Raw genomic sequence first — 110262 nt, 5'->3', positions numbered from 1 at the left:
AGGAGAGAGGGAGGGGAGAGATGGGCTCAGGAGATGGGGAGGGATTGCTACACTAATAAAATAATCTATCAAAATTGAATATAAGAATGTCTCATCAGAAGCAAGGAAATTTAAAGGTCAAATACACCCCAGAAAAAATTCGAGTTGAATCAATTGAGAAAAATCAAACAAGAATAAAGTTGAAGATTTCATCAAAATCGGATGTAAAATAAGAAAGTTATGACATATTTAAGTTTCGCTTATTTTTCACAAAACAGTTATATGCACAACTCAGTGATATGCAAATGAGAGAGACGATGATGTCACTCACTCACTATTTCTTTCGTTTGTTATTGTTTTAATTATACAATATTTCAATTTTCACAGATTTGACAATAAGGACCCTATTGGTTGAACCACAAATTGTTAAAACAATTCCATATGTTCTGGGAGGAATAAAACTTTGTTTCTCATGACAATGGGGAGAAAATTGAAATATTTCATATAATAAAATACTAAAGTAATCGTGAGTGGGTGATGTCACCAGTCTCCTCATTTGCATACCGACCAGGATGCGCATATAACTGTTAAGGGAAATTAAGCGAAAATTTGAAATGTCATAACTTTCTTATTTTACATCCATTTTTTTTCTCATTTTATTCAAATCAACTTTTTGTTGGGTGGACTTTTCCTCTAATAGAAATTCTATGTTATGATAGGTTCTTGCTAAAAAAAAAAAAAAACATTTTTAGTACATTAAAAAGTAGAAATCATAACAATGGCCACTGTTGAATTAACATTAACCCGAATAACGAAAGTGAAATTCAATGGGTCTTACCAATATGGAATACAATATTACGAACATTATTATAAGAAAAGATAATGGATTTGGTTATTATGGAATTGAAAAACAGGGGTAAATTTGATAAAAGGAAATAAAGAGCAGAGCCTAAAGACGGAATGTTTTCGATCTTTTCACTCTATAATGCCCCTATTATTCTATTGAGAAAAAAAACATACCTCACACTGTAAAAACAAATATATTGGGTAAAATCTTTACCACCACGAGGGTATGTGTCCAACCAATTTCGGGCAGTGTTTTATCCAATGCGGGAAGCATAATGTCCAGTAAGGTTAAAAATAAGCAATTACTTTAGAATGGGCAAAATTTTCATTGATTGATTGATTGATTCTTTATTTCCATGTAAAAATAAATCATACAACAGAAAATATATTGACAATATCTCATGGTAAAATAACAATAAACAATCATTGCATGGGAGGGAACAATCATAAGCACAAGGCTTGAAAAGGACGCCCCTCAAGAAAGACTACGGCCCTGAATAAAATCAATATAAGTCATATTTAAAAATTACAGTAAAAGCAGGGCCAAAAGGAAAACACATCAAGCATGTCAAGAATAAATCAAATGATAATAACACACCAGCCGTGTATCGATTAATATTACTATGTTTAACATAGATACGTCGTATAAAATAATACAAAAAATAAAGTATGCAATATGATGAAAGTCATGAAACTGATGATAGAACAATATCTTAACTCAAATAAGTGCTAATAATGGAATGCTTAAACTCAAACTTAAATTTATTCAATATAGGAGCACCACGTATTGTTAAAGCTATATCATTCCAGGTATCTGGACCAGTATGTCTTATTGACCTATGGGCTAAGGCAGTTAGCGGATTTGATAAATGTAAATTTGTTGAGGTTCTCGTAGGATAATTATGAATAAACGAATTCAAAAGGAACATATGATCAAATGTTAATGGTAATTGGCGACAGTGAAACTTAAACATAAACAAAGCAATTTGAAATTTATGTATATCATCAATTTTTAAAGTCTTGAAACGGTTAAAGAGGGGACCAGTATTTCCATAAAAACCAGCGTCGGCACACAAACGAATAGCTTTCTTTTGAAGTAAAAGGATATGGTAATTTTTTTATTTGAATGAGCCCCATACAATATTGCAATAAGTGATATGTGGAAGTAAAATAGAATTATAAATTGAGAGTAATGCTTGAGGTAAATAGTGTTTAACTTTAAACATTATACCTATACATCTTGATACAGACGTCAATATTTTAGATACATGGTCATCCCATGTTAAAAACTCATCTAGAATGACACCTAAAAATCTCACATTATTTTTTTGTCCGATAGAAATCCCACTTATCTTTATTTCTTCTGTATAATGATCAGCTATTGTTTTGGAGTTCTTGAAATCAATATAATATGTTTTTTGCAAATTTAAAGACAATTTATTACTTTGGAACCATGTGGATATTTTGGGCAATTCATTATTCAACATTTCAAAAAGCATTCTTTTATTCGAGTTTGAAGAAATAACTGTTGTGTCATCAGCATAAAGAATATATTGTAATAAGGGTGAAGAATATACTATGTCATTTATATACAGAAGAAATAAAAGCGGGCCCAGAATTGAGCCTTGAGGCACACCACAATTAATATACTGTGAATTAGAACTTACTGAATTTATACATGTATATTGTTGCCTATTTGAAATATAACTATTAAACCAATTAAGAGTAGTACCTCTAACACCAAAATATTTTAATTTGTAAAGCAATATAGTATGATCCAGGGTATCGAACGCTTTACTTAAGTCCATGAAAACACAAATTACACATGTTCCTTTTTTGCTAAAAGAGAAGAAATTTTATCATAAAGATCAACAAGAGCTAGATCAGCAGAATGAAATTTGCGAAAACCATATTGGGATGGATTTAATAAATTATGTAATGACAAAAATGAAACTAATCTATTGTAAACAAGTCGTTCAAGTATTTTTGAAAATGACGAAAGAATAGAGATAGGGCGATAATTCTCAATGAGTGTCCGATCGTCCTTTTTATAAATTGGAATGATTTTCGCAATTTTCATATGAAGTGGAAAAATTCCGGTTGACATTGAAATATTACATATATGAACAAAAGGAGTTATAATGCTTAATATAATCTTTTTAAGGAGAAAATTACTAATCTCGTCATGTCCAAAAGAACGACTGTTTTTAAGATTGTTTACGATTTTCAATATTTCCTCAGAATTTGTTGGATTAAAAAACAATGTATGTTGACATGAATTGCGTAAATAATCTGCAAAATTAGTTGTGGTATGTGGTATTTTTAATGCTTGTTCCTGCCCAACATTAACAAAATAATCATTAAAACCGTTAACAATATCATCTAATGATTCATATACAAAATCACCATGTGAATATTTATGATTTAAATTAGCATCCTTTGCTTTCCCCAATAATTCGTTAATATTTTTCCAAGTAGCTGACATATCTCCTTTAGCATTTTCAAATTTTTGTGAATAATATGTTTTCTTTGCATTTTTGATGATACATGTTAAAAAATTTCTATATCTTTTATATTTACTAATATTTTCAGAGGAAGGATTCTTCAAACTAGTTTTATAAAGTTTTTTCCTTTTTCGAATTGACTTTACAATCCCAAAAGTAATCCATGGTTTTCTAGAAGTTTTTGATGACCTTTTTCGTCTAACTTTTGGAATTGTATGGTTTAAACAGCAATGCAATTTATCAATAAATAATTTATATGCTATATCAACGTCATTACAGGATAAAACATCAACCCAAGATTCGGCTTCAAGTTCGGTTATAAAATTTTGCATATTCTCAGGAGACATCTTTCGAATATAAGTAATATTTGTAGCAGGCTTTTTACTTTGTCCAAGTGTAGTGATAATAAATATAGGAAGATGGTCAGAAACATCAGAATATAATATACCAGATGAAATATGTCGCTTGTCAGTGTTGGAAAAAATATTATCGATTAAAGTAGAACTTACAGCAGAAACACGTGTTGGTTTATCTATAAAAGGATATAATGCATACGAATTCAATACATTGACAAATGTTTGGCTTTGTTTATTAACATTTAGAATATCAATATTGTAATCACCAGATAAATATATATCTTTATTTTCGGTTGTAAGTTTATGAAGAATAATATCTATATCAGAGAAGAAGGATTCAGTATTTAAGTGGGGTGGTCGATAAACAACACCTATAACAGAATTTTTGAAATTACAATTTTCAACTTCAACAAATAATGATTCAGCGCTATTACTCACAAATTGTAAGTCTTTCCTGATAAAAAAAATTGATAAGATTATTTTATATATATAGCAACACCACCACCTTTCATATTATTTCTATCAACATGAAGAAGTAAATAACCACTGATATTAAATAAATCTGGAGATTTGTCATTTAGCCATGTTTCAGTTACACATATAATACTATATTCATATTCAACAGAAGAAAGCAATTCTTGAAAAGTATCAAAATTCTTACATAAACTCCTTGAATTTACATGAAGAATACTGAAATGATTTTCTTGGTAAGTAATCTTATTTTTGAATTCATGGGGTAAATAATATTGGCAAGATGACGTTGCAATGACCTCATTTAGTTCCAAATCTATATTACTATCCATCATATAATAAACGTGTGAACAAAAAATACTTATATATCATAATGATAGTAGGTTTTACGATAATAACGACTTTACTTGCATCTCTTGATAAATAAATATAGCGATGATATTATTTACAAATCGATACACGACTGGTACGAAGGTTTTGTGAACTTTCTTGCTGATTCACATTCATATTAATAAAGTAGAAATTATGGAAAATAGATTCAAGACTGACAATCAAATCAAGTGTAAGAAGAGCATGACATGCTAAAAATATGGCACAGCGATGTGCAAGAAGACAATTACCAAAATATAAGTACAATACAAAACAAATCGTTTTGGTTGAATATATTTTGATAGACTTGCTCGACCTCAGAAAAACGGACTAAGAGTAAAGAAACACTCCATTTAAAAGTATTTGTTTTCAAAGTGTACATGTACTAGGAGAAGACGACCCTAAAATAGTTACTTGTATATATATTTTTAACATATGTGCAACAATGCTACATTGTAACCGTTATGTAATCGGCGTAACCAAAATAGAACTCATCTCCAAAAGCAGTATGTACATGTAGAAACAAGATTTTTTTAAATCTGATATATTCATACAAAGTCAGTATCCAGCTGTTGTCGCTCTATGTTATTAAAGATCCTATATAAATAGCTGTATCGGTTATGTAATTGGTGAAACCAAAATAGAACTAATCTCCAAAAGCAGTATGTAGTAATAAGGTTTTTACAAAAATCTTACATATTCATACAAAGTCAGTATCCAGCTGTTGTCGCTCCTCACTGCGGGATAAATAAAATGCCCAAAAGAAATGCTTAATATTGGTTGGACACATAATTAAGCTCATGGAGTACTTTTACCCCATATTTTTTAGAGTGCACATTTAGGGCGTTTACCATGCACCCCCATCGAAACATGATGGCACCGCCCCTAGTGACAACTTGAGAGATCAGAAGAAAATCTAACGGGGACATTTTTTTAATTCAATAATTGGGATCATGGGGGGGGGGGGGTATTTGTAAAATCCATTCAAGTTTTAGGGTAGCATTATGCTTCTTGATGTAATAAATATTTAAAGTATTACTTTTACAAGCAGTTTTCATTAAACCTACAGGCACAAAATCAAGATTGAATTGATAAAGTTGTAAGGAATATTTCATTAATTTTGCGAGTGCAATTTTGGCGAAATAATGAGAAAATATTAATGTGCAATATGTATATAGCGTTTAATACAATATCTATTACTCTCAAAGTACCCTTTTTTCAAGAGTGAAATTTTGTTAAACCTCGATCAAGTTGCCTTTCGATCCCTAAATAAGCTATAGTGCGCATAGATCATAACGAGAGGCAATCGGTGAAAGAGCATATAACTATATCACTATAGCGTTTCTTGATAAGGTTTTGCAAATTGTATCAATATGTGAATTCCATGATAATTTATCAATAGCATATACCTATTCTTATGAAAATTTTAGAAAAATGAAAGTTCTAAAACACAATTTGATCAGAGAGATGATAAAATATAACTGAATAGTTTTGATAGAGTAATGTGGAGGCAGGTGCACTGGAGTCGGAAGTAGGCCCCATAGCTGGCCCCTGCAATAAGGTTGTGTGCACCAGTGGAGGCACTAGGCCGGGAGGGGCATGGGGGCATTTGTCTCCGTCGGGAGCGTTGCCAGCCCACCCGTTGCCCCCCCCCCCCCCAAAAAAAAAAAAAAAAAATAATAATAATAATAATAATAATTACGCATTTAGTAAATTCATGAGCAACCTACTCGAGCTGTAAAGTGCTCCAAAACAGCATTTTTCATTCTTCAAATTTTTAAAACTATCTCATCCGGTCAATGTCAGCCCCCGGCACCGTTCACTGACTAAACATCTATGGCTTGACTTATCTGACTAGAAGTGTCTATATATCATTTAAGTTTTAGGCCCTACCGCATAAATTTTCTTGCTCGGAGCTCCACTCCTTCATAGACAGGCAATTTTTTTTTCGTAGGTAGGGCTATATGGGCGGGTGCCAGTTATAAGCTCGATATTCCCTGATATTTTACCCGATTTGATAAACTTCTACTAGTACATCGTTTTGCAGTTTCACCAAAGAAAAAGGCTGCATGCCTGCATTTATCTACGAGGCTCATGAGTATATTCTCGTAAAAATGCACAAGATATACTGTACGTAGGATGGTTATTTTGTCATTTTCCTATTTTGTTTATTTCCTTTGACTTGTTTTTTCTTCAGCTGTTTTACATTTCTGTTCCGTCTATATAGACTTGAGTTCATTTGCATTTCTTTTCAGCACTGCCCTTGAACTTAGGTTATGATATTCAATGGTCATTCATTCATTCTACTCTGAATTCCTTTTCTCTCCGACATTCTCTTTGTCATCTTCATTCCTTCCCTATTCTCTCTTCAGGTGTTCCACTCATTGCATCCCTAGTCTGACTCCTTAGTTTCTGTTTTATTACACAATCACCCAGACATCCTTCATATTCCTTATTGGTTTATCTTATGTATTGGGTTCTTACATTTTAGTTCGATCCTTCCATTATTGGTTGTTATTTCTAATTCAAATAAATTATGTAAATTGTATATCATTCTGAGTTCAGCTGAGGCAACGTAGCCCAGGCCCAGAGATGCACTACCAGACTTCTTTGGTTCTGTTCAATTCCGGGGGGGGGGGGGGCACTCGACCAAAAAAGTGGTAGTGGTGTGCCGCGGGCGAGGCAAAAAACGGGGGCCTTGGAGCGGGCTTATTGTAAAAAGGAGGGTCCTCGGAACGGGCTTCGGAACTACAAATGTTTGTGAAAACGGGGGTCCTCGGAACGGATCTCCGTATCTCTGTGAATGCGTATGCATCCCTATGGAACGGGCAATCGTGCATGACGCAGCTAGGGCGGCCTCCGCTGGGTGCGCTCGCGCTTAGGCGATGGTCGAAAAGCGCTCTACGGCCGCTTTTCACCAAAATTGTAGCAGATCAATGCGACCGGAACGGCGTAACGAAAAATATGCAAAGCTTTGGAGCGGATTTCTTTCTTCTTTTTTCTCGATAAGAAGGAAATGCTATGCCTTGGAGCGGCTTTCTTTGTTTTTTTTCTCAATAGGACAAAAATGCTATGCCTTGGAACGGAAATTTGAGTGTAAAAATGGGGGTCCCCTCCGCGGCACATACCCACTATGCATTATATACTGAGTGCCCCCCCCCCCCGGGGTTCAATTCAACTTGCGTCTCTACTTCAGTTTCACTTATTTCCCCTTTGGTTCGATGATTGAGTTAATAGAACTTTATCATTTCTATACCCCTGAACTTATAATTTGTACACCTTACAATACAACTATTTTTAATATAGAACTTAAGTAACTTCACTTTATGATATGTCAACACTTAAAAGGTTACTTTAATCTTGCCGCCCCCCTATATAGCCCCTCCCTCCATACCCGGCAAAGTTATGCACTCGATCACCGTCGATCATGCATGGTTCATGAATATTCAAGACTCGACTGTCAAGCCCAACGTTCACGAGCTTTAATCCCTCCAACTCAGTGTAAAAAGTGGGCGGAGCTTAATCGGATTTTCGGGCCTAGCAACCCTGTTAGCAACGCCTGTTAGCATCGTTTGGCTCAATCTCCATAATGTCTGCGATATTAAAATCCTACAAACTGATGGAATTATTCAAATTTAGTAAGGCTATGAATGTTTATCATTTACACTGACTATCGGTGTACAAACTCATACCGAATTTAATGGCAATTGCCTGTTATATTACGAATTATCAGTCATTTTGATGAGTGATGCAAAGTGCCAAAATTTATGAAAATATAGCGTAAATTTTATATAGCATTTCAAAATCCTTATTTTCAATATCCCCATAATTTTTTGTTGTTTTAAAAAATATCTTATTACATTAACTAGAATTTTCCCGACCTGATAACGTTAATAGATTACTGTTTCTCGGCTTTATGAGGAAATGCCAGACCTTCAAAATCAGGTTAATTATTGTTATATTTCTAACAGAAAATTGTTAGATTCGAACTACTATACCAACTGTACGCCCGAATGAGGGTTATCATCTCGTATTGTTGTGTAAATGATACATATCAATTCATTTTAGGAGTGTAGTAATCCATGTTAGATAATCTTTTTCACGATGAGTTTTGTAATGAAGAGAAAAAATCAAGTTCATTCTTGGCACGCGAGCCGCAGAATGATAAATTTTAGCGTGCGCAGACGGGGCTGATCCCTAGTGTGTCGGACGGGATTATCTAGTCCCATACTGGTCATGCTGGTTTCGGGTGGTATATTCCACGATGACCACTGTCCAGTTTTATAGTGCTTAATGTTGATACTTAATCTGTGAAATGAATAGTTTACCGATATCTAAAAATGCTCTAATATACCTGACACATGAATGATTTCATTTTTGAGAATTATCATTTCTTTCGACCTGCATGAATCACAAAAAGTCAATCATTAGTCCCCTTTCTCTGCTACTGAGACTGACGAGGTGGTAGAGGGAGGGGGGGGGGGGGGTAATCATCTCACCGTGCTCACTGCCGCCCCAGCCAAGTGTGTTTGATACATTTTAATTGCAAGGGCTTCTCCTCCTCCTTTATCTCCCTGTTCTCTCTTTCTTTGTTTTTGCTTTCGTGCCATTATATATCTCAAAGATCAGCTCTCCCTATTTAAATTTCCACTGTCTTGTATTTTTCCTTCCCTCCTGTTATGGTCAAGCTCTCAAATAAAGCTTGCCCTATTAATATTTGACCCTCTGTCATTCTACCGGCCTGCAATCTCCTTTTGGCCCCTTAATTCTTTTTTTCTCTCGGCCTCGACCCCTCCCCATGCAATCTATTTCATCCAACCCTTTTACTCCCCCAACTCACCATGATTATAATTTATAATCACAAGAGCCTGGTAATAGGCATATTGAAGGTCTATAAATATTGATACTACTTTCATTTTAACAAATAATTTGAGTCCCCCCCCCCCCCCCCGGCGGTCATGCAGGTTGGCTTCATATGTTCCATAATGGTAAAGGCGGTCGTGGAATTTACAAAACATATAGTTGTTTTATATTTTCTGTTTAACATATACCGAGATGCTGATGACATTGGACAAACTTAACACGATATTTCCCAAACCTATATTTTTAACTATACAGTCAATGTTACACATTCTTGACATCAGTTTGACTTTTTGTAATTAAGGAAAGAAATAATAATCACCGAAAATGAAATAATTTATGTGTCAGGTATATTCCAAGTATTTTTAGACATCGGTAAAGTATGAATTTCATAGACTGAGTATCGAAATAAAACACTAAAACTGCACAGTGGTCATCGCGAGGGGAAAAGGTACGTGAAATATACCACCTGACTCCAGTATCGGACTGGATAATCTGAACGGACAGCCCGGGCGATCAGCCCCGTCTGCACACGCTAAAATTTTGCATTCTGCGGCTCGTGTGCTAAGAATGAACTTGATTTGTCTGTTCATTACGTAACTCATCGTGAAAAATGTTATCCAACATTGATTGCTACACTCGTAATATTTAATGTTATGTATGATATACACAAATTTATGTGATGATAACCCTTCTTCGGGAGAACAATGGTATAGTTGTTCGAATCTAACTATTTTCTTTTAGAAATATAACAAAAAATAACCAGATTTTGAAGGCCTGAAATTTTCTTATGAATGATGGAGAAAATAAGCTACCAACGTTATCAGGTCTGGAAAATTCTAGTTAATGTAATAAGATATTTTTTAAAACAACAAAAAATTATGGGGATATTGAAAATAAGGATTTTTGAAATGCTATATAAAATTTACGCTATATTTTCATAAATTTTGGCATATTGTATCACTCATCAAAATGACTGGTAAATCGCCTTCTTACACACACTTGCTTATAATTTCGATATAGGTTGATACACCGATAGTCAATATAAATGATAAACATTCATAGTCTCACTAAATTTAAACGATTTCATTAGTTTTTAGGATTTTAATATCGCAGACATTTTGGAGAGTGAGCAAGAAGATGCTCGTAAGCGTCGCTAACAAGATTGTTAGGCGACCTACCGCGAGAGGGCTTTTATAATGGCGGGCTCCACTGAGTTGATACATAGCCTATAGGCGGTGAACGTACGTGCGTTAGAGCCAGAGCGAGCAGAGGACACGTCAACAATTCTTGTCAACAAATTTAATTCAGTTGTTTTTGGAGTGAAATGTTTAGGAGGGAAGTTGTAAGTATTGCTTAAATCAGTCAAAAATGGGCAAGTAAAGTTGAAGCTTTGATGATATCTTTTTAGTGTATTTAGTATTTTTCCAAACAAACTTCGGCATATTTTGCTGCTGACAGGGTAACCCAGGGAGCTCCGGCCCTCGCAGCGGGCGCCGGAGCTCCCTGGGTTACTGACAGGGTTACTGTAGTCCCACGTTATGTTTCTTACGTTAGCTTGATCACTGCCAAGTAGATGAAACTAAGTTAGACGAACAGTTTCGTAGTATCGTACCGGTATACCGGTATCGTAGTTGCAGCAAACTATTTCATGAGAAAGTCTTTTTAATAAATCAAGATTAATTGTTGTCACCATATTATCATTTATCTAGATCTGGTACTTAATGTCTTAAATGGGCATTATCGTGAAATTGGGAACCAGTTCCTAATTTCCAAAGGAGACTTTTTCACGACAAGACATGACCTACCTACCTTTTCGAGCTTGTTCACTGCTTCACCGCAGCTGGCGCGCTGATTCTAGATAAAGTAATCCTTCAAAGAGCTTAGATCAGAAAGATTGATTTCGTCGCCGTCTTTTCTCTACTCGCTAAAATGGGAACCAGCGTGAAAACTCCCCATAGAGTTGTACACACTGGTTCCCATTTTAGCGAGTAGAGTAAACTAGTTTACTCTACTCGCTGAAATGGGAACCAGTGCGTACAACTCTATGGAAAACTCCACATAGAGTTGTACACGCTGGTTCCCATTTCAGCGAGTAGATTAAACTAGTTTAATCTACTCGCCAAAATGGGAACCAGCGTGGAAAATTCTCAATAGAGTTGTACACGCTGGTTCCCATTTCAGCGAGTAGATAAAGACAGATTACTAGTAATATTTATTTCGTTAGTGATGATTCTCTGACGAAATAAATCTGATTAATAAACTGTCTTTATCTACTCGTGAAAATGGGAACCAGCATTTATAATTCAAAAGAATTTTCTTAGATGGTTCCCATTTTGAAGAGTAGATATAGAGAGAGATTGCCAATGAGATTTATTTCGTCAGTGATGACTCTGACGAAATAAATTTCACTAGTAAACTGTCTTTATCTACTCGTGAAAATGGGAACCAGCTATGCTGGTTCCCATTTTCACGAGTAGATAATACAGTTACAGTTTACTAAAGTGATTCATCCCCAGATATATCTTGTTTGTGATTTATTTAGTGAATCGATTTTGTAATATAAGTTTTTGTCAACATTGTGAAAGTGGCAGAGTGGTCTTGAAGAGCAGGGAAATGCGGGGTAGATGGATAATTACAAAAATTATGATTCCGCGGAATAGTCGATGTCATCTGAAAACTTGTCCACCCGTGGCAAACTGAGCCCGTTAAACATCGCATGAGGAAAGAGGTAACCAGTTGTGTGAGGAGCTTCGCATCGTAAACAAAGTCTCTCGCATCAATTCTTTTCAAAATCGCCGAAGCGAAGATTCTTTACATATTGTGGTGAAAGGAGGTACAAGTTCAATTTGGCTACCAGTTCCCAAAAGCACGGAATGGCCCTTAAATGTATGGTAGGGGGTCCTAAAGCTGCGCGGGTCCTAAAGCTACGCACCACTCGTCGCGCATCCAGTTTTTGTCTCACCTGCATAGCAGAGTGAGACTATAGGCGCCGCTTTTCCGACGGCGGCGGCGACGGCGGCGTCAACACCAAATCTTAACCTGAGGTTAAGTTTTTGAAATGACAGCATAACTTAGAAAGTATATGGACCTAGTTCATGAAACTTGGCCATAAGGTTAATCAAGTATTACTGAACATCCTGCCTGAGTTTCATGTCACATGACCAAGGTCAAAGGTCATTTAGGGTCAATGAACTTAGACCATGTTGGGGGAATCAACATCAAAATCTTAACCTAAGGTTAAGTTTTTGAAATGTCATCATAACTTAGAAAATATATGGACCTAGTTCATGAAACTTATACATAAGGTTAATCAAGTATCACTGAACATCCTGCATGAGTTTCACGTCACATGACCAAGGTCAAAGGTCATTTAGGGTCAATGAACTTGGCCGAATTGGGGGTATCTGTTGAATTACCATCATAACTTTGAAAGTTTATGGATCTGATTCATGAAACTTGGACATAATAGTAATCAAGTATTACTGAACATCCTGTGCAAGTTTCAGGTCACATGATCAAGGTCAAAGGTCATTTAGGGTCAATGAACTTTGGCCAAATTGGGATATTTGTTGAATTACAGCCATAAATTTGAAAGTGTGTTGGTCTAGTTCATAAAACTTGGACATAATAGTAATCAAGTATCACTGAACATCCTGTGCGAGTTTCAGGTCACATGATCAAGGTCAAAGGTCATGTAAGGTCAAAGAACTTTGGCCACGTTGGGGGTATTTGTTGAATTGCCATCATATCTCTATAAGTGTATTGGTCTAGTTCATAAAACGTGGAAATAAGAGTAACCAAGTATCACTGAACATCTTGTGCGAGTTATAGTAGTTTTCAAAATCAGCACTGCTGCTATATTGAATCGCGTGATGCAGGTGAGACGGCCAGAGGCATTCCACTTGTTATGGCAAATGCGCACTCTGTGTGTGGAACTGTGACTGCAGAGTGACGAACGATTCCTATTCAATTTTTTCAACAGAGGCTGCAGTAAATCTCTAAATGCAGAGAAAACCAACAACTGTTTGGAATTTAGGAGTTATATTCGCTTAAATTTCATTTTATCCTATAATAATATGAATATATTTTAGAAATTGAGGCACAGGAAATACTATTTTTTTGCATGATAAATCGAGTGCGTAGCTTTAGGACCCCTTCTACATCGGGTGGCGAATGAAGAGGTGTTCGGAAAACATGGCGGGATTTTCGTATTAGTGAGTTTTGCGATATTTTCTTCTTGGTTAATGATCTTTAGAATTTTTGCCACAAATTAGTGAATGATGTTTGTTGAAATATTAAAATTGGGATAGTTTTTATTGTTTGCAAACAAAGTGCGTAGCTTTAGGTCCCCCCATCATAAACTTATCTTTGTGAAATCATGAAATTTTAGCTAAAAAAGAAAAGCATTTTTGTCACACCTGCATAGCAGAGTGAGACTATAGGCGCCGCTTTTCCGACGGCTGCGGCGACGGCGGCAGCGGCGTCAACACCAAATCTTAACCTGAGGTTAAGTTTTTGAAATGACAGCATAACTTAGAAAGTATATGGACCTAGTTCATGAAACTTGGCCATAAGATTAATCAAGTATTACTGAACATCCTGCCTGAGTTTCATGTCACATGACCAAGGTCAAAGGTCATTTAGGGTCAATGAACTTAGACCATGTTGGGGGAATCAACATCAAAATCTTAACCTAAGGTTAAGTTTTTGAAATGTCATCATAACTTAGAAAATATATGGACCTAGTTCATGAAACTTATACATAAGGTTAATCAAGTATCACTGAACATCCTGCATGAATTTCATGTCACATGACCAAGGTCAAAGGTCATTTAGGGTCAATGAACTTTGGCCGAATTGGAGGTATCTGTTGAATTACCATCATAACTTTGAAAGTTTATGGATCTGATTCATGAAACTTGAACATAATAGTAATCAAGTATTACTGAACATCCTGTGCAAGTTTCAGGTCACATGATCAAGGTCAAAGGTCATTTAGGGTCAATGAACTTTGGCCAAATTGGGGTATTTGTTGAATTACAGCCATAAATTTGAAAGTGTGTTGGTCTAGTTCATAAAACTTGGACATAAGAGTAATCAAGTATCACTGAACATCCTGTGCACATTTTAGGTCACATGACCAAGGTCAAAGGTCAATAAACTTTGGCCACAATGGGGGTATCTGTTGAATTACCATCATAACTTTGAAAGTTGATGGATCTGACTCTTGAAACTTGGACATAAGACTAATCAAGTATCACTGAACATCCTGTGCGAGTTTCAGGTCACATGATCAAGGTCAAAGGTCATTTAAGGTCAAAGAACTTTGGCCACATTGGGGGTATTTGTTGAATTGCCATCATATCTCTATAAGTGTATTGGTCTAGTTCATAACACGTGGAAATAAGAGTAACCAAGTATCACTGAACATCTTGTGCGAGTTATAGTAGTTTTCAAAATCAGCACTGCTGCTATATTGAATAGCGTGATGCAGGTGAGACGGCCAGAGGCATTCCACTTGTTAATAATTAACGTTACTTAGACTCCGTTAGAGTCTATTTTATTTATTATAGGTATGTGGGACCAGTCCTGCCATGGGTTCATTACATGCCGCCGAGCACAGAAAAATCAAGCCATAGAAGTCGTGTTGTGGACGCCAGAAGTGGCGTCCCAGCACGCGAGACCCACTTGTTAGAAATCTACTGCCATATGCGGTTCTGTGTGCATGGTGTGCGAGTTAGTAGGATAACCTCGCGTGCTCGCACTAGCAGTAGAGGCGCCGGCCAGAAAATTGTCTCAGTTTTCAAAGATTTCTCCACACAAGAAAAAAAAGTTCATTCACCTGTCAAGTGCCGTTATCAATTGAGTTCGCTAGTCAATGTAAACATATCACTCAGGTTTCATAACAAGATTATTGAAAGACGGCAAGTTGTGAAAAATAGACGGTGAACTGGGGAGAATTGAGGTCACTGAATCTATGTTTAGCACTCTCAATCCCCGTAATTGCCGTCCATGTCCCGCAGGAGTAAATGAAAAAAAAACTGTCCCCATAAACAAAGTCAAGGACAATCTCAGTTTCTCAAGACATGATTTGTCCTGGTTATGAGGATATCCTTGTTTTCTGGGATAATCCCAATTTTTGGACCAGTGCCTCTACTGACTAGTGTGATTGATGTGGCTGGTGGGACAGACTTATATATAGGCCTGTTGATTGTAAAAATACCTGACATTTACTTTGATTTGATGGAATTCCATGCTTATTTTGCTCATTTAGCCATTACGCATTTTCTTCCAGAGCCATTTGATTTGGCATATATATTTTGTTATTTATATTTTGTACTTAGGACCGTAAGTTAGGAGGTAATTTTATTGGGGTCTTGGGGACTAAATATATATACCGGGCGGTGTGAAAAGCGGGTCTTGCGAGTGGGGTTTCTGAGTGGAATTTTTGTCATTCGATTCGGAGTATTTAGAGAACAGAAAGTTAGGTCTGAAAAAGGGGGTCTTCAAAGCGGCACGTCCCCGTACCACCAATATATGTGAGTGCCCCCGCGGGCATGTACCGGTATGAAGTATAAAGGGGGGCCGGGGGAGGAGAGACTTAAAGTTTGAACTGAAGTCAGATTGAACATGGATTTCTTTAATGTTCCACAAAATTTTAAGTTGATATTGTTCCTTATTATTTTTTAAGTGTAGACTCAGACTATATGAGTGCCAAAAAATCTCATTAAGATTTAAGAAAATTATCAATATGATTCTTTTTGCAAATATGTCTAATAGCAGTAGGTGCAGCCAGTCATTTTTTTATTCATATTTGATATAAAAAAAATTGTGCCCAATATCTATGTACTCATTCAGTTTTGATCTACTCATGCATGATTGTGGGATTTTGATGTGAATTGTTGCATTTTGTGGCTTTTTTGAGAAATGCCTGATATTGTTATAATCATTTTTTCTGCAGTTGAATTTAAATAAAGATGGCATGGACAGGATTTACAGATGAACAGCTAAATGCTTTAAAACAAACTTCCAATGAGGGAGGAATGCCTGCCAGAGGTGGTACGTATAATTTCCCATTGACTTTCATCAAATAATTCTTCTTTATTATTAGATGTATAACTATTTTTAACTGTACAGTTTTCATATTTTTCATTAGATGTATTCTTTTATTTTGTATTATTGATATTTTGAAAATTACTATTGATAAATATTCATATTGATAGTACTTTTAGAAAAGAACCTTTTTTGTAGGCGCCGTTGTCTTCTTTCCTCATCCTGCTATACTTCCACTTCCTCCTCTTCTCATCATGTTTAATTTAATTCATTGTTTGTTATTAATGGGTGATTTCAAGTACGGTGTTTGGTGATGGTGTTGAGAGCGTAAAAAGGCCGCTGAACCGAGCTCCAACACCGAGCTGGGTTCAGAGGAACAATACCGATTGCGTTATCGATAGCACATGACATTGCTAAATCATCTCAACTTCACGCGAGAAGTCTTGACGAAGAAAATGAAATTGGAGAGAAATGCATTAAATTCTCATCGCACAGAATACAAAATTTACAAATGCTTTAATTAATTCAAGAATTCGAAAGAGTGAACATTATTCTTCATCAAAATATATAAAGCTCAAATGATTTGTACTCATCTTAACTGTAAAAGCTAATTTTACAGGGATGTTTCATTGTGTTTGCTGCCTGTTCACGAGCTTGAGATTGCCAAGACCAACACCGAACTTGTCATCATGATTTTCCCAATCCCTGGGGGTTCTTGTTGGAGAATGGGGAAATTGCATGTAGATCGTCAACACCAGCCGCAGTGTTGGGTTCAGCAGACATTCAACACCATCCTTCAACACGAACCGCCGGAAATACGTCATATTTTCTGAAGGTCAATCCCAACACCAGCCTGATTTCAAGTGTGTTGTTGTGGCTGGTGTTGGTGTTGTCACAACACCAACACCAAATTTCAACACCGTACTTAAAATAACCAAATGACTTTACTGAGTAATAGGCTAAGCATTATAAATGCCACAGGAAAAAAAAGTTGAAGTTGCTATAGAATCTTGTATTAATGCACTGGAGATATTAGTATCCAAAACATTAAAAACAGGATAAGAAGTTACTTTTCAGGGACTTAGAAATCATAGCTAGGAAAATGCTCAATACCAAGTTTTCACTGCGTGGCCAGTTCAAAAGTGACAACTTCATTGTTTTTCCTTCAGGTCGAGGTCAGCACAACCAGAGGGGCAGGGGAAGATCTGGAGTAAGCAGGGGTAGAGGAAGACCAGGGCCATCCCAGGCTGTGGTATGTTTAACAGCTGGGTCAAATTAAACACAATTAGAGGGGCAGGGATGATCTTGGCTAAGCAGGGGTAGAGGAAGACCAGGGCCATCCAAGGCTGTGGTAAGTTTTATAGCTTGGTCGAAGTAAACACAATTAGAGGGCCGGGGATGATCTGGACTAAGCAGGGGTAGAGGAAGACCAGGGCCATCCCAGGCTGTGGTAAGTTTTATTGCTGGGTCCAAGTAAACACAATTAGAGGGGCAGGGATGATCTGGACTAAGCAGGGGTAGAGGAAGATCAGGGCCATCCAAGGCTGTGGTAAGTTTAATAGCTGGGTCAAATTAAACACAATTAGAGGGGCAGGGATGATCTGGACTAAGCAGGGGTAGAGGAAGATCAGGGCCATCCAAGGCTGTGGTAAGTTTAATAGCTGGGTCAAATTAAACACAATTAGAGGGGCAGGGATGATCTTGGCTAAGCAGGGGTAGAGGAAGACCAGGGCCATCCCAGGCTGTGGTAGGTTTTATAGCTGGGTCGAAGTAAACACAATTAGAGGGGCAGGGCTGATCTGGACTAAGCAGGGGTAGAGGAAGACCAGGGCCATCCCAGGCTGTGGTAAGTTTTATAGCTGGGTCGAGGTCAGCAAAATTAGAACAGCAGAGGAAGATCTGGAGGAAGATAACTGGACAAAGTCAACCGGAAGTGACAATATTCTTTGCTTTCCTTCAGGTCCAGGTCAGTTCAATCAAATGGCAGGGGAAGATCTGGTATGGAAAAATTCCTTGTATGCTGGAGGCTGGAGCGCCTTTTAAGGCTAGCCATGCTACAGTGAGGGTTATAGTAGGTAGCATTTATAAACATTTGTATTGGCGCTAGCTATATAAATGTTGTATTTGTTATTACTGTTACTATCATTATTATGTTAAAACATGTTTCTCAGCAGTTGTTACAAGATAAAAACAATATCCTTTTTTTGTATTTAGAGCCAAACTCCTGTCAGTCCAGACCAAATGCTCTCCAGACCAAAGCCACAGGGTACCCGAGGGAAACCTGTCTCCTCTGCAGAGCACAGCGTCTGGAGTAAACTAAATGAGCCGACCCAAAGACGACCTCCTCCAGCGAGAAGGAAAGCCCCTCCCCCACCTCAAGACAAGGCTGAAGACAGACAGAATGATGCGCCAAGGGGAGAAGTGGTGGATCATAGACGGCTTGAGGATGACAGCAAGAAGGAATCTCTGGAATCTCAGGAAGAGGAGGCAGAGAAGGTCAAGATTTTAGATGAAGAGGAAGGGCATGAGTGAGTATCAAAAAGGGAATTCTTAAGGGTTTGCATGAAACCAAGATGATGAAGGTGATTGCCTATAAATGTCCCCACCTCAGCTTGCCTTTGTACGCTATTCTGCTATTACTAGCAGTGGTTCCAAGAAATTTTTGTTTAAATGCCTTTCCCTCTGTGAGAGCATACTGTTAGGGCTGGATTGCCTCTGTAGCGGTCATTCATATATTAGTATTAATATTAGAGCTCTGCATCTTGTACACTGTTCTTTGTTATATGTAAATTGGGACAAAGCAATGAAAATTTTGTCTCAAATTACAATGACTATATGGTCTGTAATGGGAAATGGGAATGTTTAGAGGTAATCTATTTCTTTTCAAGGCATATATGTTTATTTGTGACATGATCATCATGAAAATGAAATAAATCTTTTTTTTTATGTTTGTATGTTTTATTGAACAAATAAAAAGAATCATACTCAATATTTACTCATTTATGACAATTCAAAAGAACATAATTCTGTTTTTTTTAATGATCATAATGTTGCATTCTGTTCCATAAAGCTTGTTATAATAACAGATATGTAATCACATAAATCGCCCAAATCATTCAGTTTGATAAGCTGATTGCAAATTTGTTATAGATTTGTGCAATTGTTATAATAACAAGTCTTTATGAAACAGGACGTGCTCAGGATTTTCTTTTTTTGTTCTGGTTCGTTGCCTTTAAAGGGTGTACAAACCAGTAGCCTTTTATAGCCCCAGCTCAAGTCCTCAACTATTCAAATCTGGCCAGTTCATTACCCGTAATGCAGTATTCCGACCAGCGTAGTCTTGTAATATGTATACACTTGACTAATAACACACTGATTCACTACTGAATATTCATATCAAAATAATTATATTACCAAATAGCAAAGTATTATACCTCTCAAAAAACATTGCTTCTCTATACACAAACAAAATAAATTCTAAGCTAATTTATTAATGTATACTAATAGTTATCTCAAAAGATATATTTTAAGACTAGTATGTATAACACACAGTCAATGTTAAGCAGTACACATTGTTGGTCAGCTCACTCCTCCCTTTAAAATTCTATTCTTGTTATCTGAAGATGGAGAGAGCAGCATTCTGTATGTGTTTTTATATTGTAATTTTGCACTCTTTGCGGCTTTGCTGACAATTTTCTCTTGTGTTTTACTTAACCACCCTCGTGCAGGAGAGAGATTTCTAAACTTGAGGAGTTTCAGAAGAAGCAAAAACAGATGGAGGAAGAGAATACAAAGAAGAAAAACCTTTTGGCTAGAGCAATAGCAGACAGGTAAGTCTTTTTTTTAAATCCCATGTGGTTCTGATTACACTCATTATTTCTTTGGTAATTTATCCTACTGTAGCAGATCACAATTTTTTTGTAAAATATTTAATTGGAAGAAAGTGTTGGAAAGGATTAACATATTATAAAGAGGGCGCTATTACAGTTAAGCCCCTGGGGATTTTGAGTTTGTGATTGCTTGGTCATGGGTTATGATTGAATGGGAGAGGTCAATGTGCCAACTGAAATTGTTGGGCTAAATAACCACCTGGTTGGTAATGGGCCTTGTTAGTAATGGCCTGGTTAGTGACAGGTTTTATATTGTTTGGGCAAAGTAATTTGCAATACAGTTGGGTACTTAATACATGCAAGAATTCATAACATTCAGGGATGCCACTTTTCCGTCTTTATACGGAATTCCGGCTTTTTCCCTCTATCTGTCTTTTTTTCGTATTTCCGACTTTTCCTGTTTTCTGTGTATTAAAAAACCGGAAAGTCCTCCTGTTTCCCCCCTCTCTCTCATGCATGCCGATCGACCGAGTGAGAGATATTTCCCTGAGATATTTGCTATTATTATAAACGCGCACACTACCCACTACTTTCATTGAGTTATGCTTTTATGGAGGCTTTCCAATTAGAATAAATCCTGGCCAATCAATGCGAGCAACAAGTTTCGAACGCACGCACATAGACGAGCGCAAAGCAGCGGCATGAATCGCGGTATAATAGCGACTGGTAAATACGTCTGTAAAGATGATGACGTCATCCAAGATGGCAACTTATGATGCGAAAGGATCGAGGATGACTATGTTTTGATCATCATTTGAAAGGAATTAGTGGTAACTGTGGTCTAAGGTACGATGTTTGTTAATTTTATATATTTTCTCGTAAGTTTGGATGTAATTATTTTTTTTATAATGTGACATTCTATGTACCAAAAACGATCCGAAAATCGGGTTTCCGCCGAATGTTAGATCAAACGTTACTGCTGCATGCTGATACGGAACCCAGGAGCTCCGGCCTGTTTCCGGGCCGGAGCTCCCTGGGTTCCATATCAGCATGCAGCAGGTTAGCTGATACGTTGTCTTTATGTACGGGCCAACAACTCTTCAGTCTATGTATTGGTGAGTGGAGCCAACACGGTTCAGCTGAACAACCAAAATACAGAGACTGAAGCTTTTGGTCTAGCGTTCTATGAGAAACACACAACAACTAACTACCGTCAGTTTTCAAACATAATTGACTTCAAAGTCATTGATCACAACAAGGTAAGAAGCCACTTGGTCCTCCCCTAAATTTGAGGTGGGGGCGGACCCCCCCCCCTCCTAATTTTTTTTTTTTTTGGCTTGTCCAAATTTTTACCTGTGTCCATTTCAAAATGGTGGACCCCCTAAATTGTTTTCTTTCTTGGACACTGTCCCGACCCGCGATAAGTTTCAGTATTTTTGGAGGACACCTAGTGGCATCCCTGAACATTTGGCAGTGTATGTTCCAAACATTTTTGCAGGGTCGTAAGCTCCACCCAGTTTAAGCCCGAAAAGTCATGCATTGGGTGTGGTTTGGGAATGATACTAGGATATTATTGGTTGGCGGTCTTGATGCAGAATGCTTAAATGTTTGCATTTTGCATCTTCGATTAGCCCATCTATCTCTCATATGAACATGGTTTGGCTTTAATAAACATGTGAAATAGCCATTATTATTGCAACTTATTCAATCAAGAGCTTCCTTATTTTCAAATCTACAAATAATTAAATATTTCATATTTCATATTATGAAGAAAAAAAAAGAAAGTGTGTGACATCTTCTCTGCCATTTGTAAACAGACATAGGATGTGCATATAACTGTGTTATGGAATTCAGCAAATTTTTGAATAGCATTACCATTTTACACCCAAGCTTGGTTAAAAATTTGGGTGCAGTCGAGACTCCATCTATTTCTCTCTGATCTAAGTGGTAGTTTTACCATGCTGGGATCTCTGGCATAAGGGACAGTTTGGTGAACAAGCTTTTCAATGAAATTTATGATTTTATTTATATTTCTAGAAAGAAGAAGACCCAGGCAGAAGCCAAGAGATTGTTGTACATTCAGAAGGAACTAACTAAAATAGAATCACTACTCACAAATGATGTGAGCATACTCCGAGACAAGATAGAGGAAGCAAGCAGAGATTTCAACGATGCTCAGTGAGTATGATAGGGAGGGGGGGGGGTAGGAGGAGGGAAGGGGAGGGGAGATAGAATCACTACTCAGCAATGATGTGAGCATACACCGAGACAAGATAGAGGAAACGAGCAGAGATTTCAACGATGCTCAGTGAGTATAGTAGGGAGGGGGGAGATAGAATCACTACTAAGCAATGATGTGAGCATACTCTGAGACAAGATAGAGGAAGCAAGCAGATATTTCAACGATGCTCTGTGAGTATCTTTATAGGGAGGGGTTGGGAGTGGTTAGGAGGGAAGGGGATGGATAATTCGTTCAACATGTTCACAAAATGTTATATTCATGATTTCTTTTGTTTATTTCCATGTTTGTCAATGGCTATATTGGTTGTTGAAATTTTGAACCAGCAAAAGCCAATCTCACAGTGTGTAGAAATGTTTGTAGTAAAGTGGATAAATGAAATGACAAATTTCATCAATTAAACCGGTTAACATGATTGAAAAACATGAAATGGACACTTTCCAAGTTTTTGTCTTGTATTCATGTTTTGCAGGCGTCGTTATCAAAAAGCTGAGGCAGAGTTCGTAGCAGCCAAGACCCATCTTCATAAAGCTTCTGAAATGAAGGAGGCCCTTACAGAACATCTATGCACCATCATCCACGAGAACGAACTCCGCAAAGCACGGAAGCTCGAAGAGCTTGTCAGCAAACTTGAAGTTGAAAATCTTGACGAGTTTGAGATTCCGGATGAAACGCCGCCTACCTCACCAGTGCCAATAACAGTCCCTCACCAGCAAGAGGTTACTAATCACCCCTCAAAGGACAATGGAACAGCCCATATATCCAGCAATAACTCAGGGAGCATGTCCAATCAACTGGAACAATCCATTGTATCTTCAGGAAGTTCCTCTGACAAACTTGATTCCCCAGCTGCACCTGACATCACGACTCTTTCAAAAAGTGCTGAGCAAACTGATGAAAAAGCAAATGAAAAAGCTGATAAACATGAAGAGAAAATTGACAATGAAATCATTGTTTCAACAGTTTCTTGTGACCAAGGTGATAAAAATACAATAACTAAAATTGAAGGTGACTCGTCGAGTGACCAGCCAGAGGCAGAGCAACATGTAGAGATTAGTGAAGATAAGACATGACCACTGCTAGTCTTAATCCAGCTAATTCACTTTCTGTTATACCTTTTAGGGGACTGTTTCATAAACGCTTTCATAAGATTAGGCATGACTTTATGAGGGATTGGAATATGAAGAGCGAGAATATGAGCTAAATGTTTTTCTTGATTTTTAACATCAGTCAAACTTGTCTAAGTGGCCCCCTGTCTATAGCAGCCACCTGCCTATAAAGGTCACATTTTGTGTTTCCCTTGGGTGGTCAGCAAAGACTGGTTTAATGTATTATAAGAATAGCATATAAGAGTTCTGGGGAAACAATATGATTAGCGGTAACAGTTATGTTTTTCACATAATTGTTTGTATTCAAATTGATTGAGCTTTCAGCTTATTCTTATTTTGTATTCCAGTCATTCATGAAATTGCTTGTTACTTTATGAACTCCTTCATGGAACACCCCAGGGGGCCATTTCATAAAGCTGTTCATAAGTTAAGAGTGACTTTAAGTACGACTGGTGATCCTTTATTGTGGTAAATGATATTTACCATTAAATGTCCATTCAGGATTACTTATTATGTAAGAAAGCTTCACTAGTTCTTAAAATCACTCTCAACTTATGAACAGCTTTAAGAATCATCCACCAGGTAAGGATATATTACAGCTTTCTAACAGGGTGAATATTTATTTTGATAATACATTGAAGTACAATCTATAATTTTTTTTATTTTGGAGATAAATAATTGATTTTTAGGTTTTATATTACAGGAGAATCCTAATTTAGAAAACCACCAATGAGGTGAAAAACAATATTTATCTTAGATAATTAGACCTGTGGTCTTTATGGAAAGCTTTTTCCCCTTTTTTTTAGCTCATGTAATGTGAAACTACAGTTATGGCTTATGTGAAACTACAGCTATGGCTGTGGCAGTGCCAAGATTTGGAGTTAGAAGAAGGGGGGGGGGGGGCATAAAGAGCAAATAAGAAAAAAAGGATGCAGATGACAATTTTCTTTGATTGAGTTCCATTGATACACTATATATATGTTCAATGGACGATTCTCAAAATAGAGAGATAGGATTTAAACAGGATATCAATTAATTGATTAATTTATATTTAAAATCAAAAGGATTTCCCATAAAATTTGAGATATGACATTGCCCCCCCCCTGCAACCATATACATTATCGTGAATATGAATGTGAAATTTAAATGCATGAGATGCTCTTTATGTTCAGAGTCAAATTGCATAGAATTTTTAAATGTAGATGGGATTAACAAAAGTGCACTTGAATTTAGTTTGATAAACTTTACATACAATCTGAGATTTATAACAACTCAAAGTGTTGGTACTTATATGTGTACATAAGAAAGCAGATTTTAAAAAATAAGATTATAGAATTTCTAATATTATGTAGTATAGCAATACAGTATTATTTCATATAAATGAAAATGATATGGTATTCAAATAGGTCTTCATGAATTTATTTTTGTAATATGACATCATTATAGCGTCCAAGTTTAGTGTAGGCTGAAGTTTGATAAACATTATACTCCTTCTTTGTTGCTCAAAATCTAATTGATATATTTTTAGTTTAGTAAACCAAGGATTATTAATTTGTATGCATATAAAAAAAAAACTAAGGTACAGTTGTATTTTAAATGTGAACGAAAAAGCAATAAGAATTTTACACCTTCACATATGAGAGCAATATTTCAATGAGTGTGAAATCCTGAATTATCATCTCAATCATAGAATATGATCCAGTTTCTACAATAAGTGGTCGTTGTGCCTACACATTTTGTGTGTACATTATGATACCTATTATGTTCTGTTACTACGAAGGTATTGTGGTAGCCATGTCTCATTCTTAAAGGAGAATGAAACCCTTGAAACCAGCTGAATCCATATCAAAGAGAAAAATCAAAGAAACATATTGTTGAAAGTTTGAGGAAGATTGAATGAATAATAAGAAAGTTATGAGCATTCGAATATTGAGATCACTAGTGCCATGTAGATCCTCCCAACGGCAATGCGACCAAGATCTGTGATATCACACACGTACAACTCCCTCATTACTTTAATACTTATTTCACTTATATTCTCACTTTTATACAGTCTATCACAAGGTGAGGTGTTCTCTTTATGAGATGACAAGTACAGAGGTTTCACAACATTATATCATTGATGAATCGTTTGTCATATGATTAGAATGAGCAAAAAGAGATGTTTTGGGGTATATTTTCAGTGTCCAAATGGGAGAGTTGTACGTGTGTGACATCACAGATCTTGGTCGCATTGCCAATGGGAGGATCTCCATAGCATTAGTGATCTCGACATTCAAATGCTCATAACTCTTTTATTGCTAGTCCTATTTTACTAAAAGTTTTGTTGATCTTATTCTTTGATTTTTCTGCTTTCACAAAAGCTAACTTGCTCCAAGAGTTTCATTCTCCTTTAAAGATAAATTCTTGATGAAAATTTCATCAACAACCAAGTGTACTATTAAGCAATATGAATGGCCCTTTATCAATGAAGACAGTCATCATGAAACCTTGCTCGGTAATCTTTTCCCCAAGTTTAATATTTTTGGGTGTTATATCGTGAATCTGTTTGGCCTGGGAGGAATTTGACATATGAGCAATAATGTACAGATAATTTTTAGTAATATTCCAACTTTGAGAATTATGTGCTAATGAGATTCAACTAATGCAAGGTTGGCAGTTATTCATTTTAACTTTTCCCAGAGAAACATATATGGTTAACCCTCAATCTCCCGGGGTATTTTGATTCTTGTCAATCCCGGGGGGGGGGGGGGGGGCATTATGGCCCCCCCTTAAGATCTCGGCCGCCGATTGCGCGAGCGACGCAAAAATTTGCACACTGGTAGTGTGCGATGTAATCTACAAGGCTGTATGGTAAAAGTTTCCAAAATAATGAGATTTTATTTTATATGAATTAATTATGCTAATTTATGCATAAATCATACTTTTTGCTATAATTCACTAAATAAAGCTCCTAGAATGCTAATTTTTGGTAAAAAAATTCTTTGTAGCAATCTTAACAATCGCAATTAAAAAAACTTCGGTTCGGAAATCAATTTCTTATGTATTTTTCTGTTTTATGAATTTCTTATGTATTTCTTTGTTTTTTTACTTTTTGTTTTTTATTGTTTTTTCAATGGAAATCATTCCAGACTTAGTTCTGATCATAAACAAGGCAAAATTAATTCAGTTTAATCAGTAAAAGTAGAAATAATGATACATTTATGAATTTTGGCTAAATACACAATTTGCATTGGATTTGTACATGAAATCACGTTTATGAGCAATTTTGGGTCTGACATGCACTTACATAATGTTGCGTAATGTCGTAACCGTGTACCCGGGCGTCACAAATTTGGTCTCAAAATTTGCGCGAGACTTGAAAGTAAAAAGTCAGTGAGCGGCGAGGTCAAAAAAATTTGCGCAGCAGATATATCGCGAAAATTGTCAAGGGGGGGGGCCATTATGGCCCCCCCCCCCCCGGGAGAATTAGGGTTAATCCACCCCATGTTCTATAAGCTACACTTGTTAGGGAAATGACCAATCCCAGTTACATTATGGCCTATAAGTTCTAGCTTTACATTTGAAATATTAATTTTACATAAAATGTGCCAAATCTCTTTAATGACGGCAGTAGAGGCTTTTCAAAACAAAACTGCTTCTTGTATTGTGTCTGTGGATTAATTTCCAGTGATTCAAACCAAGCATAGCTTTTCCATATTTTCTTACAGATTAAAAAGAAAATAAATGATTCCTTTGAGTTCATGGAAAAGCTTTGATCGAATATCAGAAACTGCCAAAATACTCTCCATTTGTGCTATGCTCTCAGTTTACCAGTTTAGGCATATACCACTCTGAAGCTGTCTGGTATTGTTTGGATCTTGTAAATCACCATCTTTTTTCCAATTTTGTGAATTATACGTACTGTCCAAACCTGTATCTTGGAAATTCAGATTATGATAAATGCAAAATAAAAGATGATGGAATTTCAACTTGTAATATGTTATCAGAATCCTTGTTGGTATTATTTGTGAGTTTGATAATGGGTGGTAGATCTTTTGAAGAGATAACATTGATTACCATAAAGTGAGAGACTACCTGATGATTAGACATGTACTTGATGAATTAGCAAACAAATTTGTTTATAAAAAAAAGTTATGAACTCCAAAATCGGTCAAAATTTACCTCAGAAAATGAGAAGATATTTTTGGTATATACTTTTCCAGGGGTAGGTCAATCATTCACAGGAATCCTATAGCTACTTCAGTACGGACTTGGGCCCCGTAGCATAAAAGTTTCTATTATGGTAACTTTGCAATCCAATGTCAACTACCATGGTAACTATGATCAACAGCCAATCAAAATCAAGGATTCCATTCAAGTTACCAATGGATGGCAAAGTTACCATGATATGATGGTAACTTTTATGCAACGGGGCCCTGGTTAGTATGCTGTTTTACAAATTAAAATGCAGCAAAAAAAAATAAAATATCTGCATTTCACATTACTGACTGTGAAAGATGACACAAATCCCGAGCATGCAGACTCATTGTAGACCCAAGATAGAGCTTTACCTGGATAAATGAAGTCAAGTAAACTATTTTATTATGGGGTGAAGGACAAGGGTCACACTTTTTAGGGGATATTTATTTACAGATTTTACAGAATAGGCTAATTATCCATATAAAAAACTCAGACTTGCAATGCATTTTTGAAAAAAATATTTTTTATTTAAAGAAGAGGTGGTGCTGGTTATTGAGGTACATATTGTCTATGAAATATTTCTATAATATTGACTGGCTTTGAGAGATACCATATATATTTCCTGAAGTTGTCTCATATTGCCTGAGTCTTGACAAGGGCAATGGGCATGCATACAGAGGGAAATATGGTATCTCACAAAAATTAAAGCCAGACAATTACATATAGGCCTCCAGTTGTATGATGTGTAATTCAAGCTATTATTTGTAGCAATTTATGCCTGTTTGCCTTTTGATACTTCCGAATTGTGAGCTTGAGGAAGTAATCCTGGCTAAGTAATATGATGTAAAGTGTAACAGCACAGACGCGCATCATGCATGGCGCGCACATACACTTCATGCGTTTATACACAAGTCTTGCACTTGGGTTTGATGAAATGGGAATACGGTTAATATGGACCGATGATTTACTACATAGGCGCAATAGAAAAATAACCGTAATCTGCGGAGGAGAGATGTATGAATAAATATGGCCCTTGGTCATACAGCTGAACCACCTGGCTTCAGTGGTCAATTGTGACACAGTAATTTGTGTTGAGTATCTATCAGACAGACAAAATACATGTTTAGTCCAGGCTATATCTTGTTTCCAAAATTCCTCATTCAGGTAATAATACCCCATATGGTAAGTGCATGTAGTCATTCATTCAGAGAGAAGATAACAGCTAGGATTAGGCCCCTGGCCTTAGGCAGGGACTGTACCAGGATATTTTAATAGCCATAAGGGCAAGATAACCTAAAGGTAACGTCATTATTTTTCTCAGTTGATTATGGAGATATAATAGAGCTAGCTATATATCCCGGACCTCAGACGGTCGCTTATTCATTTGTCAAATAAAACCCTTGTGCACGGCTCAAATGCGTTTTTTTTTCATTTTTTGTTTGCTTCTGTAACAGTCCCATAGAAAGGCGTGCTGCGGAAGAACTTGGATTTGGAAATTGCCCTGGGAAATATTGTTTTTACTTGAGTTTAGAAGAAAAAATTAAGATGTCAAAGAACAGAAAAGTAAGTGTATATTTGTAAATTCAGTAGTACTCCTTAATAGTGTTATCGATGTATTGTGAGCGAAGGAGAGTAATGAAATGAACATGACGAATGCTTCGAAAAATGAAGAAAAGCGTTTCCTTTCGGTCCCACGTACTCCTTTCCATGTTCGCCTATTTAGGCCTATTGCCAATGCCATTGCCAATTGGTGCACGTGCATGGTGAATGAATAGATCTTTGTTTCTTGGAATCTTGAATCTGAACTTAATAATTGGTGCCAATAATTGAACAGGGTCGACTTGGGAAAGAGTTCCATATGCGCCCCCCATCAAAAATAACAAAAGATTGTAGAGACTTCTGGTTCGATAGAGCCTGCAATAAAGTGCAAAGACAAAGTGCAAATTAAAACTTTTGAAAATCAAACTGAAATTGATGATTGTTATTTGCTTCTATTTCGAAAGTTTTGTTATTTGCATATTCATTTATCAGATGGATCCCTCTATTGATGGAATATTCATGAATATTCATGCTGTTTGACCTGCGACCCTCGCGCATGTGCATGCGATGTTTTGAAATCGGCCGTGAATAATATGTGTGAGGAATTAGATACGGGCTCTAATAAACCACCGATTTTGAGGATAACCGGAGGATGGATATGGAGTGAAATAAGGGTGTAGAGTAAGAAATTACTCTTTTATTTCTTGTTGATGCCTTTTTTTGGTATAATTTTTACAATAAATATACATTTTTTCCCACCTTTGCCACTCTGAGTATCCGAACGAGTTCACCACCTTGACTTGAGGTTCGTTTGTCAACAGAGCAAAGACAATAGGCCTGACCCTCGAACCGCTTCGTCATGACGTACATCCGATCAGCGATGCCGTTTTGAAGAACAATTTATAGATAAAAATTATTATTTCACAAATACTAAAATTTGATACGTGATTACAAATAATTAGTAGTATACTAATTATTTGTAATCACGTATCAAATTTGATTTGGAACAGGCGCTCTAACCGACTGAGCTATGCTGCCTCCCTCCCTCAGTTATACAGGGACCGTCTCAGTTTTCAAAGATTTATCCACACAAGAAATCTAGGAAAGTTTTTTCACCTTTCAATTGCCGACATCAATTGAGTGCGCTAATCAGGTTTCATTATTGGAAGACGGCAAGTCATGAAAAATAGATGGTGAACTCGGGGAGAATTGAGGTCACTGAATCTATTTTTAGCACTCTAAATCCCCGTAATTGCCGTCCATGTCCCACAGGGGTAAGTGAAGAAAAACTTTCCCTATACTATATACAGGACAATCTAAATTTATCAAGACATGGTTTATCTTGATTTATGAGGATATCCTTGTTTTTGGGACAATTTTTAGATTGGCACCTCTACTGTTAGTGTCATGATTGTGTTGTCATTGACATTGCATTGCCATGACATTGCCTTTTTGGTTCTTCCTTTTATTTTCATTGCACATGCTTTAATACTATCTCTTCATCCATAAATTTGCTTGTGATCATGGCTGGATGACATGTAATAAGCAAAGTGTCGGGGAGATCGGGGTTAGTTGGAACATTTTTGACAAAAATGGTTGTAAAATCCAAAAAGATTTTATTTGAGAAACAATCAATATATCAGCTTGAAGCATATATCTAAGGGCTTCAAATGTACCCCATACATTTTTTACTCTATGATGGTTACTGAAAAAATCCACCTTGAACAAGACCATCGCAAGCGTTCCAACTTACCCCATATCGGGGTAAGTTGGAACATGGTATGGGGTCAGTTGGAACACTGCATGGTCAATTAAGAATTATACTAAAACTACTTACAACCGTAATATTACATGGTTTTAGCCTATTTGCTTTATGTTTTTTCAAGTTCAAAATATTAAAAGTGGATTTGTTGAACTTTATGTTTTCTATTATACAGCCACTAACGCAAGCCGACTGTGTAGTAGAATTCTGCTTATTTGTGTGCGTTTGACTTTACATGCAATTACTAAGTGTATCAGCAATTTCATGTACATGTACTTCTGCATCAAATTTACATGACAAAAAGTAATTGTTTATATTTTTTTAATTAATTATGCAAATTAACATGAAATTTGCCCTAAATTTTGAGGGTTTTTTTGTATGTTTTTGCCTTTAACTCTATTTATTAAGCTAGTAGAATGCCAATTTTTGGTGAGAGTATCAATTTTTACCTTTACAACAAATATCCACAAAAAATTGCAAAAAATATATCTTATGTATTTTTTGTTTTTTAAATTTGTATTTCTTTGTTTTTTCGAACCTTTGTTTTTTATTATTTCAAAATTACAAAACCGCGCACCCAGGCATTGCAAATTTGGTCTCAAAAGATACGCAAGACTTGAAAGTAATAAGTCAGCGAGCAGTGGGGTAAAAAAAAATTGCACGACGGCGTGACAAAATTTGTCGAGGGGTGGGGGCTCAAATTGACCCCCCCCCCCCCAGTTTGATAAGGGTTAATATTGCATTAGGGGCCTACAATAGGCCTTAAATGCACACTCAGACCTAACTGAGAAACAAAACAAGCATGGTATACAATACATGTTCAGAAGAGTGTGAAATACTGTATACATTTTTTTCTCATATCCAATGTTTTTATTCATAATTATGTTTGGGGTAAGTTGGAACATGTTCCAACTAGCCCCGTCAATTTTGTTCCAACTAACCCCAGAGGCCCATTTGACATTTATAAGCTTATAGCACAAAAAAGGGACTTCACCATGGCATATTAATAACCTTATTTTGTAGCTTGGTACAAGTGTCCATTATACCCCCAAACAGGCCAACTTGATCTATAAACTTCTCTGAGATAATACAAAATTTCTGAAAGAGAAAAAAATTACTCAGAAGGTGAAAAAACAAAAATTCCTTTCTAACTTCACCAGGCTTGTTGCACATGTGTTGCCTGTAATATGGTGGATGGCTGTTGATAATAGCAACAAATTGAGGGCAGTATTGCATAAATGTATTTAAAGGCATTAAAGAAAATTACAATGTTTCAACTTATCCCGCATTCCAACTAACCCCGATCTCCCCTTCATGTCAACCGCTGCGGCGAACGCTATCTAGCTCTAGCCTGGGTGTAATAGATTGTTGTTTTACTTTTCACTTAGATCTATACTAATAATGATAATCAGTATTATTGTGAAATATTGTTGTTATTAAAGAATTTGCTTGTATTTTATTGTAAAAGAAACCAGCGAGATACTTTGATACCAACAATGAGGATGGAGATGGTGGAGGACAGCCCCAAACAGATTCCAAGAAGAATGATGGAGAAAACACGGCATCAACAAAGAGAGCTAAGAAGAGGAGACCAGATCAGAAGAGCTTAAGAGATAAAAAAGATCCATTTCCGGGCCCTGCTCCAATCAGTGATGAGACCGTTAAGAAGTACAGACGAGGAGAAAAACCTTCTGCTGTGAGTTAACCAATTTGATAAGAGTATCATAACATATCCATACGTAACTATTTTCTTGTCATCCCAGTTTCTAATTTATTGTTTTGGAACATTTAAATCTTTTTATTCCATTTTAATATTAATAAAGGACTCACTCTAGATTAATGTCCATGGATCTTTTTGTCGATGTTCCAAGAACCATCATTTTCTTCTCATATTTGTCATTGTTGTGTGTTTATTATAGAAACTTTTATTGAAATTTTTGTTATCAATATCATTTTATAATGTGGTGTTTACACCCTTTTTTGTTGTAGGAAGAGATAAGGAATTTTCGACACAGGACAACCATGAAGAGAGGTGAAGATAGGATTGCATTGGCTGCAAAGCAAGCTGCAAGGAGTGAACTTCTACTCCCAGAAGAAACGGGGTAGGTTAGGTGGTAAATTGCCAATTCGTCTAGTGCTAACTCATCCACTCACCACATGGTCTACTTTCATTTAGTCTAATGCCATTCCATCCATCAATATTTCGTCTAACAACCATTTGGTCCAATCGTCATTTCTTCTAATCACCACTTTGTATATGACCATTTCGTCCCATAACCAGTTGGTCTAATATCCATTTCATTTTCTTTCATTTTGCACAATTAACACTTAGTCCAATTATACCAAATGGTGCATGAACTAAACGGCTATTGGACCAAAATGAATGATAGAAGACAAGTTGGAAATTGGACGAATTGGCATTAGACGAATTGGAAATAAACCAGTCAGGTCAGAGGTTGATATGATAGGTCAGATATTAGCTGATAAGAATTTTTCAGTGAAAAAAAAGTGATATTGGACATTGCTACATGAACATGAAAGAAAATTATCACTTCATATCAAAGGTAAAAAAAATGTTTATCTGTATTCTGTAGTACAGAGTAGCCAAAATCTTTAGATGACAAGGAGCTTAAACGTGAATCACAACATGATAGTCAGTACCATTATGTAAAATATATGTATTTTGCCATAGAAAACATGTGTGTACTTTGAAATGGCTTGATTTTGTAATGATGATACATTAGCCAAATACTGATATATGAATTTGAATTGATTTTTTTTTTAGTTATTGGTACAATGATAGCTGCCAAATTTAGAACTCCTAAACAAATGACTTGCTCTTCATATTCATTTTGATTATATTGGGGTTGTATGTCGATGCTTTATTTTACTCATGAACATAACAGCCCTTTTGATTTTTGAACTTTGATTACTTTATCTTTGCAAGGTTTTTAGAAGCAGATGAAGGTGAAGAAACATATGATGTCACCCAAGAAGAAATAAAAAAAGCTGTTGATATTGCAAGTGCTACCAAAGTAAGTTTATACGTGACTTGTTAATCAATAATTATTCTTTTTTTTTGTAAACAAATTTTCGGTGTTACTCCTATGTGTTTAAGATCGCATGCTCGATCTGTAATGAAAATCATAAGTCAGAAGAAAAAAATATACCATAGGTCTGTTCTTGCGGAGTACATAGGGACATACTAGTACAGAACACCTACACATATTATGTACAAACTAGGTATCCAAGGATGGTTTCTCATTTCTTTAATATATGAAACAATAACTTTACCATTTTCTGTCACAAAGCACTCTTGGACTTTCTCTTCATTGATATATCTTACTTTGTTTCCTCAGAACTTTGAGCTGAGATTGGACCAGTTTGGCCCTTACAGGATGGATTTTACCAGGAATGGTAGACATTTACTTCTTGGAGGTCGCAGGGGTCATCTAGCTGGGATCGACTGGGTCACAAAGAAACTTCACTTTGAAACCAATGTGACAGAAGAAATCCAGGATGTGCAGTAAGTGATTAAACTCATCTCAGGTAATAGAAGATGTGTTGTGGGGGAGTGGATAAGTATCAGGGCTATGAACCACAAGGTCCAGGGTTTGTTCCCATTGCAGCACTCATGTAATTTGGCAAGGCATTTACCCTACATTTGCGTGTAATAGAATTTAGATGTAAATGTGCTGGTAACATTTAACTTTAAATTGATTTTTTAAAAAATCCAAAGGCAAGTTAGTCTCAGGTCTCAGACCTATGTTGTAGATGTAACAGTTCGCATTGATCCACAGAAATTCTGAACAGTTGCCATTCTTCTGAAATAAATGTTCAATATTATATATGAATCCAAATGTCTAAGAGAAAGTAAGATTTGAGATCACTCTCTTGAAAAGATGCGATTTGTTACACAACATCCTTGATCTACAGAGGCAACAGAAGAGTGGAATGAAGATGAGTTGACTTAGCTAGCTAGCCTAGCCACCGGCCTGATGCACATCAGGGAATAATTTTGCTTTACAAATTTGAATAGCATTTATTTGATCATAAGAGAAAAGCTCTCAATTAACTTAGTATTGTACAGTCCTATGTAAAAATATGCTACTCAAAAGACTTTATGCATAGCAGTCTTTCAAAAATGTGGAGCAAATTGCGATGCGATACCAGGAAAATTATTCCCTGCACATCCAGGGACCAGAGGCACATAATGCAAATCGACTTTCCTCATGAACACTTGCTTGAAAAAAAAATGCACGCGGCTAGTTGGGGAAAAATGCATGGCCTACGTAACAGGAGAAATGATGCATGTCATGTGATCAGCTCTCAGCTAATCATTTGATTAGGTTCCCTATCCATTTTATAACTGTTGTTATTTTTTCTTATAGATGGTTACACTTGGAGACAATGTGTGCAGTAGCTCAGAAGAAATGGATGTACATCTATGATAATAATGGGGTAGAGTTACATTGTATCAAGAAGATGCATAATATCACTCGCATGGAGTTTCTTCCTTATCACTTTCTGCTAGCGGGTTGTGTAAGTACATGTAACCTCAATGATGGCTACACTAACAATATGGATGATAGGAAGAAGTAGAAGAAGGATGATAAAGAAAGAAAATTTATTACTGGTAGGAAATAAAGAAGAGAGGGCAGAAGAAAAAGAAGGAGGAGGTGGTGGTGGAGGAGGAGAAGGAAGTGTTAAAAGAAAGGAGAAGATGGAGAAGAAAAGAAGGAGAAAAAGAAGAGGAAGAGGAGAAGAGGAGGATGGGGAAGGAGAATAAGACAAAGGAGGAAGAAATCAAGGAAAAGGAGGGGAGAAGAAAGAAGAAAAAGTAGAAGGGGAGGAGGGGAGAAAGAGAAGCAGAAAAGAGCACTCGAAAGAAGAAAAAGGAGGAGGGGAAGGGAAATAGTAGAAATTATTTTATTTTCGTGAATTTCACAGTTCTTTTGATGTTTGAACCTTGACTTATTTTATAGACCTGTATTGCTTTTCTGACCTTTGACCCTTGACTCTTTGTTTGACCTGTAAGCTGTAAAGAGAAAATATTCAAGTATAATTATATTTTTATTAGACTAGTGTTATGTATATCAATCATTATGTTGTTGCTTATTGTTATGTAATGTTGAAAAATTATTATACTTGTATGTACTTTTGTTATTGGAATGTGGAAATCAAATCAATTCAAATCTAACCTTGGTATCCCTGTGCTTGTTTCCCTACAGAGTTCCTATGGCGGTTTACAGTATCTAGATGTATCTGTTGGTAAGCTGGTTTGTGATATGCCCACTAAGAGTGGCAGGCTTGATGTTATGACCCAGAATCAAAAGAATGCCATCATTCACCTGGGTCATCCGAATGGTGAGTGTCAAATTTTTCATTTTTTTTTTTAAAGGTAAAGGCTGGTTGTGGTAATGATTCTCAAAATGAGTTCAAACAGAATCAAATAGATTTACCACCAAAGTGTTTGTATATATGAATAAAAAATATGTGCCAAATGACTCTGGTAGAAAGTGTGTCATTGCTGCGAAATTAGCAAAATAAGCACAGAATTCTATCAAATGTTGGGTATTTTTCCAAGGAATATTAATTCACCATCCCACATATGCTTTTCTGTGTTAGTGATCATCAGAATTATTGGTTTTCAGCTAAGATTTCGTGATTTCACAAATATTAGTTTACATTAATGTACCAGATGTAGATCAATAATGATATTGTGACAATTAACCTTGATTTAACCCTATCTTAACTGGGCTATTTCAGACCAACGTATACTGGGGGGGGGGTAAATTTGACCTCCCCCATCAGATCTTGGCTGTTAATTGCGCGATCGCTGCGAAAATTTGCACGCGCGTAGAGCTGGATCTAAACTACAAGACTATATAGTAAAATTTTCAAAAAATTAATTGCTTATATTTTTTTATCAATTAAATATACAAATAAGCATATGAAATTTGCCCTAATTTGGGGTTTTTGTGTATGTTTTTGCCTTTAACTCAATTTATGTATCTAGTAGAATGCTAATTTGGTGAACATATAGATTTTTACATTTCTAACTAATATCAAGAAAAAAATGGCTGAAAAATAATTAATTTCCTATGTATTTTATTGTTTTTTTAAATTCTTATGTATTTCTTTGTTTTTTTCAAACCTTTGTTTTTTATTATTTTCTAAACCAACAAAAGTAAAAATAATTATACATTAATGATTTTCAGTTGAAAAACACAATTTGCATTGACTTTGTACATGTAATCACGTTTTTTGAGCAAATTTGGTACCGACATGCGCTTACAAAATATTGCGTAATTTCGAAATTGCGTACCCGGCGTTGCAAATTAGGTCTCAAAAGATGCGCAAGACTTGAAAGTAAAAAGTCAGCAAGCGGCGCGGTCAAAAAATTTGCGTAGCGGCGAAATTTGTTGAGGGGAGGTCAAATTGACCCCCCCCCCAGTTTAATAAGGGTTAAAAGTCTTTGTCATGAAACAATTTTTTGCTGCAGCTAGTTTCTTTTACCTTTAAAAGACAAGTCCACACCAACAAAATGTTGATTTGAAAAAAAAGGAAAAAAATCCAACAAGCAAAACACTGAAATTTTCATCAAAATCGGATGTAAAATAAGAAAGTTATGACATTTCACAAAACAGTTATATGCACATCCTGGTCGGTATGCAAATTGGCAGACTGATGACGTCACCCACTCACTATTTCTTTTGTATTTTATTATATGAAATATGAAATATTCTAATTTTATCCTCCTTGTCAAGTGAAACAAAGTTTTATTTCCCCCTGAACATGTGGAATTACCATTATTTTAACAGTTTATTGTTAAGTTAAGTTGGTCCTTATTGTAAAATCTGTAAAAATTGAAATATTGTATTATTCACACAATAAAAAACAAAAGAAATAGTGAGTGATGGAAATCATTGATTCGCTCATTTGCATATCGCTGAGTTGTGCATTTAACCGTTTTGTGAAAAATAAGAGAAACTTAAAAATGTCATAACTTTCTTATTTTACATCCGATTTCGTTGAAATTTGCAGCGTTGTTTGTTTGATTTTTCTCTATTGATTCAAATCAACAATTTTCTGGGGTGGACTTGACCTTTAATATTTCCAACAGCCCATCTATTATACCCATGCCCAGTTCTTAAAACTTTAAGAAATTAGTTGTCTTGGACAACCCATCAACAGATGTTCTCATGAGAAATTTGTGAATTTCTGATTGTTTTGTAAAAAAAGTGTTATCTCTTGTTTAATGTTTCCATAATACACTGTATCTCTTGTTTAATGTTCTCATTTACGGTATCTCTTGTTTAATGTTTCCTTATACTGTATACCTGTTACCTGTTTTTTGGCATTGGTGTACTGGTGGGCAGGGTGGGTGTATTGACCCTTAAACTTTTTCCCAATTTTGATTTAAAAAATCACTGATATGTATTTTTCTAAATCTTAATTTTTAGGCAATTTCTTTCAGCATCCAAGTTTATTTGAATTAAAGACATGTCAAATCTATGAAACAATATTAATATTGTCATCCCCCTCAAATTTGAGCCTCATTTATCCAATGGTAAACTTCTGCAGTGATAAAAAATGGGTAAAATCATTATGAATTCAGCATTGCTGATTATATCATAGTATGATGTATCCAGAAAAATGCCATATGAATGTAGTCGCCAGTATAGACTGTAATTATATTTCTTTTTAAATATATATATTTTTTTTTTTTGTGTCAGGCACTGTCACAATGTGGAGTCCTAATTCAAGAGAACCACTCGTCAAGATGTTATGTCATAAAGGAGCTGTCCGATCTATAGCTATAGATAAACAGGGAACGTAAGTACAGATGACAATCTACCCAACTTAGGTGGTTAGAGGAGGCATTATATTTTAGGTCGGTCCATCCATATATAAAGAATTGTTTAACAAATCGGTTTTAAACTTAATCCCATCGTGCGTATAGGAGTAGAGATGATCTGATATTTGGGGGTATCAAGGTCAAAGGTCACAGATGTATCTGAAATATCAAACTTGACTCATATAATAATAGCAGGGCCCGCTGGGAGAACAGTTTTTGGAACTGAAATGGCTACCCTGGGTAAATATACCTATATTATTATTATGTTTATAATTTATAACAGTGAGGATCATCCGATTAGTTTTGGGGTCACGAATTCAAAAGTCAATAGAGGTCATGATATATATCGTTCTCCAGATAAATGTTTTGAGGGATCAGCATTGACTGAGTCATCTCAGGTGATTCCTGTCTGACCTAAAGGTTTGTAATTATGATTACAGCATGAACCGCAAGAAGAAGAAAAAAATGTTGATGATGATGATCCACAGCATTTATATTGCACCATATTTCTGTTAAAAACATTCATAGGCGCAGGCCCATCCAATTAAGCTAATTATTACACATCTGCTGAAATAAGTGTGTCTTGAGAGACGATTTGAAGAGTTCAATTTTGCCAATTTCACGAAGTGAAGAAGGGAGGGAGTTCCAGATGCATGGAGCAATAGATGAAAAGGCATGGTCTCCATATCCCTTTAGGTATGTTTGTCCGACAAGTTGTCAGATCTGCCAACTTTAATTGATTGGCATTGGCTGAGAAGTGGCATTTCCTATTGTAACTGTTTGATAACATACTTTATCGGATAAAATGTCCAACAAGTGTCCATTCATGATCCTGCATGAAGTAAAATAAACCCTCTAACCTTTGCATATATCCTGCCTTTTTTTATGCCAATGTGAAATTAATAAATCTACTATAATCAAAGTTCCAATGTATAAGCCAGTTAGTAGTTCCACTCTGTGCATGATCAGAAGATTCTGCTCATGATCAGAGGAAGGTCACTAAAAAGACATGGTGGTTTGAAATTTAATGACATAAGCACCAACTTTGATGTCATGATTATTCATATATTCTTTCGAATTGTGTTTTTCATTTACATCCACAAAAAAACAATGCGCCCACGAACAACTGGTATTTCACATTTTGCCAAGTACATTGTACAACATGGTACAATATGCATTCAAAGTAGAAATGCAACAAATACCTTCATAGAGTGTTCATTGATGTGCTATTCTAGTCACCTGGTCTATTCAATTTCTTCATCCTGCTATGTAAAGCATGCTTACGTAATATCTTGCTTTGAAATCTGCCTATCATATCGAAAGAAATGAAAGGTCATTTTACCAAAATTGTCCATGAAGTGACTGGTTTATTGTCATCATATCTCAGGTACATGGCAACAGGTGGTATGGATAGGCAGCTGAAGATCTTTGATCTACGGACATACAAACCCCTGCAAGCATACCAAGTATCGTTTGGTGCGGGTGAGGTGTGCTTCAGTCAGAAGGGGCTTCTAGCTGCAGCTTGTAACAATGTCGTAGAGGTATGTAGGATAGAGAACTCTCTTATCACATAGTATTGTATTAAAAAATGGGATGGATTTACTTAAATGATTGGTTGAAAAGGTAATCTATGCAAGACCAGACAGTTATTGTGGAAGCGTCGTGGTGTAGCGGTTCTGACTCTCGCCTTTTAATCAGAGGGTCGTGTGTTCGAATCCCACCATGGCCTAGCGTCCTTTGGCAAGGCGTTAATCCACACTTTGCCACTCTCCACCCAGGTGTTAAATGGGTACCCGGTAGGATGTGAAAGCCTATATGTAGTATGCCTAGCAATTGAGTCTTGGAACTCTCGTTGGAATGCTCCCCAGGGAGTGGAGAAGGTGCATACATTGTATGCGGGCATGCAAGGATCCGATGACCGGGGTAATAATATGTCTGTAAAGCGCTTAGATATAAATACATAAATACATATAAATGCGGAATATTATTATTATTGTTATGATCATATTGTTATGAACATATTTATGGATACTTGGTCACAAGTCTTGTTATTGCTGGACAAGGTGTGATTCATTAACACTATCAGTGAAATCATTGGTTTTGATGGTAAATTGCCAATTCGTCCACTCATCACATGGTCTACCTTCATTTAGTCTAATGCCATTCGGTCCATCAACATTTTTCTAACAATCATTTGGTCCAATAATCATTATGTCCAATAATAACTTTGTCTAATCACCAGTTCATATATGGCCATTTTGTCTAATAACCAGTTGGACTAACCCATTTTATTTTTGATTGATTTCACCCAATTAACAATTATTCAATTAGACCAAATGGTTTATGGACTAAATGGCTATTGGTACCAACTGGTTATTAGACGAAATGGTGAGTGGACGAAATGGCAATTAGACCCTATGGATAGTGGATGAATTGATGATAGACCAAATGATAGTAGACCAAATGGCAATTAGACGAATTGGCATTAGACCAATTGGAAATAAACCGTTTTGATTCCCTAGGGAGCACTGTTATAGATATTGTCAGTGAATGACAAGTTGTCAGCGAGCTAAAGCTTTGTGAAAATATGCACACAGGAGCATTTAATGAAGAAGTTTGTTGGTAATAACTGTTAAAAGCTACTGAAATAATTGCATCTGATTTGTAAAGAGCTAATTTATCATAGAAAATGATTTGACAGGATGGCACTCAATAGTCATACATACCCCTAGAGTATTGGATGATTTTTGCTGAAATCCATGGAAAAGATTTTGATACAGTACCCAAGAATCGTCCCTACAAACAATTGCTAAAGGTTTTTGTTTAATACAAGGCCATGGGGAGCATTTCATAAATGGACACTTGTTGGAAATTTTGTCTGATAAAGTAGGTTATCAAACAGTTACCATAGGAAATGCCACTTCTCAGCCAGTGCCAATCAATTAAAGTTGGCAGATCTGACATCTTGTCGGACAAACAAAAGTGGTTGATGAAATACTCCCTAGATCTCCTTTTTTTACTATTTTTCAACTGATTTTATTTCCTTTCATGTACTCAAGGTATACAAGGATTGTTGCCTCAGAACTCAAGATGCACCATACATGATGCACGAGCTTCGTTATCCAATCACCAATATGGGTTTCTGTCCTTATGAAGATGTTCTTGGCGTCTCTCATTTCCATGGTTACACCAGCTTGCTTATTCCAGGTTTGTGATTTAGCTTTATATAGTCGTGGATCATATTACTGAAAAAAAAAGTTTCATATCGAACTTAGTGTTTTTGTCCCGCTTGTATAGCAGAGCAAGACTATAGGCGCCGCTTTTCCGATGGCGATGGCTTCAACATTGAAATCTTAACCGAAGGTTAAGTTTTTCAAATTACATCATAACAATGAAAGTATGTGGATCTAGGTCCATATACTCATCCCAGGTGAGGTAAATGGGTACCGGGAGAGAGTAAATTCCTCAAAAAGCTGTGAGCACCGGAATCGGCAAGACAAGCTTAGCCAGGGTAATATAGGAGCGGTTTGAGCACCTAACAAGGTGGATATGTGCACTATATACACTGTAAATCCTATATTATTATTATCATCATTTAAATCCATACAATTGCAGAGGAGAGAATGAGTTGCGATATTGGTAACAAATTTTTGTATTTGTCTAGGTGCTGGTGAGGCAAACTTTGATGCACTAGAAGCTAACCCATACCAGAATAAAACACAGAGAAGAGAATACGAGATCAAGGCTCTCCTAGAAAAGGTATTTATTTTCTCAGCCCCATTACATTTTGAGGCCAATGTCACATGATATATGAATTTGTGTTATTATAGCAAACATAATTGACAATTTAACTAAATTCAGATTGAAATAGAAGAAGTAACAATAGAAATTTGAAGTTTTTGGATTGATTCATAAATAAACCATGACTTTGGCAATCCGTATATCCAAGTTTCATGAAATGTGAAGATGTATGTATCTTCAAAGGGGGAACAAACTGACAAAGAATGTGTATGGTGTCTCTTTAACTATGTGTTATAGATATCTAGTCTTAAAATATACCTTTCAAGATGATTATTGATATAGGAAATAAACGACCCTATCATTTTATTTGTCAATAGAAAGAAATGAGAGGAAAAGTTCTTGTTTTGTTACATGGTAACGTAGTGTTTATTGAGGTATTACAACATTGAATAGTGAATTTGTGTCTGATTATTCAAATGGGTCTATATGACAAGACTACACTGCTTAGAATTTTGCATTATGGGTTTGGAACCTGGCCGGATATGAGTAGTTGGGACTTGACCTGGTCCTACTATGCCTTGTTGACCCCCTCATGAGGATCAATCTGCCCCTGAACCCCTGCCGGGGGCTTAGTCTGAGCCCCCGCCCTGGACCTCCGGCCATTGGTCGTTAAGATTTTGCATTTCTAATTTGTCTACTTTCAACAATGTTTCTTTTAATATAATTTACAGCTCGATGATGATATCTATTTGTTTCTCTCCTTTTTTTGCCATTTAAAAAAAAATTAGATTCAGCCAGAGATGATCACATTAAATCCGAGTCAGATCAGTGCTATTGATAAGGCAACCATGGAACAGAGACTAGCTGAGAGAAAGGAAATGTTTGTAAGTATTTCTGCGATACTGTTACAGCTCAAAATACAATATGCATTTTGGGATTGTTTTATTTCTTAGTAAAGACTGTATTTGAAACTTTGGAAAAGGTTCATGTAATAATCTGATAATTAATCCTAGGTTTGACCGTAGTCTAAACTATAATTCTATATGACACATCTATGGAATGTTTGGTCTCATAATACTTCTAATCATTGGCAAAGACAATCAATGTACCAATTAATTCAGTGAAATTCATTGTATTTTTGTATTTTTCTATTCCCATGTCATGACACTATTAATTTTTGAACAACTTTTTGCCACAGGGTTAAGGGTTAGAATTATTTTTAAATGAATGTATTCACATCTGGCACTCTATAATTGTACGGTATAAGTTCACCCTGGCAAAAGTTTATTGTAAAAATGAAATAAAAAATATTGCAAAAGGTTTGAGTAAAATCCATCAAAGAATAAAAAAGTTATTTAAATGTTGATTATTTGATTTGTGACGTCATATGTGAGCAGCTATTCTACATATCGTATGGTAAAAAACTCAATGAAATTTCATTTTCTCAGGGAATTGAAAATGGTTTTTAGTTTACCTTCAGTATATCAATAGACAAATCATTTCACACCTGTTCCTAACAAGAAAACCAAAATAAGTCATCACGAACTATTAAACAAATTGAAATATATGCATTTATATTACATAACATATGTAGCAGCTGCTCGTTTATGATGTCACAAATCCAAAACTTAAAATTCTATGAACTATTTTAATCTTTAATGGATTTTCCTCAAACCTTCACCAATCTTTTTTTTTTTTCTTGTGCTATTTTGACAACAAACTTTTTTCAGGGTGAATTTCCCCTTTAATGGCTATCAGAATACCATCCAATATCTTTAACAGTGCAAAATACATGATGCCTGTTTGGGACTATTTCATTTCTTATTAATACCTGTTATATTACTTTGAAATACTAATACATATTAGAGGACTTTTATCATCGGGGGGGGGGGGGGGGGGGGGCATTTTATCAACATTTTTCGTCCTTGATTTTGATTGGCCAAAAAGCAAAGATACTATTTTGAGTGTTAGATAGAACAGATTTTGTCAGTTTACTAACTACCAACAATTCCTATCACGAAACACTCTCCTGTCTATTAAAGCTTTCCATCCATTAAAAAGGAGTTCACTCTGAAATTGATTTTGTGATAAAGAAGGAAACTATTCAAGAACGAAAATTGAAAGTTTTCGGAAAATTCATGAATGAAAGAAAAAAAATTAACAAAGGAAGAAGGCAATGAATAAATGAAGGTATTGTAATTTTTTAATTCTTTTTTATTTTGGATCATGTAGGGTGTGGTACCACCACCCAAGTTTGAGCCTCGTCACAAATTAAAAGGAAGAAGCAAATCAGGGAGAAGAGAGAAGAGGAAACAAGGTGTCCGAGAAGAAGAAAACAGGGTAAGAAAAACAAAATCTGATTTTGTGAAATGATCAACCTATTTGTGCATCTCATTCCCAATTTTTTTCTTTTTTTTTCTTCTTCACTTTGTGTATATATATGTACAGCTCAATTAGCCGTGACAGTTTGAGAGTATTACAACACTTTATGTGAACAAGAAAACACAGATAAATGACTTCAAGACAATCCCAAATATGGGCAAACATATTAGATGGATGGAATAAAAACAGCTATAACCACCACTGTATGGGAGGGCCACCTGTCTATATTAAGGCTTGGTCCCGCTGCACTTACGGATGCAGAGAGGATGTAAAACGGAAAAGAATCTTGCCATCCATTGGAAAACGTTATGTATCCGTTGTGTACTTTTTGCATAGGGGTTTCATACGCTCTATATCCATCGAGCATCCGTCCACTGATTTCATTGTTTGCCCATTTTGTCCATAGTCTAGAGCGGATGGAGCCACCCCAAAATTTTGATTGTCCGCTGTATCCGTTATGAATATGTTTTGTGTCCATCGGCCAGTGGGACCAGGCCTTTAACCATATATTTTTCTTGTCAATAGCATTTTCCAATGAATAATGTAAAACCTCTCCAGAAAGACTTTTTGCTTTATATAAAGACCACTTTTTTTCTTGAGTGGTCTTGTGGAGGGGGAGGGGGGGTGTGAAATCTCCCTAATGAATTTTCTTGGGGTCTTCCAGGGGTGACTTGCAGATAGCATTTAACCATTTTGGTACTGCGTGGGGGGTGAATGTGTTCTTGCTAGATAAATGGTAACTTATCTTTGGTTTGGGTTTTAATGCTTGGCCAAATATGATACATGTTTAGGAATTTGTGACTCAAACGAATAGAATAGAATCAATAGAATTTATTCGAGGCTTTGGCTTTGGTTCTTGTTAGGATGAGAAATATATCGGTAAATTAATTTTAAGAAGAAATAACCAGTTGTCTCATGATGTATCAAACGTAGTTGGAGAGCGATGTTTAGTCTGCAAGCTGCTAGACTTCGTCAGGCAATGAGCAAAGACGCTGCTGTGCATGGATTATATATGCTAATTACCTGACGAAGTCTAGCAGCTTGCATATAAAATGTCGCTCTCCAACTACGTTTGATACTTCTTAAGACAACTCATTACTTCTTCTACTCAATCCTTCACCACGATGAACCTCTTCCACATCAAATGAATTTTTCTTTCTCTCCCACTTGCCTCATTCGTATTTATTTTTTCTCTCTTCTCTTTTTCTCAATCTTTCTCACTCCCTATGTCTCTTCTCCTTTCTCCTTCACCCCCATCCCCCTCTTTCTTCCTCCTTTCTTGCGCATATCTCTCTATTCATCCACTACATAGAGCAAGGTTCAAGAAGCTTCCTCAGTTGTGGAGAAGGCAGTGAAGACCCAAGACAGACCTCAGTTCAAGTCAGCACTGGACAGATTTAAGAACTAAGAACTTGATCAAGAAACACAAGCAATCCATGATGTCATCACTATTTCAGTACAGGCCTTTTATAAGTGTTGAAAACATCTCATATTACTTCATCGCCATGGAAACTAGTTCTTATCGAGAGAAGCCTGTGGCACTAACCCACTAATTGATGATTGCATAAGGACTTCTTATTTGGAACCAATACTGTGCTGTAACATTGCATCTTTGACATCGTGATTTTGGTATAGTGAGACCACCACATATCGACCACCTCGTTTGAAACCGACCACCTTGCGCGCATTAAAATTATTGCGTATTACAAACGATACACGCGAGTAGGTGCAGTGTCCACAGGAACGGTAAGAATAAATTTTACGAGAGAAAAAAAAGGGGGAAAAGGTAAAAATTTAGTAGAATTTATCAAAATTGTTTTGACTAGACCCGAACCCTGCCGAAAAACAGTTGTTCACACCAAGAAATCCGATAGGAAACGGCTTTGGAACAAATATCCGTCGTCAATCGTTGAATCGTTGCAGTGGAAGTAGTGAGACGATCATTTAGCATGTTGACATCATAGAACTGATTTGGAAGAGTCAAAATATTTCGCCACCGCGACAAGAATCGGCCGTTAACTTAGTGTATCGCTGGTGGTCAGTTTCAAAAGAGGGTGCAAATGAGCAAATGTAAAATCGTCGTATTCGTTGTTCGCCAATATTTACGCGAAGTGAATCGGAGTTGCCAATCGAAACATGAGAATCTGATCTGCTCAATTTTCTGCACTAATGAGACAAAACTAGGTAAAACTGATATATATTTTTGTAGATACGATGCTTATAAAATTAGGTGGTCGATAAGGGGTAGTTCCAACCATACTTGATATAAGCCCTACCTCCTGTGAGTACTGAACTAATCCATTGGATTATTTCGATGTGTCTTGTCAAGCTCCTATACCTAATACCTGAGCTAAGAGATGATTCAATCCTTGTGGTTACTGAAGGGTATTTACTACTACATCATCATAGATCTAAATCTGGTGCATTTACGTAGACTGAACTTTGTGAAATCATGAAATCTAAGCATAAAAATGATAAGATCGGCAACACAGATAAGCACATGTGGGCCAGTGTATTATTATTGCTTGGAAAAATAGTCAACATTTGACTCAAATCCAATTCTTGTTTTGCTAATTTCTCAGCAATTACACAATATCTTCCAGAATCCTTTGGCTCATATTTTTTTATTTATGAAAACAGACACTTGGATAGTCATTTTATTGGATTCTGTACAAAATTTTTAAATCATTACAACAACTTACATCTATATTTGGAGCTGTAGTGATAAAAAAAATTGTCCAACACAAAACTTGAAATCACCCATAGTTCCCTTCAGTGGGAGGTCCTGTCCTCTCAAGATTCTTCTTCTCTAGCCATCTTTATCTTTGCAATCCTTGATATCAAATGATGATTTGTATTCGGTGTGTGTGCAATGCAGCATTCAACCCATTGACCATGTAGTCTACAAGCGGTGTTTATAGACAAAGTAGATAACGATTTTTAAGCCCAGCATACACTATGCAATGCGATTGAACTAAGATCCGTTTGGAACAAAGTTGCCAATCGCATATCATTGCAATCGCATTGCAGGCTTGCGTAGTACACACAGCAACAGCTCTGCAGCGTGCTGCATCTCATGGCGCCTCTTCATTTGCGCGTATGTTGTCTATGCAGCGCAAGTGCAACAAATTGGCCATGATATTGTCTAGGACAAATCTGAGTGACTGAAAAATTGGCAAAAATCGCAGAAAGATTTGACATGTCTATGCCTGAGATTTGGTCTGCGATCCTACTGCAACAAAGCTTGTCGCAGTTGCATCGCATTGTAGGTTGGCGCTCACTATGTGATTTTGGTGCAATCGCGTTGCATAGTATGCGCTGGGCTTTAGACCATGTGGGATGAGGCCAGATGGCAAGTAGACAAAGTTGGAATTAACAGTGGCAATTTAGCATTGCTTTATGCTTTTAATACAATGAAACATAGTTTAATTGATGAAACAATCATGACAATTTTAAGTTCTATAAATGTTGTTTCGGCCGATTCCTGGTCTTCGTAGCCAACATTGTTGCCACTGTTGATTTCATTGAAGGCGTGTCTCCGATCATGGGTGTGGTCGTTTCCATAGCAATTAGCTTTGTTCCCTGCCTCTTCTGCCGAAGTTGTTTATCTGTGCATTGTCCCCGATAGCACCACTGTCAGCAAAAATGAAGAAAATTAAAATGCTTTCACTATAAATGTCCAATAATCATAGCATGCTAAATATCATAGACTAAACTTAGCAGAGTGGATATATCTCCTCTACCTTGTCACAACGGCAAAGCCATAACTATTACCTTATTTCCAATGACATACCATCGGTCAGGTTTGGAATCGGTTTTGTTCTGTGACTGACTGTGATTGATCCATATTGATCGAAATCTATGGAAACTAATGATTATGAAGGAGCAGTTGTATTAAATGTACTGCTTTTTATAAATACAGTTTTGTGTGTTTTTCATTTCTGTCAGGATAGCTTTTTTCACTGATGCTGTTATGAAAACACACAGTTATGAATACTGACCATAATACAATGCAAGATGAAGATAGAGGAAGATAAATGAGATGGATAGGGAGAGAGAGAGAGGGTAGGTGGAGAGAGTTATAACAGAAACAAAAGTGGGAGAGGGCCTTTCTTCATTTCTTTTTTAATATCGATATGGGGATCATTGTTAACAGTGGATACAATAAGGATGGAGGGTTGGGGTGTCCAAACACTTCTTTTTGGCTTTGGATTACACAAAAAATATGAATTCAATGGTTGCAATCTTCTTCAGTTTTGTTCACTATAATATTGCACAACAGTTTATACTAAAAATTGATGGAACTTTTATTGTTAACTTTTCCAAATGGCTATTTGTGTCCGGACACACAACAACTGGGTGATTCCATGCTAGAAAAATCAGCAATTTTCACAACATTTTTCAACCTACTGTCCAAATAAACAAGGAACTTCAATGTATTTTTTGGTAATAATAAAGTACTACTGGGTAGTCATAGTAAAAAGATGACAACCAACAAAAATATGTTGTCCATGGGTGAATTAGAGGTGAAAATGCTGCGTGTCGTACGGGACATTTCTCAGTCCCGTACGACAACATTTTCACCTGTAATTCACCCATAATCAAACATTTTTTGTTGGTAATCAGTTTTTCACATGACTATCCACTATAGCTTTATTATTGACAAAACATAAATTGTTATTGCTCAAGCAATCAGCTAAGAGACTAGATACTGTTGTCGAAATGTCCCGTACGACACGTATGGAATCGCCCAACAGGGTATACTTCCTTATCAAATAACAGCATCTGAATCACAATTGTGGTTAGATTCTGTGTTAGGTTACCATAAGACATCAATAAGACGTACTTACCTTGTTTATTGCACATGGTGTCCCGTCAAGCGGAGGCCGGTTAGTCTTGACACATCTCATCTTTGACGGCTGTAAACATTTCAAATGCTGGCAAAGATTCTGGGCAAGCCATGATTAAATGTAAAAAAAGTAAATTTGAATTAATAATTGCATGTGGAAAAACATTAAATTTGACCCATCAATTATAGAATTAAGTGATATGAAATGTTATAAGAGTTTTGTTTATGAACAAGAATCATCGAGCAGAATGTATATTTCACTTCTCTGGGGACCGTTTGATGAAAGTTGTCGTTCTCTGACAGTTACCATAGTAACATAGGCCAGTGCCTCTCAGCCAATCACCACCAAGGATTTCACTGAATTGTCAGCACTGACAATTTAGTCAGTGGCTCAGTGGTGACAACTTTCATGAAATACCCCCAGTTGCATATCATCTTTAGATATGCAAGATAAAAACTTATGTCGGATGGAAATTTCATATTTCAAGATTTCTAGAACATCTGCCGGAACAGATAGCCTACCTCTCTCTTTCCCGTCGGGCAAGCTACAGCACCCCTTCTCAGTGCGATCTGGCACTGATGATCTATATCATAGTACTGGCCTGGGAAAGTAGAAGTGGTCAACTGATAAGAACTCTTGGCAGTTCGGTTCTGCAAACATCGAGATCGTGGCAATCTAAAATTTGAGTTTTGAAAATGATATTGATAAAAAGACCTACAAACCCATAAAAAACACATATCTTTCAGACATTTACTATTACAGTTATAATACAGGTGTTACAAACCAATAATTATGCATAATTCATGAGGGTAAAATAGTATCTTGATATATTTTGACATTTATACTGTCAGCTAAGGAGCAATGCTTTTTGACACTTATAGGAGAGTCTCGTATCACTAGTTTTTTGGTCAAATTTTGCATTACTTGTTGCAAAAAAGTTTACGCTTATTAAAAAAAAGGAAACGACTTTGCAAATCCATTCCAGGTATGCTGATGTTGTTCTTCAGGGCCTGTCTACAACTTTATATCTAAAAAAAAAATCTGAATGTCAAAAAATGGTCGAAATTTTATCTTTCTTATGTTGATTGTGCTCTTTTCATCCTGCTATCATAGCAAAGAGACTGATTCATTTTTCATTCCCAGACAGTTATGAACGATCTGGGTGACAAATGAGCTGATGAATTGAACCTGTAATGTTTCTCGAGATGTGCGTTGCAATTGGCTATCCATAGTTAAATCACAACTTATAAATAAATCCTGAATTCAGTATACGGAACTACAACAATTTTCTCTTTTCATCTTACTTGAGATATTCCAAGAGGGACTTGGTACTGCAGGTAGACCATGTGACCGACTGGGCTCCACTTACAGTGTAACCACTCATTATGTTCATCCGATCTATACATCCATTAAACTCACCATCATGATACATACCAAGTCTGCAAAAAAAATAAAATAAATAAAGCCCAAAACAACAGAGTTCCAAGACTCAATTGCTAGGCATACTACATATAGGCTTTCACATCCTACCGGGTACCCATTTAACACCTGGGTGGAGAGTGGCAATTAAAGTGTGGATTAACGCCTTGCCAAAGGACGCTAGGCCATGGTGGGATTCGAACACACGACCCTCTGATTACAAGGCAAGAGTCAGAACCGCTACACCACGACGCTTCCATAATTATGGACCATTGGGTCCTTCAAATTCTGTTAATCTCTAAGAATAGGATTGCCAGAATATGCATGATCGATGGTTGGTTCTATGGGTTCTCCTCTAGCCCCCATTCATTCTGGCAAACGTATTCATGGGCCATCATGGGAAGAAGTTAATTATCCATTCTACAGTATAAATGCAGACGACATGTTTTGTATTTTCAATTGAAATATGAAATAAATATGGCTAATTCGAAGGAAACAAAATCATACTTTATTATACTTCAGCAGTCATATGGCTCGTGTACTGGTAAAGAAGCTTACTAAGACAATTTGAATCTAGACCCGAACATTAAGCAATTAATACAGAACGATCTGTACATAACAATCTGTAATTTCATAGCTTATACGCAGGGGCGGCGGAACGTATTTTCGTTTTGGGGGCAAAGCAAAAAAAGTGCACTTATATGTCAAAATGGGCATTTTGACATAAACAGATATTTTCACCATGAGATTATCAACTGCGTGAAGTAGTTGTGTGTTTTGTAGTAATTAAGTTGATCAAAGCCTTTTTGAAGTGATATCTGATTGATAAAATGTATATATTTAGGCTTTGTTTTTCCGCAAGCGAAGCGGTTTAGAAATATTTTAAAATCTGTAGTTGTAAAACTCGCTTTTTGGTCAATTATCGCGCCAATTACTGTTAAAAGGACATCCCTGTGAGATGCTGCGAGCGCGAATCACGAGCTAAAACTTTTGGACATTTTATGTATTAAAAAGACCTGAAAATTAAACATTCCGGGCAGTTTTTATGAAAAAGATGTGTTATCGAACTAAAGAATTGACGCGAGTGAGCTTAAGTTTTTAATATACTGACCAGAAAAGGAAGCTGGAAAAGACTGCATTTAGTGACTGATGAATAGGATATACATCTTGCCAATCGAATAATGCGAGCGCAAAGCGCGAGCTGAAAATTTGTAATATTCCAACCTGAAAAGTGGATATTTTAGCACTTTTTGTAACCAAGAACAGAATGAGTACCTTACTAAACAATAATAATAGATGCGAGCGCGAGCCAATATTTTGTGATTTTCTAACCTAAAATGTATTGTTTTACTTCAAAAAAGTTATTTTATTTTGAAAAATGGCACATATCATTTTGATAAATGGGCACTTTCCATTTTGAAAAAAAGGGCATTTTTTCCTACTGGGAATTTTTTTTTTTTTTTTTTTTTTTTTTTGGGGGGGGGGGGGGGAAGTGCCCCCTGCCCCTCGGTTCTGCCGCCCCTGCTTATTCGATAGATGCAGATAAAAAGGCCCAAGATTAGTTTATAGAACAAACATAGGCTCGAATGCAAGTTCCATCATGAAATATTAAAATCATGTATTAATATAGTGATATATAAATATATTTAGGAAGGAATTGATAAGTCGAGGGAAATGTAAATGTAAAGTGAAATTTGAAAAACAAGAATTATTAGAGCCCTATGTTAAAGAAGAAGAAATACTTACAAGTGTCCTAGTTCATGGGATATTGTTATTGTTGTGCCCATGGGGCTAGTGTCTTCGATGACAGCGCACTGGTAGCCCGTTTCACAAGCCCCATGTATGTAGGCTAGCCCCGTGGCATTATAGTTATTATCGACATGAAGGTCTTCTCTGAAAGCAGGTTGAAAAATATTATTGGTTTTGTAGGCGATTTTAAATTTCACGATAAATTTCATCCATGCCAAAGGTAAGATTCCTCATAGCATGCAAATTAGAAATATATATATATTTTTTTTTATTGACATACATACTGTTAATTGAAATAATCATACCATTAACATAATATCTTTAATTGTTAGTTACCCTGATCAGCACGGGGGGGGGGGGGCGTCAGAAATGGTGGTTTATATAAATTGCCCCTATTCTTCCATATGAACCCGACATACCTAGTGTTTCAAAATTATTATTACGGTCAAGTATCAGAAATGTAAGTATTAATAACTTGATTCACACAGTCGATTTGTAATGAGTTCTAATCATTCTTCTTTGGGGGTCCTTAGAATAATTTTGTTATACTTTACATTTGAATATCGATGTAATTTTGAATGCTTTTACAAATGGTTGAATCAATAATGAAATGAATTGAAATGAAGGGAATGAAAAGGGAATTACGGTGGTACTTTAATTCATGCATGCTTTACCATTATCTTATCAGTATTTGGCCCTGGGGGTCGTTTCATTAAGCTTTTCGTAAGTTACGAGCGACTGGTGAACCTTTCATACGCGCTAAACCATCGCCAATGAATACCATTTGCCACTAGAAAGGATCACCAGTCGTTCTTAAAGTCGCTCTTAACTTACGAACAGCTTTATGAAACACCCACCTGGGGCCCGTTGCAGAAAGAGTTGCATTTAAACGCAAGTCAAAAAATCAATCGGAAGTCCCAAATGCGCGCTGTTGATTGGTTGAAAATCAAGTTACGCATGATTTTTAGAGTTGCGATTGATTGCAACTCTTTCTGCAACGGGCCCCAGGTGAGTTAAGTTTTTTTTTTCTAGTCATACCTTGTGATAAGAATCAGAGCATCAAACTCCTCTCCATATCGGTACCTCCTATCATTCTGCCAATCCTTGCAAAACTTTCTGAGAAGATGATTTGCATCGGCTTCGATGGGTAATAACGATTCCTGTCAATTCAATTATATTTAAAAATGGTCTTTATTGATTATCAAACATGTTTATTTAACTGTGTAAGGTGTAAAATTATAAGTCAAGTTCGGGGTAAAAAAGGAAATAAACAGAAAAGGAAAATGACAAAATAACTATCCTACACCTGTCTCGCATGAAAACGAACAGTCGCAGATGGAAAATTCATGTTTACAAGATTGTATTGCTACAAGAAATGACGTAGTAAAAAACAGTAAAAACGTAAAAAGCTCATGCAATTTTAGGTGAAAAGCATAAAGGACAGTGAATGAATGTAACATGATATGAATGATATAGCCTACATGTGAAAATGACCGACTTGAAGGAGAGGAGACTGGCACTTTATCTTAATGACAAAAGTGACTGTATGGTGGGGTGGGGTGACCATGTCCGTTGCCTTTCCTAGTCGACACACTCATCTTTTGTTGAGTATGTCAACCCCCCCCCCAAAAAAAAGGCAATGGACTATTTTTAAATCATGTTGTTCTTGTTTAAATTTGTTGATAGGTGTTTTACGACGAAAATATATGTTTGTATTTTTTATTTGATTTATTTACCAGTACTTGATTAAAAAACTATTTTAATAAACTGCGGCATTCAGTTCTAGATATGGACAGACGGAGTGTGAACAAACTTAAAAATATATTTAAAAAAAACCCTGTTAAATGACATTATCAACAAAATGAAAAAGAAGAACAAGAACATTAAGAAGAAGAAGAAGAAGAAGGAGAAAAAAGAATTACCTTCTCATCCTTAAGTAGGATAGTCTTTGTAATCCTAATTTCAATTTTCACACCAAGTCTTGTTACGTCATTCCATAGATCAGCTGCCTACATGAGAGCATACAAGGGAGAGATCAGCAGAAGTTATTGTTTTAACCTCTTTGCAAATATCACATGTTTAAAGTCAATTTATTTAACAATTCATTATTCGAATTATGAAACAAAACGCTCAAGTCCGAGGGTCTGTGTCTCGCCCGTAATTAGTACCCTGCTAATTTTAATTGATTGTTTAGTAATCACAATAGATACATTTTTACTTTACTTATATTAATCAGAGGTTCTCTTTGGAAGCAAACATACCACATTATGCACTTCCCTTATTTTATTTATTCATCCATCCATCCATCCATCCATCCATCCATCCATCCATCCATCCATCCATCCATCCATCCATCCATCCATCCATCTATCTATCTATCTATCTATCTATCTATCTATCTATCTATCTATCTATCTATCTATCTATTAATTCATTTGTTTGTTTATTTACCCAGTAATGTGTATTAACTTTTATCTTAGTTTACTTGTGTAAGATATTATTGTGCATGTCAGAACTGAAGTAAATTTCACCGTTTTCCCTCTTTTTTCTGACTGGATGCCTATAAACTCAACATGTCCGATGGGGCAAAAGAGGCCACCCGGATTAGTACATAATTAAAACTCCATGGTTATATCTGTTAAAACTTTAAAATTCAGTGGAGACATCACCACACTTAATCATTATAATGTGTCTACTACCAACAAAACACGTAGATACACAATTGTGACAGTAGAGAACACAATCCGAGAACCCTTTTTTCCACAATATTGGATAGGATTAATAAATAGATCCTAACATGGGGGAGTTTTGGTAAATAACTAAATTTTAATATTATGATTGTTACTAGTAAGTGTTTAGTGATGACATCAAACCAACTGAACTATTTTTTACTTCAAATACAGCAACATAAAATAGGTTTTTATCAGGCGGCCTCATTTGCCCCATTTCTGTGGGGCGAATAAGGCCACCCGACAAATATATTTATGGTTCGTTAATATGCAAATTAGGCTGATTTTTCATGGATAATGTTGGTCTACTATAGATCTTGTAATAGACATCTAATCATGTTTCTACTGCTTTACATTAAAAATATATTATTGGAATTATAGAAAAAGATGGCCTTATTTACCCCACTCTCCCCTATCCCGTTGTGGTTATTCTTGTTACCATGAAAACAACATTGCTTTACTACCAGACGAGATAGTGCATAATTAGTCTAGTTCAAATGTTCAATCATATGGGAAGATGAAATACCTGGTCAATGGCCAAACTGAATTATGACTATTCGCGATGCCTTATAGGAAATAGAACTGTATTAGGTTAAGTGCATATCTATTCTAGATAAATAGTGTGAAAACATGACACCCGTCAACATGTGAAGTTGATAATAATCACTGAACAAAAACTATATACAATTTTATCGTCTCAGAGTGTCTGGAGGGGGCGGCTTGATGATACTACTACTACTACTACTACTACTACTACTACTACTAATAATAATAATAATAAAAATGATAATACTACTAATAATAACAAAATAATGATAGTAATATGAAAAACTTAAGGCACTATTCAAGAATTATGAAATAAAATTAAAAAGAATTGAAAATAAGTGTTTAGGTGTTTCATACATTAAATCTTTTTTTAATGACTTCAGGAAGACTGCTGATGTTTGCATATCAGTGTGATCTTTCTAACTAACCTGATTTGAAATATGTGTGATGTAGTTTATCGTGTCGTCTCCATGGTAACGGGATAGATCGTGATGTAGGACCAGCATTAGTTCGACCACGCGAGGCGCTATAATCTCACCTTCAGGGCAATCAAAACATCAAGAGAATACATGGAATGAATTAGAATTTGGAACGAAAACACTACCACCCTATATAACTTAAGTTTTAATAGTGACTATATTGTTCGTAAAATCATCTCTCTGCACTTTTTCATGTTGGGGATCAATAAATCTGAATTAGATTTTAAATCCATTTTAAGTGGCAACTTACAGTGATCTTATTTTTCAACACAAATTTTCTTATTTTCTTTCAAATTTTCTTATTCTTTGCCATTTTCAAAAGTCTACTTTATTACAGCATTATATTTCGATTACAAAGGTCAGGCTCCTTTAGGAAGGCGAAGGTTTTGGTTAAAAGGAAATAGGAATGGTCCGGAAATATGACAAGATGCATCTTGGGAATTTGCTTTTTTTTATTTTTTTATTTATTTATTTTATTTTATTTTGTTTTATTTTATTTTATTTTATTTCATTTCATTTTATTTTAATTTATTTTATTTAAATTTATTGTATTTTATTTTATTTTAATTTAATTTAATTCAATTCTATTATATGTTATTTTATTTTGTTTTATTTTATTTTATTTATTTTATTTTTTTGGTGGGGACTAAATACACAAAAATGAATGAATTGAATTGAATTGAATTGAAATACGTTACCCGTAATAGGAGGAGGTATCTTGTATTTGGCTTTGTTTTTCATAGAGTTGGATTGTCCCCTTTTCATCGACAGAACATGCTAAATAAGATAGAGGTTCGAATTAGAGATTTTCCATATAATTTTCGTCAGCATTGTCGCACAATCGTCATCATCAACCAGCAACAACAAAAAACGACAGCTCAGTATATCATCATTATCTTATTCTGTGTCCATCTTACAATATTATCAGTATCAACACCATTGTATCATCAACGTTATCATCATCATCATCATCATCCGTCACCATCATCACCATCGCCATCATCATTATTATCGTCATACCCGACAGTAGAAGACCAGAAAGAAGACGACAGACAAGAGAGAGGACAAGACACTACAATCCATTTGCCCTTTATATACTTACCGGGAAACAATGAATATAACCAATCAAGAATAAGGAGAAAGTTATGAGGACAGCCGACGTCGATGAAGCTGGCTTAGACATGGTTCTCGATGCCTGGACACCAATCATACTCGGTAAATCTCCATGATTTGAAATCCGCCAGTACATGCTCTGAAAACGTTTCACTGTTACATTTTCCCCATCTTTTGCCTCTCTTCCGTCCCTCTGATAGGGCGCATCACTCCGTAGTCACTCTCGATCTGTTGAGATTGTAAGACCGGTTGTACATGTAATAACTGTTTTTGTATTACACAGAGTTGTTGACAGATAGGGTCAATGGTTTGCTGACTAGTATTTTGGTTATAATTTTAGATTATTTGAATATCCTGATGATAAAATAACCAAAGTTGAGCATCTTAATGAGATGATTGCGCCGATAGAATTCAGTTATTTTAGATAAATAAAAAAATAGAGAAGCTTCTCTTTGTAAATCCAGTCATTCTGAATGGTTTGAAAATTGAGTGCAGAAATCTGGTCTAGCGGAGAATCTTGTGAAGGAAATTAGACAAATATCCAAAAATTTACGAAGCGACGGAAGTGAAAAGACTGCACAATTTAGTTCTGATAATAGAAGTGTCCTATATTCACACTTTTCCTCTAGAAACTCTGATACAAAATGAATGCAGCGTCCGGACCCCATTGCCATCATTATTTATTCATATTGATTGGATATTTGATCGACTGATGAAAGTTTATTTTCCCTCTGGTATTATCTCTCAAACAGAGGGGAAAACAACGATGAGCGAAAGCCAACGGGGGAATATTGCAAACGATCAAAGCTTATTATTGCTTTGGGATATCATCATTTTTCAGGCAATATAATTGGGAGAAAATAGGACTGGAAAGGGGGAGAATTATTTAAGTCCAAGAAATTGTAGAACTAAATAAATAATTTATTTGGATAGAAAGAAATTCACAGAACAACGTTACTTGTCTGTACCTATCTATCGACATTCGTCACTCTGCTTCCGACGGCTATATACAAGCCGTCATGTCTTCACTGAGCCAAAAAGTGAAATGATTTCAAACAATAAAGAATATTGCATCCCGATTTATTGTCCAAATTTGAGATATCAATCACTGTGGCAGTGATTGATATCTCAAATTTGGACAATATTTTTGGCAGTCATAAATATAAGAGGGAAATAAGCCAGGACGTAAATTTCTCACGTTTTTAGTGGAACAGGAACGATATCTGCTCTCTTTTTAAAGGTGGGGGGGGGGGGGGGGTGGGGGTCAACATACATCCTACATGTATACGTTACTTATAATGCATTCAATTGCCTTATTATTTTCAAATAAATTAATGATTGTGTAGACCTGTTTGGCTTTAGAATCAAGATGATAATCTCAGTATGTAGGTTTACACATGCATGGACGTACGCAGAAATTTCTATGCTGGGGTGGGGCAGGACGCATAAACTTTTCAACAGCAACAACAAAAAAAACTCAAAAGCGATGGAGCAAAGCGACTAAGCTTGTCATTAATTGGGCCGCTTTCCATTTTATAAAGTGAAATTGAAGGATTTCGTGCATACTTTTGGTGAATTTTGTGAAAAATTTCAGTAAAAAGTGTAAGTTTTCAAAATTTCGGGGGGGGGGGGGAGGCAACTGCCCCTGCACCCGCTGGGTACGGCCATTTACACATTTATAGTTATTTTGTAAAGGTCTATTCTTTGAGTAGATGTGTAATTCTGATTGTTGTCTGTCAAAGTAAGCTCTGGAAATAATGATATTATCCCATGCCAGATTTCCCTCAAAAGCTTATTGGCTTTTCCTTAAGTGGTGTACCTGGAAAACAGTGTGAGGAGCCCCCCCCCTCCCAAAAATATGATAATGATAAAATAAATAAATAAATAGATAAATAAATAAATGAAAAAAATAAAACAAAAACACGGGTTCAGATATTGTAGTTACATGCCGTAAAACACAGTCTTTATTATACCTGTTGAATGTTTTAGATCTTCTGTTGTAATGGTATAAACGTGTCAACTAATCGATATTGTTCCTGTTATTTTAATCATATTTCATGAATCTGATTGTGACTGCGAGTGACGTCGTCATCAGGTCATGATCATCTATACACGTCATAAAAGACTTGAATAATGAATATTATTTTAAATCATATATATAGGCTAGTGAACACTTTTTGCGAGAGTGATCACGAATTTCCTTGTTGACCATAGTAGATTGCGAGACAAATGAATACCCTCTATAAATAGCGATTATTTCAGTCCGCAATAATGAACCTATTTAGTATTATATATATATATATATATATATATTACGAAACTGGTCAATCAATCATCCGTTCCAGTATCGCATCAGTAAATTTCGGAATAAACTTACGTGGGCCGATATAAAGTAGATGATAAGAAAACATCACATCAGTTCCAAAAATAGAATATCAACTTCCCGTATTAAAGGGGAAGTCCGCCATGACAAAAATGTAAAAAAAGAAGAAAAATATTGGTGAAGGTTTGAGGAAAATCCATTATAGATTAAGAAAGTTATTAGAATTTTAATTTTTGGATTTGTGACGTCATAAAACGATCGACAGCTGCCCCATACGTTATGTAATATCAAATGCAAAAAAATCTATTTTAATGGTTTGTGATGACTTATTTTTGTTTTCTTTTTAGGAACGGATGTGAAATGATTTGTCTATTGATATACTGAAGGTACAGTAAATAACCATTTTCAAATTTCTGAGAAAAAGAAATTTCATTGATTTTTTTAACCATACGATATGTAGGAAAGCTGCTCGCATATGACGTCACAAATCAAATGGTTAATATTCTGATAACTTCAAACCTTCGGCAATTACTTCTATTATTTTTTCTGCTATATCTACATTAAACTTCTTGTCAGGGTGAACTTCCCCTTTAATGACTCAACTATAAAGTCAGCTAATTTACTTATTCATCTAATTCAGCTTCCCCATTCCGTGTCGACCTATATATGAAATCTGTCGAGATTATTACCCACACGAAACGTACACACTGCAGTTTAAATAATAAGTGTGAGCTAACCCAGGACCAAAATCCAATTGAAACCAGTTGGATTTCCAACTGGTTTCAATTGGTTTCAATTGGTTTCAACTGGTTTCAATTGGTTTTAACTGGAATTTAACAATTTCCAGTTGAAACCAATTGAAACCAGTTGGGCAACTGGAAATCCTAACTGGAACCAGTTGGGTAACTGGAAATGACTTCCAATTGGGAATGATTTCTAACTGGAACCAGTTGAGTAACTGGAAATCCCAACTGGAACCAGTTGGGCAACTGGAAATCCTAACTGGAACCAGTTGGGTAACTGGAAATGACTTCCAATTGGAAATGATTTCTTACTGGAACCAGTTGAGTAACTGGAAATCCCAACTGGAACCAGTTGGGCAACTGGAAATCCTAACTGGAACCAGTTGGGTAACTGGAAATGACTTCCAATTGGAAATGATTTCTAACTGGAACCAGTTGGGCAACTGGAAATCCTAACTGGAACCAGTTGGGTAACTGGAAATGACTTCCAACTGGAAATGATTTCTAACTGGAACCAGTTGAGTAACTGGAAATCCCAACTGGAACCAGTTGGGCAACTGGAAATCCTAACTGGAACCAGTTGGGTAACTGGAAATGACTTCCAATTGGAAATGATTTCTTACTGCATGGAACCAGTTGAGTAACTGGAAATCCCAACTGGAACCAGTTGGGCAACTGGAAATCCTAACTGGAACCAGTTGGGTAACTGGAAATGACTTCCAATTGGAAATGATTTCTAACTGGAACCAGTTGGGCAACTGGAAATCCTAACTGGAACCAGTTGGGTAACTGGAAATGACTTCCAACTGGAAATGATTTCTAACTGGAACCAGTTGGGTAACTGGAAATCCTAACTTGAACCATTCAGTTGTGTAACTGGAAATCCTAACTGGTACCAATTGGGTAACTGAGATGACTTCTAACTGGAAAGATGGGTAACTGGAAATGAATTCTAATTGGAACCAGTTGGGTAACTGGAAATTATTTCCAATTGGTTTCCAATTGGAAATTTTCCAGTTACCCAACTGGATCCAATTGAAACCAGTTAATTTGCATATTATTTGCCAGTGTGCACAGATTAATGTTTTATGAGATTAATCATCATTAACAATGTATCTATTTAATTCTTTACAATTTCAAGTACCACACTTTTTAAAGATTAGTATTTAGAATACTTAGCAGTGAAAACCATGTTCATAAATGTTATAGATTATAATTAAAACAGATTAAAGGATAATTAGTACACCACTAACTGTTACCAAATTACATCAAATAAAAGTACATATATTTGAAGATCTTCCATATAAATATATATACATGAAAGTCTGTATTTTATCAATGCCCTTTACATTGGTATTAATAGACATATAACACTGCTTCTGTGTTGGCATGAGAAATAGTTACTGCAAATGCTAATTAATTTGTAACTAATTAAGTTCGTTCCAACTGGAAGTTCCAATTGGATCCAGTTGGAAACCAATTGGTTTCAACTGGTTCCAGTTGAAACCAGTTGCCTCCAATTGGTTTCAACTGGAACCAATTGAAACCAGTTGCCTCCAATTGGATTCAATTGGTTTTAATAGGGAAATTGGAACAACTGGAACCAATTGACAACAATTGCCAACTGGTTCCAGTTGCCCAATTGGTTTTAACTGGAACCAATTGGCAACTGGTTTTCAATTGGTTTTTAACTGGAACCAATTGGCAACTGGTTTTCAATTGGAACCAGTTGTTCCAATTTCCCTATTGAAACCAGTTGGCCAACTGGTTTCAATTGGTTTTGCCCTAATTGGTTTTAACTGGATTTTGGTCCTGGGAAACGAAGTTTATAATATAGATTTTGAAAGATTATACTCACCCAGTGCACCAACTGATCACCACAATATCACATTTTCAAATCTGAAAATTAATACATGCATGTTATTCTGCCAATTCCCTGCTCGGTATAACACTTTTGCATAACACAAATTTACAGTTTGTATGTCTACAATGCATATCATAGCCGGGGGTGAAGTGCCTTATTTTGCTTTCTGCCAGTTCAAAGGCACACTCAGCCCTGTATATTCATTCATTACACCTGATTCCTTTTGAGCATTTCACCTTGCTCGACGGAAATATTTGTCTTTCAACATGTTCAATGAAACCACTAAACCGTGAAGCTTATTGAAATATATATATACAGATGTATATGTTGGTGCAGGGCCACGATCCGTCGGTAAGTTAAAAAGTATTATAGACCAGTTCGGAGTAAGACTGTGTCTCAATGGGTGAGATGCATAAAGTACCAAATGCTTGCAAGCAATTAATTGCTTCAAGCAAAAGCAATTGCTGGCCATGCAAGCAATTAAAAGATCAAGCCTTTGCAATATTGCTTTATTTCGTACATGCCTTACACTTTTCTTGTGCTTTAATCATTTTATCGCCTTCAGAAAAGAATGCTTGAGCTTAGCAATAGCATTTGCTCACAAGAAATTGCTCATTTTCATGCAAGAAGATAGCACAAGCCAAGCAAAAAGCCTAGCAAAAAGCAATTGCTACCTTTTATGCATCATTCCAGAAATTGCGTACCAGCCTTACTGTATTGTGAATGTAAGCGGTTTCGTTAAATTTTAAGCACAACTAAAAACGCCGTACCTGTCTTATTTTACACCAGTTTTTTTATAGCACTTTCAACTATTTAAACCTCAAGTTCTTCCTTGTCAATTGCGAATTTGATCTCGAATGCTCTAAAGACACGAAAGGGGTACGAAAGACACGAACCCCAGTCCCTCCCTCTCATCTTCTATCCACTGCTCTTAACCCCCTTCCCAAAATAGACTCCTCATATTTATCAAACATTTAAAGGACAAATCCACCCCAACAAAAAGTTGATTTGAATAAAAAGAGAAAAATCCAACAAGCATAACACTGAAAATTTCATCAAATTCGGATGTAAAATAAGAAAGTTATGACATTTTAAAGTTTCGCTTAATTTCACAAAACAGTTATATACACATCATGGCTGGTATACAATTGAGGAGACTATGATGTCATCCACTCACTATTTCTTTTGTATTTTATTATATGATATATGAAATATTCAAATTTTCTCCTAATTGTCAAGTGATACAACGATTAATTCCTCCCTGAACATGTGGAATTAGAATTGTTTAAAGGAGAATGAAGCTCTTGGAGCAAGTTAGCTTTTGTGAAAGCAGAAAAATCAAAGAATAAGATCAACAAAAGTTTGAGTAAAATAGGACTAGCAATAGAAGAGTTATGAGCATTTGAATGTCGAGATCACTAATGCTATGGAGATCCTCCCATTGGCAATGCGACCAAGATCTATGATGTCACAGATGAACAACTCTCCCCTTTTGGACACTGAAAATATACCCCAAAACATCACTTTTTGCTCATTCTAATCATATGACAAACAATTCATCAATGATATAATGTTGTGAAACCTCTGTACTTGTCCTCTCATAAAGGGAACACCCCACCCTGTGATAGACTCTATAAAAGTGAGAATATAAGTGAAATAAGTACTAAAGTAATGAGGGAGTTGTACGTGTGTGACATCACAGATCTTGGTCGCATTGCCAATGGGAGGATCTACATGGCATTAGTGATCTCAATATTCAAATGCTCATAACTTTTTTTATTATTCATTCAATCTTCCTCAAACTTTCAACAATATGTTTCTTTGATTTTTCTCTTTGATATGGATTCAGCTGGTTTCAAGGGTTTCATTCTCCTTTAATAATATATGGTTCAGTCAAGTTGGTCCTTATTGTCAAATCTATTTAAAAAAATTGTATAATTCTATAAAGTATTGTATAATTCAAACAATAAAAAACAAAAGAAATAGTGAGTGATGGACATTATTCAAGTCAGCATTTTCCTGGGGAGGACTTGACCTTTAACACCCTGCTACCCCTAAATACCAAACGTTCCACTTTCAACCACCTCATACATCCAGTCTTCAACATACTCACACACAATGATATACGCATAGCCTATATCCTCATCCAACCACATACCCTACCCACGCGCGTTAACCCACACTCACTTTTCTCCCTTAAGATGTGGGATTTCCTCTATACATTCTCCCTCTCTCTCTCTCTCCCTTCCCCCATCACATTCCCCTTCATCTACCTTTTATTTTACACTTTTACACTCATGAGACCACAATACACAAAAACAAACAAAATACATCAAATCCTTTAAAGAAACAAACAGTTTAATTTAATTCTAGAAAGAAAGAAAATGTTCCCTCAAAGGAAATATTCCCGGGAAATATATATGAGAATGAGGCATAGTATACAGTGACGTGACAGTTGTGTATTATGAAGGGGAGGGGGGGGGGTCTCATATAAAATTCCTAGTGATTCATATCACAAGAAATAATTATGTACATCATTCAGGTCATTATTATGCATATAAATATGTATAAAGGATTTTGTCATTCTTAAGTTATGTACCGTTATATAACCATTTATGACAGCAAGTTTTGTATGTGTCAGTGGGTGGGTGTGTGTATGTATGTCTGCACGTTGTTCCTCTGACTAAATTTAATTTTTTGAAAAAAGAGATGTATCACAGCCCAGTGGCACCCCCCTAAAAAAAATAATAATAATAATTTAAACGAAAATCGAATAACCCCGACACTGTAAATATCATCAAAATCGAATGTAAGAAACAGTTATAGGCATGTCCTCATGAATATTCATTAGGTAGGCTGATGTCATATCCCCACTTGTTCTTTTGTATTTTATAATATGAAATTAGGTTTCATCATAATGGAGACACATCATTTGCACATTTATGAAAAACTGAAACAATTATGATTTCATGAAATAACATAAGAAAAAGGAAAGTGGGGATGTGACATCATCAACCCATCTAATACATATTCATGAAGACGTCCCGAGAACTGTTTCACCGAAATAATGCAAATCTTTAAAATTCAATAACTTCGTAACTTGGTGTCAGATTTTGATGAAATTTTCAGCATTTTGCTCTGTGAATTTTACTCTATTTATTTAAATATAAATATTTTCAGCCCGGAGTATCCCTTTTAAAAATGTGAATTTGACATCATTAACTGTCAATAGCATTTCACCCGTTTGGTGCATGCAGCCGTTTTGTGAAATAAAGCAAAACTATAACTTTCTTTGAAATTTTACATTGGATTCCAATAAGATTTTCAGCGTGATCACGATTGGTCTTTTTTTCTCTACTTATACCAATGAACTGGCTTCGGGGTAGTACTACATGTAATTTGAGGTAAGACTATAGCCTATATTAGAAGTAAAAAAAAGTGGGAATTTTCTTGAATGAGCTTCTGGTTCAAAAGCACAAGTTTTTTTTGTCAGACTTGGATAGGCTACAGAACTGCAATCATAGAAGAAAAAAATTTTTTTTTGGCTCCTTTCCCATTATTTCCTTCAACATCCTTCCTGCAATCCGACAGGGAGTTTGAAATTATTTTTATGTGATTTCTCAGAAAAGCAGCAGTGCGGTTGTATGGTACGGAGTGCATGGGTTGCAGTTTCGTCCATTTTGAATTTATTTTAACAAACATTTCACATGTGGCAAGGGGAAATTAAAATGTTTAACCTTCATCAGAATCGATTTCTTTCAGGTATACTTGCATAAAATGATGATTATGAAAAAAAATTATACAATTATACATTCTTCTAGAATGTAAGTATTGTGCTTATGGGGATCAATTCAGTGCTTCAGTAAAATATATTTTAATCCCAATTGGAACGGAGCTTAAAGGAGACGTTCTCCCTGATAATAAAGTGGTTTTGATAAAAGCAGAAAAAGTGAAGAAAAATATTGGGGAGGGTTTAATGAAAATCCGCCAAATAATGAAAGTTATGAATGTTTATTTTTTGGAATTTTGTGACGTCACAGACGAGCAGCTCCTTGATATGTTGTGTGATATAAATTCCCCAAAATGCAATTTTTTTCAAAAACTTACGGTGATTTTATTTTTATCATCATTTCATATGCCTTCTTCTGTATGAAAAATACTTGTATTCATCCATAAAAAAAATGTACTTTATAGAATTTGTAATTACATGATATATGGGGAAACTGCTCTCATTATGACGTCACAAATTAGAACCTTGAGAATCCTATAGCTATCTTATTCTTCTGTGAACTTTTGTCAAACTTATATAATCTTTTAATTTTTCTACTCTTATTTAAAGGACAAGTCCACCCAAACAAAAAGTTGATTTGAATAAAAAGAGAAAAATCAAACAAGCATAACACTGGAAATTTTATCAAAATCGGATGTAAAATAAGAAAGTTATGACATTTTAAGTTTCGCTTAATTTCACAATATAGTTATATGTACATCCCGGTTGGTATGCAAATGAAGGAACTGATCACATCACTCACTCACTATTTCTTTTGTATTTTATTTTAAAAAATATGAAATATTCTGATTTTCTCCTTATTGTCCTGTGAAACAAAGTTTAATTTCTCCCTGAACATGTGGAACTACCATTGTTTAACGTTTTAAGGTTCAGTCAAGTTAGTCCCTATTGTCAAATAGAAATTGAAATATTGTATAATTCAAACAATAAAGAGATAAAGTAAATAGTGATTGAGGGATATCATAAATTCTCTCATTTGCATGTGACTAAATTATGCACATAGCTGTTTTGTGAAAAATGAGCGAAACTTTAAAACATAACTTTCTTATTTTACATCTGATTTTGATGAAACTTTCAGTGTTGTGTTTGTTTGATTTTCCTCTATTTATTCAAATCAATTTTTTTCTGGGGTGGACTTGACCTTTAAGTAACATTAATCCTTATTAGAATGTAAGTTAGATGCATACCATCACCCCCGCCCCCTTCCTGTGAAATAGTACATAAGCTACAAAGTGGTGAGCAATACATCCCAACAATGGACACACCTTTCTAATCTAAATTCATGAAGTTTGATGAGTTCACTTCAAAATTTTAATCACACAAATCTACAAATAAATACAACAAAATTTGTTTTCCACTCCTGTAGGGATCTGAAAATAAATTAATGACCTATAATACATATTTGCAATCCATAAAAATATTGACTGTGTCATTTTGCTAAGTACACGCAGGTCATTATAGTTATGTTAGTAGAAAATTTATTCAACTGCAAACGACAGAATGAAAAATAGAATTCCATAGAAAGTGAATAACAAATCAAACATGATTTTTATCATAAAATACAGATTATGATCATTTCTCTCCATCCATTGAATAACAAATCAAACATGGTTTTTATCATACAATAAAAATTATGATCATTTCTCTCCATCCAGGACCTTAAAAACATTTTCTGAATAAATAGCTTTTAACATCACTTTGACTCAAAAATGTTAACTGGTACATTAATTTTTCCCCATTATATCTCAATAATGTTGTATGAGAAAGACAAGAAATGGTACAGGAGCATTGTTGGATAATTATACCAAAATGAAATAGACCAAAAGAGAAAATGTCTGACATTTCATCACATGAAATAAAAAAAAAAAAAAATGATTGCACTACACAAATTAAATGGAATAGATTGTTCCTAGTAATAAAATATATAGCTAAACATTATCAAATCATGTAGTTTACTAACTACTGACTAAGTACAAAATTGTCTCTTTCTAACAACTCATCTGCCAGCTACTACAGCCAAACACGATTACCAATTACATTGCATTGTAAAAAATCTATGATTATACAGATAAAAATCACTCATATAATTAGAGAAAATATGTGCAAAAACTTTTCTATTATCTCAACAAGAAATTAGGAAAAATTTCAAACAACTTAACAAGGTTTTGAAATATTTACAAAAGATGAAAATCAAGTCCATAGATTGCATAATCAGTAGCAAATCTTTAAACCAATTTATGAGAAAATATAAAAAGTATCTGTTAGATAAAATGTAATGTAATTTCTAACTTATAATTCACATATTTACTTGTACTACCCCTCTTCCTTAAACCTCATTTTTTTCTTCTTTGTTTTTGTTAGATGATGATTTGTACAATTTGATGTGTACCATTTATATTACAAAGAGCAATGTTTTTTTTTTCATTTAACAGGAGTCTCTCTTGACAAGCATCTTAGCTTTTAGTGACCTCCCCACTTCGTATATTGATTGTTATAACATGTATCATAATTTGTTTTTTTATGTGGAAATAAATAAATAAGTCACTTGCAAGTTCAACAGCTCCAAAATTTATCAAAATCAAAAATATATTTGATTGAAATAGTTTCCTCATAAAATAACATTTACACTTGTAAATTAAGGGGAAATAATAAAAATACCAATGGGAGAAGTGAGTGAACCTTCATGAAAAGGATGTGCTATACGTGGCCCTGGGAAGTATTAAAATGCACTGGGGGTGCTACATATGTTGTTACACCATACACAGCATCCCCTAGAAATTAGGTTGGTATGCTAAAATATCCGGGGGGGGGGGGTACTCACGAAATAAGGCATACGGGGATGTGCCGCCAGAATGGGTCGCTTTTTTTAGAAGAAATCCCTAAACATGGGGTATGGTTTTATGCTGGAAAATCCCTAAACATGGCCCCAATTTTTAGATACTGGCCTTAAACATGGGTCCATATTCCCAATTTTGGGTAACCTTTTTTTTGCTTGTCAAATTTAAATAAATCCTTACTAAAGGGTACCTTTTTAGCCAAAATGACCCGTAAATATGGGTTTGGGTTTTGAACTTTCAGCTGCACACCCCCATCCAAACCAAATCTAAGTACCCCCCAGGTAAAATGTAGAGATCTGGCCCCAATCTCCTTCATTTGGGTGTGAAAACCCTCTTTTTGGTGGTGGTGGTGGGGGGTGCTTAATAAAAAACCAGCACCCCTCTTTAAAACTCACTCCAAGGCCCCTGATGTGCCGCAGTCCATTTGATAGTTTCCGAGCAAAGTGCTTTGAAGACAAATCAATTCAATTCAGAAACTGGATTGTACTAATCTTTCGAAAGAACAAAATTTTGTATTTGATCTATACAGGTTAAATCCCATGATATTGTCTGAAATTATAAGTTTTAAAGTCAATAAAAAGGTAAATAAAATCACAAACTGAATAAATCCTTGAAAATCATAAATATTTTCTTGATGTCTCCTTCAGCAAGAAATTTACACACATTGTTCTGCAATCAACCCAGGTGAAGTAAATGGGAACCAGTAGGAAGTAATTCCTCAAAAAGCTGTGTGCACCGGAATCGGTAGACTAGCTTAGCTGGGGTAATACAGGAGTGCCTTGAGCACCAAGCAAGGCGGATATGTGCGCTATACAAATCTTATATTATTTTATTGATCTATTTTTTTTCCAATGACACAAATCACATAGTTCCCATATTTAATTGTTCACACATCCAATAAAACAAGACAGCTAGATTGATTAAAAGGGAACATGGGGGTGACAAGTGCTAAATAGACAGTGCATGAGAAAATGATTCTATAAATATTGTACCAGTCGAGTACTGAAATCATGGAGTTTGTATAACTCCATGCCAAATAATCTGAAATCTAATCTGTAAATATCGTCTGGAAGCCAGATAATTCATGGTCTGTAGATAGCTTACGTGTACTTATTCATGTATGGCACAAAATGTATAATCTATTTGATATGGCACCAAAAAAAGTCCAAAGTATTATGGGTAGAATGATAGCTGACCAGCCAAACCGCAAAGTAAATAATTATATCATGATAGGTGATACAGACCATGGTTTGAGCAAGGAGGTTCCACTTGTTCTAATTGGATTATGCCTTAATTTACCAAATGGACATGATAATACAACAAACCTTCAAACAATCATTTTAACATATATGTCTCAAACTTCCCCATATGTTTTCAAACATCTTAGAGAAGTATGATGCATTGCTTATAATCTTCTGAAAAAAGTGTGTGTTTTGCCTATGCAGAATTGATCAAATGAAAAGGAACACAAGAGCTCATTGGGACACAGTTGTTCATTTTGATTGCCTTTTATCAATTTTTTAAAGCTAAATTCACAAACGTCAATCATAAGTCAAAGCAGAAACACATAACACGATTAATACTTCAGCAGCACTGTTTGTCCCTCTTTTCACTGCAAATCACAGATTGGCATGTATATGCGACACATATTAGAACGGAAATCACGCCCGTCTAGGAATAATGATAAAGATCTCCTGGCATTTAATTGCTGCCGAATTGCCTTTCCATTGCATCATTTTCTTTTGTTTTATGTTTGTGTTTTGAAAGACATCTAGTCTTTGATTTGAATATAAAAAGATTTCTTGAATGCAACTGTGGTTTGAAACTGCGAAACTGGTATTAAACTGCATTTCTCAGATCAAAGAAGTGTTGATTGAATGCAGGCTTGGAAGCATATCAATGTTTACTTTCAATTAAAAAACGATCCATCAAATTGGCTCACATGAAACATTGCACGTAATCTATCTACAGAAACATAATTATAAGTATTCTCTTTCATTTTCATATTCCCAGATACACACCTTAGGCTTTTATCATAGTAGACTCATTTACTAAGCCTACTCAAGAGATAAGGTTATCTACCCAAATGAATGTCATTACTAAAATTGGTAACCCAGATATTGAGAGGTAAACAAACAAAGCACCACTGAGAGTCTGGTAACGCACAGGACTATTCCCAAGTCCTCTACAGAAGAAGCTTTCACACCTGTGCAATAAAAATAATATCACCTTTTGCACAAGCAAAGTACTCGTATTAATACCATTCAGAGAAAATGCCTGCAAACTACTATGTTCTTTTGAAAATGCCAGGTCCTTTTTCAGAGTTCTTTATGGTTTAGGGTTTGAAAACAAATTACAACAGTTCTTTATGTCAGGCATAGGACTGTTAGAAGTGTGTAAGGATGCACATTCTAGTCTCACATTGGCTTCTAGACTGCAAATATCCATGTCACCTTGGAATTATTTCTTGAAAATTTCTGAAAAACACTAGTGTATCCAGCATCAAAAAATGTATGGGCCCATGCACAAGCATAACAGAGTCACTATTGTTCCCAGACAATCGGGCCCATGAAATGCTTTGTAGGATCTGATGCCTGCATATGTTCTCATAATTGAAAGTGACTACTAGTTTGCAGGCATTTCCTTTGGGGGCATCGAAAGTACAGGGGCCCGTCTTACAAAGAGTTGTAATTGATCCGATCAATCGCAACTATGGAAAGCCAGCAAAGTCAACATATTCAATGCATGTTTGCTCAGAATTTTTCTGGATATGAATGTATATCGATAAATTCATTGATTTCTTGACAGTTCAGTGTGTTCTCCTTTGTTTACAAAGGACATTTTGCAAATTTCCTGTAGAAAAAATTATGACACTGACGGATTTCCATAGAGTTACGATTGATTGGATCAATCGTATCTCTTTGTAAGACGGGGCCCTGGGCTCTGTAACGCAAAGGTTTGCAATCAATCACTTAATACCAATGACCAATCAAGACCATCGTTGCATGCGCACCCTTTTTAAAATACTGACCGGGAACCAATCAGTGCGGTTCTTTCATATTTGCAATTCATCGCAAACCTTTGTGTTACAGAGCCCTGGTATTACTGGAACCCCTCCAAAACCCTGTAAAAAATTATAATTTGGAAGCATAAAAGTTTGCAGGTGTTTTTTTGGGGGATATCATTAGTAAAAACAAAAACCACGTTATTATCTGATTGGGGAAGAACTCCCACTCACAAAACACCATTTATTTTTCCTTACACGGCTAGTGTGAAGCCTTATTTTTCCATTGGCTCTCATACTGTCTAAAGGTGCATAGTTGTAGATTGATAACATCTCTTTTTACAAACCAAGGCGTTTCTTTAAAATAATGGACTTTCATATTTCGCTGCTATCAACGCCTAGAATCTTTCAATAAATAACTAGTAAGAGAGATCCGAGATATAACCAAATGGTACGGAGAGCAGGAAGCACTCCACAGTCTCCATATCTGTCGCTAATCAAAGAAGTTATAATTCATTACTCCAATGATAAGATAGTAATATAAATTTTAGAAGTTTACAAATCATTGATTAGACTTGAGACAAATGATCAGTGTCTAGTTTTCATAAGTTGGAAAGACGCAATCTACTCTGCGTTCTGCACGTAGCCATGATTGACCCATTTATTTCAAGCTAAATTGCATAGCCATCAAATATTAACTGAAATTGAGCACACCAACAATTGAAATCACATCTAATGCAGAAACTGCAAGAAAAAAAAAGATATAATGAGACTAAAACTGAACTATTAATCATACTTGTTTCGCAACAAGAAATGCAGATGTCTAAATACTGTGTTTGATAGGCATTAAATTTGCTGATTTCTATGCTATTCTAATTTTTCAATCTCTTGCACTAAATTCTGAATACATTAATTAGATTTCGAATTATAACATATTTGTCTAAAGATTAAAATAAATAATTTTCATATATAAAGGCACTTCAATGATTACTATTCTTTCACACAATTTAACAAGAACGATTCACTTACCTGTTCTAAATCTAAAAATCTTTGGTAATGTACAGTTTGACTCTAGAATTACATGCATAAAAAGATAAAATTGCCACTTTGTCTAATGTAACCCAGTTGGTCCAATGCTTGTTTAGTTTCATTCCATATGATCTAATTCTATTTTGTCTCCAACCAATTGATCTTATAACGCATTCGGCCTAATTGCCACTTAACACATTTACTACCGTTGTGTAATAGAAAATCTAGGCTTTGCACAATGCACACTTCTGAATTCCACTTGGTCCAACGCCATTTGGTCCAAAAGGACAAAGGCCAACTTTCATTAAAAGTCACAAATCATAGTCTCAACAGTTTTTCTGCTAAAAAATTCATATCCTTACATAATTTCTGTGATAGGCTGTCAAGACAAAAATAGAAACAGGGCTCTGTAACAAAGATTAGCGATCAATCGCTAAATGAACCAACCAATCAATATCAATGTTACATGTGCATTTGGTTTAAAATACTGACCATGACCAATCAGTGTGGTTCTTTCATATTTGCAATCCATCGCAAACCTTTGTGTTACATAGCCCAGATACGCAGCACGTGGCCTGCAATGCTGTGACTTGAATGCCAATGCAAAAGTAGTTCTTTAACATCCAATAATACACACTCTGAAAAATTGAAACTATAAGGTCAGGTCAAAGATGCATTAATGGCACTGGCAAAAAAATAATACTTCCAAAATAGTTTGAATATCGAATCATCCCAATATTTAATACATTTGGGGTTGGTAAAGGAAACATTCATATGCAAACATATTGCACTTATGTCTGATGCAGGCTTGCATTCATTTCAATGTCATCTACTATAACATGATTACATTCATCACTACAATTTTGAAAAACTCTTGTAGTTCTATAAGCAACAATGGTGCTTGCCTTAAAAAATATTTCAATTTCATCAATACATTCAGGAATGTACAGTCATAGTTATTATTACATTGGAATGAACTTATCTAACTTTCCTTTTTCTTGATAAACATGTGATAATTCCAAGTCTCAGGGAGGCTAGAATGTAGGGCATACTGGTAAAGGACTAGTGCATAGATAAACATGCATCATCAAGGCAGAACTTGCTTTGCCTATAGCCTGGCCATAACTGCCAGTCTTCATTAGGAGTCCCTCAATGCAACATACTTGGAACTTAGTTTTACATATATCATCATTTATTTATTTATTCATGTTTTACTTATAACAAATGATAAAATAAGGTGGAGGGTAGTTCGATTCAGTTATAAAACTGCTTTACAACGAAGCCCTTCCCCTTTACAAATTAAGGAGAAAATCAGTGAACCATACGTTTTACATGACAAGGATGGCTGGAATGACACAAAAATACATCATACAAAAAAAAAAGAGTAATAAAAATGGTAGCTGCATGCAATGAAGGTCTTACATGAAGCCATTATTTGTTGTATTTTACAAAAGATAGATATAAGAAGCACAATGAGATTTTTTTTTCGACCGGAATGTCCATCAAACCTGTTTCCCAGACTCGCTTGTGAACAGGACCAAAGCTTTCTAATGCACAAAGATATTACAGGCACGGATCACCAATCAAGGGAAGGCTTCTTATCTTCAAACCGGGGACTGTTCTCTGAGAAGAACTGCGAGTACCATCTTCGGTGTTTGGCAATGAGTCGATCTTCAGAGACAAGGATGGGCTTCCTTTGGTAGGTCTTGTAGTTCCACACCATTATGTCGCGTTCAAACTGCAGAATGGAAACATTAACAAAATGGATATGACAACAAGACTTCAATTTACTTGTCGAGAGCGATTCATGTAAAATTTGCTCTAAGCCAATAGGATGCAAGGATTTTCAGTGGCTTATAACAATAGCTTTCAAACCCATGGGGGGGGGGGTATACACAAAACCAAATAAGTTGCCATGTTCAGTGTAATTAGCAAAACTGATCATTTAGGCATCCTCATCCTAATGTTACACATTTTCATGAAATTTATCAGAACGCAAAGATGTACAATTTACACAATAATTTTTACCTCTGAGAATGTCAACAGATTTTGCAATTTGCATGTCTCAAAGTACACCAACTGTCTGTAGACCAAGTGAACATACCTGGACATATTCTGCATAAAGGAAGGATTTTGCCAACCAACGTGGTATGAATCTTGAGGCAAATACATGCTGAGTTACAAGTTGAGTAAGAGGCTCAATCGGTGTCACCCCTATCACGATAGTAGCCCTGCCAATAGGCAGAAAGAAATGGAGGAGTACATGGGCTGGTCCATTCTGAATAAAAGGGTTGCAAAATAAAGAGAGAGTGATAAAGACAAGCTCATGAAGTTGTACAGAAATACAAGACTTATGCACCATACCTGAGCTAATAATAACTTTAAACTGTCGATTAATCAATTTCTCAAAAAATATGGATTTCATCTCACCTAAAATATGGTTGTTTCATCAACTAAAATTTCAAGATCTTTTATTCTATTTTTGTATATTTTTTTCATTCTACATTTTCAAAATTAATAAATAATCTTTTTATATCCTATTATCTTTATTCATCTATTCTTTATCAATAAATATATATTTTTTAAATCATTCATTTATTTGATAATTGATTAATTCATCCATCCATCCATCCACCCATCCATTCATTTGCCTCATCCGGCCAAATTCCTCCTGTCTATTCCTCACACACCCTCCACAGAACAATCTTGATCTATGAATCTCCTGGTATTCTTATTTAGGTATTATTTTGTTTCTTTGTATTTTGTAGAGCAATGTGAAATAAATGAATTGCATTGAATTCAACTGTATCTTTTTCACTCAAACTCACCTGTCTGGCTCTGCTCTCTGTCTTGGTGACCTTTATGGGCATCCCAAACAAGCTAAAAGCGTGGTAGACCGTCATCACACCAATGTGCTTCTGGTCCGGGTCCTGTTCCCATGTTCCTCCCCAGGAATGAGAAGCCCAGCTCCACAACCTAAGGAACAGACAAGAATGTGTCAGGAAATGGACATACTAAGCCTCACCAATCAGGTACTGTACTCAGTACTCATGCTCATCCCCTTAAATCTCCTATTTCTGCATGTATCATTGCCTATCTCCATAAACATTATCACACCGGGTCACAGAAATCCCATGCATACATGTATATAAGGTTTGATTTGTTTTTAAAGTATTTTCATAATATCATCCTCATGCAATTTTTGTGTCATATATTATTCTGAGTTATAATTTTACAAATACATATCATACATGTATATTACACATTGTATTTTGTGTATAACATACCAACTGCCAGAATATGCCACTGTTCATATTTTTTTACTTTCTTAGAGTTTCTTTATTCATGACAAAACTAATGAGACGGTTGAACTTACTTGCTTCCCATGTATCTGAGGTCGTTCCCACTGCCCATAAATGCTCCATGGATAAATGACAAATGTTGACAATCAGCTCCATTCTCTGATATTTCCTATTAAAAAAAGACATACGGAAGATATAAAATAATATCAATATATATAAAAACTTATGTCGCACGGGTGACTCATCCAGGGGAGAATCCCCCCCCCCCCTGGTGGGTGGTTGTGACAAGAAGGTCTGTGCCTAGAAGTATGTATTGTAATTCCACAATTTCTTATTTTCCCCCTCATTGACATAATATGGACAGAAAGTTAACTTTAATAATTATGAAAAAGAGGAAAAAATCTATTGCTAAATAGCTCCAAAAATGCCCTCACACGAACATCTTCACAGAAATAGCTGGAATCTTCAAGCCCAAAGATTAATGCATAAATATGATTTACAAGAATATAAGGAATAATAAACAAACAATATTTCCTGGACAAATTTAAATGAAATTGAATAATTACTATTTTGTGTCTTAATATAACCCACTTTAGAGCCCAGCATAAGAAAAATGAGATAAAAAACACCATATATTTATCTATGAATCTCTTAATATTTCGCTTTCTGTGAGAGTCCTTGTACAGAGTGAATGAGAGATATGTAAACCTGATTAAAGAAGCAAGAGTATCCAATTTTGATACGATTGCAAATTTATCAGAATTCTGTGCTACTGTTTTCATTATCTATATTGAACTTTAAACTGCTTCAAATATCTTTGATAATTAATGTGTAGTTTGTCCTAGGCTAGTGATTGACAGTTTACATGTACCAAGAAAAACAACTTCACTTTCAATCACATTATTTCAAAACTGAAAGTTACTTGGCATTTTGTTGATTTCCTCTAAAATTCTCAAATTGAGTGGAAAATCTGAGTCATTGATATGCATGTTTCACAACATTCTGTTTCCAATGCATATATAGAGGACAGCTCAAGGTCACACAAGTCAAAAGAGCAAATAGTTAGCATATATTTCACTAAACAAACACACTACGTAGTACAGGTACGTGCAAAATATTATTTACATATAAACCCATCACTTACAGACCAGTTTTATTATCTCTTAAACATCAGTTTCATATTAAATTCATGCTACCTATCGATACCTGTATCTGAAACTGACACTGTGACGTTTGTGCTCTGAACACTAAATATACATATACAGCACAATTAATTGTAACCAGTTTGCGCAAACACAGGCCTCAAGCCAAGGTACAATGAAAATTGGATTATATTGTAAATGATTGACTTGTGTCCTTTTAGGATTACCCCTTGGACATTGTAAAAAATAACAGATTCAAATAATAGTAAAATTTTCTTTTAAAACATGAATATCTCTGTAGCAGGACCATAATAAGCACAATGAAGTGAAGTATATATTTCTATAGATACAAGCCTATGTACAGGCAATACTCTTACTGATTATACTTCCTCTTCATACCTTGGTCACATTTGCTCTACGGCGGCCGTACAGCGAGTCGAAAACAGCCGTTTTATCCATTTTTATTCAAACCACCGATATTCAGCTAGTACAAAAAATATTAAAACGGTTGTTTTCGACTCACCGTACGGCCGCCGTAGAACAATTATGTGACCGAGGTATAAGGTTACCCCCTGGACATAGTAATTAATAAGAGATAGGCCTACAATGGCCAGTATTCCGAAGTCGGGTTTAACTTAAACTCCGGTTTAAAGTTGTGGTTTAAGTTTGAATAGCCAATTGTTACACAAATCATTAAACAGTAGAGATATAATATTTTGGCTCTCAAATCATTCATAATTGTGTAGGAAGTATAAATAGATGATTGTCTCCACCATCGATAAATCAGGAAAGAGCACAGTAAACATAAGAAACATACAAATCAATAAAAATTTTGACACTTTCGGCTTCCCATAATTTTAGCACAGAGTTAGACCATGGCCTAAGTTAAACCTGACTTCAGAGTACGGGCCATAGAATTGTAAACTTCACAATAAATAACTAATGCACTTGATCAATTGTCAATCCAATTGTTTCAGTTCTCGGTAGAAAAAAATTTGAATAAACCCAATTTCATATAATAAAATACAAAAGAACAAGTGGGGATATGCATAAAGACATGCCTAGCACTGTTTCACCGGAATAATGCAAATCTTTAAAATTCAATAACTTTGTTTAATACTTGTTATCTGATTTTCATCAAATTTTCAGTATTTTGCTCTGTGAATTTTACTCTATTTATTGAGATATAAATATCTCCAGCCTGGACCATCCCTTTAATAAAAGAAAAATGGAGCCCATGGAGGTACATGTTCCAGCACTCTCTATTCAACACTTTAGTCCTTCCTCTCTTCTTTCTTGAAATGCTAATAAAATGTGCTATATGACTGTAACTTTTATCTTAAATTATTCATTATTCTACGTGTACTCTTCCCATTGTTATTATTATTTTTTTAATCAAAGGAGGCAGCTGCCTCCCAGCCCCCCCCCCCCCCATGGTGCCAGAACTGAGAATACAGAGGATTAAACTTAAAACGTTTTGAGAATGACACTCAGATAATGCCAAACATTTTTTCCTATTCTTGTCTAGTCATTGTATCATTTTACAGTGTATGGACTAGCTGTACTTTGGACCTCTATGCATTGATCAGCTGAACAGTAAATTTAACGATTATGCTACTTTCAGATATGACAATGATAATGTGAATCAGGCTCAGATCAGTCAAAATGAAGACCTGGGTCCTGTAACACAAAGGTTAGCGATTAATCGTATGCTTGATTTTCACGATTGATTGTACATAGTAGTCAATGCAATCAATCGTAGAAAAATGCTCTACGATCATTGCTAAGCTTTGTGTTCCAGGCCCCAGGTCTACTATTTCACCACAGTCTAGCTGCTTGAAGGAAATGTTTACCCATTGATCAAGTTATATTGTTTGCAAGCAAAAAAATTTAAGAATCAATGCATCTAGGTCATAGAGAACCTAGCTCAAAGTCACAGTTAGAAGAGCAATAATGGCATATTTCATCAACACACTACGTAGAACGGACAAATATTATTTATCTACAGGCACCATGCACAGACCAGTCTCATTTTATCAGTTAATCATAATTATAAGTTTCAAGTCATATTACCAATGGATACATCTAACTGAAACTGACACTGTGACTTTTGGCTTCGTACACAAAAGATACAATGAAATTAAGAGCGTCGACGTGGCCGAGCATCAGCAGCAAGACCAATTTTTTTCATATATTTTTTTTCTCATAAATAGATATTGTTAACCACAACCTAGTCAAATGTTCTAGGGTATATTTCAGTTAACATTTAATCTAGGCTAAGCTTGTAGTCTTCAATTTTGATAGAAATTCATCTTGATTAAAGAAATCACAAAATGAAGAAATCGGCCTCATGGACCCTGCCCGGCCTCGTAGACCCTCCCCAGATTTCCATGAATACTCACCTCCACATGGGCGGCTATGGAATGCTTTGTGGTCCCATGGTGGTACATCTTGCCCCATTCTGAATCTGAGATGTTTTCTGGGAACCACGAGGGCTCCCTTCCCTCTGCATCGTGCCACACAAAGACAAACCCGTTTTGTTCTATTACCTGCCATGACTTCACCTTAGCCTGGATAGGTATAGATTCTGGGTTTGAAAAATTAAAGGTAAAAGAAAGAAGTTGCAGAAAACAATTATTTCATGAGAAGTCTTTAAAGTCAAGGTTAAATATTACCATACATGTAAATCTCGTTCTGGAACAGTGAAATAAACTTATCTTTGTGAAATCATGAAATCCTAGCTGAAAACTGAAAAACCTGATGATCACTAACACAAAAAAGGATATGTGGGACAACGTACTAATAATATTTGGAAAAATACCGGACATTAGAATTCTGGCATGCTTATTTTGCTCATTTCTCAGCGAATACCAATTTTTCCCAGAGCCATTTAGCACTTATTTTAAATTTATACATACAGACACTTGAGTGGTCATTTTATTGAATTCTGTTCGAACTCATTTTATGAGATAGTTACCGCAACTGTTATTATTATCTCTCATACAGAATACAATGTTTTGCACAATTTTGCTTTAATAGTACTTTTATGATAATAATATTTCTATAGTACCTTTTATAAGACACAAATTACAAATGTTTCTATATACACAAAAATATATGTGTATAAATGAAAAACAAATTAATAATGAAAACACCAATAAAAAATTTGAATAAGTTTATGCTCGAATTCATGCAATCAAAAGTACCACTGATTGTAAATATTGATTACAAATATATATGTGTATAAATGAAAAACAAAGAAATAATGAAAACACCAATGAAAACTTGGAATATTATGCTAAAATTCATGCAATAAAAAGTACTACTGATTGTAAATATTGATTATATTATAGTTATTATTGTAAATATGATTGTAATTACAAGTCTACGCTGAAATTCAATTAAAAAACAAAAACTGGTTGTAGATATCAATATCAATTGTGAATTGATTGTATTTGCAACTTTATGAATCTTTAAAAAAAAATTAATCAAAGTTGCATCTTACAAGTGATAGTAAATATTGAGTAAATATCTGAATGTTATCATTTAAAAAAATGATTGTAATTACAATTCTCTGCTAGAAATTATAAAGCAAAATTACTACTGATATCATGGTAATGCAACATTTACTCAGGACTGCAACAAGTGCTCCTCAACTAATTCCTCTGAAGATTAGGCTTGTCATTGAGTTAGAGTTAGGTTTATAATAGGGTTTCTGTTAGAATGGTGTTTAGCTTTTATATGAGCAATCGTCACAATCCTGAGCTAATTGCATGGAACAACGACATGGTACTTACTCCCTTCTTCCTGGTATGGAATGTCAACGCATTTTCCCTCCTTTCCCTCGAAGGCCCATCCATGGAAGGGGCAGGACAAGCAGTTACCCTTGACCATCCCTCCGATAGCCATGTTAGCCCCAAGATGAGGGCAGTAGGCATCGATAGCATAGGCTTCTCCATCCTCTCCTCTATAAACTGCAAAATCATTTCCTGCCAATGATAAATACGGATATCAATGATAAAACTATCATTTTTTCTCTTTTTCTTCTTTTGATTGTCCTCTTCTTTGACCTTCTTCTTCTTAAGAAGTACAGGCCACCATCTGGTGTATTCTTGTACTTTTGTGCTGGTGACTGTATAGTCACTGTGTGAAAAAAAACTGTGTGAAAAAAAATTACATCAAGATTTTACAGGGCTGGATCTTGTGTACCTCTCTTTTAAAAGTTGGCAGAGACGTAGATGGGACAACTCCCTGTGGTGGACAGTCAACCTCTGATTTCCTCATAAAAAAAATTACACAACTAAAAAATTTCATGGAGCGAGATGTACCAAAACTGCAATTATCATGTACATTTCATGAGTACTTCTTTTAAAAAAATAAAGGGTTTGATTTGATTTGTAATCTAGGTTTATTGTCATAATAGGCCATTACCATGGCAACATGTTTCCGGTAGGTTCATTCAGAAAGACTGCCTTGCTCATCTCCTTCTAAACAAATGTGTATTGATGATCATTGCTTGAAAATTTATGAAGTTCACAGAGTTTGACCTGTAAGGATATCATTCATTCATTTTGTGACTTGATGCTACCCATTCATATCATGTCTGAAGTTAGACTAAGTTTTTGAATAACATAATTTGTTTGCCATTGCCATAGATGGTGGACTTCACATTGTAAGTAGTTCACTATAGAATGCAAACAAGCACTGGCAGCTAAATTACAATACTAACTGTTGCCTTCATAAAAATCTGAAGTTAGACTAAGTTTTTGAATAACAGAATTTGTTTGCCATTGCCATAGATGGTGGACTCCACATTAAGTAGTTCACTATAGAATGCAAACAAGCACTGGCAGCTAAATTACAATACTAACTGTTGCCTTCATAAAAATCTGGAGGGGGCAAGCCAAGGGGGGGGGGCAAGTGCATCTATTTACTCACAGCCAGGACTTTTATTTACAGTATACTCCCTCCCTCATCCCTTCATTGTATGCAATTATTCAACTAATCCTTTCATATTGATGCATTATAAACTACATGTACCTGTAATCTCTGGGTGAGGTATATGGACTAAATGGCTATCCGACCAACTGGTTATTAGATGTAATGGTGAGTGGACGAATTCATAAAAAAATCCTTGGGGGGGCGGGCAAGTGCATCTATTTACTCACAGCCACAACTTTTATTTATACTCCCTCATCCATGGAACATCATCAGAAGAGCTTTCTTCATTGTATGCCATTATTCAACTCATCCTTTCATTTTCTGCATTATAAACTACGTGTAACTCAAGATTGTATAATTTTCTAAAGAAAATGCGCAAACCCTGTACTTTCTCCTCTGATCCCCCACCCTTTCAACCTTCATTAAAAAAAAATTATATCAAATTTTATCCTTCATCCCCGATCCCCCACTCCTATTTGACCTCTATGATCCTGGATTCTTTAAGCATATTTTACTTTAAAGAGGTACGTTCAGAATGGTCAGAATACTACATCACTCACAAATTATTCACTAAATTTACAGGCACATACATTTATGTCAAGTCGCGATTCCCTGCTTGAAATGTAATGCATCACTGGTCTTTGAACTTGACATCTCTGTCAACGACTAAGTCAAGAAAATTCCATGTAAAGGGGGGGGGGGGCAAGAAAAGGCAAACATGTAGTCATCATTTCTCTATGTAGACAATGGGTGGTATTCTGCTGGGGAGCATTTCATCAACATTTTCGCCCGACAAGTTGTCAGAGCTCTCGGACAACTTTCCTTGATTATGATTGGCTAAAAGGCACTGTTACCACACACGGCGAGTCAAAAACAGCCGTTTTAACATTTTATTTGTACCAGCTACATTGTACATATAGGTGGTTTTAGTAAAAATGAATAAAACGGCTGTTTTCGACTCGCCGTAGAGCAAATGTGACCAAGGTATAACTGTCAGATAAAATGTCTGACATGGTCCTTTCATGAAACGCCGGTAACATGGTTTAGATTTAACCCTTTAAACTACACTTTTCTACCACAGTTTTATGGAATGCTGCATGGATTCATAATACTTCTTCCACATTCGTTGACAAAGATAATGTACCAATTCATTCCAAATATCTTTGTAATTCCCTATTTTGTCACTTCTCAATTAAATTTTTGACAACTTTTTGTAATTTTGTAGCAGAATTGAAATAAACTTTATTTAGTGAATAAGTTGACAGGGTTATATCGCTCAAACTTCAAAACAATAATGCCTGTACCGATTCCAGGGGTGGTATTCTGAAAATTGTCTTAACTTTTCTTGTAACTCAATAAGAAAACAACTCGCTAAAATTCTCTTAAATCGGTATTCTGAAAATTGTCTTATCTCTGTAAGGACGTCCCCTATTTCATCTCTGACACGCCCAATATTTCATCATCAACCAATCATTAAGCTTGTTATATGCTTAGGTCAACCAATAGAAGCGCATTGTTGATATGAGGCGTAATTTCCTTGCGCCTCGACGCTTTAATATGCCTGTGCGGTTCTGTGCTAAAAATACATGTGGCTCTTTTCAAAAACATATTTTCTCTGAAAAGATTCATCGTCTCGAACACCAATTTCAAATTGTTGACAAGTCTACCAATCCGTCATTATAATGCCTTTGGAATGTCTCTTTTTGTAAAACATGTTCTTGCAGGATGCAGCAAGAAATAATTATTGCAGACGGAGAAATAATTATTGCAGACGGACAAATATCGCATGAAACAATTAATTACAAGAGCCCCCTACCTCTTGTAAATTTTCTTGTATTTTGCAAGGAAATTAACAGAACGCAAAGATAAGAGAATTTTCAGAATACCTTTTATCTCGATACGTTATCTTGCGCAAAGGGATATTTGTGCGCTGTTTTTAACTTTACGCATAATTCTAGCTCTGACATCATACGCGCTCAGCAAAAGTTACAAGAAAATTTACAAGAAAAGATACAAGAATTTTCGGAATACGGATTTTATTGTAACTCTAAAGATACAAGAATATTTCTCTTAAGACAATTTTCAGAATACGGCTCCAGAGCAGTAATTGGCACTCCACAAAATTGTAATCTAAAATAATAAAGGGTTGACAAAGCCATAGCTATCTGCCTATAAGAATACCATCCAATGATTGACAATGAATAACTTCATGTAAAATTGATCATTAATGGCATAGATTCAAGCCAACAGTTCATGAGGCTTGATGGAAACAAGACCCACCCATCATTAATTCAATCGAAATAGCAAACATCGCCAGTAAATGGGTCATCAAACATAAAGATGACAGGTTAGTGGGTTACACACATCGTTAAGCTAACCATTAACTTATGCCTACGTGAGGGAGATAATATGGTGACCACATTGTAAACTCCCATGAATCATATCCACCTTAAAAGGGAATTTCATCTTGACATCTAATTCAATTTCAAATTAATAATAAAAAGCAGAAAATGGGAAAAGGATGGGGGGGGGGGGGTAATCAGTGACGGTTTGGTGAAAAGTTATCAAAGAATTACAGAAGTACAATGTATTTTTTGTTTTATTGACATCACATGCTAGAAGCTCCTCCATTTATAGTCAAATGACAAAATCATTGTAAAGCCGAAGGACTCTTTTTTCACCTGGTACTTAGAAGATTCTTCATTCACGCATGAGTAAGGACAATTGAAAAAAAATACCAAAAAGTCACTTGGCGGGCAGCAATTGAATTTCAAAAAGTAAATAATGTCTAAAAAATTCAATATCTGCTCTTTAATTTGATTCCACAATCACTGAAAACGGTAAAGAAATTATTCTTTTTCTTTGAAAAGAAATGCTTGTATTTCCATAATTACATTAAATACACATATTTCCAAATTACTGTAGTGTGAACAGGGTTTCAAGAATATCTAAAGGACAAGTCCACCCTAAAAAAGTTGATTTGAATAAAAAGAAAAATCCAATAAGCATAACACAGAAAATTTCATCAAATTCGAATGTAAAATAAGAAAGTTATGACATTTTGAAATTTCGCTTAATTTCACAAAACAGAAATATGCACATCCTAGTCGTAAATGCAAATTTACTCACTATATCTTTTGCAAATTATTATAATATATGAAATTAATTGAAATATGATATTTTCTAATTATCTACTCATTGTCAAGTGAAACAAAGATTAATTCCTCCCTGAACATGTGGAATTAGCATTGTTTAATACTAAATGGTTCAGTCAAGTTGGTCCTAATTGTCAAATCTGTAACAAAGTGAAATATTGTATAATTCAACCAATAAAAAAAAATCAAAAAATAGTGAGTGAGGGACATCGATTGTCTAATGTGCATGTCAGTGAGCTGTACATAACTGTTTTGTGAGAAATAAGCGAAACTTTAAAATGTCATTCAATTTATATCCGATTTTGATGGAATTTTCAGCATTATGCTAGTTTGATTTTTCTCTTTTTCTAAAAATCAACATTTTTCTGGGGTGGACTCGATCTTTAATGTTATTTATAGATGTGTTCTTCATTTATTCTTGATCATCCTCTCTTCTCTGTCAGTCATCAAAATTCCATCTTTTCTTCCATCACCTTCTTTACATTCCTTTCAACATACCAGATTCACTCTTCCATCCCTCTCTTTTGTTCATGCTCACATTCAGTGTGAAAACAGAAAAATCAAAGAAACAGATCAACGAAAGTTTGAGAAAAATCAGACAAATAATGAGAAAGTTATGAGCATTTGAATATTGCGATCACTAATGCTATGGAGATCCTCAAATTGGCAATGCGACAAAGATGTGTGATGTCACTTGTGAACAACTCTCCCCATTACTTTAGTATATATTTAACTTAAATTGCCTCTTTTATCACATCTATCAGTAGATAATGTGTTCTTTCTATAGGAGGGCATGTAATACAGATATTTAAGGAATACATCATGGATAAAGAGTTTGTATCACCATAAGAAAAAGCAAAAAGAGACATTTGGAGGGTATTTCAAAGTCCATCAAAGGGAAAGTTTTCACATGTGACATCACACATCCTTGTTCCAAAGGTTTCATTTCCCTTTAAGTATATTCATCTATTTCTTTTATTTGCTATCTTTGAATGTGCATTATTTATCTTTGTTTCAAGTATGTAAATATCTTATGCCAAATAAACCCCTGAGGTTAAAAGTTGTTCAGATTTCAGACCAGGCAAAAAGTGAGCTTGCCCTGAAAAAAATTAAAACAAAAATTAAGGCCTGGAAGTGATAAGGAATAGGCCCTAATAATTTGCAAAAATTACCAGAAATGTATGAAAGATTAAAGGACAGAATCTTTTTGAGGTCAATTGCCAAATGGAAAGTTGTCTCTGGCTGTACACAGTGTAAACAGTAGCATGAGCAGGCCTTGATGTGTCCTGCCATTACCTTTTCATGCAGTGCATCCACATAGTGTTTCTATTCGCTCCCCTAGCGCATGGTAATGTTGTGTTCAAGTTCATTTATTAACATTAATTGTAAAGCATCATATCAAACGATGGTTAGGACCAAAGAGAAGTCGAAAGCTTGTGAAATTTGGCCCTTAACATGAGACATGTGAGATACAGTAGGCCTACATAACAAATAATTATGTTAATGTACATACATACATGCCTTCATGTGGTCTGCATGTCCATTGAAAGGATGTACATGTACAATGTACATGTATGGGTGCAGTTGACTGACATGAGTTGTTGCAGGTCTGCGTCATGTTGTTAAATAGGGGCCTCCATAGGGTCGACAAAGAATGCATTTTGTTTGTTCTGGGGAATTGAGGATTTGAGGTAACATTTTTTTTTTATAACCTTGAGAGTTCATATGTATGCAGCTATCCATGTAGACTATGTCACAACTAAGGCCGTGTTCATGCTTCCACTTTTCAGGCCAGAATCAGCGTTTCCAAACGTGATTAGTCCAAAACACGGTTGCGTCCATGCTTACTTTCATTTAAACGCCGTTTCAAAACGCCGATCGTAAACTCACAAAAAGGTGCATTTGTAAACATCGTTTGACCGAAATCAGGCTTTCTGGGAAGTATAAACAGAACCACGATCGTAAACGTGTTAAAATGACGTCATTTGGTACATGCTTCCGGTGAGATGAAAATCCGCGGGCAAATACAGTCGCATTGCTCCATGGTCGCATGTTACCTCCACGGAATTACCTCTCATCTCCCTTGTTTTGCATGTGCAGTACTATTACTATTATTACTCTTCCAATTTGTCATCACGATGAACGTTGAAGGATTTACACCCAAAAAAAAACAACCCTGGAACATGAGTTATAATGAGGAGACATTGCCAGATGCCCCAGTACAGCATAAACAAATAGATATTTTATTATTTTGTGTACTTTATATTCTTTATTTTTTTCTTACTATTATCCTCACCATGGTGGAAATTATATGGCTATATCAAGAAGCTCCATGCAATGACTAAAATATCGGAAATTGTTCGATGTTTATTAACAGTCGACGTACCTTCCCCATAACAACACTCGGAAAAAAAACTTTCGAAAAAGGGCGCGCCCAATTTGACCTCGCTTTCCTGCTCAACGAAAATTACGATGCAAAGCCAGCTGGAGATCGTGATTTCGCCTCTGAAAAGTTAAGCATAAACAGCACTCCCAGAACCATGTTTACGATCGGCGTTTTGGATCGACGTTTTGAAAACGCTGATTCTGTCCTCGCAATGGAAGCATAAACACACCCTAACAACACAGAGCTCTTGACAGCTTTGGGGGGTGTTTAGACTACACAGATGTACACATATTATGTACAACCAAGGAGGTTTCAAATGAGATGGAGTAACAGCAAATAAAATCTGTTTGAACAAGGTTAAAAACCACCCGCAGAAAGTATGTCAGGCATGCACTTTGCTGAACATCTCTTGCAATTGTGTAGACAAATGATTCCCGCATGACTCCGCATCTATAGGTCATATATAAAGGGAAATATGCTATTGTGATGATAATTACTTTTTCGCTGCATCTTGGTCTGGTTATATGTGTAGTACATAATTCAGAGGCATGCAAAAATAAACTCTGCAATATGTCCTGAAATATGACTCAAATTTACTCGACTGGGCGTGTACGGGCACTCATCTGGCATATACAATAATGAATAACAATATTCCACAGACCACATTTGAAATTTTCATTCGCCACAAATGATCGGAAAAGTGTTAAAATCTGGTTTCAGTAAAGGTCAAATTCTTACTTTTTTCACTAATTAAAGGTTGATATAATCTGGGCAAATATCTCGGCGTAATAGTGCTTGGTTATTGATGTTTTCTAATCCGATCAAATTTCAGTTTGTTTATTAATATGAAAGATGGAAAATTGATACAAATGGATATTCGTAAAGTTTCACTCCTCTGATTTTTTCACTGAAACTGGCGGCTTCGAAGGCGGACATCAAAAAGGTCCTGACTGCCGTCCTTTCTTTTGCGCTTCTTTAGAAATGAATTGGAACTCCAGTCATAAAATCTTCTTGGTACAACACATACAGTAAACAAATATATCGGGCTTTGAGAAAGTATAGTGGAATTATTTATCCGAGGTTGGTCTGGCAATTACTATTTTTTCCCGAGGGGCGAAGCCCCGAGGGAAATATAGTAGTTTTGCCAGTCCAACCGAGGATTAATAATTCCCACTATGCTTTCGAATGAAACGCCTGATATATTTGCTTTATATCCTACTTTTAATAATTTATAACCAAAATCTATGCGCTGAGCATGCAAAGTCCTGTTGAATTACCTACTTTTCTCCGAGCCACCGCGCTCAGCGGAACGCAGATTAGTGTCTGCGCTGACGCATCGCGCTGGACTTGCGCGCCCGGGAGAGAGAGAGCGCGCAAGCCGGTGCGCCGAGATATCCAGTTTTGTGAAATAATGACGTCAGAATATTGGTATATCCAAAAATATATCGAGGTCTGACGTCACGCAACATCATAGTTGAAATATATTCGGTCACATGATGCTACTTGAACCAATCACTATACAGGATTTACTCTATGTAGGATATAATGCAATTTAGTACATGATCTTATTGTTCATAACTTCAAGTTCCAACTACATACTTTAATAGTTTGAAAATTGACTAAATAATAATAATATAGGATATTTATATTGCGCACATATCCACCTTGTTAGGTGCTCAAGGCGCTCCTATATTACCCGGCTAAGCTAGGCGTTCATAGCGCACACACCTTTTTAAGGAATTACTTCCTACCGGTACTCATTTACCTCACCTGGGTTGAGTGCAGCACACTGTGGATCAGTTTCTTGCAGAAGGAAATTACGCCATGGCTGGGATTCGAACCCACGACCCTCTGTTTCAAAAGACAATTCACTAATTTTCACAATCTTGAAGACAATTTAAATGTATTGTAGCGTATGAAAATGGTTAGATCCTACATAGATATTTACTAGGGAGGCGCGATAGCTCAGTCGGTAGAGCAGGGGTTTCGGATTCCGGTGACCCGGGTTCGATTCCCAAGTGGTGCGCTAGTGCCCTTTGGTAAAGCATTTGTTCTCACTACCAGGTCCCTCGGAGAGAACCTTAAGCCGTTGGTCCCCTGGTTGCTTGCTCACAGGCATTCGTGCTTTCTTGGCAGTCAGGTAAAAAACCTTGGTATATTATATTTGGTTAGTTCCATACCAACACAGAATGTCAATAAGAGTTACATAATACAATCACAAGTTTTTGTTTTTAGCAAACATTTTTAATGTAAATACCGGCAGGTCATAACCCCCGAATGCAAGCCATGACTATGAGGCGAGTCCATTACATAACAAAAATGCAAATACCGGTATATAAACCACCACAGTGCATGGCATTTTTTTCAGCACGAAGTTCAACTTCTGGATTCTATAATTCCCACATTGGGCTTCGTAGTAGGAATGTCTAGAAACCAGCTAGGTTTGCAGATACAATTTCTCATTGCTTCATTATCATAGTCTATTCAAAATATTGTACTATTTGAACTGGACTTTCATATTTAAAAACAAATCTTCATTTAGCAAAAATCATGAACATATCAGTGGAGAAACCATGGATGCAAGGGGCACACATCCCCTTATATTTTGAGAATAAAGAATAGCCCATGGAAAATCCATTATTATTTTAGCAGCTAAAGGCCTAAATCTAAGAAAGTTGTCATCTGTGCCCCTTTCATTAAAATTAGTTCTTTCCAAAACTTACTACTTGTGGGGGTACTCACAAAATAAGGCATACAGGGATGTGCTGCTGGAATGAGTCGCTTTTTTGGAAGAAATCCCTAAACATGGGGTATGGTTTTATGCTGGGAAATCCCTAAACATGGCCTCAATTTTTAGATACTGGCCACGAAATGACCTTACATTTTGGGTGATAACCTTTTTTTTTGGGGGGGGGGCTTGTCAAATTTTCCAGGGGAAAATGTGCCCCCCCTTTTGGAAAATCCTTGATCTGCCCCTGTAATCATGGTAATAAATCCCTATTAATGGGTACCTTAAAAAAAAAAAACGTAAATATGGGTATGGGTTTTGAACCTTCAGCCGCACACCCCCGTCCAAACCAAATCTAAGTACCCCCCCCCCCCCGGGCTTGTGCCCCCTCCATTTCAAAATCATGGATCAACCACTGTTCATGAATGACAACATTTATTGTGGTGCATTGTCACTTTAAAAGCAAAAAAAGTTGTGAGCTACTCACCAACAGCAGTTATATACTTGACATCTCCTTTAACCAAGTCTAAGGAAGCAATCAACGGAATCCATCCATTGGGATAGATGGGTGGGAGTTGTCCTTCTTTCCTTCTTCTCCTGATCTCATTCACCACATCTCTCTTCTTCTTTCCATCAAGGATATACCCGACATCACCCAATTCCCTGTTCAGGTTTAAAGGGGTTAGGAATAGCTGGAAGAGATAACGGAAAACATAGAAGGCAACACCAAATATGAAGAGCGTTAGAAGCGTCTGAGATGCTACAAAATTAGTGAAGTTGGTTGCTAGGATGTGAATCCAGTCACTCAATGGCATGTTCATGACTTTCAAGTTATCTTTCAACAGCGAGAGGTTTGGAGTATTGCTGGCAAGAGCGACTGCTATTCCAAGGCCAAGCATGAGGAAAAGGCCTGGCAAGAACCTCGATGCACAAAATGAAGCCATGTTTTATCAGTTCCAGAGTCCTGTAAACAAATGAGAAACAATTCACAGTGTAATTGAGCAGAGCTCAGCTCAAACTGCTTTGCTGCTGTCTACACAACAAGTGAGATCCTCTTCTCTCGGTGTTGCGTAAGTAACGTGACCGTTAGCTCATGTAATCAAACCATCATTCATTCATTCATTAATTCGCCTGAAGAACCAAGTACCCAGCGCTGCACTGCTAGCTTTCTAATCTCTATAGTCAATATCGTGGGTGCCGGTATCTAAGCACCGTACAAAAATCAATAAGCGAGATACCAACCATTCGAACTGCCGCGCGCGCGCGAGATCGAGGAACTGATGCAGCATTTGGGCAATTCTTCGCTCGAGCGCTCCGGATCGACGGGTATTGCTGACCCCACAAACTATCTCATCTCAGGACAGTCTGTGCCCGGACTCCGGAGTCTGATTCAATTTAGAGAAAGAGCCTTCCAAGAAAGTTTTAGTTACTTCAAGCTCATCAATATAGCAAGATCGATACTGGGCCCGGGGCTTACCTCTATCTTTATGCGATTGCAGTGAAGGCCTGTTTAAACGTTATATCATTTCTTCCCTGAGATGACGAGAGACAATAATCCGGCGATGATCCAATTACGGTGATTTGATCTGGAAGAGGGGGTGATGGGGTATACTCATAGGCGGCGAAAGCGGGTGGGGGGGACGGGGGGGGGGGGGGACCTGTCCCCCCCTAAATTTGAGGTTGGGGGACGATCCCCCCTAAAATTTTGGTTGATAACCTTTTTTTTTTTTTGCTTGTATTGGTCCCCCCCCGAATTTTTTTGGCTTCCGCCGCCAATGGGTATACTACTTGTGGTACTGGACTAGTGCCACGTGCAGGTGGTAGGCAATGGTGGGGGGGGGGGGGGGACTTTGCACGCCGTGGCCAGGGGGGGCAAGACCCCAAAATTTCCCGGTCATATCATGGTATGAACAGGCGTAATGGTGTTATGGGGCGACTATTTTGAGAAGGCCAGATATTGCGTATAGGGCAGAATTTATCTTTTTAAAAAAAGTTGCGAGCGAGCGAAGCGAGCGAGCAAAAATTTTGACCTTTTTAATACAAAAATCCAATTTTGTGATAAATTTTGACATATCCAGAAAATAATATATTTCACTCTTCTCTTTTTTTATTCCTTTTCTGTACGCCACTGTGAACAGGATTCTTTGTGGCAGTATCGTGAAGAGTAAAAAAGAAAAAAAAACAGGGGCGCAGTCTAGCACATGTGCTAAAAAGCTGCTTTATATAAGTCCCGAGCGAGCGAAGCGAGCGAGAAAAAAATCACCTTTTCATGAGAATCTAACTTTGAGCTATTTTTTAACATTATATTCAGTTAATAAAATCATATCCTATACACTTTTCCTTTGCTTTTCTTTCCTCCTTTTTTGTTCTTGTTTGTAGAACTTTTTGGGGCCATGGCCCAACCCTTCCATACGCGGCAGTGCTGTGCGGTTGGGGTCCGGGGCAGAGCCCCCGGAACTTCTTGATATCAAAGCCATTTAAACCTCGCAGATTGCCGCTATTTTAATAAAATCGCAGGCATATACAGAATATAGCTTTTACACAACACATTTATTCAACCCAGTTGCGTAATGAACCAAATATTTTGAGGGGGCAAAAACATAGCAATATGGGAAAAATTTGTAAAAAAGTCGCCAGCGTGCAAAGCGAGCGGGAAAAAAAATTTCCTATTAAAATTAAATTCTAATTATGTGATAGATTTTTCCATTATATTAAGCAAATAACACATTTCATTGTTTCCATTCATTTCATATACGTTGTCTCCTATAATTTCTTTTATTTTCTCTTGGGTGTGGAACCAAGACCCCCCCCCCATCTGTATGCCAGTGATTGAACGGGGGCGTTATAGAGTCATTTGAAGGTTATAAATGAAGAGCCCCTACTGCGTGGGGTCTGGGGCAAAGCCCCGGTAGCTTATTTGCATAAAATTTAGCAAGCTTATAGCACAATGTTGTATGCAGTCCATCTTTCTTCCCGTTCTTTAATTTCAATCATCGGCAGCCCGGTCGTGTTATTATTTTTTTTCTTGTCCCTTTTCTGTGTTTTCCAATTTAGCTTTTGACTAATTACTCTCTACCTTCGTTTCCCGCTATTGTTTGCCATTTTGTCATCTTTTAAATTATTTCCCACCGTGCTATTGCATTACATAGGCCTATTTCGGAATGATTTGTTCTTTCTCAAATGTTCTTCTTTCGTACAATTTCCCGCTTTCCTTCCTTTTCCATTTAAAAAAAAAGTTTTTTCTTCGCTTTCTTTTCACTTTCCCTTTCCTTTTTCTCCTTTCCTTTTCCCCTTTCCTTCCCCTTTCTCTTTCTTTCTCCCTCCTTTTTTTTCTTTGTCCCGTTTTTCTTTTATTTTCCCGGTGAAATCTGCCAGGGGGGGCAACTTGCCCCCCCTGCCCCCCCGCCTGTTACGCCACTGGATCCATGTGTGTGAGAGAGGGGTACGTACGTGGTGCATCTGTCAGAAAACCTTTTCGACAGGTCTGGAGGGGTAAACTATTTTCTGACCACTGAAGGCAAATGTCAAAGGTCACAGCCATTTTGGGGTAAACACTTCTCTGACGAGCAAAGAAATAAATCATTGAAATTCTGTAAGGGGCTACTCTGCCCCTCCCTGCGCTCGGGAAACGGTCGGGTAGATCTAATATGCAATCAGCATAATACAATTTTAAAATATGAATATAAGTGCACATGCACTGAGGTATGGTATACACAGAACACTTCAGAAAAAGGGGCGCGTGCCAGCCTCTGCCAGTGCCAATCAGATCTGATTTATATACGATCATCGATGATGTAGGTAATTTTATTTATTTATTTATCTATTTATTTATTTACCTTATTTTATACTGTAGGGTAGGCCTGTTCAGTTATGCAGAACTGGCAGAACTGCTTTCCAAAGGCGCCCTGTAGTTTAACAAATAACTCAACATCATACAAATTAACTGTCAATGTAAGGGAAATAAAACCTTTGGAAGGAGATAGCTTGTGGAAAACAGAAAAAATCAAAGAAACAGATCAACGAAAGTTTGAAATGAATTGGACAAAAATAATGAGAAAGTTATTAGCATTTGAATCAGGGGCGGATCCAGCCTTCGCCAATAGGGGGGGGGGGCGGATTTTTTTTCAGCCATATTTTCCCCGATCGGCCGCTCAAACATGATTTGTTTTTTTGTTTCTTTGAAGGGGTAGTCGTAATAGTTACTTCTTAGCTTTATTCTTATGAATCAACATAAATATTATCAATTCTGATTAATATAATGCGAGTGCGAAGCGCGAGCAAGTTTTTTGAAATTGTATGTATTTTTACCTTAAATTTGGACATTCTAGGCAATGTTTGTTATCCTGAAAAAGATGTTTATGCAACTATACTACGAACGCGAAGCGCGAGCAGAAATTTTTATATACACGTTTTGAACTGATCGAAAAGGTAGGCCTATAACTAGGCCTACTGCTTGCAGTTAGACATGAATACATATTTTACTATCAAATAATGCGAGCGCCAGGCGTGAGCTGAAAATTTTTGACGCTTTTACCTAAAGAATGGAAATTCTATGCACTTTTTGTAACTTAAACAGAATAGGTATACAACTTAATAAATGATGCGAGCCGAAAATTTCGAGATTTAGACCTAAAAACGAGACACTCTATTCATGTTGTGTAAATAATGAAAAGGATGAGTAATTTGGGATCTTCCTTACATCAATAATGCGAGCGCGAGCAGAAATTTTTTATATACGTTTTGATCGAACTGATCGAAAAGGAAGGCCCTACCTGCTAAAGACTGTTTGCACTTAGCCATGAAGAAGTTAAATATTCCAACAATCAAATAATGTGAGCGCGAAGCGCTAGCTGAAAACTTTTGACATTTCTACATAAAGAATAGAAAATTTTAATCAATATTTGTAATCGTGAACAGGATAGCTATATAACGAAACAATTGATGCGAGCGCGAGCGGAAAAATCGAGATTTAGACCTAAAAACGGGACACTATTCATGTTTTGTAAATCATGAAAAGGGTGAGTAATAAGAGATCTTCCTACATTAATAATGCGAGCACAAAGCGCGAGCAGATGCACGCACGTGTTTCAGATTTAATCCAAGAATCTATAAGCATTTTAAATACATCTTTTATCATGAAAATCAAAGTGAGCGCGAAGCGCGTGCATAAAATATTTGATATACCGATCTATAAAAAGAATCAATTTCAGCTCTATATTTCAAGCACTTCGTAGGAAAATTGTGAGGTGGATATCGATCGCACTTAACAAAGGGCTGATATTTTTCATCATTATTATTTTTTTTTTTAGTTTTGACATAGGACCGGGAAATCCTTAGGACATGTCATCATATGAAAATAATGACTAATTTTCTATTCCTCTTGCTAAGCACGAGATTAAACGAAAGGGACAATTTACTTTTTAAATTGATATCTTATTCATTAATGCATAATGAGGGCGCGGAATTAATGCGAGTGCAAATCGCGGGCCAAATTTTTTGATAAACTCATGAAAGGGGGGATTTTAAGAAGTTTGTTGTGTAATCAATATTGACACAAACATAACTCGCCAATCAAAATGCGAGCATGCAGCGCTAGCTGATACGTTTTGACAATCAGACCTGAAAAGGGATATTTTAAAAACTTTATGGAATACACGAAAATAATACGTACCTGATAAACCAAAATTTGCGAGCGCGCAGCACGAGCAGAAAATTTTTAAATTCAGATCATAAACTGACATTTTTACATAGTACTTTATAAAAATCAATTTGTAAATCACACAAAATAATGAAAGTTCGATTTCCGAGGTGAAATATGTTTTGTATATTGACTTCCAAACTTGGTATTTAAGCTCAATGTTATTTAAATCACCTAACAGGCAATGCGAGCGCGAAGCGCGAGCGAAAATTTTATACAGTGACATGAAAGATTCTGTTTATTTTCGAAGTTTTCCCCTCATTTCAATATTTTTTATTCACTCGTCTTTCTCTTCTTCTTTTTTCTCCACTCTTTTCCCTTTTTTTCTTTCTTTCTTTTTTTTCTTTCCTTTTTATTCTTTTTTTTTGCTCCGCCAATAGGGGGGGGGGGGGGGGGGAGGAGGGGGCGGGCCCCTCGGCCCCCCTGGATCCGCCTATGTGAATGTTGCGATCACTAATGCTATGGACATAGATCGATATCGCTCGATCAACGTGTCTGCGTACTAGTTGCTATGCAAAGCACTTCGCTCGAGGAAAGTGGTCCCTACCAAAGACTTTTACTTCCACAGAAGTTCCATCTGACATTGAAACAACAAGTATTTTTGTGTCAGTTCTGTGTAAAGACCGTTTTGTTGATAACAATAATTTAAAATCAGGGTATATGTCTGCACAGGAGTCCCTGTGTACCATTAAATAAATAATAATAAAAAAGATAATCCATGCAAACTTGCTAAAAACCGTGTAATGGTGTATATGACTTGTATTTATTTTTCCATGAACATAAGAGGCATCCCGTGCAATAATAAAACGTCTTAAAACTCAAAAGAGCATGACACATATCTACCAAACGTTTTGTATCCAATGGATGTACTAATATTGCCACTTTTTATTTTGAGTTTTTTTATGCGTAAAGATCATTGTTAGGACCGCATAGGTGGTTCACATTAAAAGCAAATACATACTTATGAGGAGGGGGGAGGGGGTCTCCTAGCTAGATCAGATATTGGGGAGTTTTCGCATGGGCGCGCCTCAGAAGTCAGAACGCCGGCTATTTCAAGAACTATATTGTCAAATGCCCTTTAGGACAGAGACCCACAGCAGTTTGGCCCTGGACCCTGGACACATAATTAGCCATTTTTCTTCAGTTCCGAAACTGCTCTCCCGGTACACCAATTTCTGATAAAGAACTCCCAGCTGTTCATTGTCATTTGATGGGATTTTTTTTCGATGCATTTACTGTGTTCTCGGATTTGTTCTGCATTGCAGTGCGAAAACGCCCCCATTAGTTGGTTGTAGAACCGAGGGGGTTGGGCGCGGCACCATACATCTTCATATCCAGGACCAATTATTTACCATAAATCAGGCTTCGATATCCCATACCTATATCCTCTGAAGTTTGATGGTCTGCATGAAATATACTAAGAGTAAATGTTCGCCACCTTTGAACAGTTTTATGTGGTTATATAGAAAATAAAAGAAAGACAGAAAAATACTGAAGAAAGTGTACAGTTTTGTTGACAGTTTCAGAATGAGACACCATTAAACAAGGTATAAAGATCAAGATCAATGATTGGGAGCATGCATGGTTGTAATGCCATAGTCACATTGTGAAACCGAGTCTAGACCGAAGAAATCTATTACGTTATTTTCAAAGGCATGTCATTGGTAATCTTGAGAAAGTTTCGTTGGTGTGTGTGAGACTCAGGTTGACAGGTTCTACCCCAAGCACTAGCGTACCTACGGGGGGCAGAAGGGGCAGACTGTCCCCCTGACGAGTCACAACCCATGCAAGCGACATATACCTGCCCCCCTGACGAGTCTTGAAGCCCTATTTTATTTTTTTTCATTTTTTTTTGCTTGTCAATTTTTTTTCTCGTAACGAAATCCTTTATTTGTGGTTGAAGACTTTTTTATTTTTTTTTTGCTTGTCAAATTTTTGGGCGGAAGAGATCCTTAATTTGTGGTTGTAGACCATCTTTTTTTTTTGGCTTGTCAAATTTTTTGGCGGACGAATTTGCCCCCCCCCCCCTGTGGAAAATCCTAGGTACGCCACTGACCCCAAGGTAACGCCTCAGTCGGAGTCCCCCCCCCCCCTCTTCGACCCCTCGACCTTATATTACTCCTTCAGATAAATTAGAGAAGCTGTTTCAACAAGGGTAACATGATAACTGGGCGACAATATTTTAGTTTTATTCAATGATGAACATGATAGAGCAACTGACAGTTTGCTCAAACCAGCCCTTTACACACGCTGGCCTGAAGGACTGTCACGTGGTGGCGCTCTGCTGTTTATTGATTCGAATCGTATTAATTATACTTTCGTCATTATTGAATCAGAAAATTGCGATCCTCAGGACGTATCGGAAATTTGAAATAATTTCATGAAAGCAATCTTTATAAGGATTGATCTGAGAACTCAGGAGAGAAATTTCATGTTGTAAAATAAAATGGTCAATATTTTATAACGGGGATATAGTGGGATTATTATTCTGATGACAAATCCTGTTTTACTTGTTAAGGGTTAATAATAATATTCCGCTTTAATATAGAGCTTAGTAAATCGGAACGACGTGTCTAAGCGCTTCACAGATATATTATTACCCCAGTCGTCGGATTCATATCAGTCAATCCCGCTCACAATGTATGCACATCCTCCACTCCTTGGGGAGTATTCCAGTCAGTCACCGGTGAGGCACACACAGTACTGGATAAGCTACCATGACTTTCACATCCTACCGGGTACCCATTATCATGTTTAGCACTTGGGTCGAGAGTGGCAAAGTGTGGATTAACGCCTTGTCAAACGATGCCGCCGCCAGCCGAGACCGCTGTGGGATTCGAATACACGACCCTCTGTTTACAAGGCGAGAGTCAGAACCACTGCACCACGGCTCCTCCACATCTCTTTTGAGATCGATTCTTTGTGAAAAATTGAACTTGGACTTCAAATCATGATTTTGCGCCCTTGCGGGAACATATACCTTGTTGTCCAGAGTGGAAAAAAGTTGCCCGTTTAATTGAATCATTTAGGGTTTTTTGCATAAAAACAACTATATTTCCAGAACTCCGCTTCCCATTTGTAACAAAATAAATGACGTTGTCCTTTAAGTGGAGCGTTGTGGCCCAGTGGATTAGTCTTCGGACTTTGGAACAGAGGGTCGTAGGTTCGAATCCCAGCCATGGCGTAATTTACTTCGGCAAGAAACTGATCCACAATGTGCTGCACTCAACCCAGGTGAGGTAAATGGGTACCGGTAGGAAGTAATTCCTTAAAAAGCTGTGCGCGCTATGAACGCCTAGCTTAGCCGGGTAATATAGGAGCGCCTTGAACACCTAACAAGGTGGATATGTGCGCAATATAAATACCCTATATTATTATTTAAACCTCTCAAAATACAAAATAAAAAGTATGATTGAATATTGGGGGCAGTGACGATTTTTTTTACAAGAGTCATTTAGACTGTACTGTATACTTCGATAATGACAAAATCAGGGCTCTTTGATTATAGCGCTCTGCGAATCGGTATACCTATCATGTACAGTGTCGGATTGCGTTACGATCTTCATTTTACTTGAAATAATTAAACACATGTACACTATTCGAAAACTAATATTCTTTCATCTCCTGGCAAAAATCCATTTCTTGAATATGAAAGAAAAGAATTGCATAGTCACATCTGTCAGCCTCATAGAAAATCTATTCTCTTGTGGTTTTAAATCATCGTTAGAAAATGAAATAATGGTTTAAAAAAATCATTAGAAAAATCTTTGAATATGTCAAGGAAAATGTTAACAATACCAAGACTTGGGTGGATATTCGCATAAAATAAACACAAAGTAAAGTGACGATCCGTAGACAAAGACAAATAATTTATTCCATAAAACGTGTTGCTAGGTCAGGGTTCCAGGGTGTGCCTGTTACTCTTTGAAAAGAATTCTAAGTATATAGCGTATGTACATGCATATCAGCAAACATGGCAAATGCGAGAAGGACTTACAATCACTAGCGTACCTACGGGGGGGGGGGGGACGAGTCACAACCCATGCAAAGGACGTATCCCTCCCCCCCCCCCCCCTGACGAGCTTGAAGACCTTTTTTTTTTTTTTTTGCTTGTCAATTTTTTTTTCTGTACGAAATCCTTCATTTGTGATTGGAGACCTTTTTTTTTTGTTTGCTTGTCAAATTTTTGGCGGACGGTTTTGCCCCCCCTGTGGAAAAACCTAGGTACGCTACTGCTTACAATATTACGAAAACTGCTTGCACAAACCAAAACAATCATACACATAGGTGAATCAATGTTTTGGCAAAGGGATGAGGAAGTATGCGGACCGAGCGGCCCCCATGTTTTTGTGTATTAGTGGCCTATTTTCAAAGAAAAATGGGGATAACAGTTATTTATGACATCAGAAAGGAAAGGGGTGAATGCGTCGTTTGATAATAATAAGGATATGCCCCATTATAATAGCGCTTAAATGTTTCTAAGCACTGCTTACTATCACCCCGGCTACCCTGATCGGGCGCTCGAGTATTAGAGGAATTCCTTCCTACCGGGTACCCATTTACTACACCTGGGTGAAGAGTGGCAAATGAGATAAACGCTTTGCCAAAGGACGCAAGTGCCGCGATGAGATTTGAACCCCTGAGTGTGTGATTAAAAGCCCGGACTTATCCACTGAGCCACAACACCTCTCAAACAAACAATGCGATATTTTTTTTTAAAGAGACAAAGGGACACTTCTATTGAAACAACAGAGAGAGAGAGAGAAAATTAAGTAAGGCGCGAAGCGCGAGTCGATTTTTTTTTAATGCTACTCTGGCCTGAAAACATAGTAGTTTAAAATACTACCAAGTATCATGGTGATTCATTTCGCGGTTAAAAATGACTGAAGACGAATATCATCGACGGCGGGCTCCAACGTGAACTAAAAACTAAACAGTTAAGCAAGAAGTGGTTATGAAATTATTTAACTGTCGATATTTGTGCAATCAACCCTACATAAGTTGTTGTCAGATAATGCAGAGAAAAGCAGCAAAAGGGCACTTTGACCTAGCCATTATTTTTTCTCCATTTTGCCATATTCTAATAACTTGAGCAAATGGGATGTCAAACTTGTTAAGGAGGGAATGATAATATTTAAAATAAAGAAAAAAACTTTGGGAATATCCTTCTTTATATATGATTGTATATTATAATTGACACTCATCTTTCAATCAATTGCAAGTCAATTTAAAGTCCCCAAATTAATGTTATATATTGCACTATTGCTTATCTGCATCTTTAAACTAAAATATAATATTTAATTAATTTCTCACTAGATCTATATAACTAGATCTAGTCGTATTGGATTTGCTTTGGTTAAAATTGATCGTCAATCGGAAAATTTGTGATTAATATTTGTAATACATTGCAAATCTTGTAATAATAATACAAATACAAAACATTTATAGGGCGCTTAATACGGACGTTTCTAAGCGCGCTGTGTTCTGAATTTAACTTTACATGCATATGGGGAAAAATAAACTCAATGGGCGTAATAACACAAGGTGTGACAAAAATCATTGAGAAAAAAATAAAAATACTAACAGATTAAAACTGTAGTGCATGCACCTCCAATGACCGACCCACAACTGGGATTCATTAATTGAAAAGGTATGTTTTGAGCAGGGCCTTAAACTGACTGACGGACTTGGCACTATGCATGTAAGAGGGTAACTTGTTCCAAAGAGAAGGGGCAATAGAAGAAAAAGCACGATCATCATATTTTGTAGAAGTTCGCGGTCCAGGAGTTAACTGCAATGTAAATGATGAACGGAAGGGTCTTGAGGAGGTGCTAGAACGTAAAGAAATGAGATCTGTGAGATATTTGGGGGATTGACCATTAAGAATTTTGTAGGTAAGGAGGAGGACTTTAAAAGATATACGATGATGTATGGGGAGCCAGTGGACAGAACGCATGCAGGATTGGGGTTATATGCTCAGATTTCCTACAGAGAGAGACCAGTCTAGCAGCAGAGTTTTGAATCCGTTGAAGTGGAAGTAGGTATGTACGAGGGAGGTTAGAAAATATTGCGTTACAATAATGTAGGTGACAGCTAGGAAACAAATGCATGTGTTAGTTTGGCAGTTGTGGGTCGGTCAAGTAGTACACATAACCCCTGTATAAGGGTCAGTTATAAAGCTTAAAGCCAATCATTAATTTCAAACGATTGTGGTGTCAAGGATGTAAACTATAAAAGCGTGTTTTATGGGATAAATTTACGGATTTTACATCAGAATTTAATTCTGTCGGGTGTCCGCTCAAAATAGAATACATGCATCTGTTTTGTTTATATAAAACACCTTCTCAAGAAAGGAATGGCTGATAATGTAATCCTTTTCAAGGGTTTCCTTATATCCAATTACTTACAGTTGAGGCCAGAAGTTTACATACACACAGGAAATTCAAAGAAAACTTGACACTTGCCTAAGTTAAACATAAAATTTATTGTATCTTATAAAATATTTGTGTCATGACAAATTTGATATCAAACAAATGAGTATATCATGCCCTTTCATCACATTGCTTTGCTATATCAGGAGCTGAAAAATATTTAGGTGTCATTTTTCCATTTTCCCCAAAAAATCTTCATATTTTAGACAAATTAAAAATAAAAACTTGACAAAAACATTTCATATTTGTGCTAGTTACTTCTCAACACAAACATTTCAGATTGCACCTTTTTTGTTCAGTGGTGATATGTCATGATAGAAAATGTAATATAAATCATAGATTTGACATTTATATATTTCTATGAAACGATGTTTGAAAATATAACAAAAAACAGAATACATTTGACACGAATATTACTTTTTTCTTAAAACAAAATTCCACCTGAAATATAGTTAAATCCCAGCAGCATCTCAATCATGTGAAAGAGCTTAATACGCTCTTTCATCTGATACCAAATTCATCATGGTAGTATTTTATATTTCTGAAGATATAGTACATTTTACGATGTTTGGCAAGCGAACAAATTTCACTGAATTCCATGGGTGTATGTAAACTTTTGGCCTCAACTGTATATAAGTGTGCTCAATTCTAAATAAAAATAAAAACATCGCCGAGAGAGGGCGCTAGAACCAACATCTATGTAAATGCAAATGTGTTTGAATGACAAAACTTCGAACATTTCCAGAATGACTGGCGTGTATATAGCGCCATGCCTTACCACAAATTACATGTTGTTGAAATCACTAAATTAAAAGCACCAACGAACCAGCTGCCCCAATAGCGCCACCACAAGTCCACAACTACTCGCATCTGGCCAGCTTATGCAACACTCTGTGCATGTAGTCTTGTAATAGAAGCCCTCTTGAATGATAACACACTAATATTCACCACACAATACCACACTAATTGTGTTACCGAGTAGCAAAACATGTACTATCATTAAAAAAAAATATTTTCTCTGTATGAATAAAACTATGGGACAACCCACTTTCTGTTTCGTTGATAGTTATCTCAAAATATATATTTTTAGACTAGTTATTTATAAGCCAAGCCCAATGAGAGAACACAAAGTGCTGACCAGTTTGCTAACCCTGTCAGCAGGACGCAATGGTTATTTCACTTTCACATTTCACTTCTTTTCAGTCGCATCTGATTAGATCACATAATAATAGTAAGAAATGACTAGAAATGAACCCCTCATGAACGGGTGGTTGTGGGTTTGATCCGTGGCAGAGTCATCACTTCTTTCTCTATAGTCGCATTTGATTAGATCACATAATAGTAAGAAATGACTAGAAATGAGCCCCTCGTGAACGAGAGGTTGTGGGTTTGATCCGTGGCAGAGTCATCACTTCTTTCTCTATAGTCGCATCTGATTAGATCACATATAGTAAGAAATGACTAGAAATGAGCCCCTCGTGAACGGGAGGCTGTGGGTTTGATCCGTGGCAGAGTCATCACTTCTTTCTCTATAGTCGCATTTGATTAGATCACATAATAGTAAGAAATGACTAGAAATGAGCCCCTCGTGAACGAGAGGTTGTGGGTTTGATCCGTGGCAGAGTCATCACTTCTTTCTCTATAGTCGCATCTGATTAGATCACATATAGTAAGAAATGACTAGAAATGAGCCCCTCGTGAACGAGAGGTTGTGGGTTTGATCCGTGGCAGAGTCATTACTTCTTTCTCTATAGTCGCATCTGATTAGATCACATATAGTAAGAAATGACTAGAAATGAACGCCTCGTGAACGGGAGGTTGTGGGTTTGATCCGTGGCAGAGTCATCACTTCTTTCTCTGTAGTCGCATCTGATTAGATCACATATAATAAGAAATGACTAGAAATGAACCCCTCGTGAACGAGAGGTTGTGGGTTTGATCCGTGGCAGAGTCATCACTTCTTTCTCTATAGTCGCATCTGATTAGATCACATATAGTAAGAAATGACTAGAAATGAGCCCCTCGTGAACGAGAGGTTGTGGGTTTGATCCGTGGCAGAGTCATCACTTCTTTCTCTATAGTCGCATCTGATTAGATCACATATAGTAAGAAATGACTAGAAATGAACGCCTCGTGAACGAGAGGTTGTGGGTTTGATCCGTGGCAGAGTCATCACTTCTTTCTCTATAGTCGCATCTGATTAGATCACATATAGTAAGAAATGACTAGAAATGAACCCCTCGTGAACGAGAGGTTGTGGGTTTGATCCGTGGCAGAGTCATCACTTCTTTCTATATAGTCGCATCTGATTAGATCACATATAGTAAGAAATGACTAGAAATGAGCCCCTCGTGAACGAGAGGTTGTGGGTTTGATCCGTGGCAGAGTCATCACTTCTTTCTCTATAGTCGCATCTGATTAGATCACATATAGTAAGAAATGACTAGAAATGAGCCCCTCGTGAACGAGAGGTTGTGGGTTTGATCCGTGGCAGAGTCATTACTTCTTTCTCTATAGTCGCATCTGATTAGATCACATAATAGTAAGAAATGACTAGAAATGAACCCCTCGTGAACGAGAGGTTGTGGGTTTGATCCGTGGCAGAGTCATCACTTCTTTCTCTATAGTCGCATTTGATTAGATCACATATAGTAAGAAATGACTAGAAATGAACGCCTCGTGAACGGGAGGTTGTGGGTTTGATCCGTGGCAGAGTCATCACTTCTTTCTCTGTAGTCGCATCTGATTAGATCACATAATAGTAAGAAATGACTAGAAATGAACCCCTCGTGAACGAGAGGTTGTGGGTTTGATCCGTGGCAGAGTCATCACTTCTTTCTCTGTAGTCGCATCTGATTAGATCACATAATAGTAAGAAATGACTAGAAATGAACCCCTCGTGAACGGGAGGTTGTCGGTTCGACCACTTGCAGAGTCATTACCAAATACTTATAGTATGGGTGATTTCAGTTTCAGTGTTAAAATATAAGTGTTTGCGTTTTTACACAATTTGAACACCATACATTAAATGAAGATGGTCCTAAACTTCTCTTACTCTGGTGTTAAGCTGTCAATATTGTGATCTAGATGAGGATAGGTTTTGGAGCTAGGAAACGCAATCCAAATTAAGCTTCAAACACAGTAGCGTACCTGGCATATTTCGTCAGGGGGGGGGGGGGACAAGCGACAAGGATGAGCAATTTGTGGGGGGGGGGGTAGTAGGCATGGACGTATAGGCACAATTTTTTCAAGGGGGGGCTGATAATCATTGCACAACTATCAACTTCACAGTTTTTAATTTTCGAGCGAGCGAATTTTTTTTCCAAATATTATTTAGCCCTTTTACCATAATGTGAAACGTACAGAAATTGTACATTCGGTCATAAAATTACCAATACACGAGGATATTTGGGCACCTCGCAGTCCTCGTTGCCCTGCATTTTGCAGCCCACCTCCTCCTCCCATACACGTTTTTGGATGTGTAGGTCTGGAAGTGGCACTGAAGGTGGGTGCTCAATAAAACAGTTGGGATCTTGCTATTACTGATATTTGCTATCGGGCGATTGCACTTTATTGTCGAAATTAATTTTTTTTGTACATCATTCCAGAAATGAAATGTATTGGATCGTGATCGATAAATTTCTAATCAAGTAAATGCATCCATTCACTAAAAATAAATAAACATGAACGTGGACATATATGCGATAGTAACATGATATATCACTAGATATGGGGAAAATCACTCACTCACTGGCAGGAATGTCAGAAGGTTGAGGGAATTGAAATGGGAGAAAGATAGATAGGCGGACGAAGGGAACAGGTACATAGGATAGACAGGGGGGACGGTAATAACCAGAGGAATGTGTAAGCAGGGGTATACATGTAGCTAGGCCTTTTCCAGTGGGGGGAGGCCCTTGATTACCGACAGATATCGGTACCGATTACCGACGTCCGACGACCAATACTCATCTATATCCAACCCAGGGGCAGATCCAGGATTTTCAAGGGGGACATTTTTGTTTACAAAAAATTTGACAAGCCCCCACCCCCAAAAAGTCTTCACTTTCACTTGCACGTGCCTAACAATTTACACTAAAATAATATAAAAATGATAATTGCGAGCACGAAGCGCGAGCTGATTTTTTTTCTAAAAAATTAGACCTAAAACGATATATTTTGTGCACTTAATTATGAATAGGATGTGTATCTTCCTTAATAAATTATGCGAGCGCGAAGCGCAAGCTAAACATTATGATATTCCTAACTGTACACTAGACATTCTAAGCAGTTTTACAGGATGGGTATCTAAACAGTCGTGCGGGCGCGAAGCGCGTGCTTAAACTTTTGATATTCCGACTTAAGAACTGGATATTCTGAGCACTTTAAGTAACCATGAACAAATTGGTTTCTAACTGAATAATTAATTGATGCGAGCGCGAAGAGCGAGCTGAAAATTTGAGATATTTCCTCCTGAAAAGTGTACATTCTAAGCACTTTTTTTAACAAGATGGTAGTTAAAAACCATTGGTGTGAGCGCGAAGCGCGAGCTGAAATTTTTTGATATTTCGACCTGAAAACTTTACATTAAGCTTATGTATCCAACTAAAATTTGATGCGAGCGCGTAGCCCCAACCTTTTGATTGTTATAATTATATTACCTAAAAGTTGTTCTCTACCTTTTTCCTGTCCCTGGTCAGCCCAGTCCGTCCTCACTATCGGTACAGAGAGCTATAAAAGTCGCATTGCGTAAAATTGAAGACCTTTTTTTTTTTTTTTTTTTTTTGCTTGTCCATTTTTTTGGCGGCCGATTTTGCCCCCCTGTGGAAAATCCTAGGTACGCCACTGGTGTACAGTTTAATTGACATTTACCGACCAAGATGGTGGAACTAAAAAACCGAATCAGTTGGAACAGCCCCGTGTGCCCGACAGTTTATCATTTCTTTTCGACAGACTGCAGTCCAGTTTTTGTTTTTCCCTTTCGCTTATACTCTTCCTTCTTTTTCCCCTTCCCCCTTTTTTCTCTCTTTCCTTTTTCCTCTTTTCTTTCCCTTTTTCGCTTCCTTTTTTTGCTTGTGACTCGTCAGGGGGGGGCAGTCTGCCCCCTACCCCCCCTTAGGTACGCTAGTGTTCAAACACCATCACAAACACCGGACATGAGATAACCCATTGTGACAAATGATGATAAAATAAAGCACAAAAGTATTTGTGAACGTGAAGTTTATTCAAAATTGTAAAAAATACATAGTGCAAATAAACTGGACATTTCAAAAATACAAAGACAAAATAAAATAACAAGAAATATGGAATGGCGTTTATATACATCGATAAGGTTTGTTACGATTTCCTATTGAACGAAAACAAGTTAAAAATAATGACCTTTAGAATAAATTTGACATTTAGTTTACCGTAAGGAAAATGGATGTTTAATGTAATTTCACGGTACCGAAAAGTCACTTATACACGTTTCCAAGGTAAAGATATAAAATCAAATATAGTTACTCTTAGTACTTCAAGTAGCGCTGTTGATTGCAGTGAGTGATTAAACTCGTATTTTTTAAAAACAAACTGTATCACGAAATATATATACCTAATTGTTGTCACACTTCAAGTACAATCGTTTGTGTGCATAAAATTAGTTTGAACTCATTCAGTTGAATTTTTTTCCTTATTTGTACACAAAACCTGACATGAATTAAAGATGGTTTGGGATTGCATGTGATTACTAAAATTATTGTGCAATATCAAAAGTCATTGTTATTCATGGTTTATGATTGATTGTCGTCTTTCTGATATTAAAGGCTATTTTTACTTTTTAACTGATTGATTTAAATAGTATATGGGTTGCTTGCTAATGATCGAGATGCACGTTTTTGTTATCCTAAATAAACATACATTCAACATCATATCGCTTACTGCTCGTTCTTTTGCTTTTTTTAATGATCCGCAGACTATATTTCCAATTCGAAATCCGTCTAAATGCTTAATTACAGCTTATTTGATTAACATCAAGATAGTTTTCACAACAGTACAATAGCAATATTTTCTCGTAAATGAAACGCTTAATACATTCCAATAGCGGCATATTCAATATAATTATAGTTCAATGACTCAATAATTTTGTTTGTTTTGCATGAATAAATAGTATATTTAAAAGCATGCATAAATTGATATTCAGACCCGATTCAAGTGATTTGATTCACGGTATAATTATAAATCCCACACTTTATTTGACATTTAATGAAAAACGTGGAGCGTTGTGGCCCAGTGGATTATTCTTCGGACTTTGAAACAGAGGGTCGTGGGTTCGAATCCCAGCCATGGCGCAATTTCCTTCGGCAAGAAACTGATCCACAATGTGATGCACTCAACCCAGGTGAGGTAAATGGGTACCGGTATAGGAAGTAATTCCTTAAAAAGCTGTGTGCGCTATGAACGCCTAGCTTAGCCGGGTAATATAGAAGCGCCTTGAGCACCTAACAAGGTGGATATGTGCGCAATATAAATACCCTATATTATTATTATTATTAAAATACAATCGATGCATAACATAGACAGAGTGAATATATTTCATTTATTCTGGCAGGATGAATACCATCACATGCATGCAGACGTGTGAATTGATGAAAAGTGTGTTGCCAATTATACGCCCATATTTTATTATTAATGATACACACATCAAACCAATTTCGGCCATCTGAGGCCCAGATTATACGAAGAATTTAATATCTATTCATAATTTAATGTTCTTTTGTAGCTGTGAACAATAAATCTATCAATGGGAAGGCTTGTACTCGAGGCAAATACACCAAGTTTGAAAATTATCATGGTGTTTTTACAACAGGATTGTTTAAAATTGTGGTATTTTATTCCATATTCCAAATGCTTAGAATGCTCTTTTCTGATTGGTTAAAGTACATC

At 36.2% G+C, this 110262-nt stretch overlaps 4 protein-coding genes across 7 annotated transcripts; 2 read left to right on the top strand and 2 right to left on the bottom strand.

The window, feature by feature from the left end:
* Window positions 1-10644: 10644 nt before the first annotated feature.
* On the top strand, window positions 10645-27597 carry LOC129277960 (RAB6-interacting golgin-like). Of its 3 annotated transcripts, none has more exons than XM_054914150.2 (7): window positions 10645-10730; window positions 16350-16447; window positions 17611-17693; window positions 18656-18969; window positions 20170-20271; window positions 22309-22449; window positions 22983-27597. In XM_054914150.2, exons 2-7 carry the CDS (start codon window positions 16366-16368, stop codon window positions 23581-23583), a joined length of 1323 nt encoding a protein of 440 aa, XP_054770125.2. In that variant the 5' UTR covers window positions 10645-10730; window positions 16350-16365; the 3' UTR covers window positions 23584-27597. The 3 variants fall into 3 exon arrangements, with proteins under 3 accessions (XP_054770125.2, XP_054770126.2, XP_054770127.2); XM_054914151.2 differs by having other exon boundaries at window positions 17611-17792; XM_054914152.2 differs by lacking the exons at window positions 10645-10730; window positions 16350-16447; window positions 17611-17693 and adding an exon at window positions 18224-18287.
* A 1582-nt stretch (window positions 27598-29179) lies between these two features.
* On the top strand, window positions 29180-49003 carry LOC129277958 (WD repeat-containing protein 46-like). The gene is made up of 14 exons (XM_054914147.2): window positions 29180-29364; window positions 32571-32798; window positions 33092-33204; window positions 34050-34137; window positions 34462-34628; window positions 35494-35644; window positions 36334-36469; window positions 38842-38941; window positions 40351-40504; window positions 42023-42170; window positions 42628-42722; window positions 43493-43588; window positions 44937-45044; window positions 46399-49003. Exons 1-14 carry the CDS (start codon window positions 29347-29349, stop codon window positions 46492-46494), a joined length of 1698 nt encoding a protein of 565 aa, XP_054770122.2. The 5' UTR covers window positions 29180-29346; the 3' UTR covers window positions 46495-49003.
* On the bottom strand, window positions 46538-63116 carry LOC129277959 (A disintegrin and metalloproteinase with thrombospondin motifs 17-like). 2 transcript variants are annotated; one of them, XM_064110255.1, is made up of 11 exons: window positions 62896-63116; window positions 57961-58199; window positions 57557-57635; window positions 56808-56917; window positions 55027-55113; window positions 54143-54264; window positions 53102-53248; window positions 51241-51375; window positions 50458-50611; window positions 49937-50035; window positions 46538-48719 (listed from the first exon to the last, which is right to left on the bottom strand). In XM_064110255.1, exons 2-11 carry the CDS (start codon window positions 58105-58107, stop codon window positions 48546-48548), a joined length of 1254 nt encoding a protein of 417 aa, XP_063966325.1. In that variant the 5' UTR covers window positions 58108-58199; window positions 62896-63116; the 3' UTR covers window positions 46538-48545. The 2 variants fall into 2 exon arrangements, with proteins under 2 accessions (XP_063966325.1, XP_063966326.1); XM_064110256.1 differs by lacking the exons at window positions 56808-56917; window positions 57557-57635 and having other exon boundaries at window positions 47584-48719; window positions 62896-63089.
* Window positions 63117-69050: 5934 nt separating this feature from the next.
* Window positions 69051-92804, bottom strand: LOC129277488 (cholesterol 7-desaturase nvd). Its single transcript, XM_064110689.1, has 7 exons — window positions 91703-92804; window positions 81803-81994; window positions 80408-80592; window positions 76938-77032; window positions 76390-76537; window positions 75666-75839; window positions 69051-75299 (listed from the first exon to the last, which is right to left on the bottom strand). Exons 1-7 carry the CDS (start codon window positions 92157-92159, stop codon window positions 75138-75140), a joined length of 1413 nt encoding a protein of 470 aa, XP_063966759.1. The 5' UTR covers window positions 92160-92804; the 3' UTR covers window positions 69051-75137.
* Between the last annotated feature and the right edge of the window lie 17458 nt (window positions 92805-110262).

The sequence above is a fragment of the Lytechinus pictus genome, chromosome 15 (assembly GCF_037042905.1).
Source record: "Lytechinus pictus isolate F3 Inbred chromosome 15, Lp3.0, whole genome shotgun sequence".
NCBI classification, from domain to species: Eukaryota; Metazoa; Echinodermata; class Echinoidea; order Temnopleuroida; family Toxopneustidae; genus Lytechinus; species Lytechinus pictus.
Note: the sequence above shows the minus strand (reverse complement) of the source record. Positions and strands in the feature narration are given on the sequence as shown.

What these genes read in the sequence shown, in the direction of transcription:
- LOC129277960 (XM_054914150.2), top strand. Translation starts at nt 16,366, where the DNA reads ATGGCATGGACAGGATTTACAGATGAACAGCTAAATGCTTTAAAACAA. An exon ending in AGGAATGCCTGCCAGAGGTG is followed by an intron (nt 16,448 to 17,610) that starts GTACGTATAATT and finishes TTTTTCCTTCAG; the next exon opens with GTCGAGGTCAGCACAACCAG. An exon ending in GATGAAGAGGAAGGGCATGA is followed by an intron (nt 18,970 to 20,169) that starts GTGAGTATCAAA and finishes ACCCTCGTGCAG; the next exon opens with GAGAGAGATTTCTAAACTTG.
- LOC129277958 (XM_054914147.2), top strand. An exon ending in GAAGAAATCCAGGATGTGCA is followed by an intron (nt 34,629 to 35,493) that starts GTAAGTGATTAA and finishes TTTTTCTTATAG; the next exon opens with ATGGTTACACTTGGAGACAA. An exon ending in CACCAGCTTGCTTATTCCAG is followed by an intron (nt 42,171 to 42,627) that starts GTTTGTGATTTA and finishes GTATTTGTCTAG; the next exon opens with GTGCTGGTGAGGCAAACTTT.
- LOC129277959 (XM_064110255.1), bottom strand. Translation starts at nt 58,107, where the DNA reads ATGTACTGGCGGATTTCAAATCATGGAGATTTACCGAGTATGATTGGT. An exon ending in GTTATATTCATTGTTTCCCG is followed by an intron (nt 57,636 to 57,960) that starts GTAAGTATATAA and finishes TATCTTATTTAG; the next exon opens with CATGTTCTGTCGATGAAAAG. An exon ending in TCACACATATTTCAAATCAG is followed by an intron (nt 55,114 to 56,807) that starts GTTAGTTAGAAA and finishes GCTCTCATGTAG; the next exon opens with GCAGCTGATCTATGGAATGA.
- LOC129277488 (XM_064110689.1), bottom strand. Translation starts at nt 92,159, where the DNA reads ATGGCTTCATTTTGTGCATCGAGGTTCTTGCCAGGCCTTTTCCTCATG. An exon ending in CAAGTATATAACTGCTGTTG is followed by an intron (nt 81,995 to 91,702) that starts GTGAGTAGCTCA and finishes TATCATTGGCAG; the next exon opens with GAAATGATTTTGCAGTTTAT. An exon ending in CCATAGCCGCCCATGTGGAG is followed by an intron (nt 77,033 to 80,407) that starts GTGAGTATTCAT and finishes TTTTTTTAATAG; the next exon opens with GAAATATCAGAGAATGGAGC.